Genomic DNA, 128,793 nt, shown 5'->3' on the forward strand with positions numbered 1-128,793 from the left:
CCACTTCTTCATCTTATTCGATATTTTCAAGGTATTTTAAAGAAGACTCCTCATAATATGTTATTTCTTATATATTTCTTCTATTTTTTAATATGCAACGTTTGTTTTATTGGTGAATGTATTAAAATAAAAAGAAGTTATAACTAAAAAAACGTATTTAGAAAAAGTTTGAAGACTATATTATTCTATATTATTCCAAATAGTATCAAGATTCCAACTTGAAACATTGATAAGTATCGAGGGAATAATAGCTTAGGCCCTATGGTTTTGGACTTATTTTCAGTTAAGTTTTCTTCAATTCAGTTCAGTTCAATTAAGTTGAATTGAGTAGAATGTTATTATTATTATTATTGTCATTATTATTATTATTATTATTTTAGATCAGTTATGTTCAAATTATCTTAGTTTTTTTAATTGAGGAAAATCGAACTAAATTCAACTGAATCGAAATTAACTGAATAAAACATAGAAACACTAAATTATAGAGGAAAACTGAAGTAAAATTGACTAAAATAATAAAAAAAAAACAGAACTTTACTATACACCCTTTCTTTTTTTTTTTTTAAAAAAAGTCAACATGGGAAAAAAAGGCCTCCGGGGAAGATATAAAACATGATTAGAAACTAGTAGTACAAGATAAACAAACCATTCAATTGGTGTCTGTTCGATGCCTTGGCAACCTTGCACATAAAAGTCGAGTCCATTTTCCTTCTTTTCATTCTTTGCGCAAACTCTCCATCACCGAATTCCTCGGAGAAAGAAAAAAAACTTGAGAAGAAAGAGAAATCCATAAAATAGATAGTTGAATAAATCACACACAATCAAATTATGTTGCATCAGCCACAACAGCAGCAACAGCAGCAGCAGCGAGAGAGAGCTCGTCGTCGCTGCGAAGGCACTGCTATGGGCGCCATCGCTCTCGATCTTCGTCCTGGTCTCGGCATCGGTCCTTTTACTCTTGGTATTTTTATTCTCTCTCCACTATTTATCGTCAATTTCTATTATTCACAGTTTGATTGTGAATTGTGATGAGGGTTTGAATTTTTTAATTTTTTGATCAATTGGGGATTTTGTCGCCCTTTTTTTGTTGGATTTTTGTTTTCGTTGCATTTGAAAGTTTTTTTTTTGGTGTGATTTTAATTTCTAGGGATGCCAATCTGTGAAGCGTTTGCGCAAATTGAACAACAGCCTAACATTTATGATGTTGTGCACGTCAAGTATCTTGACGAGGTTTGTTTTAGCTGTTTTTTTTTTATGCTGAATTGAGTTGATACTTCTTCGTTGATTCGTGAATTTTACTGGGATAATCCGCTGCAACAATCGTTTTTACTCTCTATGTATACTTTGTAAATCAACTGCCTTTTTTTAAACATGGGTGTTGACATTGTACATCCCCCCTTGAGGATTTCCACTAGTGTAGCCAAAATATATTAGAAGCTTCGTCGCGTTCAATTATTGGTAGTGGTTTATGGTATTGATCTTGCAAACATAAATGGATTCTTCAATTGTAAATTTGCAATGGCGTCCACAGTGAGCAAATTAGTGTAGCTTATGTACTAGATTGAGGTCTTTCGCGGGTGTCAAGCAATGAAATTTGGTCGCATTAATATCTTATCAGTCTCTGTCATGTTTGTTTGTTATTTATTTCCCTATGTATATCTGTGTGTTGGTCAAAGCAGTGGAATTATAGTTGTGCTATTAGACTATTAGTGGCATTTTTTTGATTGTGTCGATAAAATTTTCTACTTGAGGAAAGATGAGTATTCATCCTGGATATTCCAATATAGTAGGACTGGCTTCCCAATAGAGGGATTATCTGTTTATATGGTAGAAGTGCAAAAGTTTGGACTGAATTTTAATATATTGCACGTTTTCTTGCTAATACCTTATGATTGTTTTTTATGCAAATAAGCCACTTGTGCATTCTTGAACTAACTCGAGTTGGAACCATTTTGTTTGCAGGAGCCATTAAAGTTGGATATTGTCATTAGCTTTCCCGATCATGGGTTTCACCTCCGTTTTGATCCTTGGTCTCAGGTTTGACTTTTTCAATTTAGTAGCTTCCTAGAGGCCATTGGATGTAGTCTATACTTTGTTTAAATGATTCTAGTTACTTTTGTGATACATTTTATGGCAAGACTGAATATATCTTTTGGGTAACAGAGACGGAGTAGGTTGTGATTTTTATGAAGTGTTGGTCTTCTCTCTAGATGTGTCATTTGGGGGATCTTTCTGATATTTCTTTACCATGTACAAAGGGTTTATCTACAATCAAATGAGAGCAATTAATAAACTAAAGTTTGATGTTGTGCCTGTGGTCTATATGATGTGCTCTTGTGAGATCTACCTTTTAATTTCACCTTTGAATGCTTAATAGAATGTCCACATGCGTCTTGCTGAATGACCTTCAATTTTGTTTGCTAGAGGCTGCGCCTTATTGAAATTTATAATGTTAAAAGGCTTCAGATGCGGTATGCCACTTCTCTTATAGGGTGAGTCTACGTGATGCTGTCACTTTTCCTCCTTTCATATACCTGCCTTTTTTCACTTATTGACATTATACTTTTAGAGGGCCGTCAACTCTTGCAACTTTTGTAGCTGTGTATCAGCTTTTTGGTCCTACATATCCAGGGATCTTCGACAAAGAAAGAAGCATCTATAATCTGTTATATCCAGTAGGTTTTCTTTTAAAGTCATCACTGTTCTTAATACCTTTTTATCCGTGCATTGTGTTTTAGTTTACTGAGTTGTTTGGTATTGGAATTTTACAGGGATTGTCCTTTGCTTTTCCTATTCCTGCACAGTATACAGCCTGTTGCAATGATGGGCAAGGTAGCATGCTCTCTTTATAGATGTCTTGAACATTTGTGTTTGATTCTTTTTTTTTTTTTTTTTTTTTTGCTAAGCATGTGATTATATTACTAGAACGGTAGAACCAAGCAACTTCGCATTTTACAACCTATGCAAAAAAGGAGCGAGACAAACCTTCCAGGAAGGAGTCCATGGCTTGAAAAGACGACTGAATTAATCCGGTTCCTCATATTGGAATGATTTACAACTTTGACAAACTGAATTTGACCTTTTCAAACTGGTGAATTTAGATAAGCCAAAATTTTGGTCGAACCAATGTCACAAGGCAATTTCGCCTGCATTTCCCATAGCAAGACGCTGCTTTTCAGATATTTATTTTCTAAAGATTCCCGTTGCTCCCCCCACGTTCCTCCAATAATGGCATATAACAACATACCAAGATATAGATAGAGAGAAGAAGAGGCAAGCATACAACAATTTCGAGATCTATGGTGGTTTTAAGTGGAAAAATGCTATATAAGTATATTTTAGAACATGTATTGCAAATAACAGTATGATAAACTGTGATGCGGTTCATATCGAACATATCTGTTCCGTTCCCACATAATCGCAGCCGTTTATGCGACCATGACCAAAACCGTATATTTAAACCGTAGGAAGGACTCTCGAGACATTTTTTTGTGCAAGCAAACCGACTTTAAGCAAGCCCAACACTAATCTAGTTACAAATTATTAAACCACCTACTAATACTATCAATGTTACTAATTCTCTTCTTTAGTGTACTTCTAATTCTTATCACAACAGTATCTTGTATTTGCCGCACAACTTTTTCTCTTTTCTCGACTCTGAAGTTCCATAATGAGCCATTTCGAACCTGCTATAGATGATATATGAGTGAGGTAAGGAGTAACCACCATTCTCTTGTAAAGGGACCCCTTATATTGTTTCCAGCTCCAATACAAAAGTTAAGTTACATCTTTGACTGGAAATCCGATGCCCAACAACTTTTGAATTTGCTGCAAACAAGCTTTACTGTAGACTCATTGAAAAAATAGGTGATCATGCTTTCATCCTGAAGCCCACATATTATACATTTTGCATCATCACAGAGACACAAACACCAATAGCTATCAACTTAACCCTTGTTTGTAGCCTACTTGTGTTTGATTTTACTGTCTTATTTGCTATCATCAATTCTGCTTCTTTTTATCAGCGGAATTGCCACTTGAGTTTCCTGATGGGACTACTCCAGTTACTTGCCGTGTCTGTATATATGATAGTTCAATGGGTAAGAAGGTAGGAGTTGGATCACTAATGGACAAGGCTATTGTTCCTCCACTGCCTACTGGTAGCCTCTACATGGAAGAGGTCCAAGTTAAGGTTAGATTCTGACTTTGCCATTGATGCATCTTGTATAGGCTGCTTCTCGATTACTACTTTTGATGCATGTCTCCATCTCCCCCCTCACCCTCTTGAACATAGCAGATTGCAGTTAAGGTCTTAGGAAGTTGAATACTGCAATCAGTTTGAGTTTTTTTGTAGTAGTTTTCGTATCCGTTAGTTATAGGTTTTAGATTTTTGTTAACCCAAATTGTCCCGTCATGCACAATTTCTTGCAATATAGTTCTTGTCGCAGATTATCTGACCTTGTTTACCACACTTTTGTCTTTAGTTGGGAGAAGAATTACGGTTTTCTATAGGCGGTCAGCATATACCTTTTGGTGCATCCCCACAGGTGTGTCTTCTACTTTTCTCCCACTTTATGATGGATTAGTACTTTTCATACGTATTTCAGCAGTTACATGTCCTTTCCTGGAGCCTTTGTGTGACACTCATGTGATTTGCTTGTTCTAGTTGATTTTATGCTTTTTTTTATTCACAACTTACTGCCCATCATTAAAAGCCCCCTATCTCTTCTTTTTAATAATTCATATTTCCATGAAGGCTACTTATCTTCGCATTTTTTGAGGTCAAGAAGGGTTGATTTCACATAGCATTAAACACGATTTTCCTTATTTTTGTTATGATCTTCTTTATCTTAAATTGAAGTCGTTTCTGAGTTCTCTGGGGCTTATTCATAGAGTCATAATCTTAGCGCAACATGATAAGTAGTTATAACTATGATTTTGCAGGATGTTTGGACTGAATTAGGCCGTCCTTGTGGGATACACCAGAAGCAGGTACAATTTAGTAATTTTTTTCCTTTTAAATTATTCCTAGCAAATGTTTCACTTTTGAGTTTCAATTTAGTAACTTTTAGCATGTGGCAAGTTAGAGAGCTAGACTTTTGTTGCAAGTGCTGAGTGATGTTTTAAGCGTATTAGTGCCTATGCAGGTTGACCAGATGGTTATTCACTCTGCATCAGATCCGCGCCCACGAACAACCCTTTGTGGAGATTACTTTTATAATTATTTCACACGTGGGTTGGACATACTATTTGACGGGCAGGTGTGCATCCTGGTCAACTTTTTGTTTACCCTTGTGTGTGTGTATCATTTGTTCACCCTTCTTAGATTGATTGTCACAATTTCAGACACATAAAATCAAGAAGTTTGTTCTACACGCAAACTATCCTGGGCATCCTGATTTTAACTCATACATGAAGTGCAATTTCATCATCCACTCATCTGATTGTAAGTGCCACCTTTATGGATAATTTTTGTTCTTCAATGAATAATTAATAGCTCTTATTTGGCCAATCTTATGTTTTTGTAGTCGCGGGATCTTTCTTGGATGAAAGTAGTTCAAAGCACTGCATTACTGCAAGTACCAAGTGGGACCAAGTGAAGGTAGTATTCATATTTGAGACATAGATTTCTTGTGCTATGGTATGTATGATACTCTGATGCCAAAGCAACTCCCAAATAGACATGTCACAATTTTAAGTGCATGCTCTCTTTGTCAACATATTTGAATAAATGTAGTATGAAAGCGAGAAGATATGCTATTAAGCTCTGATAAATTGTTGTGGTTGCAAAGTGGAAATTATTGTGCGACAATCTAATAGAGAAAGTGTGACACTGATTGGCGCGGTGTATCTTATATTTTTATTTCTGCTTGGCTTAATCCCTGGTTTTTTTACTTCCTTATTGTGACACTAATTGCTTACTTAATAATATCTATTGTTACATCTGGAAATTATTATCATTAGTTCCTTCAGGATATTTGTTGTTTTCTATATTTTATCTTATGAGCTGTTAAAGTACAGAGATTTTTCTGGCTGTAGGAAATTCTTGGGGATTGTGGTCGTGCTGCTATTCAAACTCAAGGTTCAACAAACAATCCTTTTGGATCTACGTTTGTGTATGGCTATCAAAATGTTGCCTTTGAGGTGAGTTTCAGTGGTTTGGGACTTGACTGGGTTTTGTTTTGCTTTTTTTGGAGCTTCTAAGGTGTGCTATGACTCTGTTGTGCAGGTTATGAAGAATGGCTATATTGGCACTGTGACGCTGTTTCAGTCATCATAAATAATAAATGTATGAATATATTACAGCATATTTCATGATTTCTTGCACTTATCAGCTTCCTGTCTCCTGGGTTCTTTGATGTTCCCTTTTCCCAGATTAGTTGTCAATTTTTTTTTTTAATAAAACAACTATTGGGGATGGACATAGTATATTATTGCTTAAAGAAATCCTTAACAATATTCATGCTGATCTGCAGGTGTTGGAAACTGATCAGATTGATGGTGTAATACAGTCGCGCTAAAATGTGGTATGGCTATTGCGCTCGAATCACCTTTTACTTCGGCGTTGTTTTGGATTTGAGAAAGTTAGCCACTATCAGTCAGCATCCGCTTTGGATACTATCAACTATCTAAAAATGAAGTTTGTTTTATTTTATTAATTTAAAACATTGGTATAATATTTTTCAGAAAATTATGAAAATTGAAATGTTGGAAAATATTTTTCCTGCATTGTCCATAGTAGTACTAAGTAGGTTTAATGGTACTAAGCTGGTAGCTTTTTATAAAACCTTCTGGTGGTCGTGTGGTACTAGTGTTCCGGTGGTTATCATTGCACATGTCCCTGTTTGGAGACTACTAACGTGACCCTGCGAGTGTCTAAGTTGGTCTATTTGGACACTAACTGTTGGTGATCTATCAGCGCTCTTTGGACCCCACTTATTTCTGAGTTTGTGCATTGCCCCATCATACTTGCCTTCACGGTTTGAACTGTCTACTTCAGCTTGGGAATCTTGAATACATTTGTTTCAACTGTAGTATGATGGAGTGCTGCTTATTGCTAACTATACTTGTGAAGTCCAAGTTGTAGAAATTGTTGTAGTGCATGTAGGTCATATTTTAATATACTCTTTATCCCTGTCAATTTTATTTTACTCAGTAATGCTCCAACTGCATTTGATTTGTATTCCACAACTATAATATTTATTCTTGGGCACTTGCATTTTCTGCAGGAAGGGAGTGGATGTACGACCGCAAGTCTAAAGCAGCTCAAACCCACTTATCGTAGTTGATATGTCAGGAAGCAAACATAATGTTAAATGTACAGTTGCTTTGTGTCATGTATAGTTCTAATTACAGTAACTTTGAGAAGCCAATATGTCCAGGAAAGTGAGCCCCAAATATCCGTTTACTTGTATATAGCTATTTATCGTGGAGGGGCTTAGATCTTGTTACTTTCTGGCATGGTGCTTTTCTTTAACTGGTATCTTATAATCTATGCTCTTCACTTTGGTGCTTTTTCAGAATTCAAAATTGTGATCTGTATAGAACGATGTGCCTGACTATTGTATCTGAAATGTTAGGGAGTAATAAGATGAATCTTTCTTTAGTTTCTATTATGGATTGTGTAAATTTATAGTACATTAGTACTTACTGTTACCAGCGAAGAGAAACGGGATATATATTATGTAGATTGTTTGCACAACTTCATCAAGATCAGAAAGGATAAACATCAAAATTACATGTAGATTAACAAGGAAGATGAATAATGGATGGTTTTCAAGTCCATATTATATCAAGTTTTTAAGCCATTCATCCCCATCAATGAAATCATAGGAAATGAATGGTTGAGCTTCTTGTGTAGTCAGCTCCCTCGACCATGAAACCCTTACCCCATGATCAGCTCCTGGTCCTGAGCACTTGTACTGTCCATAAAATACTGTCCTGCACATTGTTAAAAACAATGATTAAAGCATTATTAGTTACTTCTGTTATTATTATTTATATTCCAAAAGGAGAAAATTAGAGGGAGAAACGTACGTATCCCTGTTTTTGTCACCCCAATCATACCAGCCACCAGGAGCGATGATCTTGTCCATGTAAGTGTAGGCGAAGACGACTCTGGAGAAGGTACCCCAAGCCCTTCCAAGGTAAAGCGCACCTGAACCAGTTATGGTACAATTTAGAAATGAAAATCCAGTTTCTTCCAGGAAGCTTTCTCTTTTCTGGGCAGTAAGGGCTCCATAGTTGTTGCTCACGGCATGCAAATGGCAGTTGTCATAGAGTGAGAGCCCATTTCCAAACACAAAATCCACAGAACCCTCTATGTAACACTCTCTGAAGTAATGCCTTCCTATGTGATCGTACAGTGTGTCTTGTTCCCCTATGAATTTGCATCCTATAAATGCTGCTTTGTCTGCTGAGATCCTCAGTGCTACTGCTTGCTTCCCTTGTGCACCTGATGCTGGTGATGGTGCTGTATTCTGTTTTTCATAACATAATGTTGTATTAACTTTACAACAAAAGTCTACTTTTACTGTACTGTAGAATTCAGAAAGAAACTGACCTTGAATGTGATATTTTTGGCGATGAAGTAAGGAGAATTGACAGCAAAAGTAGCGGAATTTTTAGTCCCTAATGGCTGCCCACTCTGCCCTAACCTATCAGCAGTGTCATCCCACTCGATTATCGTCTTTTCTGCTCCTGCTCCTTTAAGTTTAATATAGGCCATTGTTACAGGAACCTCTACCTTTTCCCTATTTATTGTAAACAAAATTCAGTCTTATTTGATTATATTAGTGTTTTTCTAGCTTGAAATGTTATTTCTTTCTGACATAATAACCTCTTCAAGCTTTGTCGAGAACAGAATGTTAATTTAAGCTCGGGTTGGTTGGACAGCAAGATAATAAAACTGAAAATGGAAGCTAGAGGATAGATGAGAGAAGAGAAAAAGGCAGATAATAAGAAATATCGCGGAAAATGTTTTCATTTTTCACTATAAGATCACCTTGTTACAAACCAAACAAAGAAAAATGGAATAAGAAGAAAATATTGTAGGAAAATTTCCGAAGTCTCGACCAACATGATCTTTACTACTATTGTACTAAAAAGTTTACTTCATCCATTTTAGAAATTAAAATACTAGCACCCAAGCCCCTTGTGGCATGCAATTTTAGGAGTATTTTTGGATCCATATGAGCCACGAAGGCAATACAAAGTACAAAGAAGGGGAGGGGGATTCGAACCTGTGACCTAACGTTCACAGTACCTCAATCTTAACCATTAGGCCAAGACATCCTTGGTTTGCAATTTTAGGAGTATGATAGACGAGTAAACATATGAAAATCTCAAATTCGTTTCACAGATGTGATTGGTTTCTTAAGTGTACAGATTACGTTAGTTATTGTCTGTTTGCATCGTCTACCATCTTTCTAAAACTGTCACTTCAGTGTAAATGAGCTTAGTTGCTGCAAGTGTAGACAAACAGAGGAAGTAGTAAATTGTAATATAATTTAAAACACAAACAGCATTATGTAGAAATAAGATAAGATTTGTAATGAAGCAATAACCTGTATGTTCCTGGACCAATAGAGATGACCACACGACATAAGTTAGAAATTGGCAGTGAATTGATAGCTTCCTGCACACTAGCGTAATGCTTGGATGATGGTTTCGGGTTCTTTCGAACTTTGATGGTTTTGCAAGCCTTTAAATGGGTTCCTTCCTGTTTCCATTTCTGTTTCTGTTGCTGGAATTTTCTGTTATGCTCATCGGTCTTGAACCCAATGTGGCTAACCCATTGCAAGTAGTCTCTTTCACCAACTCGCAACTCCGTAGTGGATACATTTTGGTTGGCAATAGTATGAACCAAGGAACAATAAGTAGGAACACATTGGAGCAATGAAGCTAATAGCAGTAGTAGTAGTTTAATTATCATGATACTCAAGTTCTCAAAAATTTACTCAAGGAGATTAGGTTGTTTGTGTCTTATAGAAAATGTGTTTCTCAACAAGCATATAAAGAAGGGTATAAATTAAAGCTATGATAAAAGAGAAGAGAAATCAAGTGAATAAGTCAGCTTCAGACCAATCTCCAGCCAAAACAACGACCATATGAACCGTTAGTCAGGGCCTACAGGTATTGACTTTTAGAAAATTTAATGGTTGTTTGTTTGATGTATATTAAGTTTGTTTTTTTCTCTCTTTTCTTTTTTTCTCGGTTCATGGTGGGCGGTTCAATGATTAAGTAGGGTTTTAAAATGTCCGCAAATACGTATAGAACTAAACTGAAATTTAACGACCAGCGTGTATTGGACTAGTACGTGAAAACTGATAAGGTAGCTAAATACATTACGAAAGAAGTACTATTAACTCTATACTTAATATTAATGCATGGCTTCAGATGAGACATAGTATACTGTATGATATGGTTGTTTTGTAGCTGGTCAGTACTCTCAATGCAAAATTGTCCTTTTGTTACATGTGATACCTTTCTGGGTATATATGGGTTGCCTTGCCCCCACTTCTTTGGATGATTAGATGTATGTATTGGTATGTATGGTGGTGTAGTCGTTGACAGTACAGCTAAGCATTAAGCAACAAGTATGGCATGCTTTGCTCCTTTAAATACCTTGTATTTTTTGAGGAAAAAAATAAAAAGAAAAAGCTTGTGAACTTGTTCAGTGGAAGATAAAAATTTGCAGTAAATGGTGAAAAATGGCATGCAGCAAGAAAGAGTGTGTGTGTGTGTTTGTGTGTTCGTGTTCCTGGTTTCTTTGCTCATGCTCGGAAGAAAACTACCAAAGTTGGTAATTTCATGATGAGCATTTTTTTCCTTGGTCTTAACAGAATGATGGCACTACAAATATAGTAGCTCATAACTCATAAGTTACAAGTAATAGCTATTCTCAGCAGTTGTAAAACAGTCAAGGCCCTATTTCTCACTTGCTTGGTTATTTGTAGTATTCTTATTTCTTAATTCTTATCAACAACTTTTCATGGACATATATCAATAATGTATCACATGTTTTTAGAACTGAACTTCTATACATCGCTCCAATATTACTTAAACTCGTCCAAAAAAATTTGAAATTACATTTATAACCTTTCTCTTTTTTATTCTTAAATCACCACCACCACTCACCTCCTGCTGGCTGCCACCACCACCCACCCACCTCACTCCACCACCCTTACCTCCATTGAAATTACCCCTCTCTCTCTCCTTCTTCAACACCATATGCGTACCACCACCCACCCACCTTACTCTACCACCCTCACCTCCACTTCCTTCATCGCACACAACCACAACCACCACCACCTTCGCGTCACCCTTCCTGTAACCACCACCACCTCCATGTAAAAAGCTTGAATTTTTTTACATCGCGAACGTCCGTCCAGGACGTTCCCCCCATGGTACGAACGTCCGGCCAGGACATTTTGCCCATGGGGAGAACGTCCGAGCCGGACGTTCGCGATGTGAAAAAATTTTAAGCTTTTTGCGTGGGTGGCTGCGGTGGTGGACATTGCGTGAGATAGGTGATAGCGGTGGAGGATGATGTCGCGGGAGGTAGGTGATGGCGGTGGAGATGGCAGTGGGAAGGTAGGAGGTGGTGGTGAGGAAAAAGGAGAGTGTGAAACGGCAGTGGGAACTGGGAAGGTAGGTGGTGGGGGTGGTGGGTGGTGTAGAGGGTGAAAGGGCGATGGGGAGGTAGGTGGTGGTGGTGGGGGTTGTGGAAAAGAGAAAAGGGTAAAATTGTTTATAAAAAAATTTGGGGGCGATTGTAAGTAATTTCAGGGCGATGTTTAACAATTCCCTTTTACTGTTTTGAAATTAAATTCCTCAAGAGTCCAGCCACACTTCCTTTGTGTTATGTCTACCCTTCGTTTTCTTTTGTTATTTTTATTTGAAATCTTTTTGTGAGAGCAAGTTTTTGTTGAGAGGTTTTGTGAGAGCAAATTGATCAAAGTAGGAAAAACTTTCAAAAACAGAGGGAATACATATTTAATCGTTAATATCTGTAAGTAGGTATGTAGGTATTAGTAAATTTTTTGAAAAGTTGTTATTATAGAACTACATATCGATAAGGATGGAGCTACTCTCAAAGGTGTGGGCCATTTAAACCCACTTGAATTTGGATAATTGAATCATTTTTTTATATAAAATGTGGAAATTGTTTTTTTTTTTCCTTCTTAAGAAAATGATAATTTGTACCCACTAAATATTCAAAAATTTACATATCGAGATGAATCAAATATCTTACAAGACTATAATTTTTTCATAAATTATAATCACTAAACATGGTCAGAGTTTTTAAAATTTTACTAAAATTTCTTGTAAGTGAGTAAGATAAAAAAATCATAAAATATTTTTAAATATCTACTTCATAGCAAACTGTCAACCGAGCTAGTAAGATGGATTTGTAAGTTTGTGACCAAATCAGGTTAGTTAAACAACGAACTTGTTTAACAAAAAAACAAAAAAACAAAAAAAATATTGAACTTTTTTTTTTTTTTGACGGAAAAAAAAATATTGAACTTGAAATGACTCATGCAAACTTACTATTTTTCTGATTAGTTCAACACAACGATACCTTGCTTTGGTTGGTAGAAAACAGAAATTGAATAAATCCAAGGGATATATATCCTTCATTTTGAAAATGTAAGAAATAATTGACCTTATGGCCTATTTATTTTAATTTTGAATATGTAAGGTGTTAGTTAATGCCTTGAATCCGGTCAAAAGTCGTTTTCATCGACTCGCCTAGTCTGGTCGGATAACCTCGCCTGACCTGACTGGGTCTGGTCGGGTATCCTCGCCCAACCGGATTGGGTCGCTCGCTTCAGCAGTTCATGAAAGCAAAGCGTCTGAGTATATCGGACGAGCACGCCCGATCGGGCTCCCTTAGCGAATTACGACCGGACGAACAACGTTCGATCGCGTCCGAGACGTGAGATGGTTTGAAGAAAATGAACGGAGATTTTGACACAGGATACGCGATTTCTTTCAAGGTTTTGTGCAGAGTATAGGGTTTTGTTAGGATTCATTATGTTATAATGGGATCCCTTGGTGGTTATTATTTGACACACACAATTTTAGCCTCTAGTGTTTCCGGACTCTTTGTAATTATTATCCCTGTTTTTTCTCCATTATAGTGAAGAAGCTCGAATCTCCCACCTGTGGACGTAGGTCTATTTTGACCGAACCACGTAAATATGTGTGTTCTTTCTGTTTAATTTCTTTATTGCTTTTATTATCCTTATTATTTCATTGATTTGTTTCGCATCAATCAAATATTACAATACCTTTTGGCCTTTTCCTAAGGAATAATTTACAACCAATACTAATGGAATGAAGTTCATGTTTTGTTTCTACAATGCTTTCTTGAATATATAACTTGTGTAATTCAATTACTTTCTCAAGATATTCTATGTTTGGGATTAGAAAAGTTAACATATGAAGGCACACTTTTTTTTTTTTTTTGCAAATTCTCTTTGATAATCCTTAGTTTTGAATACTTTTCATTAATAACATAGGAAGGTATGAAGTTCATTATACCAGGCCCGAGGGGCTTGTTTTAAGCCGTAGAGCGCTTTCCGAAGTTTGCAGACATGAGTTGGTTTATCTTTATCAATGAAACCAGAAGGTTGTGCCATAAAAACATCATCATGAAGGGTACCTTGCAAGAAGGCATTATTAATATCAAGTTGGCGAAGAGACCAACCCTTTTGTCACAACAATTGAGAGAGTAACACGAACAGTGGTTGGCTTGATGACGGGACTTAAAGTTTCAGAGAAATCAAGACCAAGACGTTGATGGAAACCTTTGGCCACAAGACGAGCTTTGAAGCGCTTAACAGTGCCTTGAGGAGTATATTTGATGCGGAACAATCATTATTCATCATTCCGAATGAGATTGTGGCTCACTATTTCTATGAACATCAAAAGGCTGTCATTAATGTCGATCTGGACGGTGGTGGTGGAAGGGTGGAGGTCTCAATTCCCACGGGATGGGAGATATTGGATCTTTATGGTGGAGGTCTTTTCGTGCTTCGTGAAACAAACCCACTTACGGATCTAAGAGGGTGTTCGGTATGGAAAATTTTGATGTAGGAAACGGATTCAAATGAGTGTTTTCATTTCTAATTGTTTGGTATGAGTGTTAAGTAACAAATACTGGTTCCAAGGGGAAACATAATCCCCCCATTTGTTACCCTTATCAAACTAGTGGAAACAAATCACGTTTCCTTTCTCAATCATAATCCTCTCAATTGTATCCATTCCACTTAGATTCCAAACAACAATTAAAGGTAACGGTTATTATTTCTATTTCCCCTCTTTATCCAAATCCTTTCCATTCCGTTTACGTTTTCCGTAGCAAACACCCTCTAAATAAGGTTCTTCTGTGGAACCCCGCCGTCCGAAAAAGCCGAGTTGTGGTGATCCCTGCTTCTATAACCATCCATAGTTTCGCTGCATGTCTGTGCTTGAATGGCCTTTACAAATTTGTATATGCAACCTCACTAACGAAAGAGACTACTGACGGAAATAGACATTCACATTACATTACTAGTTGGTTTACAGTGGTTTATGATGTTCACAGTAGGATATGGAGTCAGCCCCGTTTCTGAGATTTTGGAGGCACAAGGGCGAGCCTACATATTAGGTCCCTAATTAAGTCCAAGTTTTTTGAATGTTTTATTTTTCGGTCTAGACCGAAAAATAAACAATTTTTTGGTCCGAAATTTTTGAAAGAGACGTTAAAATAAGGATGTAAGTACTTGATCATATGTCAATCAAAAAACTCAAAAAAAAAAAATCAAAAAGATACACAATTGAATGATTAATAAAGAAATTACAAATAAAGTTTGATCATTTAATATGTCAAACAGAAAACCCAAAAAAAAAAATCGAAAAGATGCACAATTAAATGATTAATAAAGAAATAACAAATAAAATTCAATTTTGCAAAACCAAAAAAAAGTTGCAACCATCCATCGGAGAAGGACCAAAGACGGAAAAATTTAACCTGGACCGAAATAAAGTCATAAAAAATAATTGAAATTTATATTAGATAATATCAAAAATTTATAAAAAAAAAATTATGGATGAAGGTATGTTCTTTTTAATTAATTTGTTTTGCACTATTTTTAATAAAATATTATAAACTAATCTAAGCTTATTTAGAACAAAAAACAATAGGGGTAAAATTAAATTTATCATTTTATTACTCTGATTCACTATGCAGTTCTACAATATACAAATATCAAAATTTTATATTAAATGAAAATAAAAGTGGGAGTATAACACTAAAAACTAAAGAAAGATTGAAATTTATATGCATTAACAACCTTTAAGGTCTACAACATGACATAAAAATAAAAATATATTTTCATAGCCTAATTTGTCTACTTATATGTCCCAATTTATTTTCGAGCTCAGTCGTTCATTAAAATTAATCAACAACAATCTGATTTCACAAAACTTATTCAAGTTTTCAAAAAAATTAAATTGATTTAATGTATAATACTTAGTTACTATCAAAAAATACAGTGTGTCATTCAAATTCTCAAATAATTATAATAATTCTTGGTCGAAAAATAAAGTAATAAAATTCAGAATTTGCAAAACCTAAAAAAATCAAATAAAGAACAAAAATTGCAAAGAAAAGAGAGAAATTACCCAAAAATTTTGAGCGTTTGACATCTATACAAATATATTAAAAAGCGTGCATAAACAAGAAACTGTATTTGATCTTAAGACCTAAGTACATATACTAAAGTCTTAACCATTAGACTAAGTTGTATTTAGTGTTATTATCATAAAGTATTATATTAATAAATGAAATTTTTTCTTACCCGAGGCATAGCCCGGGCCTAATAAATAGTTGAATTGGAAAACAAATGGGAGAATTGAATAAGAAACTTAATTCGCAATAAGCTTAATTGTCGGCAGCATTTGCAGTTTTGCAGTGATCTTTTCTTTTCCATTTTTTTTCTATTTTTCCTTTTATTCTCTTTTACCTTTACTTATTTGGGTGATGTGTTTTGGGCCCTGGGCATCTGCCCCTCTCGCCCATGCCCAAATACGGCCCTGTATGGAGTGACTGATGGAATGTCAATGCCAGTGTCCCTCATAACAAGATGATGTATCGGGTGAGTAACTTAGAAGGTGGTTTAAGGAATGGTTAAAAAGTCTGTGTTAGCTTTGAAATTGGAAGCACACGGACAGTATGGGAGGTATGAGGAGATCCATCTGCCCACGGAAGTTGGCCTCTTGGAGAAAGTGAAACTCTCAATGCTTCTGATAGCTGGCAATGATCGTTTGACTGTTGTGGCTTATGAGAAATTTGCAACGGAAGTTGTTATCTGGGTGCTTGTTGGACATTAGGTGAAAACTTTCAATATTTCAATGCAGTTTCATATTGAAGTCGAATCTCTTCCTTGGGGAGACAAGCTAATGTTGTCGGGAAGACTTCAGTTGTTCATGGGTATTCTGGGATACAACAAACAAGACTTCATGTCATCTACCTCTGGAAAATCTCTCTTTCTTGGCCTCTATGAGGCAATCCACTATTTTCTTAGGAGAGGTATTCCATCACAATCTGGTCTTGCAGGCAATCGAAAGGAGTCCAGGCTTTGATCGCAAGCTTTCTTTTCTTAAGCGCTCACACCAAGGCAAGGTAACTTTCATATAAAGACTTGGATGATATTTCTGGGATTGGAAATAGGATGTAGTTTTCAATGTTTATTGTTTGGAATGTCTTTAATCTTCATTCATCTTTAGAGGTGCTTGCGAGTAGAATTTACAGCTTGGGCCTTGGGGTGAGTTTTGGTGTTTGGTGTATAGTCTTGTGGCTCGTGGGTGGGAGGGACATTGGTTTTGAAATTGATGACAAAATTGGTTGTCGGATGCTTATGTCATTACTTATGGATTGAATGAATTTGTTTTTGTTTGCAAAATGTTAGTATTCTTCAGGTCAATTAACCTTCCTGATGACCTTCTGTTTGGTAATTAGACAAATCACAGACGGCTGGTTGCTATTGTTGTATTGCTAAATTGGTTGTTGAAGATTGATAGTTCGAAGACTGCTGTAGGCAATTCATGAGCTGTTTAGAGAGGGGGCATGTGGGCAATGAGTGTTTCTAAAATCCTTTTTGACAAGTAGAGATTTGGTCGTTCATGCTTTGGTAATCTTCAGATAAGCATTTGGTGATAAGGTTTCTCAATGTTGTTTATTAGGTGGAATTGCTGCATGCAGTTTTAAAATGTGCATAGTTTGACATTTTTGTGCACTAAACACGGCAGCCCTTTTCTCCGTCACAGTGTTTCTTTGCACCGTGTATTGTTTTGTATAATGAAGTGGCATTCTTGCCATGATAACTCGTATTCTTGAATAATTTTAGCTAAGCAAGAGTTTGATTCTACTGATCCAAAAGAAGGCGAGTGCTAGCAAGAATAATAGTAACTAGTAAGTCTTGAACAAGTTGGAAATATGCTGTGTAAGATTGGTCTTATGGATAGGACTTAATCTTAATGATATGTTTTGGTTGTGTTCTTAGCTTGTTGTTAGACAGTATATATATTTCCTTATGCTGATTTCCATCATAAGCTTCTTTAAGTTGTAATGGTTATATATAGGGAAACTAAAAAGCTTAGGAAAGTAAATTCTTGGTAAAGTTACAAAACCATCTTCGCTTTAAGACGAAAGATGGTATGCTTCTATTGGAGCATATAGGTATTAGACCCTTCACAAAACTCGTACCTTATGTATCTATTAAAGTTATTAAGTACAAGGGTTTTAAATACTTGGTCCTCTTTCATGCTAACACTCAAACAACTCATTAACACTTATATCTTCCGAGAAAATTGCCTTTGAATGTCACATGAACACAACCAGAAAATGGTTATAAACATAGAAACTTTGTCGTCGCTTATAAATTGCTGACAAGATAATTAATTTGCAGGTCCGAGACACATATGATGTAGGAAGATTTCTTGTTTTGGTCACTACAGATAGACTCTGTGCTTTTTGTTAAATATGACTTGAAATCTTGTGAATGGCATAAGGCTAACTTTGAATGCACATATCTCTCAATCTACAAATGATTTTGATGTGATTCAAATTGGAGGCGATAGCTTGTTCAAAGCGCTTTCCAACGATAGGTCATATGCCCAATTTCGTTGAGAAACGAGAAAGTTATGACTGTTTTACGAAAAACTGACGAAGCAGTTTTGTCCCGGGCCCGATCGGGCGGATTTGGCCCGACCCAATCGGCGGTGCGCGATTTTGGGCGCTGAACGCGTTTTTTCCGATATTTTTCGTTTTAGGTTATCTTTTAGGGTTTGTACGGGTTCCTTATGATTATAAAAGGGCTCTTAGTGTTCATTATTATTAACACAACTTATGAAACACTTTTAGCCTCTAGATTTAGGACTCCTTGTATTATTCTCTCTGATTTTCTCCATTATAGTGAAGAAGCTCTAATCCCCACCTGTGGATGTAGGTCAAATTTGACTGAACCACGTAAATCCTTGTGTTTTTGTTTGTTCATCTTTATAGTTTTCTCACCTTCATTATTTCATTGATTTTCTGTTCCGCATTAATCAAACTACAACACCGATTTCCTAACAAATTGGTATCAAGAGCTTGGTTGTTTAAGATGATCTTAGGTGTTTATAGAAAAAGTTTGATTTTTTTTATTATGTCAATGAAATTCGATATTGAGAAATTTGATAGGCAAGTAAATTTTGGCCTATGGCAATTAAAGATGAAAGCCATCCTGGTTCAAAGTGGTTGTCACAAGGCTCTAGAAGGTGCATCCAAAAAGCCTTCGGGTATGACGATGAGAAGTGGGAGGAGATAGATTTGAAGGCACTCTCAGCGATTCATTTAAGTCTTTCTAATGAAGTTTTGAGAGAGGTTGCCAAAGAGACACTGCTGCGGGTTTGTGGTTGAAGTTGGAGTCACTATATGACAAAGTCTGTGACCAACCGTCTACTACTAAAATCTAGACTTCATGATCTTCGTCTAGTAGAAGGTAAACCGCTTGATTCTCATTTAGATGAATTCTTCTCTATAATTATGGATTTGCAAAACATCGATGTTGAGATCGATGATGAGGATATGGCTATTAGGTTGTTGTGTTCTTTACCACCTTCGTATGAGCACTTTCGAGATACCTTATTATATGGTAAAGATGATTTGAGTTTGCAGGATGTTAAGGAGGCCTTAACTCAGAGAGATTTAATTGACAATAAATTGGTTAATAAATCTAATAATTCTGCTCACACAAATGCTTTGGTTGCTCATGGTGGAAAGAATTCTGGCAAAATCTGTAACTATTGTCATGTGAAGGGTCATATTAAATCTGAGTGTTGGAAATTAAAGAAGAAAATGGAGAAAGGTCAATGAGGATCAATCTGCAAATATTGCCAACGCTGTTTCTGATGATGATCTTGCACTTTAGGGTTACAAGATTTGGGGCTGCGGTTTCTACGATCTCTTTATGTTTGGTGCCCTTTTGAGATCTCTTGGTAAAACGAGAAACCGTGTGGATTTTTTTTTTGGAGTCTATGATAGATTGTGTAATAAAGTAACAATCTTGGTTATGCATTAGATTTTGTTCTAGTTATGCTATTTCTTATCTCAAATTTGGTACTTTTGTGTTATTAAGTACTATTGCAATTTAGAAATTATGTTGTCATTCAGTTTCTAGAATTGCTTTTGAGTTTGTTGTTGAGATGAAGAAGTGTTTGAAGAGAGTTTGGTCAATTTGATGAAGCATGCTAGCGTTGGTGACTTTATACTCTCGATCTAGGCCATGTGATGGTTTTGTATACGGATTTTGTGTTCGAAGACGCATCGGTACACAAGTTATAGAAGATGTCCGTTCTGGATTGCCTACAATGGGTAGGTTTATGGAATTTTGTTTAAGGTGGAGGTTCTATGGTGTTTGGTTGAGCATCGTTTTTGGTTTAAGGTGGAGTTACCTTGTTTGTTCGGTTTCAAGTCAAGGTGGAGATTGTTAAATATGACTTGAAATCTTGTGAATGGCATAAGGCTAATTTTGATGTGATTCAAATTGGAGGCGATAGCTTGTTCAAAGAGCTTTCCAACGATAGGTCATATGCCCAATTCCGATGAGAAACGAGAATGTTATGACTGTTTTACGAAAAACTGACGAAGCAGTTTTGTCCCGGGCCCGATCGGGCGGATTTGGCTCGGCCCAATCGGGCGGTGCGCGATTTTGGGAGCTGAACGCGTTTTTCCGATATTTTTCATTTTTAGGTTATCTTTTAGGGTTTGTACGGGTTCCTTATGATTATAAAAGGGCTCTTAGTGTTCATTATTATTAACACAACTTATGAAACACTTTTAGCCTCTAGATTTAGGACTCCTTGTATTATTCTCTGATCACGTAAATCCTTGTGTTATTTGTTTGTTCATCTTTATAGTTTTCTCACCTTCATTATTTCATTGATTTTCTGTTCCGCATTAATCAAACTACAACACCGATTTCCTAACACTTTTGACATAGTTCTGCGTTTAATTCCATTCAGAGGACAGGTATGACATCGATAATTTGTTGTTGATTTGTGGTTTGCCGGTTTAGTATGAGGCTTTATATCCTTGTTTAAGGTATTGAATAAATTGAGCTTATGGTGGTTTGACCAAACTCGTGAGATTACTCCAAATGCAGTTTTGTCAGCTCCAGATCAGAATGTGAATAGTCAGAAATTGTGCCGTTTTCCCTATTGAATTTGTTGGTAAGTTAATTATGTATGTGATTCACTCAATTTATCTCGGCTTTTGAGAGTGTTGGACTCTTTGTACAGATTATAGATGCGTAGTGTATGGTGAAGTAAAGAGTGTTGGTTGTTTGATATTATTCTAGTTAACCATTCCTGATACGGAATGTTGATGATTATTCATAAATGAATGATTATAGTGTGGGGATTTGTTACTGGAAGCACTGAGTTTTCATTGTGGATGGTCTACAAGAAGGGTATCCGAAATTATATCCGAAATTATTGTGGCAATGCTCTGCCAGATGGTTTGCTTACCAACCTGAGAGTACTAGTTACTTTATTTACTCTCCTGAAATTTATGCCTATATATGTATAGGCTTGGGAAAAATCAAAGATTGTCTTTCTGAGACCTTTTTCCATTGAACCCAATGATTTGAACTATTTTATTATTGCTGATTCTTACAAGTTCATGATGATCGTAGGATGTGGCAGAAAAAACGGTTTGCTTTTGGTGAATACCAAATATAAGTTCGGGAAGGCAGATGATGCCCCATTCTTTTAATTGATGAGGCAAGTGATTATTTATCAAATCATCTAAATTTTCGCTCTTTAATGTACTTGAAATTGATATCAAATATCATTATGCCTATTTTTTTCTCAGGCGTATTACGCCTGAGTCAAGTACATTTTGGATGGCTGATTCTTACTTGGACTGTATCAATAATGATTTTGAACCTGAAAATGTTGATAAGGTATTAATCTTTCCATTTTTATGAAGAAATTCCCATCTATTTCTCCTTATCTGGAAACTGATGCAAATTTGTTTTTAGGAGCTTCCCGTTGTTGCTTCCAACGAACTTGTACCCGTCTTTTCGAGGCTTTTTTGATGGTATATATGTGCTGTGTACGATTCTTGCAATTAAAGGTGAATTATTAACCAGCCCCCAAGTTAATTATATTCTTTCTTTAAAGTTTTACTCTTTGGGTTTTTTTTGCAGATATATATTTTTATATGAGACTATAACAGGTTGCACATTTGATATTCCAGACACAGAGTTAACTATATTCTTACACTGTTGAGTAATACACTATCTAGATAGCCAAATTTGATGTCTTTCCTGCCTTGTATCAATTCGTCGAAGAATATCGCAAAATGTCAAATCAGCATTAGTACCGCTCTTTAGGTGAAGGTGTAGCATGAGGGATAACTTTTGCAAGTCTTTGGAAGGTTTGATGGTTGCGACACGAATGATTAGTCAATCATAGTTTAATTGCACTATCATATAATGGTGTGTTTTTGTCACTATTGCAATTAATTGGTGATTCAATTATTGTGATTTAATCTCATATATGTTAAAATGGTAGTATATTGAAAGAAATTTGTTACATAATGTAGTTTTTTGAGAGAGAATTTTTAAAATATTTTTTTGTTCAAAAAAAGTTGAGTATAAAAAGTAGTTTTATGAATTTTTTCATTAGCAATTTGCTGTCTCCTTTCCTTTAAGCAATTACATATTATAACTCGTGTGTCTCACTCTTACTTGATCTAGCGAAAACTCAGGTTCTTAGGACTTAGCTACCCATAATCTTGATAGAACATTTATGTTTCTACATTAAACACAAGCACTTGGTTCCTATTTATAATAGTTACATACCTAATTCTAGAATTTTCTATACTCATCTAAGAGATTTTTTTATCTCTTATGTCTAGAGTTTTCTAAATCATCACATATTATAAGATATTTTACAAGATATTTCTAGAATAACTTTAAAATACATTATAAATCTAGATTTTTCTAGATTAACTTTCAACGGTGATCTCATACTTTCCATTTTTCTATTTGATGGCGGGCCAAAAAAAAAATTATACCAAGTGACATCCTACTTTAAACAATTATACTTAGTGACCTTAACGAGTGCTCTTACAGTTTCCACGACCTCTATTGCAACTAGTGCTATTATACATCTCCTTCAGTGATGAAGTTCATTCAATTTAGTTTGGTAATAAGATGGAACTTGTAAGAAATACTCTGCTTTCTAGAGAACAATGTTTGTGGTACAACTAATTGCTTACTGGTAGTTGGGTCTTGCGAGCCTAATGCATAATATTGGGAGTGTTTTCTTTAATAGAAATTAAAGGTAATCAAGATGGATTAATGGCGGCTTCTTTTTTGGTAGAAGAGGGTAGAAACTTAAAGGTAATGTGGTTTAAAGGCTTCTACGTATTATCAGGGCCGTCTTGTACAATTTAGAGGCCATATGCTAACTTAAATTACGGGGCCCTAAAACATAAAAAGCAGATCATTGTTATATAACAATCAAAAGTAAAATCTAAAACAATTAATAAAAGTTACTTTCTTCAAACAAACTTCTAGCGTTATTTGAAAAAAGAACCATCAACCAATTCTTCATAACCACTTTCTCCAAAAATTCTTCAATTCTTTTTCTTTTCTCTTTGAGTTTTTTCATATCCATAATTATGTTTTCCAGTTTTGTTAACATTACTCAATAAGTTATGGAACAATTAGGAAGGAAAACATAATTTATTGTGATTAAGAAAAGCAATAAATATGAGTTATCAAGGAAACCACCCTTTCTAGCAGATTAGAATCAACAGACTTGCGCAATTCTCAAAAATCAGAAATTGTAAAACCAATCAAACTAGTAGCTTCACCTAAAAAAACAAGAAATCATAAATAAAATATAAAATCAGCAATTAATAAATGAAAATCGAATATGATATAATTGCCAGAATTTCGAGTTATCAAAACAAAAATTAACTACATAAGAAATTACCTTTAAGTACTAGTAGGACTGTAGGAGAAACAAAAAAAAAAACATAGAACATTATTACATTAGCAAATTTTGTAGAGTTGTTGAAGATATAAATGTGAAAGTTTTGAGAAAGAAGGTTGTACATAGGTGAATAATTGAAGATCAGACTGAAGAATGAAACATCAACTAAACTCAAGTCATAAATGACTTTTTTTCTCTTTGGAATTTGGGATTATAACTATAATGAAGAACAAGAGAATTGAAACGTTTTGGTGTATGGAGACTGGAGAATTGTTGAATAGGAAGAGAGGAGGATTGACAGAGATTACGAGGAGTCACTCGAAATTAATGGGGTTTAGGTTTGCTGTTTTGGAAATTGGAGGAGGAGGAATTGTTCTGATCAACGCGTGAGGAGAGGGAGTTACGAGATATTAATTTTTAAAAAAAAAACTTTGGGTGGATAAAATAAATTGGGCCCTTATATTTTGGGGGTCCTGTGCAGTTGCTCACCCTGCACAGGGCCTTAGCCGGGCCTGCGTATTATGAACATAATGCTATCTCTAGCATAGTTCAAATGGCCATGAATGGAAGTTTTAATACGTTAATGATGCTTAATGTGTTTCCTTGTGGTGACATGAGCTTGGTTATGAAATAGTAATGGTATTGTGTAGGAAATAATCTTGCTGAGCATTGTAATGGTCGTTCATCTCTGAGCCCCTCTTACAGAAGATGGCTGGACGAAAAGCTTGGTTTAGGAGATTCCTGCTGCTAGATTTTTAATGAGGACGGGGATGGTTTTTATTGTGTTAGGATAATTAACTTAGAGCGTGGGTTAATAATTCACTTTTTATTGGAAGGTTAGTCAAGTTTTAAGTGGATTAGCATCACTAAGTATAATTGTTTAAAGTAGGATGTCACTGGGTATAAATCTTTTTCTGACCGGCCACCAAATAGAAAAATTGAAAGTAGGAGGCCACAATGTAGAATTTTCCTCCTTTTGTTTTTACTTGTATTTCAAGTTTTATTATTTGTTAACCAAATGATCGTCTATTCTCAAGTTTCTCCTCTTTCTTCGAAGAAGTATGAGAGATAAAGTATGAGAAATGTCAAATCAGCATTAGCACAACTCTTTAAGTGAACGTGTAGCATGAGAGATAACTTTTGGAGGAATGATAAATCACTATTGGATAGTGGATTGCTAATCCACTATCCGGGGTAAAAATGTAAATTCCGGGTGGGTTGCAAGTCTTTGGAAGGTTTGCTGGTTTCAACACGAATGATTACTCCATCATATCTAATCGCACTATCATATAATGGTGTGTGTTTTTGTCACTATTGCACACTATCATATAATGGTGTCTGTTTTTGTCACTATCAAGTATCAGGTTATGTGATGTGTAAAGACTATCATATAACGATGTGTTTTTGTCACTATTGCACTTCGTCACTATCAGGTCATGTGGTGGATAAATATTGAATTTGGAGTGTTATTTTTCCTACTAAAAAACAAGGTTTAAGCAATTTTTCATAATCTCATATAATGTTTTTAATTATTAAATCTCAATCGACCAATCGTGTTTATGTTTGATTAATAATTTATAACAATTCTTCTTGACCATCTTGATCATGGTAGGAAGGCATTGCAAATTATATGATCTCGTACAATATTCCGATAAATATTACTAGTAGCTCCTTGGTCATACGAGTTATTGGCCCACTCGCTAAAGCACATTGTCCCCCTAAGAAAGCAAAGATAATTATTAGTAAAATTTGGTTTGTAGTTTTTAGTTCTTATTGGTCAGTTTATATTTTGTTGGTTCATCTAATTATAGCTAAACTATTACTACTTCATTTGTTTCTTTTTACTTGCAACATAGTTTGGTTGTATACAATTCAAGGAGAAGATTAGATAATGTAAATTGACAAATTTATTAAAAAAAATTAAGTCTCTCTAACTGTTTTTGTCATCATGCATAGTGAAACTAGTAGTAGCGCTTGGAAGGAAAACATACTTACACATCAAATCCATGAGCCTCAATGATGTCTTTAGTATTATGCATTAGACAATTAAATAAGTTGTTCAGGATTAAAGGAGAAATTACAAGCATAGAAGATTGTAACTTACTTTCCAGCTTGTGCACCAGCCTTTCGATCAATGGAAATGGAGACATCCGGAAGAAAATTATTGAAAATACCACGAGCAGAACATATAATTGCTTCTGACTTAGACGAGTAGAAAATGACACCCCTCTAATACGCTTTACCATTCCCTCGTCAATCCAATTCACTGCCTGAATCACGTATATGAGATGAACAAACATTAGATAACATACATGACATGTAGAGCTGTCAATTTCAGGTGCAAGTCAGTTACAGGTCATTACAGTTTCAGGTCGGGTTCTCACATCATGTTATTTTTTGACAGCTCGAATTACATGGATAACAAATAGATACATACACCTACTTGATAGATAACAAATGCTAAGCAGTACTTACTGTTAAACTAGTGTGCAAAATTGGTATTGACAAAACTACTTGTCCACCACCCATAGGAGGTACCCCACGGATCTCAATTTTCAACGCCAGTCCTTCTGAAGATACTCCAAACCGTTTTAAAATGTTCAAGGTAGTTAACTGGAATGTATCAACAGATGGGTCTTTTGAATCATTCGTTATACCTGATGGGAACATAACTTATGTCAATTAAAAGCAACCTTCACATGAAAACACTTGTATTTTCTACAATTATTTATGCTATGTTCTTTTCGACTTATTTTCAGTTCAGTTCAGTTAGTTTCCTCTCGCAGTTTTTATTCAGTTCAGTTCAGTTCACCACAGTTCAGTCCAAAAGAACAAAAGTGAAACAAAAAAAAAGTACCTTTAAGAGTAATTTGAAGGGAATTCTTGGCAAACAAACCCAGAACAATAAGAACTTCCAAGAAGTAGCCAATTGAACGACTCAACCCACAATCATGCTCCAGAAATTTGCCACCCATCACAATCCCTGGTTTGTACTTCAACTTGGTACCTGCATCAATCAATCGATCATACATAAGAAATAAAATCAAACAAATAAAAAAAAATAAAAATAAAAGGAAAGTTGAAACAAACCAGTTTCATTGATGATAACAGAGCAATCATCGCATAGTTTTTCGATGAGACGAAGAAGAGAGACTTCGTAAGAACGAAGACCAGGATTGATGTCAGTTGATCGAATATCGTCGATAAGAATGGGAGTTGATGAAAGTGTTGACAGAAGAAGACGACTTCTTATGTTTTCACTCCCTTTCAGTTTCATCAACTTTCTTTTCTCCATTTTTTTTTTCAGAGCTTCCAAGGAGAGGCTGTTGGTGAGAGTTTCTGTTTGTTTCTCTAAGAAAAATTTCGAAAATTCTCTTTTGTAATCTTTTAAGTAAATTTTTTTTCTTTCAAGAAACTACCCTATATAACAAATTTCTTTTAATGTATTGAAATATTATGTTAATAATAAGTTTAGTTTAGTTAGTTTAGTTTGTATTTTTATCTGCTGACTGCAACGTTGTTAGGAACTTTAGTTCAGTATGGTTTTCAAATATTAGCTTGTATATATATTCTCTACCTTTTAGTGAAGAGTTCACTCATGGTAAACCCAGGGGTATTTTTGTAATAAATTAGAACTTCAGGTGCTCATTTGATACCAAATTTTCTCATATTGGCATTTGCTCATTTACTCATTTGCTCATTTTGTAATAAAAGTGTGTGCTCATTTTCTTAAATGAGTAGAAATGTTTGCTCATTTGCTCATTTGTTCATTTTGCTCATTTGCTCATTCGCTCATTTTGCTCATAGGTGTACTATAAATATCTAGTGTACTATAAATATTCTCTACCGTTTAGTGAAATCAGTTGATGAGTTTTCCTATATTCTAAATCTTAACACAATATACTATTATATTATGTTTATATTTAATACTAATCGATAAATGAGAATCGTCATAGTAGCGAGAAATGAGGGAAGAAACGAAAGAAAAATTTTAAAAGCTAATTTTTTTGAAAAAAAATTAACTATAGAACGTAGTTTTATGAAATTTTTGCAATTTGCAATTTGCTGCCTCCTTTCCTTTAACAATTACGGAGTAGGGTTTGAGCAAAATAACACACGCAAGTTCATGACTTCCTCCAATTAGTCCAGCCCACTCCCACAAACATAAGCCCAATCCGTGAATCAGCCTCCCCCTTTCTCCTTCTAAGTTTCTAACCAGCACACGGCCCAAACTTCACCTGTGCTTGTTGCTCCACCTCACACGCTGGCCCAGCCACGCCATCCCAGTCCAACATTCATTCCATTGCCTAGCCCGTCCCCACCTAATGACAGCCCACCTACAGCCGGTCCAATCCCTCCTGCTACCCAGCAGCCCACCCGCATGACCCCCAACAGCGAACACTGCATTTACAAACCAAAAAGGTCATTTAATTTATGGCTTTTTAATCATATATTCTTGACGAATTGGAAAATTCACCATATACTTCTAATATTTCAGATATTCACCATATACCCTCAGTTTCCAAAAACATTCACCATATGTCATTTTTTAGCGGACGTTAAGTCACCGTTTGCCACTATTTACGACTTTGCCACGTTAACTTAATTACCCATAATCTTTAAAAAGAATATAAAAAATCTCCATCTCTCCTCCACTATCAACATTGACTAATTACTATTATATTGATACTCGTTTTGATGGGCTTCTCGAAATTCGTACCCTTAAAGGATCGTAGGTGGCGTCCGTTTTTTCAAAAAAAAGTTGTTTTGCCGATGAAATCAGTCGTTTAAGATCGCATTGGGAAGCGTGCCCAAAATAGCGTCGTATTGGTACTCGTTTTTATGAGCTTCTCGAAATTCGTGGCCTTAAAGGACCGTAATTGGCGTCCGTTTTTTTCAAAAAAAGTTTTGCCACGGAACAAGTAAGGAAAAAGAGAAAAAAATGAACAAGTCTAATGGGAGAAGCCGCTTATGCGAAGCTTAAGGGGTCAAAATCCAGTCTTTTGAACAACCAACCTGACATGGAAAGTTCGAGCTCCCTTTCCCACAAAATTCCCCGTCGGGTCAAGGCCCGCTAGTGAAATCGATTGTTTACGATCGTATCGCGAACCGTGCCCAAAATGTCGTCATATTGATACTCGTTTTGATGGGATTCTCGAAATTCGTGTCTTTAAAGGGTCACTGACTCACTGCTGGAGTCTGTTTTTTCAAAGAAAGCCGTTTTGCCGGCGAAATCGAACGTTTAAGATCGCATCGAGAAGCGTGCTCAGAATCTTCTCATATTAGTACTCGTTTTGACGGGCTTCTCGAAATTCATGTCCTTAAAGAGTCATCAATGACGTTCGTTTTATCCAAGAAAATCACTTTACCAGTAAAATTGATCATTTAAGATCGTATCGGAAAGTGTACCTAAAACACCATTGTATCAATTTAAAACTGGGTTGCTAAATGACACAACTAAAAAGAACCGGGTCTCTCTTGTTTATCTTAATGCGGTTGTCTCCTCCTATCCACTGTGCAGTTGAGCTCGCAACTTAGCAGAAAAAAGCGACAAGTTGAAGAAACAACATCAAATCTTTATTATCATCATTCTCAAGTTTTTCATCTGTAGTATAAAAAGCTCTAATTTATAGTTACAGGTCGCTTCTCTCTCCTCTTTCTTTGCTTTACCCTATATTATTATTTATTATGATGGTTCATCAATTTAAATGATTTCCATTAATTTTGTTCCTCTTATAGTCTTATATTTTTATTTTTTTTGCTGAGAATTTGGTTTTCTCCTTACAATTGCGTTTACAATCGTTGCTAAAATTGCACCACTGACCACTGTCTTTCGAGTTTTGAGGTGGGTCATCAGCTATTCTTACAAATTGATCTTAATTGGGGTCTTTCATTGCTAATGCATCTTAGTTGCTCGACGAAATGCCTCAGAGAAGGTCTTTAACTGCAACTTATTTCCCGAGTAAAAAGAAAAGGATTTCTTGCCAGTTGCCACTGCTAGAGTCAGAATTTTGGTAGTGTTTCTTAATGAATAAAATGGTGTTATACTCTGGTTTTGCAGGTTTTGTAGTGCTGTGAGGTTTATCAAAGTGAGGATAGATAGTGGGTCTTGAGATATCAGGCTGTTGTACATTGTTGGTAAAGATGTCTGTTTCGGGTTTAGCTGGTAGTCTTTCGGGTTATTGTATTCACTTGCCTGCTCGATCGTCGAGGGCGTTAGATGGCCGAATTCATGGCTTTCCTCAGATTAGAATATCTGGGAGGTTTCTTCAACTTGGAGGGTATTACCTTTTATCATGTTATTCTCCATTATATTGCATTCTGGCATGATTTTGTCTAATACAACTTAACTTTGCAGAAATTGCTTAGCTCAACCTAAGAACAGATTATGTCGACCTCAAACACACTTGATTAGATGTGCTATGGATGCTTCTTTTGGTGATGCTATGAATAACCAATCTGGTAATGCTATGAATAACCAATCTGGTAATGCTTGCCCGTTCGAGCTTTTTAGTTGGTTGAGTGGTTGATAATTCCCTTTTTTTTTTTTTGGCATCTTGTGTGGCTTGTGTTGAATAACTTGTGATTAGCACCCTTATATATCATTCCAGAGAACGATATTCTTTGGATTGCACTGCACTCAAATGACCTACCTTTGCTCTACTTACAATCCCCATAATAAATTTTGTTGTTAACTAGACTAGCTCATTGCCTCTAACCTAGGTGTTACGCCTTATGGATGTAAACTTCTTTAGGCCTTGTTGGAGTACAACAATCGTTATAGTTGCTCTTTTGCATACGAAACCTCAAATGAGGTACTAGATGTTGGTCAATGAGGATTGGACCCATGATAAGGTATAAGTCAAACTACTAAAGATCTTCTAAATGTAGATGGAGTGAGCTTGGTTGGGAGACTCAAAGTAGGATCCCGTGCTACAAGCCACACAATGGCCATGTCACCATATGGATCAAATGGTCTTTGAAGAAGAAAAGTCTTGTACATATATCTGCCATGGTCCTTTTAAGGGAGGATCAAAGAAAATGTTTTTGAGTATTTTAGGATGTGAGAAGGTGGCTTTGCGAGGCGTGGAATTGATTTGTGGAGGTTAAGTTGCAGGAACTAGCCAACGGAGAGAAATCAATGCTAGGTTTCAACTATGCAAGGAGATATCTGACTTCTTACTCACCATTTGGGGATTAGTCTACTTTGAGTTCAAAACTTGGGTTAAGAGCTTTCTGATGAGTAATGGATAGTTAATTACTTGATTTGGCAAAGTGCGAAGGGACATGCTATGAAGAGTTGAAATGTTCGATTCTGACGAGGAACACAGACACCTATGCTAGCGAACATAGCCATGTTGTGCCCTTGCTTGAGGCTTATTGCTTTTGGATTGTTAACAAGGCTGACTGTGTAAGTTGGCACTTTTGTGCCTTTGAACTGGTTAAACATACTTATGATACCTCAAGAAAGACGAGAGGTGGCTCATGTACCCATACATCTGCGTAGTCCTCATGTTGTCCTTGTTGGGATACCTCAATTCCCCTACTTTTCTTTAGTAATCTGAGCCCTTTTATTTATTTAGTTAGTGGTTATTAGAAAGTACTCCCTGCATTACTAGTTAATTGACACACGTTGTTTTTGACCATGGCCAAGAATAAAGCATAATAGATGGAGAGGAAAAGTATGAAAGGTGAAGAAAAGTATGAGGGAAAAGAAAAAGTAACTGGGAAGGACATCACATGGGGGATTGATTGGACAAAAGATGTAGGGGCCCACACCTAGAATGGTATTGTTCGTGACTGTGACACCTATGTCGTAATAAGAACAATGTCAAAGCCTTGAATCTTGATCCTAAAAGATGGGGCCGAGTGAATGAACCAAGAAATACTCCCACGTGGTCGTCCCTTAATAGCTATCTATTGCTATATGTTCCTGAAAACCCATTTTCCTTTTCCTTTTTTAACTCAATTCCATCCAAGTTATCTTTTATCTTCTTGGTTTCTTCTAATTCTCATAATAGTTCCCTTATGAGCACATCTTTTTTGCCAATATGGCTCGTGCCCTAACCAACGTAGCTGCTTCCCCCTTATATTTTCCTCAATGCATGCAACTCCAATCTTCCGAGTATCTTCATTTCGAATAATATTTCTTATGGTGTTCTCACACATCCATCTTCATATATGCATCTGTGCTACACCCATCTTCTGGATACGATTTTTTTCTAGATGCCAACATTCTAACCCGTATAATTAGATTGGTTAACAACAGTGCTATAAACTTTTCCCTTTAACTTAGTGGTACGCTACAGTTGCACAATATCTTAGCTGGCTCTCTTCATATGGGCCACCAAAACTTAATACTCAAGTCCTATCTAGCTCAACATTACCATTCCTCTGAAAATTGACCAATGGTACTTGAAACACTCACTTAGGGGGTGAACACAATCCAATTCAGTCTAAATCATCCAGATTCAAACCCAATATTGAGAAGGGGAATCAACATTTAAGTAAGGGTATATCTTTTAACGTATCTCATACTGAGAAAGGTGCAAGGTGGCAGGAGTTTCCCAGATAATACTTTCAATCTATGATTCCCATTCGACCTCTCTTCATTGAAAACTATTGATCCCATCAATGTCCAAAAATCAAAATGTTTAAAATATCAGATTATTGCCACATAAAACACTTGCATCATTATCTATGGTACTTGAGGATGTTTCTGGTTTCAACTACTTCCAATAATCGTCATAAATCACACATCATGAACTTGATAATGATTTGATCTCTCTCTCAGCTTTCGTGATGATCCTTAGGTCCTTACATTTATATGAAGCTATAAAGTCACAAGTGATTGTTATGCAGTGTTTCAGTCCTTGAGTTTATAAATTTCATATTCTGTAATGAATGAAGTGTGTGTTCTCTTTTCTCAGGTTTTTTGCCGAACTGATGTGAATTGAACTTATTAAAACTTATTTGGACTTAGTTTTTGCAAAACTTATTTTTTAAGAAACTTATTTTTTTTTTATTGTGAGATATAAATGTTATGAGATCTACGATTCATATACAAGAGACTGTTTAGTGTTTAGTACGATAAAATTGAGGTAGCTTTTGATACGAGATTATACATCACAATATCAAAGAGCACAAAGCAAGTCATTCTATATGAGAAAGCACTGGTTAACGGATCCCATAAAAGTACTCATATACTAGACATATCTCTCGAAATTGTGTCTATAGGGCTAATCAGGAATGTAAGGATGGAGAGAGAGAACCTTGTAGAAGCTCCTCATAGATTTTTTGTTTTTTTGTTAAGTTGGCATTATACTTCAATTCTCTGTTCCTGCGTGTCACTTAGAAATGTCATACTTTTACGTAGATGTCTTTCCAAGAATCAATATCAAGGACCCATACAAACGACTTGGTATAAGCCCTGAGGCCTCTGAGGAAGAAATTCAAGCAGCAAGGAACTTTCTAATACAAAGATACGCTGGCCACAAACCAAGTGCAGATGCAATTGAAGCAGCTCATGACAAAATAATCATGCAGAAGTTCTATGAAAGAAAGAGGCCAAAGCTCCAAATAAAGAAAAAGGTGAGGGATGTGACACAGTCCCGTTATGTACAGGCAGTGATGAACAGGTTTCGGACTCCGTCAGACAGCAAATTCATTGTGATAACATCTGTTGCGTTCCTGTTGCTTGGAGCCCTAACTGTCCTCTTCCCTACTGAAGAAGGTCCTACTCTTCAGGTCGCCATTTCTCTTGTGACTACCATATATTTCATTCACAGCAGGCTGAAAAGCAATATTCGATCTTTTCTTTATGGGTACGTACTATTTTGTCCAATCTCATGCTTCTATTCTCTCATTTTTCTTCTTTAACCTCAAAATCAAATTGTAACTTGCACTTCTAAGCAATTTATCCAGGATGTGTCCTTTTGTGTTAAAATTCTTCAGTTTGGTATAATTTTTTTGGTTTCATCTATGCTTTGACTGCTAAGAGTTGAATGGCAGCTGAGCAAAGAAATAAAATATAGTTTAGAAAGCAAATATTATAGCTGGAACTGATCAAAATAGACACCAGGTATCAATTATTGTTTTCTAGTGCCACAATCAACAGCAACATGACTTTGTTCATATTTGCAATCAACTTTGTCTTTGAAATATGTGTTACTTCTAATCCTTGTTTATCCCCAGATTGCTTTTCTGTTTGTGCATTTCATTTGGATCTGCTAGCTTTGAAAGCTATACCCCCCTTCATCCCGATCTTCCCCTTGTTTCTCTTTTTTTTTTTTTTTTTTTTTTTTTTTTTTTTGCGCTTATATGATGTTTCTGCAAGCTTGCATAGATTCTGCACAGACCTTTCCAAGACAATGGTATACTGGACTAGCCTTACTTTGAAAGGAACTTCCATGAGAAAGCATATGAAACTCATTGAGTTGTTAGTTTTTAGTTTTTACTTGGTTATATACATGGTAACCTATTTAAGCTGTTCTAATAGTATTCAATGACCTGAAGTAATACTGAAAGATGACCGCCCATCCAAAATCACTCCCATTTAAAAGTAGCAGTAGTGTTGTCATTCATGAAACTGTAAAATACACGCATATCTCAGCCAAATCTTACACATTTTTAGTCCATTTTCGTGTCTAGCTTCTCTACTGTCTAGTCCAGCTCAATGCAGCAAATATGAGCTACCCTCCAATCAGTTCCTTGGGATGTAGTTCCTGGTGCATGTGCTACTGATGCTCCGTTTGGGTTAAGTACCATCACAGATGTTCATGGAACCCAAGTGGAGTACAGAGCAAGAGAGTTAAGGTATTCTGGTCAAATGAATTTAAATTTTTAATGAAGAAATTAGGACAGTGTGACAACTGTTTCCGTATGAATGAAGTAGGTGTTAATTGTTAAAATATACTCCTCCTTTTCTTTTAGATGCTACGCTTGCTGACCCGGGTTCTTTCCCCGGCAACGGGGCTTACTGTTTGCACTTTTTGAACTTCCTTTGAGAACCAAGGAATTGTTTTCTTACAAGCCATATGAGGCTGCTGTGTAGACGTTTCTCCTTCCTCACTCATCACCAACCATAAAAACATCCATCACCATCTTTTTTGTATAAAATAAAGTCCCTATCTTCATTCATGATGGAGGACATAACAGATCAAGATCCACAGCAACACCCATACATATAATGGCCGTAGATGGCATAGTGAACGTAAATTCGTTGTTCACCTTAGCCCTCTTCTTAAGCATTGTTAATTCGGATCCTAGTGATCCAAGTTACACTCCTGTAATCACGAACAACGCGCCATCTTCATGCTTACGACTCTCTTATATCGTGGAGGACCTCATTGTCTACCATGTATAACGAGTGGTGGCGATGTGGGTGGTCGAGCAATGAGTCCGGCTATTGCCAATGGTGGCTCATGTTAACAGTGTAGTGCTAAGGATTGGGATTTTGGTTTGTGCTTGTGGTTCAGTGTTTGGTTGTATATTTTTGATGTTGGCTTTAGTCAATGTGGTACAATTAAGTTGGGTGTCTTGGCTTCACGAATTTTATACATTGGCTGCTTGTGTGCCTGTTCTTCTGTTAGTTCCTCTATCTCTTGTTCTTTATATTGGTATTGTGTTGCACGCTTCTACATCTTGAACCTTGGCAAATACTGAGAGTAGGATTTATGTCTCTGATGTTCACCAACTAACCTTGTACAATTTATTATTCCTTATGTATAAGAAATTACAGATAAGTGGGATCCATAGTTAGCGCATTCATCCTAGTAGCAGCTTCAGCTCCGTATCAAGGTCACGATCGATATCGTCACTACTCACTAGCATCAATAAGAGAATCTTCAGGCTTGTTATCCAGGAACTTGTTCAGAAATAGCGCGTACTCATTTGAGTCTTACCATAGATAATAGGCATAAAAATGCTTTTTACCAATTTTCTATCAATAAACTTATTGAAAAGTTTAACGAAGGATTCGGGGTGTTGGATTAATCTAATTGCATATTTTTATAATAGAACTTTTCGCTATGCATAATTAAAGATATTATTGATCAAAGTAATGTATTGGATGGCGTGAAAACAAGAAGTGAAAAGAGGGGAAGTATATACTTCGTTCAAGATGAATCAATTGTAGTTCTGTATTGAGTACTGAATGTTGCTTGCAATTGTGCAGGGCTGGAGCTTTTATTCTATCTTGGCTCTTGGGTACCTTTCTGATGGTATCAGTCATTCCGCCTATACTAAAAGGACCGACAAGTTTGGAAGTGACTACTTCTTTGATAACTTATGTGCTTCTCTGGGTTGCTTCTACATATCTAAAATAGCATTTCAGAGCTGTCCGAATGTTGCAGTCCGCAAATGGTTTGTGAGTTTTCAGTGACCTGATTTTTTTCATTAGGTTCGTTATACAGGAGGGAGCATCAAAATTCTAGTAGATCTAAGGAAGTTGGAGAGATTTATTCATGAAAGAGTTTCTTATTCTATTGAAAGTATGGAATGTTGATTAGGATGGAACTTCTAATCCTTAAATCTTATAAGAGGGATAGCAAAAAGTTTTGGCCATTGTATGTGGTCTGCACGCTATATTTCCTTTGGTTTTTTTTGACATGGAGTCCGCAAGGGCACAACATATGCAGCCGTTATCATATGAACTGACTGATGTGAACCAATTATAATTTACGACTCGCGATGCTCGTGCAACTCCTGAGATTTGGGATGTTGTAGTCCCTACACCAGATCTTACTGTTCACAGAGCCTACAAATGTAATGCATTGGCCTGTACAATTTGCAAATACTTGCATTTCCATTCTCTAATTTTTTGTGGTAGATTTCTTTTCTGTCTCTTTTTAGTTTCTTCACATCTATTCAACATCACAAGTTGGTACGATGGGTTAGCTTTCAAGATGATGTGCTCGGTGGGCTCTATACTTTTGTTGCTTTCCAACGTAATGCTGTGAGGTTAAGCTGAATTCGAAGAGTTTTTTTTAAGTTGGTTGCAACAAATATCATTTCATATGACCTGAGAACAAATATGTGGTAATGATGATTCTACTTAAAACTAGCTATCTTCGAACCCATACGACCCAAACCCCAACAACACATGAAACTCTTATAAAAAAAAAACCCAACTTAACGTGTTATGTTTATGTATTAACATGATTCAATACATCTATTTTATATACATGGACCTTTCCTTTGTTGTTGTTTTACTTTGGTAGTCCCAAATATATATATGTGATTTTAGTTATTGGGTACTTAAAATTTGATAACTAAATAGATATATACTTCCTCCGTTTTTTTATTACTTGCACTATTAACAGTTTTTGGCAATTCTCTTTCACTCTCCTAGTACACGGGGTTTCTTTTTCATCTCTCTCCTCACCTTGGTCTTTGTGCAAAAGAAAACGATGCAAGTAATTAAAAAAAGGATGAAGTATATTTTAAAAAGAAAGAAAAAGGAACAAAGACATCTTGGTCCTAATAAACAAAGATGATCCAAGCTGTCAAACTCCAATTGGCTGACTCATAGCAGCCTCAAAGAAGATATCCCCATGCCATAGACAGGGGAACTATAAATAGCAGCGATTGTTGTGGTCTTGTGGAGAGTGAACAGGAGAGAGAGTGAGAGAAAGCAAAAAATATACAAGGAAGAAATAATAAACCAATCAATGGCAACAGCAGCATCAGCCTCTTTCCTGATAAAGAACACATCCTCAGCTGCAACTGCAGCTGCTGGTCTTGATAAGTCTGAGTGGGTAAAGGGTCAATCCCTCCACAAAGTATCTGTTGTTAAGTGTACTCCTTCTGCTCCTTCCTCTTCTCTTTGTGTTAAAGCCAGTTCTTATGCTGATGAGCTTATCAAAACCGCGGTACGTACGATTATTATCATATAATTTCATATCTATGTGTATAAATCTTACTCTTGTTCATAGATATGTGGCATATATAGGATAATCACCTATGTTCAGAAACCTTTTTTTCTCTTCTTTTATATTAAGTTGACAGTAGTTTTGTCTCAGAGTAATCTGCAAGTATACTTATTTTGGTGGTCTAAGATCACTTACTTTGACTATATAAAATGGTGTTGAATTATGATGAGAAATACAGAAAACATTGTTAGATAAATCTTGAGCAAGATGTTCTGTTTTATGTATTTCTCAATGTATAAAATGTCAAACTTGACAAGCTTTAACCTTGAAATTTAGATGAAGTTTAGTGGAACATATATTTATAAGGTAAGTTTGGAAACTCATAGACTACGAATTTCTCACAATATGAATTTATGAAGAGACAATATTTGGATTAAAGAGTCAGCGATGAATGTTATAACTTATACCATCTTAACAAGGAATTCAGTTGTAGTTACAAAATATAAAGCACAGTCGTTGCTGATAGTAAGTTTTGTTATGGGGTTTCTGGATAAAGAAAACAATCGCATCACCAGGCCGCGGAATCCTGGCTATGGATGAGTCAAATGCTACCTGTGGGAAGCGGTTAGCCTCAATTGGACTGGAGAACACGGAGGCCAACCGTCAGGCCTACAGAACTCTGCTTGTATCAGCTCCTGGACTTGGTCAGTACATCTCCGGAGCCATCCTTTTCGAGGAGACACTCTACCAGTCCACCACTGATGGTAAAAAAATGGTTGACGTCCTGGTTGATCAGAATATTGTACCTGGTATTAAGGTTGACAAGGTAAGCATAGCAACTCATACAACTTACTAATTCGTTTTTTTAGTACTTGATGATTGCTCTTTTCTAATGACTTCTCAATATGTATATTTGATCATAGGGTTTGGTTCCCTTGGCTGGATCAAACGATGAGTCATGGTGTCAAGGTCTTGATGGCTTAGCTTCACGCTCTGCTGCCTACTACCAGCAGGGTGCTCGTTTTGCCAAATGGTATATATTCTACCAGTACAAAAGCTGTTTGATTTAGAGATTTGAAGTGATGTAACCAATCTAGGTTGTTGTTGATTATGAAGGCGTACAGTTGTGAGCATTCCCAACGGACCATCTGCACTTGCTGTGAAGGAAGCTGCTTGGGGTCTTGCTCGCTATGCTGCCATCTCGCAGGTAATTAAGTTGTACTTCAGTTTCAACAATAGTTCTAGCTAAAGTTTCATCAGAAAAAAAAGGAATTTGATTGATTGGCGATTAGCTTATCTTTGACAATGCAATATTGGTACATAGGACAACGGATTGGTACCGATTGTGGAGCCAGAGATAATGTTGGATGGTGAACATGGAATAGACAGGACATTTGAGGTAGCAAAGAAAGTATGGGCTGAAGTATTCTTCTACCTGGCTGAGAACAATGTCATGTATGAAGGCATTCTCCTTAAACCTAGCATGGTTACTCCTGGTGCTGAGTGCAAGGAGCAAGCCACTCCTCAACAGGTCGCTGACTACACCCTCCGCCTCCTCCGCCAACGAATTCCCCCTGCTGTTCCTGGAATCATGGTAAGACCACATCATGTCTTAAAAGAGAAACTAATAAAAAAGAATGCTTAAAGTGGTATCCAACATATTGAGATTTCAAAATTAATTACTTTCTGTTTCTATCTTGTTAAACAGTTCTTATCTGGGGGGCAATCTGAAGTTGAAGCAACCCTCAACTTGAATGCAATGAACCAAGCTCCAAACCCATGGCACGTGTCATTTTCTTACGCAAGAGCCCTCCAGAATACCTGCCTTAAGACATGGGGAGGAAGGCCTGAGAATGTGCAGGCAGCTCAAGAAACCTTGCTTCTCCGGGCAAAGTCCAACTCTCTCGCTCAGCTAGGAAAATACACTGGCGACGGAGAGTCTGAGGAGGCCAAGCAAGGAATGTTTGTCAAGGGATACACTTACTAATTATTCCCTTTTTTGCTTGCAGTTTAGAGCTATAATTACCAGCCCAGCTTATGCTGCTTCTCATTTACCCTTTCTGTATGTTTATTTTGCACCTTTTAACCATCAATTTATGGAATGAATCTACATTTGGATTAGTTTGGACTAATTTATCTTCAAAAACACAAAAGATCAGCTTTACATCTTCAGTTATGAACAGAAAGAGCAGAAAGCTTCAATATCAAATCCCTTTTACTGAAGAGGAACAGAAAAGACTGGCAAAAAGAAGTTCTGCCATTGCTAGTGTGGACTCGAATAAACTTCAACATGAACTGAACAAAAATGAATTATAAAAGAAAAGTTGCATTTCACATTAGAACTTACGTGTGTAATCCAATAGTAAACTTGCCAAAGAAAAGAGAGTATTATTTTTTTTGCACAATTCTTGTCATTGCATCTGCTCCCACACTAGTACACCATTACTTTACATTATACTATCAGAAAAAGCATTACAATCAAGTTACAGTCTTACTGGAAGCCGTGAGATGATGTGGGCGTTATTTCAGAGAATGAAGAGAGGTCATTCTGCGTAATAGTAGGCTTAGATTGGATAGATATCGCATATCTTTGACAAATCTAATACTTTCATGACTGAGATTGGTTTTACATAAATACATTTCAAACTATATAGAGATCAGCACACTATAAAGAGCTCCAGCCCCTAGCAGCATCTTGGCACTCAGACAACCAAAGATCTATGTGCTCCATAACCTGTTGTCTCACTTTGTTAACGGCATCAGGAGAGCTACATCTTTTGTCATCACCTGAGTCAGGATATTCAGTCTGTTAAGTAAGAGATAGATTCTTATTAAAACATAAAAAGCGCAACCCAATCATACCTTCAATACTCAATGGTGCTTGAGGGCAGCCCCGCAAGTCAGTCCCATGGCCGCAATTGTGGCAAGTGGTGACATAAGAAGGCACTAAAAAGACGTGGAAAAGAATACATGAGCGTAAACAAAGATGAAAGTGAACAAGCAATATCACCATTTTTAAAGGTTTGGGAGGGTGCAGTCCCTATCTCAGGGTATTCCAGGATAAATTAACTTCGCAGAAGTGATACAGGATATTGGGGACAGTTCATGGTTAAGACAGTAGTACACCTATGATAACAGCCTGACTCAGCTTTTCCTACTCAGAATCTGTCCGGTGCATCAATTCAAAAATACATTTTCACAAATTTCCAGGGCAAACTTTAGCCATTAATATCTTCAATTACGTAATTGTAAAGATTATGAGAAGTTTATATGTTGAAAATGCACATGGTGAGAAATTATGGTCAAAATTTAGCTCCATTATCCAGACATTTCAATTAAGAACAAAAAAAAAAAAAAATTAAGGGAGTAGAGAATGAATGCTTACTAAAACAGAATAACAATTTAACATATACATTTACACTTGAAACTATTATATCCTTGCCAGAAAAATAAAATATAGGTGACACAGCTATAAGACCAAGCAACTCACTGCCAGGAGATGAAGTCTGTTTGGATGCATGTCGCCAAGGGTCTTGAGAGCCATTTGTAAAAACTATCTTGGTGCCTGTCAATGAAAGAGACAGACTGTTAGATGACCGAACTTACAAGGAAACAATATATTTTCAGGCCACAGTTTGTTAAGTAGGCCACATGGAAATTGGAATAGCTATCTAGTCGAGAGAGGATGTATGCAAACCAGCAATCTTTGTGCCTCCGTAGTATAGATTAGTTGCATCAACTTCAGGGTACACACCATCTCCAAAGACATTCTTGCAAAGGTCCAAATGATATCTGAACATATAACCATACAAACAAAGGATGAATAGGCAATAGCATAAAACTTGTTAGCCACCAAAAACCAGATCTGTGAACCGATAGAGACGGGAAACAAGAAGAGTTTGGAAGGTAGATCAGTAATGGAGCGTACAATACAAGAAAGATCAGAGAAAAGAACCTTGTATTGACTTTAGATGAACGAATGCTGTCATTTGCAGGTGCTACCTGGAAATATGCAACTTCACTGCAAACTTGGAACCACCACAGTCTATCAGAACTACCAGGAGCAGTGTTCTTCAGGTATTCCTGGTTATATGTTTCAACACTGAAACCAAAGCTTCCAAAAAAATAGTCCTTTACATATGAGGCATAAGCGTCCTGCACAAAGGATTCCAGCTCAATGTAGCAGAAACTCAGAAAGGCAGAGATTGACAACAATAATAACAGAAGCATCTGAAAATGAATGGGTCCATCCCTGATACTTGAAAAGGCATAAATTTATCTACTTGTATATTTCTAGAGCCTCCAGGTAGCATATATATATGAAAGAGAACTCAGTGTACATTAGAGATGCAACAGCGACAGACATCACAAAGCTAGTTAAAGAAAATTAGTATATTTTTAGCTTAATTTAGAGTTTAAACCTGGAACTTAAGTTGGAAACTGAAAAAATATGTTACTTTACACCAGGACATTTAACAATGTTCAAGCAATAAATTACATTGATTTGAATACGCAAAGATCTACTACATATAGCGGTTTCAACAATATTAAGAAGGGAGCACAGAAATATGCTAGTGAAACGAATGGGGTTAAGCATACCATCAGATCTTGACCCTCATTCTTCGCTTTAACAAGAGGAGTGCACAACTTGTCTGGATTGCCGTACTGAAACTGCAGAGTCCTTAAAGTAGTGAGCCATGGACAATGTAAGATAGGCAACCATATTTATAAGTAGACCTTTACAGAGTATTCTTACAGCAATAACAGCAGCGTCAGCCAGAAAATACAGGAAGTCCCCGTCAATTGTTAGCTACAACAAAATTAAGGAGAGATTTTATATTAAAACCAGCAACATCCAATCCAAGCACAGATGATAAGTATGTGACATTGCCATAATTTCTATGATGCAATAAATAATCCATTGTCAGCAAATGTACATGGTCTCACCTCAGATGCACCAAAGGATGACTTTACTGCCTTCGGGTTTGAGTTCAATCTTTGTTCAACAAGTTGAGTAACTTCTTGCAATGCAGTTTTACATTCTGGGCCAGCAGAGGTAGCTATCTGCAGTACAGAAGCACATGAAGATCAATTTTAAATTTCATTCAGCATGCTGCATGGTAAAGAAAAGCTCCAGAAACGTATTCCTAGATGTGAGTAGTGAAACAAGGGTCCACAGAGGTTTGATAAGAACACCAACCAAGAACACCCACCTGTTGATCAAACTCTGTGAAGTTGTAAACAGCCAGAACCACAGCAGAACTAGCAAGACTTCCGCATGTCAAATGAGGAAACTTTAGGCGGAACCAAGCACTAAGAGCTCCAGCGTACGAGGTACCGAACACAAACCATGGATTTTCAAAATTTGATCTATTGAGCTTCTGGTTTAGGGAGTCCTTGAAATCAAGAAAAGATAATTGATGTCAAGAATATTCCTGCTATATATAGAGCAGATACTAAGACGATATCTCCCAAGTCTCAATCATCAAAACGAGATCTTGGGACAAGCACATACAGCCGCAAAGCTTTCAGAAGATTCCAGAATACAGGACAAAAGTCCCTGCCATTATGCCATATATAGAACATAAATTAAGACATACTGAGGATAATTCCAGATTACTGGATCATCCTTAGTATGTCACATATCATACCTAAAAGAGACTATCTAAAACCTTAAGACAGAAATTAAGCACAACCCAGATCATTGAGATGGAAATATATCAGAGTCTAAAATGAAGTTTGGCAAACATTAAAAGATTTTGTGGGCAGCCTAACGAACTGTCAAACTTCCTTCGGTTTTAATCTACCACGGATGGTGAAATTAATTAAACTAATACCGAACTATGTGATTTCAGTCATGACTTCTGCAACATTCATCCTTAATCAGCCACAGAAGCCTCACCAACCTATACTTATGATGATAAGTAATAACAATAATAATCTGCATTATCAAGAACATAAAAATAGAAAGAAAAAAAATCTCACTATCATCCACTTATGAAAGATTGTAGAGATCCTAGATTCCTAATGCTTGGGATGACATCACCATCCTTTTCAGCATGCAAAACTCGCTTGACATCCTAGTGTCATCAGTATCTAAAGACTCTTTTCTATAATACATGTCCTAAATTTAAGTGCACAAATTAAAAACTTAATTATTTTATGGTATCTAAAGACTTGTATTTTAAAAAATGCAGTGCATTGATACTTTAAGTGACAGACAATGAGGAACCTAAAAAAAAGTAGTTAAGCGACATATAATATGGTATAGGAGCATAAATTCTCTCAAAATGTATTGCCAAAGATTGTTAAAAAATTGTCAAAGTTGAATATTGAATAAAAAGTCCTTACTTCACTTGATTTTTTATGATTCTCATGTAATATATTGGGAAAACCAAATTATCAATGTTTTCCCTCGATAGCGTGGCCGTGTGGGTGCCTTATATTTTGAAACCACAGGAAAAATAAATCAGACTCTTTCTCTTGAGGATATATAGGAAATTTGATTGATTGGGATAAGGCTCCATACATCAACATCTTGACATTCCTCGACCTGATCTCAGCAGAATCTCACTAAATTGTCAATTCTCATACATGTTAATGTTAAATAAGTCTATAAATCATTCTGAAATAAACTTACTACTTCAGTAAAACCATAAGCCACTACATCAATTATAACAATTACTAAAATTAGAAGACATATGAAGCAAAATATAATATTAAACCTGATAATATTGGCGGAATGCTGCTAAATCAAAAAGCGCCTGCTTAGAAGAAAGGTATCTAAGATTTTCTGTAGTATGCGAATTGAAGGGGGAGCTCCTGCCATAGTACCGATGCTCAGGGGAAACAATAGCAGCTCCAAACTTCTTAGCTAAAACCTGAAGTTGATAAAAATTAGAGAGTATTAGTAACTGATATATTCAGGGAAAGATGGTGACTCGACTTAGCACAACAAAAACTCATATTGGCTTTTAAATTTCAATGCAGTCATAGGTAAATATTCCAAAGATGTGTAAGCCTCAACAATTATGTCATTATGCAGACCCTAGAAAAACCTTATCTGAGAAATGCACAAAAGTAACTAAGAGAAACTTCTGCATATCAAAGAAAATTCTTCATGTTGCAAAGCGTGATAAAATGAAGTCACATATTTCCAGAAACCTTATGATATACATAACTGAAACGTTAGGCATCAATACTAATATCCTAAACTTCAAAGGCTAGTAAAAACACTAAAATACACGGAACCCAGACCAGGCTAAATTCATGTTGAAAAAACCCCAAGTTCGAAGTTCAAACAGTCCTAAGCAGTAAGTCGTCATTTCTGCTTTAGCAAGTAAGTTTTAGCTTTTAGATATACATCTAAAAACCTCTTTAATCATTCATTAATTTCAGCCTTTCAAGGTAAGGTTCCCTACACCTTGCTCCCAGGCCCCACTCCTCAGACCTTACAACAGAAGGATTTAAGTTGAGGCTTGTTTGATACAAGTATACAATATACTCCAAAATAACTTTTTCTATAGTTACAGAAACCAAATTTTGTTTTCCTCCTGGAACACATTCTCTAAATTAAATTTTAGCCAAAATGGGAAAACAGACAAAGTTAGATAAAACTCCTACAACAAAACTCAATTGTCAAGAATTTTCTATTACTGGAGTCCCTCTTTAAATTTGTTTTCACTCCTTTTTTCTTTTTCTTCCGGGGAGGGGGAGGAGAGGGAGAGAGTAGGCTCCACCTTAGTCAAAATTATTTCCAGTAGCACTAAAATTCACTAATCTTCAAATCCCTATTTTTGGGATAAAAGACTATTCAAACATGCTTAATTCTCAAAATGATTGTTCAAATACAGGAGTTAGCACTAAAATTCACTAATCTTCAAATCCCTATTTGTGGGATAAAAGACTATTCAAACATGCTTAATTCTCAAAATGATTGTTCAAATACAGGAGTCCACGATAGATGCTACTTGTACAATGCCTCAAATAATCGGATTCCACATATTGAAGATTCTCTCAACCTCCCTCTCACCCTATCAACTAATTTTGAGTGTTCACCTCAGTACCTCACATATATGCTCATTATTGTCTTGGATCCACGATTAATCAACAAAACTTGATTGTCTTTTCTATTCTCATGATATGCCAAAAAAAAAAAACAGTTTGTAGAAGTCAATTGCAATAAAACTAAAAGAGTGCATCCTAAGCAGTTTTATATACAAGATGCACATATGGGTTCAAAATTTTAAGAATGAACTTACACTTAAATAGTCATTGGATATCCCATTGCATGAAGATTCACCACAAATTTTTAAGAATATTGGTCCATCAGGGGAACGGAAGTTGTCCAGAAACTCATAATATCTTTGCTGAAACTGTCGATGGTCCTGAACAAGTAATGTCAAAGAAGCTTTAACACCAATGTCAACATCATCTTAAAAACACACAAGCACCTACCACTAAGAGAGAGGCAATAAAGACGTTAATACTATTAAGAAGTTCTATAACTAGTTTCACAACAGATTGAAACTACAATGCCAACCCAGGACGCAAAAGGAGTAGAGAACAGATATTCACACTTTGCATATCGTATTTAAGAGTATCGTAAATTTGAGTGACAACAACAAAAATTTGTAAAAGTGGAGGATCATATCTCTTTTCAGATTTTTTTTTTAATGATAAATCACGCAAAAGCTTAGTTTCCTAAGGCATCCAACATATGGAGAACTAAAGAAAGTTACGAATAAGACAATACGAAGTAGTAGTTATCTTACCAGTATATTTTCCCACACTGATCTAGAATCCTTGATAATTGGGAATTTTGGATAGAATACTAGGGGTGTGTTTGATTGAGAGGAAACTATTTTCCTCTATTTGGTTTGGACCATATCAAGGAGGGGAAAATATGGGTCGAAAAACATTTTCCAGGAGTGGAATATTAAGTTCCCTAGTGAGGCAAGGGAAGCCACACTTTCCCTCACTCTATCGAATAGCCATAACACAAACAAAGAAAAATGGGTTCAAAGGAAAGTTATTTTCCTTGCAACCAAACAAAGGAAAATCATCTACAATTGAGTTTTTCCTGGAAAATGGTTTTCCACGGAAAATCACTTTCCATTGGGAATGTTTTTTCCATCCAACCATTCACACCCTAGCAGAAAATCTCTGTCTTTACTCTCAATGATAGTGCCAAGAATTTCTTTTAGACCAATAAGACATCTCACACACAATTGAGCATCGAGCTGTATATTTGAATTATTGTCTTCAAGGCTTAGTTACTTAATTCTGGGTTATTGAGCTGATTCAACATCAAAACTTTAAGGGGGTAATAAGACTAGTGTGCATGCTCATTGGAACAGAGCAATTAAGATTATCTCTTCAAGCCCTTGGGTGAAAGAAGAAAACTGGGACCAAGAGTCAATCCATGAATCCCAGCTGCAGATTACTAGTGATTTATTACAGGCTATAGTTGCTACAGAATGTATTATACCCCTACCCTATACAAATTTTCCTCCACATCTCCTAAGTTTCTAGTAGACATTCAAGATACCGATGTCCGCATCATTAAACAAAGAGTTGATAGGAAAGTGCAACTTCAGATGATGAAGGAAAGTTCCTTAAATTGGTTCATTGTCACTGAATTCTCGATCAGAGATCAAATTTCATGTGTGTTTTAATTCCATAAGGCATGTCATTGCCATTGTTATTCTTTGATTACCCGAGTGTATGTTTGCAACTTAGCAGCGACCAGCACGCGCTCATGCTTCAAAAGAAATTCCATGTATTCTTGGCTTGGTTGAAGTAAGCAATAGGATAGGAATAATAATGGCATATTCAAGATGATAGACACCTACAAGTGTGTCTGAGCTTAAACAAAAAAGACGGACTTCCCTTCTTTGAAACATATAGGAGAAAGATCAATTATCCACATTTTCATGATTCTTTTAGTAAAGTTGAGAGCTTTGCCCAATTCCTCCTTGGGAGGAATATAAATTATTCATACCATGGCCAAAGGGTCCGTTTGATTTGATGGAAAATGGTTTTTCCTGAAAACCGCAAATGAATATTAATTTTCCGTTGCTTGGTTTGATGGAAAACTATAAGCTAAGAAGGGGGGAACAGAGATGTTGGGAACAAGAGAGCGGAGAAAAATGTTCACAAAGTGATCCTAATTTTCCTTTTCAAATCCCTTATCTGACCAAACAAAGAAAAATGGGAAAAATCGTCCAAAAAAAATTCCTCCAAAACAAACGGACCCTTAAACCACTTTTTATACCACATTAACAATTTTTTATACAATATTTATCATTTGTTATACTCCAACATTTATAGTTCTATACAAAATATTTCTCATTTATTATACAACACTTCTATTTCTGTATAACAACATAAAATTTTGTTTCTTTTTTTTTATCTTTTTCTGAAAAAAAAATACTTCATTAATTACAAAAACGCCATCATATATTTACAGAAATACCAAGGGAGGAACATTTCTCCTGAATTTGATCAAAAATTAGACAAGTAGCAGCAAAAAAAGAAGAACAAAGTATGCAAAAAAATAACCTAATCATAAAATTCATAAGTAATTCAACATATAAATGTAAACAATCAAATGAATAAGAATCAAATTAAGAAGTTAAAAAAGTATATAACAACTAGTATGACTGATAAAAAAAACATTAATAATAATAATCGGAAGTTTGAAATAAAAGGGAGAGAAAGAGAATACATACATAAGGGGAAAAATGATCAAGAGTTTGATTGAACCATTGATATTGGGTAGTTAAATAGGTGTTGGTGGCGGAAGAACGATGAAGAAGATGAGGATTGAGGTAACAAAAACACGGAACAAGTTGTGCAATCAACAGTAGGATCAACAACAATGGCGTTGTATTCCTATTCCTTTCACTTGACGACATCGGACTTTCAGATTTTGTTAACTCCTCCCAAAAGGAATACTAGTATATGTAGACATAGTCATTCACTCGTTTTTTAGTCCAACTTTAGATTTTGTTGTCAACTTAATCTAATCTTATTACTCCATCCGTCCTCTATTAGTTTACTCGTATTCTTTTTAAGGATGTCCTTTATTAGTTTACCCTTTCTTTTTTAGCTGTTTTTAGGATGGGATTACAAACTTTTCATCACACATATATTCAACTTTTTTTTTGACCGGTACATATATCCAACTTTAATACTACTATAAAATAATAGATTTTCTTTCTTTCTATGACACACAACATTATTTCTCCTAAAACTCTGTGCAAAAGAAAGGGGTAAACTAGAGGACGAAGGGAGTATATGAGAGTGAGGGATAAGGGATAGCTAGTGGTTGGAGCTTTTCTTTCGGTTTTAAGATTGATTCTTATTCTTTATAAGTTGGGATCTTTTTTATTCTCCCAACTTGGACTAACACAGTAAGTTTCTATTTGATATAGTCGGTTTTTGTATGATAGAATCACCTTTTGTATAGTCAATTTTTGTATGATACAATTGGTTTTGTGGTATAGTCCGTTTTCATTTGATATAGTTAGTTTTTTTTTCCAGGCATAGTCAAATTTTTGTGTGATATATCAGTTCGGGATCACAATAATTTATTGTGAATTTGGTTCATCCAAGACTTTTTAATCTATCTATGGATTGATTTTTTGTCATTTATCTACTATTTATTGAGATTTCGATCTGTCTATTGTTCTAACACTACTGTTTTCGTTTCTTTTTAATGTACACACTTTGTGTTATGGCACTATTTACAAACTTCATTTTCATGTGATGATCTATATTGCCTTGGGTTATCCAATGATCTATTCTCATCACTCAAAATATTATAAATGTAAGAGATCTTATTAAATCGTACCTTATGATATAATTTCATGGGAAAATTAAATCATGGTGCTTTTGCTATGAGAGAAACGATAAAGAAAAAAAATAATAAGTTAAAAGAGATGACTAGTCAACAATCACAATTTGGCCGAAAGTAGTTTATTTTCAACCGTTTTACTTTAAAATGTATTCTCTCTATTTATTCTTAGTTTAACTCACTTAATTTTGGGGGAGAACCAAGGAGCAAGTACAAAAGTATGAGAGATAAACTAAAAAGTGGCTTAAATTATTAACAAGTAGGTGACATTGAGGAGAAAATATATGAGACATATTACCAATAATAGAAGAAACAATAGTGTGTAATTAAAAAGAACCAAAAAAAAAAGAAAGTGTATAAAAAAACGGAGTGAACTGACAACATTTATTTACAAGTTTTATAAGGTTTTCTTTAATAATTTTTCCTTAAATACTCCCTCTGCTTTTTTTTATTTGCTACATTTTCCAAAAAGGGTTGCTTTTTTTTATTTGCTACATTTCCTTATTAGGAGACTTGGCCTACCAAAAAGTAATAGTATTATATTTGTTTCTCCTCTTTTTCCACCAAAAAGTACTACTTTTTCCCTTTTCCCACTCTATTTAATGCTAAAGGGGTCAAAAAGTACATTTAAAAAGCATGAAAATGACATCTCCTAAATTCTTGTGTAAACTCAAATGTAGCAAATAAAAAAAAGCGGAGGGAGTAATGTAGATGCAAAAGAAAACATTATATAGTAAAAAGAACACGTAACTAAGAGCACGATTGCAGATAAAAAAAATAGTATAATAAAAAGAACATGTAACTAAGAGCATGATGATAACACAAATTCAAAGGTGCATATAGTTGCACCTTCCTCATGGGGCGCACGGTATAAACTATTATGTTTGACTTGAGGGACCTTAGCTCAATTCTTTCCTCAATTTTTTAATCCCATATGCACGGCAGATGAAAGAGCATTCAATTATTTCAATGAACATCAGAGTATAGTGAACACACGCTACTATTGATTGGATAATTGCAATTTTGGAATGAACACTATGAATTATTAAATTTCAAAATGTTCTAAAACAAAACAAGAAAAAAACATCTAGTTGATTCAAGTTTATTTGTTGAACGAACAATTGGAAATTCGAAATGCATATATGCAAATTATTCCAAAATTCAATATTTTTACGAATTTTTCGAAATTCAAAATTCAGAAGATTTACGAACTTTTCAAATTTTAAAATATGTTTCAAATTGACAACTGTTCATTGATTTGTTTTTCAATTCATTCAACCTACTACTGATTCAAATTGTTAGTTTGTTCATTCAGTTTACTTATATGTTCATTATAATAACACATATATGTTGTCGTTATTCTTCTTTGTAATGAACAAATATCATTTTGTAATTAACAAAATACTATTATAAATGAATACCCCAATTGAATAGTTAAATAAATATCAAAAAATAATTAGAAATTATGTACATTGAAAATGCAGTATGTATCCAAAGGCGGAAATGTAACTGAAATAGCATTTGAACAAATGCAACATATCTGTAGACAACGATATGATAATTAACCCATTATTAATTCATATCATTTCATTGAACATATGACTAAAACGCAACGAGCAGTTGACCAACATGTTTTCAGCGAACACATGCGAACTATATAATGAACATATGCCTACAACCTATATTCACGTTATTAATACAACTAATATGTGGCAAATACACAATAAACATATGACAAAATGTACCTAACATATGAACAAACACACAATAAACATATGGCTAAATGTAATGAACACATCAATACGAATTCAATGAACACATTGTAATATTACAAACAACAAACATATATCAATAGTACAATGAATATTACCTGTTTTTGGCTACACTATTTTCATGATGTCAAACTTGTTCCTCCCCTTCGTTCCATGTGACATCAATTGAAGACTGCTTTCATTTTTCACAAACCACAATCAACATCATAAAATTATTTTTAAATGTTTAGTAGAAAAGAGGGCTGAGAAAAAATAAGAAATGAAAATCCAAAATGTAAAAGAATGTTCCATTTTCTTATTAAATTCATAGATCTAGTACCTTTTATTGTCAATTTCTCTTTACAACTCGTTAAGTTTCATCTTAATATATGAGAATTGTGCAAGAATACAAAGTTATTAAAGAGTTTGGTGAGAGATGTTACAGAGAAGTTAAGGAAGAAAAGGGAGAAGTCTCTGTTATGACAGACGTGAGAGAGAAACAAATAATGAATGCAAAACAATAATGAAAATCAGACAGCAGATTTACGTGGTTCACCAATTTGGCTACGTCCACGGACAGAGAGAGAATATTTTATTATGTGAGGAAAAACAGATTACAGAGAGAATTAAGTCTAATTCATCGTATAAAACAATTAGGTTAATGACCTATTTATACTCCCGCGTCAAAAACACGTTTTCCGGACAAAAGGCCGAACCGCCCGACCGGACGGGATTTTGCTTTTCCAAAACAGCTTGCTCCCCCGACTGAAAGTGCCCGTGCGAGATCCCCTTGACCTACCCAGGCGAGGCGCAAGACGAAACAATTTCGTCAATTATTCGTAAAACAGTCATAACTTTCTCGTTTCTCAGCGGAATTGGGCATATGACCTATCGCTATCACCTCCAGTTTGAATCACATCAAAACCATTTATATATTGAGAGATATGTGCATTCAAAGTTAGCCTTATGTCATCCCTTATTCATGCATTCTACCAAACACCTTCAACCCATCATTCAAGGCACTATTCTTACCGTCTCTGAAGATAAATGTGGGAATAAAAGAAAAGTAATAAATTTAAAAAACAGGTCTTATATTTTTTGATGTTCATCGCAGATTATAAAATGATCTTTTTATACACGGTTAGGGCCTGTTCTCTTCGGCATAAAACAGCTGAACTGAATTGAACTGAACTGAATTGAACTGAACTGAACTGATCTGAACTGATCTGAACTGAACTGAACTGAATTGAACTGAACTGAACTGAAATGAATAGTGATATGTGAGAGTAAAAGTATTGTCAAGAGCTGAACTGAACTGGTCTGAACTGAACTAAACTGATCTGAACTGAATTGAACTGAACTGAATTAAACTGAACTGAACTGAATTGATCTGAACTGAACTGAACTGAAAATAAGCTGGGGAGAACAGGCCCTTAGTTTAATAAAACTGCATCGTATACATTATAAACCCACATTTGAATCCGTACACACAATCCTTATAATACACCCGATTTCACCTTCTACTAATGCGATGATAATCCTTCCACAAGAATAAGATATACTGCAGTTATCTAGAGGTTACAACTAAGGAGACAATAACAAAAGGCAGTTAAAACATCACTAGAGGAATTAGACATCCCATCAAAGACCCCAATCCTTAAATTAATCTCCATTGTACAAAGTAATTCGGCTAATTAGTCCAACAAACACAATAGTCAACATTAAACAGTACACTACTACAAGTCTACTACTTTGACTAACCACCATAAAAGACAGCATGTACACCTATTACCCTACCATCATAAACTAGTGAGAGAAAATTTGAGTGATTGATTTATCTATCTATCAATGTCTATAATTGTAGTAATACCACGTAGAAAATAGTACAAACTCAAACTCAAACTCAACTTCACATCTTCATCACTTTCTCTCTCCTCATTCTTCTCTACATTGTCAGGTAATACTATCATATATTCAAATCCGCCATTGTTAAACTGCATTTCTAAGTTTGATCTTCGAATTTAAGTGATTTGCGTGATTTTACCGCAATTAAGTAAAAAAATAAATGTCGGTGTATTATAATGTAGATTGTACGCTATAATTGCTTTGGATCTAGGATCAGATCTACTAAAAAAAAAGGAGTTTTAGAAATTAATTTGCTAAATAATTTGCCGCGAATTAGTATAGTATAATTGTTATATAGTGCTATATTTTCGGAGATTAATTAGTGAAAATTAATTCATAAGTAAATAATCGGTTGATGAATTCTTATTGCAGGTGTGCCGAATTTTATGCCGCGAAATTTTCCCCGCCATTGACGATGAATCTACGAATTCGATTGCGAGTATGAAGGTCGTGATGTGGAGGAGGAGAGAGAAAATTGGGGAAAATTTTGGTGTTTGTGTTTTTTCTGTTTTTACAGACTGTCAGGAAAATCTTCTGCTGCATTCTTCCATAACTTGCCAAAATTCTACGGCCCCCAGGGTATGATTCTGACTATGAATATTTCCATCTTCTTCTTAATTTCTTTTGTTTTATTTGTTTGATTTGTTTGTCTTTTTATTTTAGTAATTGAACATGTAATATAATGTGTTATAGTTTCGTGATTTTTTTTAAATAAGATGATAATGTGTTTTAAACAGTCTGTATAATTAGAGATATTATATATGATATTAAGTAAATTCCAAAGTTATGATAACGACGCGCCGTTCTTGGATTATTATATAGAAGGGTTGTATGTTTGTAGAATCATGGGACATAATTATATTAATTATTAATAGAGTTAGAAATCTTTGTTAAATTATTGGTTTTAATTATGATTAACTTTTGTATTTTGTCTAACAGATGATGGGGGTGTTAAAAAGGAATGCTGGCCCATGTGTTGCTCTTGTAGACAACAATTAATCTCAGAACCATATGCTATTATTTTTTTTAATGTGGGGATGTGGAAGAAAGGAGAAGTAAAGTAGTTGTGCCTTGTGGAGTTGTGGGAGGTGATAATTGAGGGATCACTTTGGACTTAAGTTCATGCATATTGTCTTGATCTTCTAGATTTGTTGTGTTACGGAGGTTTTTTTTTGTTTGTGGGCGAATAGTGAAGGAAGTTGAAGATGGGTAGTGTTGATGGGGAGGAAGCAATGCAGGGGTCGAGTAATCGGGAGGATGAGAGGATTTTGGTCTCGGTTCGTTTGCGGCCATTGAATGAGAAGGAAGCATCAAGGAAGGAGGCAATTGATTGGGAATGCGTTGATGACACCACTATCATATACAAAAATAACTCATCAAATTCTTTTACATTTGGTAAGAAAATGGGTGTTTTTTTTTTCTTAAAAGGAAATTTATTAATCAAATGGTGTGATTTGTAGGTGATATTTTGCACAATATCGTGTCATATCCATATACAAAAGCTGTATTAGCAAAGATATTGGTCTTCAAGAATGTGGGCACTTCTTGTTATAACATCCATAAACATGCTTGTTTACTGTTTAGTGTTACTATTTTTTTTTTTTAAAATGTTCCAACAGAAGAACAATGAAGAGTTTGTACATCATAAGAGTTTCAAATTAGAAGTTAGGTTATTGAAGTTAAAGACTGTTTTCAGTATGTCCATTAGCGAGCTGTCTGACGGTGAAGCTTTTACATATGTGAATTTTTGTTTGACCATTCTTAAAAAATAGTTGAGATCTAGATTTATGGTCTACGGATGCCCTGCTGATCTTCCTTCTTCTGTATGTATCATCTGGGTGTTGCTTTTGATTTAGACAGGGTGTTTAGGAGTGATTGCTCCACAAGGCAGGTGTATGAGGACGGAGCCAAAGCGGTAGTTCTTTCTGTCGTTAGTGGCATCAACTGTGAGCACACCCATCTTATTACTTCATCTTCTTCTTTTCTTGTAAACCTTGATGTTGCTCATGTTTGAGAACCTCTTTTTGCAGCCAGTGTTTTTGCATATGGGCAAACAAGCAGTGGGAAAACATTTACCATGTCTGGAATAACAGAGTATACTATGGAGGACATATTTGACTACATACAGAAGGTGAATAAAACAGTGGTCTATAGTTCATGGTTTACCCACCTTCAACTCAGCTTCACTTATAGATGCTTGTGACTTGTGTACTTGCAGCACAAAGAAAGGAATTTTCACCTCAAGTTCTCTGCCATGGAGATCTACAATGAGTCAGTAAGGGACCTCCTGACATCAGATAACAGTCCCCTTCGACTTTTAGATGACCCAGAGGTGATTTACCTTCTTCTGAGAATAGAATTTGTTTGATCTCGCTGTAAAAAGAATTTTGAGGAGAATTTATTTTATCAGATGAGAGTTGAGACATCTGAAATATTTCACATTCTTCTTAACAGAGGGGTACTGTAGTTGAGAAACTTATGGAGGAGACTCTTCGTGATTGGACCCATTTCAAGGAACTTCTAGCTGTCTGTGAAGGTAAGATCAGCTGATCTTGTAAAATTTGTCTTCTTCTCAGTGAATCTTTGAGACATTCTAAGCACCTTCTTTCATTTTTTTGCAGCACAAAGGCAGATAGGAGAGACTCTTCTTAATGAAGCAAGCTCACGATCTCACCAAATTCTTAGATTGGTATGTTTCTGACCAGAATATGTGCTGAAAAGTAACTTAATGATTGACCCATTGGCTTCTAAACTATTCAAAGAGAACGTTAAGGAACCAACAGGGAATTCTACCTGTAGATATAGTTTCATTTAACCAATCATTTGGATTTTGCAGACAATTGAGAGTACTGCACGTGAGTTCATAGGCAAGAATAATTGTAGCACCCTTGCAGCTACTTTGGTAAGATATATAACTTGGCCCAAAATCATATGGTTTGGGAGGTAGCTTTTGTGCAATGAAAGTGCCTCTCTCTAATGTTGCTTCCTTTCCCGTGTCTGCAGAATTTTATTGATCTTGCAGGAAGTGAGCGTGCATCACAGACATTATCGGCTGGATCAAGGTTAAAGGAAGGGTCACATATAAATCGTAGTTTGTTGACATTGGGAACAGTGATTCGCAAACTGAGGTAACTTTTTAGTGTTTATTTTCTTCCATTTCTGTGATGATAAAAAATTGATTTTGTTGCCAGATGGCTATTCCAGCTGTCAGTGTCTGTTCCTGGCATTGTGCTCTTGCATGCAATTCTTAATCTCCTACCTCATATGTCTTTACGAACTTGTCCTCCATAATAAATTCAATGAGTGAATGTAAAAATGTTATAAACTGCACTTAGATCGAAGTGAAAAGATAATGGGAGGGGGTCAAGACATGAAAATGCTAAATTAGTGCTACTAACCAATCAGATCCCTCATCCAGTTGAATTATGTGGCATATGTAGACTAATATAATTTTACTGAAATATCTTCAGACAACTCCACGAGAGTATGCTTTAGTTGTTAACTGCTGGATTATTGATAGTACTTGATGTAAAGTTGTACTCCATTTCATCTGCTACAAGAACTGCTATGTTTCTTTGGCCCCTCATAGTTTTGTCAGTAACTTAATTAGTTCACTCTGTGTCTTCTTATGGTGCATAACAATTGCCAATCCTACTCTCTGGCTGTGCTTTCCTTCATGGTTTTTTCTTGTATTACTAAGAGAATGTAAGCTTTAGTTGATGTATGATCACAAATCTGCTACTGATCTGTCCTTCACATACAGCAAGGGACAAACTGGTCATATTCCTTACCGAGATTCTAAGCTCACACGCATACTGCAATCCTCTCTGGGAGGCAATGCTAAAACTGCCGTTATTTGTACGCTGAGTCCTGCACGAAGTTATGTCGAACAATCAAGGAACACACTCCTTTTTGCAAGTTGTGCCAAGGAAGTTACTACTAATGCACGTGTCAATGTTTTCATGTCTGACAAGGCCTTAGTCAAGCACTTGCAAAAGGAATTGGCGAGACTCGAGATTGAGTTGAGGAGTGCAAACCCTTCCATGAGATCTGATCCTAATTACGTGTTAAGAGAAAAGGACTTCAAAATAGATGAGGTAATTTCTTTTTGATGATACAGCATGCGGATTGCAGGAGCTAAAGACTTTTATGTCATGTTTTTGGACGTTGGACATGAATTCTGTTGAAATCTGTTAGCTGTGCACCTTATACTTTTACCATGTTTAGTTATAGGGAGATCTACTCTAGACACCGAGACATAAATTGATCATTGTCTCACAATCGAGAACTATTTGAAATTCAATGACAGGAGATGCACAATTTGAAACGGGGGAAAACCCACAAGGGGAAAACGAAACCTACCCCTATATTACTTGTCACAAAGAAGAGTACTATATCACAGAAAGAGAGAACAAATTTCTCAAGTCTCAACACATACCATCACAAGCAATGAAACAATGTCGAGAACACCTCACGCAAGTGGTTGTGCAAACATGTCACACACTGGTGTTTGCATCTTTGATATTACATGCGCGGCCCTGAGAATAAGCCTGCAAACTTCTATATGTAAGAATCCACACAACTAAAACCCTATGCCAAGTAGGATAAGGAACCTAACAATTTTTTCTGAACAAACCACCAGATATCCTATTTCAAGTAGAATGTATTTCTACTGTTTTTCTGAATACAATCAGCTATCTAGGAAATAAGAAATATATTAGATTTGGAAATTAAGTAAAGAAGGAAAACCAAATGAAATCTACAGACAAGATGCAGACATTTTTTTTGCCATATCAGATTCTCGTCAGCCACAGGACTACCCGGCAGACTAGCTTCTGCAGATAGTCACACAAAGATGAGTCTCTATACTCTCTTCGAACAACATAAAGGATCAAAATTTATTGGGTTTGTAATGCTTACTTAAGTATGTGTCCTACTGTGTCCCTTCTATTTCATGCCTTTTGCAATATTCAAAGTTAATGTTTGAGAATATTGATGTATTACTAAGTATATAAAATAAAGCCTCTATCAACAAAAAAGGTACTAGAGTTGAGTATTTTGGATGATGAATTGTGTAAATGTTGTATCAGAACTCTTGCGATGTAATTCAAGAACTCTTTGATTGCTCTTATTGCCATCAAGCTAGATTTAAGAACACTATAGACTCTTCGTATTGCCTTCTTGTAAAATCAAGTTGGTGTTAAGCCTTTTCTCTCTAATTTATTTATCCTTTTATATGTTAAATCTTCTAGCATACATTTTATTGCATTTTCTGTGGAATTTTTTGTTTTGAGCACTGTATTCTGTGCTTGTGCTTTGGTACATGGAATATCTCTGGATGTACCTCATCGTATCTGAGTCTTTGGACTCTTGTAGCAGGGACTTGGACATTTATACTTCAACATGTCCAAAAGATTGTCCATGTTCTCTCATTGACCTGTACTCTTTAAGTTTTACAACATTATAATCATCCTGTGAACATTCACAGCTGAAGAAGCAGCAGTAGTGCTGTTGTCCAATTCTCGGTGACTAATTCTTCATTTCTTTCCTCAATATAGCTGGAGAGAAGGGTAAATGAGCTGACGCTGCAGCTGGATCTTGCTCTATCCCAAATTCACAACTTGCAACAGGGCGCTGAAGAACAAAGACAAGTTGTATGGGTATTTGAAGTTCATATGCTCAGAAGATATCATCAAACAATATAAGCTCTATTTTCGCTCATGCTTTTTTTTTTAATACATGCAGGAGGAAGATTCTTCATACCCTAGTTTGCATGTTCGACAGGCCTCAGAAAGTTCCTGTTCAGATACAACCACTGTGGTTGATCACCATTCCTTCAGTGCTCAATCTCCGACATCTGAAACCCTTTTGTCTCCTGATAGACACAGCAGACTTAGCTATGACGAAAACTACTCAAATTCCGACTTCGAAGAAAATCCTCCTCCGAGTAGCCCGCTTCGCCAAATGTTCCTTGAGACACCAAGTGATGCCTCCCCACCCATGCACATACAGACTCCTGTTACAGAAAATGACATTCCTCGAGTACCTAAAGGATGTAAAGAACAAAAAACTGACCTCTCAGAAGCTGGTCATTGCATAGTATTCGAGGAAACAGGGGGACAAACTCCGAACTCCTTTGAAAATGATCTGCGTCACATGTCAGAGGAAATTGGAGAGGAAATCTCTGATACCTTTGAAATCCATCTCCAGCAGGGTTCTGATGAGTATGGATCTCAATCTCCTTGCTTTGTCGAACATGATCCATACCAAGTTTCTGATGAATCTGGAGAGCAAACAGTCAACTGCGATGAAGTTGATCAGTGCCATGTTTCTGAGGGAATTACAGAGACAACATCCAACTGTGATGACATTGATCCACAACGAACTCCTGAAGCAGCTAAAGAACTAACTGATGAAAACTTGGAAGATTACTGCAAGGAAGTTCGATGCATAGAATCTGAAAATTTACAAGCTTATTTATTGCCAGCTGAAGAGGAAAGAAAATCATTATTTCTAATGGGTTGCGGTAATGATAGGTGCACATATGAAGAACCAAAACAAGACAGTGAATCGGGTAATATGAACTTGTCTTCTTGTGAGGATCAAGAAGAGCCACTTAACAGGCACCTACTAGATGATATCCCCGAAATTCAGAAGTTGAATTGTCTAGAGAATAGTTCTCAATCAATTAATGCAAGTACTGCATCTCCATCATTCCCAGAAGAGGTGAAGTATGAGATAAAATGTGAGAATGAAGGTGGAGAGCATGATATCAGACTCCAGGATTTTCACGAGGGGGTCTCTGTACTAAAGAATGATTCTGACAATGGGGTTCCACTGATTTCTACTGGAGATGTGGGGCTTGACGAAGCTCATGGTGCAGCTAAGGTTTTTAACCACGTGAATAACACTGTGCCCTTTACTTTTCTTTCGGTTAAAAAGGATATCATCAAGGCTAAGTCCATGGATCAACTTCAACTTCGAAATTTTCAGGTGATATTTTAGATATTCAGGTCCAATATTTGAGTAGTTTTTTAATGATATCCTTGCTTATTATTGAATTCTCTCAACATTGTCTATCTTGTATTCCTGTGCTTAATCACAACTTCAGTAATGATCTTCTAACTTCTGGAGTTATAATGTGCCATATTCTGGGATAGTGATCCAAAATTTCTTCAGCAATCTCACTATAATTGATCTTTTTGGTTTCAGGTGGAGGATACACATAGGAAGGCCTATAATTCTATGAAGAACATGAAAGACGTTGGCTTGAATCCTCAACATGATTTGGATGATGGTTTCCCTTGTACTGCAGATGTTAAGAGACTACAGAGGGAGATAATTGAGCTCTGGGATGCCTGCAACACTTCATTGGTACACAGAACCTACTTTTACCTTCTCTTCATCAAGGATGACCAGGCAGACACAATTTACATGGAAGTAGAACGCAGAAGACTTTCGTACATAAAGGATGCATTTTCTTGGGGCAGTTCAATTGTCTTAGATGGTCGCCAACTGACACCTGGTTCAAGGTATGAAACTTAAGATTCAGTGCTTCGTGCTGTGGAAGTCCATGTCTGAGGTACACACTTTAAGTTCATAGTGGTATGATATTTGGTCCAGATCTGCTATAGTACCAGACATCATATGGCGAACTAGATGTTTTACCACTTAAATAGCTTTTTTTTTGTCTGTGGTTGTGATCTTAAAATAAGAGGCGGGATTTCCTCCAATATCAGTGACACTTTTCAGGGTATTATGGGAACACCCAATAATAAGTGTCATTTTGGGATGTTTAGTATTAGAGTTAGATAAGTTTATTTAGTTAAATTTTAGCTAGCTAAAGTTTGTCGGTTGAATTTAGTGGGGGCAGTTTTGCCCTAATCTGTGTAGGGTCCAAACCTTTCCTATCTCATATTCAGCTGAGTTTTTCTTACATTAAAAATCCAGCAAGTGTTGTGCATTAAATGTATTGGTTTTTGGGGGTGGGGAGGGGGTGAAGGATTCAATAGGAAACTTTGGAGTGAACCTAACATAGTTGTTCTTGAAGCAGTAAACGGTCTCTCCACAATGAGAGGGAAATGTTGAGCAAGCTAATGAAGCGAAGATACTCAAGCCAAGAGAGGTCGAATCTGTATGTGAGATGGGGTATCAATTTGGATAGCAAAAAACGGAGTTCACAACTTGTTCATCGCATTTGGGTCGACACCATAGATATGGATCGCATCATGGATAGTGCCAACATTGTTGCTAAACTAGTTCGGTTCAGCGAGCCCCAAGTTCCTAAGGAGGTTTTTGGACTCAACATGACGACAACCCAAGGACGGAGGAAATCATTTAGGTGGAAGCAACATCCTAGCCGTCTCATGTAACAACACTTCTTCGAAGTCTAACACTGAGCTATTGTTGTAGCTAATTGTAAATCGTGATTAGCACCTCATATATATTGGTGTTTAGATAATGATAAACTTTTGTAAAATTTTCCCGGAGGTTCTAGTATTCAGATCTCGATGAATATCAGGATATGCTTCAATAGATATACACTCCAAAGATGAGATACGAGAACTATTGAAATCAGGGCCGTCTTGGAAACTTTGAGGCCCCAGTTCTAAAATGAAAATTGGGCCCCAATATCAATAAATTAAAGACGAAATAGTTCGAAAGTTAAAGGTGAAAGTTCAAATATTAATGATAAATCGTTAAATTTTTCTGATTAAGAGTGAAAAATAATGGTGATTTGCTTTAATATGAACTAAAATTATTGTAATAATTATATTTTGAGGCCCTTATAATTTTGAGGCCCTGTGCTGTAGGGCTCTTTGCACACCCTCATCTACCCCTCTGATTGAAATCCTAATTACAATCCAACCCTAATTAGGAAACAAGGTTGGATTAATTAGTGAACTAGCTAAGACAAGAAGATGCAAATTGAGTTGCTGAATCAATATCACCATGACACGAATATGGTTCAATAACACGATTATGTCGGTAACAACCCAAAAAATGGTCAAAAGAAAGCTGAAATACTACTTTACTTGAACATCAATATTTCAAGGGTTTATGAGATTGAGCCATCTGGTGAAAAAAAAGGTATGTTCCAATAATGCTTAAGATTAAAAACATTGTCATTAGGTTGTTATAAAAAAGAAATCTAATAAATGCCCGTTTTTCAGGTGTGAATTCCTCTTTTTGTTTATATGATTGCACTTATTATACATCACCTATCATGCTTCTGGTTCACAAATGTCAATTGTAATTCCCAATGTCAGCTTTAGAAAGTTACCAACAATTTCAGAGTAACACTTTTCATCATTTACTCTCATTAGCTAGGAATTGTTATAATGAATCAAGTATATATACTTGTATTATGTAAATCATTTACTTACCTAACTTACCATGATTCTTTATCTATTAACATAATTAATAACCATGAAATGAAACCTTTTTAACAAAACTAACCATGAAAAAGGGTAACAAGTTGAAAGTTGAACCCCCACGTTTGCGAAGGAATTATGAAATGTATCATTTTGGGACAAATATGCCAAGAGGAGCTATGAAAAGCCTCTCATAGCAAAGAAGGCACTACTTTTAGATGTCTATGCTATATTGGCTTGCTGCATAAGTCTCTACTGCACTACTTTAAAGCCCTTGAATCGTTTCCTTGTTTTTTTTTTTTTTTGATTAATTTAACTCATTTCATTAAAATTCATAAAAGAGTTCAAGGCATACATTGAAATACCAAACTACAACACCTTGAGCAATGAGACAAACACCATAAGCACCAAAACAACTACTCCAAAACAACAAGAAACCCTAAACATTAACCACTAGAGCAAGCTAGAGCATCAACAACTTCCAAATTGAGGAACCTAGAAACAACACCCAAACTTACCAACTGAAAAAACCAAACAAAGGCAACAAGATCAAAACAAAGCAAAAAAAGAAACTCATGAACTCCTTAAACATTGAAGTAATGAAACCATTTAGCCATTGGGATACTCCTCACTACACCATTTCCTTGCAACTTGAAATCCCTTTTTCTTCACCGTTTTCTGGCGAAACCCTAAATTCTGAAGAACTTGAGATTGATTATTCTTCTCCATATTGCGATGGAACCCAAGATGATTAAGCAATTGACATTGATTTTTTTTAAATAGCCTTTGTAAAGTAGGAATTGGCACAACATTGCTCATATTAGAATCAGGCGACAATAATGAATCAACACTAAGATCACTAATTGAAACTACATTTCTACCATTTCCTTTACCACAAGTAGAGACCTCATCTCCATCAACATAGACTAAACTTCCCTTGATACACACCTCATTTGCAAAAGAACGCTCACTTCCATTGCCACATAAACTAGCACTTTCTGATAATTTCTCTAGATTTGCGGATGTTTTTTCCTTGTTGACACTATTGTTTTTGAAAGGTTCATTGTTCAACAAGTACATTGCATCACAAGTGCTATTTGATTCCTTAACATGATGAATCATGCGCTCTAGCTTAGGATGACTAGAGTCAAACTGCAAATTTTCCCAGTTTAGCAAAGCATCGACTTCTAACTTGAGCTCATTATCGTGAGAGAGGGGGGAACTTTCTTGTTGAAGAAACGCACAAGAATCTGAACCGACATCCCTGCATTCACTAACAATAGCAGAAACTAGACTCGAACCCTCTTGAGAAACATGAAGAAAAACATGGACAAAATTCCTCCAAATATTAACACTACCTAATGCAGGGACAAGAACTGAATACCATATACCCTTAATCTTCACACTCAACTTCAAAAATCACCCCAGCGATTACAACCAGATTGAATTTTCCACCAAAGGCAGCCAAATCGTCTAGAATGTTAAAATTCAATCAACTTTGAGCAACCATTAAGGACATTGGAAACCCATTCAATCAACTTTGAGCAACCATTAAGGACATTGGAAACCCATTCCATCAACTTAATCGGAAAATTTATCCACCATTTTCGATTGTTATAGAACTCATCAATTTTTAAGAAACCATTACTCAACTCCAATTGAAAAGATTTACCTTTGATTTGGATTCTCATCTTCAAACTTCACTTGACCGCCTTTCTTGGAAGCCCACCAAAAAAACAAAACCCGCAATCTGTCAAGCAACAAAACCACAGCACAGCAAAACAGCCTGGAGAAGGGAAACAATCTTGGACCAAACCTAGAGAAAATTAATTGGGAAAAATTGATTTAAAGAGGATTTATGAAAATTAAAAGAAAGAGAAAATAGAAAAGGGAGTGAACGAGGTGAAGGAGAAGCATTGGGGGAGGGTGGTGGCCACTGCCGCGATGTTCAAATAAATTTCCTTAACAACTCTAAAGCACTTGTAAAATCGCTAGCTCTCACTAGATCAGGACTCAACCAGGTATAACATGTACATGGTACGCCAAAAATATATTTTGTTCATTTGATTTGCTCATCTTAGAAATATCCCTATTCTACTATATTTGCTTAGTTTGGAGTCCTCCAAATGAACCATAAGCAAGAAACTAACTTTGGTTTGTATCATTTTCATAGTACATTTGGATATATGATAAAAGTTGTACTAGACCAACGTTATGATCAAAATTGAACATACACATGATCATATTTGATCTCAGTTTTTTAGTACAATTTAAAAATATTTACCAAATAAATTAGTGAATATCCATTGCCAATCGTAAAATTGTCCATGTAGTACAACAATGACATTTGACAAACCCGAGATCTTTAAACCTTCATATGTATATATGTCATATTGCTATAAAGTAATAATTTTTTATTCAAGAAGAAAAATCCTGTTAGACCTAATCTTTTATTATTAAGTCAAAATTATTCCAATTTTATAGACTAGGCTTTTAAGCGCTTTGTTGTCCTCGTCTTATCTGTGTTTATTTTCTGAAAAAATAAGAAATTTACAGAAAAGTAAGGAAATTCATTAAAATAAGGAAAGTTAATAAGGAAAGTTTAGAAAATGTAAAAAAAGGATAAGTTAACAAAATAGTTCATAAAGTTCAAGAAAAATAAGGTGAAAAAAAAGGTTCTAAGAACGAATAAAAGGGACAAGAGAATCTTTATTTCAAAGAACTAGAACTTATACAAGTATAGTTATAATGTAAAACTCCTACAATCACACTAAATTACCTGCATTGGTTGTATTATAACTAAATTGCATATATATAATTCTTCCGAAAATTTTAGTTGTACCATATTGATTTATAACACTATTCACTAAAAAAAAATTGAACAACTTGCAATAAATATACCTAAGGAAAAAACACAATCATGTTACATTTTGTTAGATTAATGTCAGAATATAATTTTTTAAAATTCATCTTTTTATAAATTTTACTTGTACATAATTTTAATGCTCGAAGTCATGTATTAGCAATATATATGCAAAATCTTTTCGTTACAACGAAAAAGCCCGCAAAAAGTAGGTCAAAAGAGGTAGTCAGCCATATATTACCTCTGTTATATATTTTAGTTGCAACATTTAATTATTTTAGTACATTCACCATAAGGTCATTTGTTGCAACTAAAAAAACAGCGAAAGTATTTTGTGGAGCATGTAAGTATGTAATCAAACTGGAGATGCATAAACAGTCCATTCCTAGGCATTGTTATTGTTGAACTTTAATTTTGGTGAGTGTAATTGAACACGGGGGATGGGAGGGACCAATACACTGAATTATACAACATTAATGATATCCTTATGGTGCAGCTGAAGCTTCTTCTTAGCCCCCCCAACATCATAACAACATTCCCACCCGACCACCCCACCAAAAACCACAAAACAATGGAAAAGAACTCATATCATTGCATAAAATTTCCTAGAATGAGCTTTTTTTCCACCTCTAATTATTAGTTTTTTATAATACAACTGTATATTTAACCATATAGTATTATTTGGAATAATGGTATCAATTTAATTACTTAAGTTTTCATTATCAGAGACCACAAATTAAAATATATATGTGTTCTTCTTGTACGAGCCATGCATTATAGCTTAATCATATTGCACAATGTTCGGATTTTATTTCTTGATCATGGTACTAATTCAAATTATACCACCAATGTGATAATATATTAATTCTAGATAAACAATACATATTGGACATTAATTTAACCGCTAATACGATGGGTGTTTGAATCCTCTAGATTAGTGTTTGAGCAATATCAACCATTTAATAAAAAAACAATAGCTCATATATTCTCTTTACAATATCCCCCATTTTATCTCATCAAAATTCATCTCTAAATTTTTTCCTTCCATCAATATAAGCTCTTGATTTTAAAATATATGGCTCAAATACAACTCTATCTTATAAAGTTTCACTAAAACTCTAGAGAATCCGAACTCATACGATGGATGCATGGAGTGTGAAATTTTCTTTGTTGGACCATCATAAATTAGTGGAGCTATCAAAATTATTAGTAATGCCCACCGAACATTTACTGCTCGACCATGAGTCCATAATTATATAGTGTTATAGGAGACATTTAGCATATATCAAGTCATGTCTAGAAGTAGGCATATATCATATATACATATATAGGTCCATGTTCATAAATTTACGCAAAATTTCATATTGAAATTGGAAAGGGACTTAAAGTCTAGCTACCACTAGAAGTATATACTCCATCCGATTTTAAACACTCTCCATTTCAACTTGTACGTACATACTTACTAATACATAACTTTGATTATACATATCTCTAATTATTCATTAGCAAAAAACTTATCAAAAATTAATATTTTGGAAAAATATTTTGATCAAGCAAAATCAACATCTTTGTATGCAGTATGCTAACATAAGTTGGTTGTTATACATTACTAGAAATATATGATCAATGAAGAGTTTGGTGTGAAGCTAGAGTGTAAAAACATATGGGACATTTTATAAGAGTAATATCTCAGTTTATGGATTATGTGCCTATAAATATATTGCCAGTGTGGAGAACTAATCACGATCTCAAATTAAATTTGGTTATTATCTATCAATTTCTTTTTCCTATCTTATCATTATTCAATCAAATCAAATTAAAGTGACCTAATTAAGATGAACTAAAGCTAGTGATGTCCTATCGAACTTAGTTAATAATAATTTCTAATAATTTTAGCATGAGATTAGTTGCTAAGGATCCCATCTTATAATCGATCTTATAACATTGTAGTTTAATAGTTTATGAAAAGCAGCGAATTTACATGCAAACAAAAAGTTGAGTTGTAATACTCATACATGAGATAATGGTTTTCGCATATATAACTAGTTATTATGTCCGGATGTTGTCCGAGATATTATTAATGTTTTCATGTCAAAAGAGTAATATCTAATTTTGAATATATAGTTCATTTGTCAGAACTTTATTTGTACTAACTTGAGATCTTGTGGTCGAATTTTATATGAAGCATGTTTGTAATTTTTTTTCATGTATATTGATCAATGGGGTGAAACAACTAAATGGATGGTGACACGTGATACTGTAGACTTAATCGAAAACAATTTTTAATATATCTGTATAGGTAGACTAGTAAGCATACAAACCTAAAAGATCTAGTTATCTATAGTTCTATACCTACACCTGTAATAGTCTATATTGATTTACTTTGAAAGAAATCAAGCAAGAATACTTTAGTCTTTAACCATAATAAAGTAGGAATAGACACCCTAATTAAGGGGGTATACTCTCATTTTTCTATGAATTAAGAGTATGTTCTCCCCAGCTTATTTTCAGTTCAATTCAATTCAGTTCAGTTCAGTTCAGTTCAATTCAGTTTAGTTCAATTCGGTTCAGTTCAGTTCAATTCAGTTTAGTTCAATTCGGTTCAGTTCAGTTCAGCTGTTTTATGCCGAAGAGAACAGGCCCTAAAGCACACGGTCTATTCAATGAATAACCCACCCAAACTCACTAAAGAAAGTTATTAATAATTAGTGGAGTCCAATTCAGCAAAATTTATAATTTTTATTATCTATTTCGAATGGATTACTTAGCCGATAAGTAGATATATCAATCTCACATTACATGCCCGACACATATTCAAGAAATCTACTAAATTAATATGGCACAACAACAATCACAATAAGCCCAGATGGTAACATTTTTTTATATCAACCAAAGCAAAGGCATAAACTGTGGGAGGTTATCGGTATATTTAGCGCCGTACATCTCTTTATATAAAGCAAGATATAGGGGACACCAAAAAATAGAAAAAGGAATAAAAGAAAAAAAAATAGAGGATAACTAACTGTTTCATTTGAATGAAAAAAAGGGAGAAAGTAAGACATTTAAACTGAACATCAGTTTTTTGAGAAACAAAATATAAAAACAGTTTTTCTACTCAATTAATTTTATTTCCATTTTATTTGTTATCACACGTTATCACGCATTGCGTGCATGTAAGACTATTATCATCTATTGCTAGAGGGAAGGTAGTTCATTTATGTATTTTGGGTTACTTTAATTTGGAGGTTATTTGTTTGAGAGACCTCTTGTTAATCACTACAAGCTGAGGGTAATTATTTTTCACATATTGTAATATAGCTTTTGATGCTTTTTTTGGTAATTTTTTTCATAGATTTATTAGCGATGAATTAAGCAACATTAGTTGCTAATGCTTATATTGTCTTGTAAGAGACTGCCTATTTTTAAATTAAAATTAGGCAATGGTAAGCTCAATATTAAAGTCCAATAGTGACTAGGTTAATTTATTTTAGTGACTAGTTTAATCCATTTAATTACTAGATTACTTTTATATTAAAATTAAACCATCTTTTTTAATAATTTTGTATTATTTTATGTTTCACATGATATAATTGTCTTACCGTCTAACACAAGACACAATTACCATACAAAAAGATGTGACTTTGAAACTGTTCAACGGATGCTATCTAGCTTGATAATAATTTTCTCGTAGATGTAGTATTCAAGACGAGAAAGCCTTGGTAACCAACTGTTTGAGTCCAAAAAAGACTCAAACACTCACATTGGTACCATTATAACCTGGTATTGGTATCACATTGTTATCAGGATTGGTACCAAGCAACCTTACTTTGGTATCAAAATTTTCGGACAATGTACCAATCTAACCTAGCATTGGTACCAAACAACACGCGAGTGAAATTTCCAAAGCTTAAAATGACCAAATTGCCCCTGTTTGAGTCTCCTAAAAGACTCAAACGGTTGGTTGCCTAGACAAACTCTATTCAAGACCTACGATCGAATTCCGTCTACATCATGCGCAGTCTACGCTTCGTCGCTCATTTACAACAAAAAAAAGGAAAATAATCTCTATTACATAAGCTAAGGGAGGAGGTGTGGTGTCCTCTTTTGAAGTGACTAAAATACCCTTAATGATCTAATTAATGGAATGAACAAAATTACAAAAGCAAATCATTTAAAAAATTTCATTCCAACTTGCCATTTAAAACAAGTTTAAAATGGTATATGCATCAAATACTTCAATCAAAAATTAAATGGACAAAATATTTATACCTTATTAAAAAAATATGGCATACATAACGTGCACATGAAAAGTCTGAACATTCACTACCTTTGATACTCTTTAATTCAGTTAAACCAACTCATTATTTTTGTTCTTTCTGTTCAATATTCATTCACAAAAAATTAATGTTAACAATCACTCACAACCTTTTTATTTTTTTACATTAGCGAATTAATATATCTAAATTCATCTAACTGTTGAATTTTTCACATTTAAGTTTAATCATAAATAAAGTACGAATGGAGTATCTAATAGAATAACAAATTTTGAAATTAACGCACGCATCGCGTGCATATAAAGGCTAGTAATATAATATCAAAAGTCAACAAGATGCAATATTTTAGTGGATACAATTACTACCAATATGGCAATATAGGAGATACAATGATCGCTAGATCCCAATTAAAGAAGCTTGTGATTCACACCTTGTTGAACACTAAAAAAGAACAGATGTTTGAGAAGATTACCCAGTGGAAGGAGTGTACTTGAAGAGTTTATATTAAAACTCATTGATTTAGAAAACGTCAAAAAGAGGGGTTGTTTAATTAATTTACCCTTCACCTAACCCCAATATTGCCAATATATTAACCATAAAATACCCATAAAAGCAGAAAAATAAAATAGAAAGACACAATCAAAATGTTACAATGTTTGAGATTGTAGCTCATTAATTGCAATTAAGAGCTAAAAGTGTCAGTTTGGAGAGACGTCGATATCAGCTTGAAGAAAGAAGTTGAGATCCTATGTGGACCCTTTAGGGATCTCCTTTTTCTGCTTACGCTAAGGTCGCACTCCTTTCAATTTTTATCTTGTAGGTTTTTTTTAAGGTAGGAAGAAATTCTTCATGTTGGTCTCTTACGGACTTATTCTCCTCAATTTATTTTCAATTCGGGGCCTGTTCTCTCCAGCTTATTTTCAGTTCAGTTCATTTCAATTCAGTTCAATTCAGATCAGTTCAGATCAGTTCATATCAGTTCAGTTCAGCTCTTGGCAATACTTTTACTCTCACATATCACTATTCATTTCATTTCAGTTCAGTTCAATTCAATTCAGTTCAGTTCAGTTCAATTCAATTCAGTTCAGATTAGTTCAGTTCAGTTCAACTGTTTTATGCCGAAGAGAACAGGCCCTCAGTTTAATTCAGTCCAGATCAATTCAGTTCAGTTCTGGACAATACTTCTACTCTCATATATCACTATTCATTTTAGTTCAGTTGAATTCAGTTCAATTCAGTTTAGCTATTTTCTGTCGAAGAGAACAGGCCTAAGTTCTATTATAAGTCAGATACTCTCAATCACCTTCTCCCGCAAATCCTAAGTAAATGCTTGGACTAGGAATTGAATCCTAGACCTTGTCCAGGTAAAAAGATGAAAAACTTATCACTTGAGTCAACTCTAATTCCTATCATGTAGGTATTAATCCCCACGATTCTCGATAGATTTTCCTTGTTTTTATACGATCTTCAAAATACATATCTGACTATTTATATTTTTAATTATATATTAGTGAAATTTTGTATAAAATTAATATATTTATTATACAGATTAAGACGACTCTAACAAGATTATCGCACATAAATATGTATGTTAGTGAAAAAATATAGATTAGGTTTATAAAGTGTGTCTAGGACAAAAAAAAAAGTCTTGTAAGGGACGAAGGGACTCCTAATATTTTCTCCATTAACATTGTTTACTTTGAGTTTTCTCAATACATAATTTGACTAAGATTTCCTAAGGTGACCTCTCGTTTTGAAAATTCCTCTCGTTTTGAAAACGGTGTAATTCTAAATATAAACCTCTCGTTTTGAAAATCCCTCATAATACTCCTAAGATTTGACACATTGCTCAAATAGACAAAAAAATCAAGTGCATTAATTTCCTGAAGAACGCTTGAAACTTAATATTTGAACTCCAAAATCTTATAAGGGTATTTTGAGAATTATGCCAAAGCTCACTATACATACAAAAGAAAAAAAACGAGTATAAACCCCACTATACATATATTTACCAAAATGTCACTTTTTTTACGTTCTCCCAAAAACAAGTTTGGCTTAAATTTTGAGACTCCTATGCTAATTATAAATTTTGGCTCCTAATTTTGAGGCCTCATGCTAATTATAAATTTAGACCTTAAATATAAAAATATGATGTACAATTTGTAAAATTATAAATGATGTATTTTACAAAATATATCATTATTAAACTAAATAAAGCTTAAGTTCGAATAATACAAATAGAAAAAAAAAATAAGACTTTTAAACTCTCTAAAAATAAGATCATATACTGTGAATCGCTTTATAAGCTCAATCAAATGTGATAGAGTATAGATATATTCATGGGGCCTCAACCATAAGCTTAAGCTTTTGGTTGAGTGGTCCTTTGACATAGTATCAGAGCTAGTGTGACAAAAAGGTCACGGGTTCAAATCCCGTCCACCCCTTGTTTCTCAGTGGAATATTTAGCGCCAGGTATGAGAGAGACTTGTGCTGCATCTACACTTCAAGCCCAAAGGGCTCTTGTGTGATGGGGCATGATAGAGTATAGATATATTCCTGGAGCCTCAACCATCACCTTAAGCTTTTGGTTGAGTTGGTCATTTTACAAAATAATCTTGTTAATAAAAACATGCTCCAGCTAAAAAAACATAAGACTTCTACAATATTATAACTTATAAGAAAGATATGAGCTAGAGCCAGAGGACCGAAGGGTGGCCACCAATTCATACATCATAGATGGACTTGTTTTATCTTCTAAGTAAAGTTCTGTTCCCATCCAACCAATCATGAACTGCCACATCTGACTTCCACTACTGTATCTCCGATACGTACTCTGTTTATCACACTTATCTTTCTTCTCCACTATACTTGTCCTGAGACCATCCAGAAAACGAATCATGTATTTACTCCGTTTTAACTTAATTGCGACACTTTTAAAATCATGGAATTGTAGGTAATTTTTGGAGACTAGAAACATAGAGAAAAAAAATAAAAGGATTCATATGATAAGAGAGAAATAGAGAAAAGTTAACTTAAACGGGTGGTTGAAGTACCTGGAATAGATCTATACTTTATCACGCTCCCTCACGCAAGAGCTCTTAAGGGCTTGAAATGTGGATGCAACACAAGTCTCCCTCATTTCTGGCGCTAAATATTCCATTGCAAAACAAGGGGGAGGAGATTCAAACCCGTGACCTTTTTGTCACGCTGACTCTTGATACAATGTTAAAAGACCAACTCAACCAAAACCTTAAACTGGTGGTTGAAGTCTCAGGCATAAATCTATACTATATCAAAATTAAAACTTTTTAAAATAAAAAGTATCATAACTAAATTAAAACGGAAGAAGTAATATTTTTTGCAATTCCTATCCCATAATTGATCTAGTTTCAAACATTAGAAGGAGAATATAGAATTGTAACACTACTGGTGCTCCGTGTGCTTGTATAAAGCTTAAAGAACAACGGGTGAGAGCACTTGGGCGGCAACACGTGGCGCATGATGCTTGTTTGGGGTTTTACACTTTTAAGCACCCAACTATTTGCCTTAGCTTCACAATTTAGCAAGCCACCAAATTAACTAACACGTATTTAATCTACGAAACAAACCTAAAAAGGATTGGTTTGGTGTCATGAATAATTTTTTTCCCCTATCTATCTAAGCAAGTTAATGGGACTATGTGAGTATTTGTCTGTTTTAAATTAAATGCAACAAAATAATTTATAAAATATAAAATTTTCTTTTGTTGTATTTAATTCGAAATAGAGAAAGTGTAATAGTTTAATAAACGAGTATAGTCAGGCATTTATATTGAGGTATTTAACTTGACACTTACATGGCTTGAGTCTTTTTAAATTTTAGGGTGAGAAAGTTTAATATAGTACTAATCTTTTGGTTTGTACTTTGCTATGAAAGGTCAAATTTGTTCGGCTTTGACCATATATTATAATAATTTCTTATGATCAAAATGTTAAATATGACTTTTAGCAAATTTTATTATATTAATATATGAGGCAAAGGAAAGAGTCAATTAATGGTAGGCTTTCTCATCTTCCAGTTACTCAACCTGAGATCAAGCCTTCATCAGACAACCTGATACAATGTTGTTGGGTGTGCATAGGGTGAGCAAGGATTGGGGGTGAACTTATTCGACTAGGGCTCACCCTATCGGTTACTCGACCTTTGCCATATACTTATGAATTTTTTTTATTAATGGATAACTAAAAAAATAATTATCAAAGCTGGATTTTGTAAAAAAAATATATACAAATTATTTTATAAAACATTATGATATGATTTGATTAATTATATAAAGAAAATATAATAGCATAGGTTGAATATTATTATGCATAACTGAACAAATAATTATCGAAGTTGGATTTTTAAAAAAAATACACAAAAACATTATGATCAATATGAGTTTGTTACCATAGAAATACAATAAATTAATGTGGCACAATATTTAAATATTAAGGATTTCTAAGTGAGAATAGTTAAGTTATAACTGTCTAAAAAGTTAGATACTAAGGGACTGTTCTTCCCAACTTATTATCAGTTTAGTTTAGTTTAGTTCAGTTCAGTTTAGTTGCAATCAGTTCAATTCAGTTCAGTTTAGCTCAAATTATTATTTCTGTTAGTTACTCCTATAATTTAATTCATTTCAATTCTATTCAATTCAATTGCAATCAGTTCGATTTTAGTTCAGTTCAGTTCAATTCAATTCAGTTGAGTTGTTTTACGTCGAAGAGAACATACCCTAAGGTTTAAAGTTTAAAATGACTAAACTTTATATTAGTCAGTATAATAACACAATTTTATTATAATACAAATTAAATCAATATTATTTTAGGGATGAGTTAAGATTCTCTCAATTTAGCTAATAAGGTCAATGTTGATTAGAGGTGTAAGTGGATTGTATTAGACTTTGCCAAATTCATATCCAGTCCAAAGTTTTTTGCAATTGATAAATTGAGTCCAAGTTCGATCCAGCAAATATTTTTTTGAGTTCAGTCCAATCCGATATTTTTTTCCTGTGTCCGAATCCAGTCCATTTCCATATTTATATTATTTTTTCTCCGATTTAGATTCAATGATATATTCACAAGGTTTTCTCATAATTGAAGTTGACAAATTAAGCTCATTTTATCCATTCTATAAAATTAAGTTACATACATCTTTTATATTATATATATAAATATTAAGTATATATATATATATATATATATATATATATATATATATATATATATATATATAGTTAAAAATATTTTTGGACTAGACTGGACTTATTGGAATCATTAGTTATATCGATTGACATATGATTGTACCATTAATTCTTCAAATAATACTATATCAGAAAATGTATTTAATGCTTATAGTTAGTCCTAAGGATTACATATAACATTTTTCATAAATAAAAACAAAAAATATATACCTTTTTGTGGCACTAGTAAGATGCATCTATAGAAATCGTAACAAAAGAAAGCAACAAACTTGACAACAACAATTTATAATGCAAATGCGAAACTCTATAGGCCCATATTATGTCTACCCATTTTAATGTTCAACGACTTTTATCTTTTCAAGACCTGAATAATTGATACCAACCTGTAACACTCTAAATATATATATAAGATAGATTTGCAAACTAAATTCAATCTAGTAAAAGAGGAGAAAGGCTTGGTAACCAACGGTTTGAGTCCAAAAAAGACTCAAACACCCAAAATGTCACACAATGGTACCATTATAACCTGACATTGGTATCAAATTGTTATCAGGACTGGTACCAAGGTATCAATATTTTCGGAGAATGTTACCATTATAACCTAGCATTGGTACCAAGCAAATGTCAGCCACTCGCGCGTGAAATCTTCCAATGCATAAAATGACCAAATTACCCCGTTTGAGTCCCCTAAAAGACTCAAACGGTTGGTTGCCAAGACAAGCTCGTAAAAGAGTGTTGGCTTAAATATTTTTTCCTTATACATTGTTTAAAATAATACTTCATATATGCAAAGTCAAAATGAGTAGGATGAGAGTAAAATGTCAAGTGTAAAAGTAGAGAAAAGCGAGTAGAAATAGAGGTGGAAAGATAAAGGGAAAGTGACGTCAACAACATAGGTAAAGCTGGGGACAAGCAAGAAGCCATGCGCATATGAATTGAAGCGGTCCTCAACTTCTCAATCTCATCTCATCTCATCTCCCTCTTTTTTCTATATTTAAAACATGCATTCACTCTTTCTTTCTCTCTTTCTTTTACTCCTCACTTCATTCATTTCTTCTATCTAAGTTCCTCTCACTCACTCTTCTTCACATTCCTCAGGTATTAGTTTCATTCATTTCTTACATTGTCATCTTTCTCTAATCTCCATTCAGGAGTTACAGAATTAGGGGTTGTATTGAATTGGTACGTACGACTGTTAACATTCAAATGTCTCCGTTTCTTTTTTAGACTGAGTTATGTGAAACCTTGTTAGATTTGTATTTTCGTAGTCTGTATTTTCAAAATATAATTCTTTTATAATTTTATTTGTTAATAGTAGAAATATTAATTAATAATCAAAGTGTTAGTGTTTACAAACGTAAAACTTATACTGTAGAGATTATTAACCATAATGGCATAGTAGAAAGCTGGTTAAAGGAAGGCACGTTATATACTACTCCCTCTGTCTCATGGTATAATAATGCTTGTTTTTTTTATACGGTCTTTAAGACCTAACTTTAACCTTCAATTTCTTATTAGTAAAAAATATTAAAAGGTAATATAATAGAACTACATATTGAGGCAAATCTAACAAGATCTCATATAAATATGTTTTCTTATATATATTAATGAGAATATATATTTAATCTATCTAAAATAAACATACGCTATATTATGGGACGGAGGGAGTATATATATATTACTCACTATTTGGTCGGATCATTTTGGACAAATAGACAGTCACTGTTCTGATTAAGCCCTAATGAAGTGAGCTTGCTTTTTCTGGAGACCATTTTTCTGTTCTTCTTTCTTAATCTCTCGATCACAGTTGGTCGGTACATGTTTGTTAGTTTTTCCTCTTTCATCCATGAAACGCATGCTTCTTTACACCTGCTGACATCACTATCACTCTTTTTTTATTGTTCTTAATTCTTGTCCTCTAATAAGTTGTAGCTAGGCTAAACTCTTTTTAAATTGTGACAAAGGATAGGGTTAACAGTGATTTCATAATATTAACTACGCCCTACATATGATAATAAATGATATTTTGCCTAATCTTTGAGACCATTCTGTCGGTATGATCATTATATACTTATGTATTATTGTAATACCGGCATTGTCAGCCATTTCACTATTAGCATATTATCTCTTCATAAGTCATAACTATATGTCTATATGGATGAATGCGTAATACTCCCTCCGTCTCATTTAATGTTTCTCAATTTTTATTAGTTGGGTATAACATAAAAAATATTTTTTACTCTCTTTTTACTTTTTTTACATGCTCACTCATTTAATGTTCTCATTCTTTTTCATTTTTTATGATAATAATTCCAAAAAACACAACAACTCCCAGTGCAGGTAAATAATAATCATCATTTCCTTAATTTTTGTGTCAAAAATGAAACGGAAAATATAAAATGGAACGGAAGAAATAACATATTTTATTAACGAATTTTCAGTATTTTTTTTTTTTTTTGAGGAGATTCAATATTCTTTTTTCTTACATGTATGTATAAGTTATAACACTTTTTTTGTAGGTGACACTTTTTTCTTTTCACATTTAACCCATTTCAGCACAAACTAAAGCTTGTTGACAAAAAAAAAACACAAACTAAAGCTACTCCAATTGGTTCAAAATTTATGCCTCTCCTTTGATTTGCGTGCACTAGAACTGAAAACTATAGGATCAAGTCTTGTTCATGATGTTACTGTAGATCAAATAATATTTTTTTTTACTATATGATCTTCAGGAATAAAAATATTCTTTATTATTATAATAAGTAGTTCAGGTAATACTATAAAAAAAAAAAGCCTAGGTAATTGGTTTGTTATAAAAGGTCCCTTTGGCTTTCTTGTACTAGGGGATAATGCATGTTTAAAATCAATTTATTTTGTGATAATTAATTAGCATTACATTCTAACGGAGATTGATTGAGTGATCCTAAAAGTTGTCAACTCTCTTATTATTGAATTTTTATTAATTAGGAATACATGAACACACTATTTTTATATCACTTCTCCCCTTATTTATTACATATATATTAATTATTAATATTACATTCTAATGTGTCTAAGAAGGTTAACAACCCTAATGATCGTTACTCAAACATTTTTCCATTCTAACACATGATATAGTGTAGCATGTATAGTTTTCGTCCATTTCGAAAAGTTTTTCCTACTTTAACCTATTTCCTCGAGAATTTTTAAAGAAGGGAGGTACTAGATAGTAATCAAAACGGCGTTTCTTTGATGCATCATTTCAACCATTCTGCCCACACAAGACAACATCATTATTAGCACAAACTCCATTAAAATTTGCCTGTCCCGTTTTCTTCTTCCTCCTCTCCTCCTTTCTCATAAACCTCAACCCTTCATACATCATCATACCGTTTTCCTTTTCTCCAAAAAAGAAGTTATCTTCAATCATTAAATTATAAACCTGCACCTGCTAATTACTTCTTATTAATCTAATCACATTGTAAGGAGCTAAAAAACGTACAGTTTATTTTTTGTTTTAGTGCGTGGTTTGATAATAATCACGCGCATTTCTTTTCAAAAAAACAATATTATAGATAAACTAAAAAAAAAAACCTATAGAGTAGGAAACTTTTTACATAAGAAGTTAATTGAAGACAGTGATTATTAATCCCTGAAAATTAAACACTTGTCACCCATTTCATTAGTAGGGTTCTTCATTCCTCTACTTCTAGAACATAACACTACATTTTTGTCAATTTCTTCTTTACACTCTATATATATATATATCATTTCTCTTCTCTTTCATTCATTATGATTTATTAAAGATGATGAAGGAGTTCAAAAATATATGCATGACTTAGTTTGTGAAACTTTATGCAGAAGTTAGCTAGCTAGGTCATTAATTTGGGTGAAGTTTTGATTGATTGATGGATTCCATGGAATCATGTGTACCTCCTGGATTCCGATTTCATCCTACTGATGAAGAGCTTGTGGGTTATTATTTGAAGAAGAAAATCGCGTCTCAAAAGATCGATCTTGATGTCATTCGAGACATTGATCTATATAGGATTGAGCCTTGGGATCTTCAAGGTAATTTTTCTTTGCATTAATATATAAGTACAACATGTTTATAAGTTTTGCGAGCACTGTTAGCATGTGAGAGTTTTCTGAGAGAAGTGTTTCACGTATTTCTATACAGATACAACTATACTGTTTGTCATCAACATTGAGTTAAAGTGAATACTAGCTTCTACATATATAGTTCATGATCTCTACCCAAAAGTGCACTAGTAATTAAAATTAGGTATGTATTTAGGTTGATTGGTTATATAGTATATATTAATAATATGGGAGTGCAACAAGTGCAGATAGATGTGGGATCGGATATGAAGAACAGAATGAGTGGTACTTCTTCAGCCACAAGGATAAAAAGTATCCGACAGGGACGAGAACGAATAGAGCCACCATGGCAGGGTTTTGGAAGGCTACAGGGAGAGATAAAGCTGTGTTTGATAAGAGCAAACTCATTGGTATGAGGAAAACCCTAGTTTTCTACAAAGGTAGGGCTCCTAATGGCCAGAAATCTGATTGGATCATGCATGAATATCGACTCGAATCTGATGAGAATGGACCTCCTCAGGCAAGTTTACATCCATTCTCATTTCTCATATAAGAATGCATTCTCATATATATATATATATATATATATATATATATAAATTTTCTAACCTATGCACCTAGTGTAAAGGTTAAGCCTTATTTATTAAATAATTTGATTAACTAAAATAGAATATCTCCCTTATAATTATGCTAAATAGTTAGTTTTCTTATTAATATATATTTTTATCTTTTCTTTTAATGAAATTAAAATTGTCATTAATATATATTTAGCTTAATGATAGGAAGGATATATTATATTTTTAGTTAATTAATTTATTGAATAGATAAGGCCTAACCTTTGCACTAGCTAGGTGCATAGGTTAAGAAAATCCACATATATATATATATATATATATATATATATATATTCTCATCTCTTATGAGTTAAAGTTAGAAAATAGTTCTAACTTTCACCTTTTCATTGTACTCCATTCAATTTTTTACCAGCTTTTGCTATTAGGACATTTTAGAAAGTTATTCCTATAGAGAATATTACCTTACTTCGACAAAATAAAGAAAGAGAATGGTATCGAAAAGTAGGTAAGAGTGTACAAAAAGTAAGAGAAAAGTTCTAAATGTAAGAGAGAAATTTTGAATGCAAAGATTGCATTTACCTTGATTCCTCCCGTATTACCCTATAGGAAGAACAAGTAGGAATTTGAGGATGTAGATAGCAAACTAAAGAAACGTTATCATGTCGTATCTTATTAGATTCATTTTATTATGTATATTCAATATATTAATTAATAATAATTATATACGAAAGGACACAAAAAAACATTAATAAACATGTGCTTCAAAGACAATGAAATAATAAAACTATATTGGGTAGAATTTCGTGGAAATGATGCACTATATGTGTGTATATATTATGTAAAGACTACTCCTCTGTTTCTTTTTAGTTGACTCACTTCACTTTGTGGGAGAACTAAGGACGAAGTCCAAAAGTATGATAGATAAACTGAAAAGTTGGATAAAAAACTGAAAAGTGAGAGAGAGAAAATTAAATTAATAAGTGGATTAAAGTATTAAAAACGGGATAACATGGGTGAAAAAAGAGGAGAAAGTAAATGAGACATGTCATCAAGAATTGAAAAAGCAACAATGTGTAATTTTTTAAAAAAAAACAGACCAAAAAGAAAAGTATGTAGATTAGGAAAAAAACGGAAGCCATAGTATGATATATGTTCTTCTTATCAACCCCTTCGGAAATTATCAAAAAATTAACAAGTCAAATTGGTAAGGAGTACTCCATCTGTTTCAAAATATAAGGCATTCACGCATTACGAAAATTTGTTTTGACCACAAATATCTCTCAAATATGATAAGTAAAAATTATAAAAATTATATCGTTGGATTCGTCTTAAAAAATACTATAATAATATTTTTTTCTTTTAAATGTTCTATCGACATAAATTGAGAGTAATTAAAGGTCAAAGTTCGACCTCGAACATCATGCGTGTCTTATATTGTGAAACAGAGGGAGTAATAAATTACTGCCAGGTAAACATTAATTACATTTTGCACTTTTTAGATAAGACAAAATATCAATAAAAACCTTCAATGTCAAAATTAAAGCCCTCTCATAGTGATTATGTCAAAATTAAATCCAATCCCTATACTTATTATCATTATTCATTCTCCTTTATACGGCTAGTTAGAAACTTTAAATTAATTAAGGATGATCTTATACCATCTTCTGAAAAGTCGTAGACAAATCCTTTATGTTTTTCTCTACAAATAGCCACACTTTTCTCAAGGTGGGCAATGGGCATGTATAGCTTTTTTGAATCAACACAAAAATTAAGAACACAAAAGAAAAAAGGGAAGAAACGAAAAGGGCAGGAGCTCTCTTGTGTTCCCTATACACTGGCACTTTGATAACCCTAGATACAACTTTTGTGACAAGTCAAAAAAAAGAAGAAACCAATAAAATCAAGACTATTATAAAGTATGGGGAAGGCAATAAAGGCAATACTAATATCAACTTAATTCGTTCTCCTCTCGCTCTTCCTTTGCTTCACCGCGTTTTGACTACTTAATAGAGATAGCCAACCGTGCGGGCTAATCCAGCCCAACTCACCTCATGGGTCGTGTGGGCCGGGTCAACAAAAAGTCTGGTCCAGCCCAGCTCGAACCGTGAAATTTGTGGGTGGGTTGTGGGCCAGATTTCTTGATTCCAGCCCACTAAATCCCATTACTAAAACCGCCCAGCCCAGACCATGGAACTGGTTCGACCCGACCCATGAACCAGACCACCCCAATCCAAGTAAATATTGAACCAAATTGTGTATATTTTAATCAAATTGTATATATTATAATCAAATTGCATATATTATAATTCAATCAAATTTAAAAATAATGAAATTATTCATTAATATTAATATTTGTATATATTTTTAATTCATTTTAAAGATTTTATGTCACAATAATAAATAATTTTAATGATTAAATAATTTTTAAAAATAATTCTCATGTCGGCCCCGTCAGCCTGGTCCAGCCCACCTGACCCACGAACCGTGAAAACCAGTAACAGACCGGTGTGAGCCAAAATTTTTCAGCCCGCAGACCAGCCCGCCCAACCCATGAATTTCACGGTCCGTACCTGGACCGTGAAATCTCAGTCCAACCCACTACGGCCCACGGTCCGGCTCGCCCAGCCCGTATCAGTGGCCATCACTACTACTTAACGACTTCAAAGTTCAATCCAACACCAAGCTGCATTCAAGTTATACTCCCTCTGTTTCTTTTTAATTTACTCACTTCACTTTGGGGGAGAACCAAGGACGAAGTACAAAAGTCTGAGAGAGAAACTGAAAAGTGAGAGAGAAAAACTAAAAAGTGAAAGAGAGAAACAAAAGAGTGGCTTAAAATATTAAAAAGTGAATGACATGGGTGGAAAAAGAGGAGAAAATAGATGTGATATGTTACCAAAAAAGAAAAAACAACAGTGTATAGATTAAAAAGAAACATACTAAAAAGGAAAGTGTGTAGATTAAAAAGAAACGGAGGGAGTAATATATGACAAGTAGCAGAAAACCAATTAGTTAAGTGAAAATATATTATCTTCTTGTAATAACTAACCCAACACTAATAAAAAATAACTAAGATTATTCAATATGCAATCCATAGGGTTGCATATAAGAAATAAATACGCTACTTAAAATAAGATTAAATTATGAATTTATGGAAACATTATGTATCTTATTTTCATTTTCAGTTTTATATATGCAGTCTTTAGAACTGCATATAACTTTTTCCATAAAAATAAATACAAAATAATATATAAAGTCTTTTATTAACTTTTCAACTTAAAAACAGGGCTGATGGGGACATCTGAAACTCCTTTACTACTTCTTTACACAGCAAACACTATAGACGTGCAAATAAATTTGTCACAACTTGCTTTCTTCTCCTGCCTTCATTCATCATAACTAGTAAATACACTTACTATAATGGTCCCAAATCATTTTATTACATTATACTCCCTCTATCCAAGTATCCAACAATAAAACTAATCGCATTCGCATAATCACATTGTCCTAAAACTCATATTTTTAGCATATGACACAATTTAGTCGCAAGACGATCACCATTCCAAAAATATTGCAATTGTTTGTGTATTAGTCTCTAAATTTCAGTTGCTACTAAAAGTAGTCAAGTCTTATTGTGGCCATTAGTACCTAGAAGGTTGGAGTTAAAGCCTCTTGTTCACCTAAAAATTTATGTGCAAATTAATAGAGTATTCCTTCCGTCCCATAATATAATGCTTATTTTTTTTTCACAAGAATTAAGGCCAATGGAGGGAGAAGTATGATTTTCAAAAGAAAAATTAATTAAGTACTTTTGTCTTTTAATTACTTCTTTAATTTCTTTTTATTTAAAAAAAAACCCCAAAAAACCAATAAATTTTCTTTGAAATAATGGTGCAAAGCAATAAATAGTAGAGCACACATCTTGAAAGCAATTAAGAAAAAAGAAGTTATTAATGTATCAGATAGCTAACATTCACAACATATACTCTTGATTATTGATTAGTTCGGCCCACCCTATATAGAAATCCTGAATTCGCCACTGATGGTGACTATAAAAGATGAATTTTCATGTTATAGAATGTTAATTTCGTTCTTTTGTTGTTATTTATGTATAGGAAGAAGGGTGGGTAGTATGTCGAGCATTCAAGAAGAAAACAAGCGTGCAATCAAAGAAGATGGAACGATGGGAGTCTAACTATGTGTACGATGAAGTAAGTGGTGTAAGCTCAGTAATAGATCCCATAATCCATGATCACTATGACTACGACTATGACTATATACACACAAACACGAACCCAAACACGAACACGAACACGAACAACTTAAAGTTGATGATGAAATGCAAACAAGAGATAGAATCTGAAGCATTGGCTAAATTCATGCATTTAGCCTCAGTTGATAATTTCCTACAACTCCCTCAACTTGAGACTACATCTCATCAACTTCCTTTGTTAAAACGAGTATCAACGAGCTCAATCTCTCTAGCATCGTCGCAAAATAGTAACAATAACAATAACAATTATTACGTTACAAGCAACATATGCATCAATAAAAATGATAATAATTGTAATAACATTGATGAGGACAACGACAATGGCGGCGGCGGCGGCGGAGGCGGCGTAGCAGATTGGAGAGCATTGGATAAGTTTGTGGCTTCACAACTAAGTCAAGATCCTAAATTAATTGACGTGGATCATTATCAATATCTCAATAATCATCGAGAAGAAATGAGTAGTACATCTCCAAGTTCGGATATCGAGGCTTTACTACTCTTGCATGGAAGTAGTAATGAGCAGATTATTGATGAAAGCAAGTTGATTACTGGTTTCTTGAATTCAGCATCAGCTGATACTGATAATATTGGCATTTGCATATTTGATAAATGAGGATTTCATCATATACTATAATTGTATATGAAGCTACGTACGTACCAAATTAGATTTTACGTACACATACATTATATATATATAGTATATATTTGTATGTTATAATGTATATTGTGGGGGAGCGGAATTTGTCCTCAATTATTGCTGATTCTACTTAATTAGCTACTTTAATAGAAGTACTGGCTATTTTGCTACTTTATAGTGAAAGGTAAAAAGAGAGAAAATGTTTACATCACTTAATAATATACTTAATCAAAGTGTTCATCTAAGTATTTATGGAACTTTTGATTGCCGATAATAATACAACTTTTCACCGATTAATTTGTAATAAAACAACCTTTAATTTCAATTATTCCTCAACAATGCAACCTTTATATATATTTTTATTTACTTCTAGTGAGTCAAAATTACTTTAAAACGTCTAAAACTAATTAACTCTTTACCATAAAAATAGGCGAATGGAGGCAAGGGAATGGAAAAAATGGACGAGCTGAAAAATATGGCTTGCCAAACAAATTGATTATCAAAACGTCAAAACCCATTAAAAGTAAATACTCCCAAAAGATTGTATTATTCAAAAATAATTGAAAAGTTGACTAATTAAAAAGTAATCGGTAAAAGTTTCTATTATTAGAATCACTTATTCCTTGACAATAACAATTAATATAAGTCATTGTATTGAGTTTATAGCCGTTCCCATTTTTTCTCCTACAAAAAAAGATAATTTTGCATGGAAGTCTTACGAAAATGTCCATTGGAAAGATTTTCCATTTCATAGTATGGGTTTTTCTCTACTAATTTCTACTACCGCTTGATATAGTTGCTTAAAATGTTAATGAGCCATATTCAAACTTTGTATTATAAAACACATGCATGGAGATGTTTGATAAACGAGTCTTGGGTAATTGTTAACTTTTCATTTTGTCAAACAGATAAAAAAAGATGTTTGTTAAATGACTTTTTAGGTTCCTGAAAAGTCATCAGTTTTTGTAACTAAAAATTGGTTTTAGCATCTATCTCTATAGTTATTTTATTGACTTTTATATTTCCATTGCATTAACGACCAACATTAATAGCGGATTTTACTAAACACTTATATAAACAACCAATAGTTAACTAGTCAATATAAACAGTAAGTCAAATCAACCAAGTAATATAGACAACAACCAACAATCGTCAGTCAATTATGAAACACCCTCATAATTGGCGCAAATTAGATCCTGCACCGAGGTGTAGGATAAGCATCCTGCACCGAGGTGTAAGATGAGCATCCTACACCTTGCCCAAAATGATGTCGTTTGATGGTTTTAAGGGAGCATAAATTTGGCTGGCTTTTGACAGTATTTTTGAAAGTGGGCCAGCTCTTCTCTCTCATCACTCACTCATTCACTCTCTTTCTCTCTCATTTATTTGCTAAAACAATTTTTTTAATGTACAAATGCATATGGTTTGGTGTACAATAATATACGATTGTACATTTGGGGATTTTCAGTGATCAAAATAATGACCATCAGTGTACATTGTGATTTATCCTTATTTACGTTGGTTGCGGTACATTTTTTTATTATTAGCTCCACCTACAGTTGCATGTACATGCACATACCTTTGCATGTACACTTTGTTGACATTCATGTACATTAACTGGGTTACAATCATGTTGTTATGTGTTGACATTTTCATCACTTTGAATTGTGGCACCTGGAGCACTATGAGGTATGGGATTGTAATTGTACATATTAAATTTCATTAGTGAACAAACATCAACACACCAGTATACAAAGATTGCAAATTAGTCACTTGACATCAGCTTCAGGAATTGGGTTACTTTCAGCCGGGGGGCTGTCATTGTACATTTTGATTTTGTTAATGAACAACCACGAAGCCAAGAATGAACAAGGAGGTTGAGTGTGGAAAAGAGAGAAGTGATGAACAGTATATGGGGGGAAATGATGGTGGTTGACATCAAATCAGTTATTAAATGGTGAACAGTAACTGTCAAATCAGTTACTTTTTGAATTTTCGACATGTACACTGGATGTAATGGGAATGTACATTGGCTATCAAATCAATTACTTTTTGCATGTTGAATGGTGCGTTTCATTTTTCTTGCCTTGCGTTTTGGAGCTGGTGTAGGATGCTCATCCTACACCTCATACCAACATCTACTAATTGCATAATTGGGAACCTAGGATATTAACTATTAAGATGAGAAACTCTTTCCAAAATTACATAAAGTTGATGCATTTATCACTACTTAACAAACAACTAATTACTATTCCGTCTTTTAATTGTTGCCACTAAATTAAAAGTACTCCCTCCGTCCCAAAATATAGTTCCCATTTTCATTTTGGGTGTTCCAAAATATAGTTTCCATTTCCATATTTAGTTCCACATTTTTCCGTAATTTGTCTAGAAAAATTGTGTCCCATCATTTATTTGCTTCTTGAATTTTGTTTTTTTTCTTTGTTTATTCAACCCAAGTGTTACAATTAATGCTCTTTCACCAATTATTCTTCATTCTCTCTCCTAAAATCATCTTTTCCCATACAATATTTATTTAAATAAACAAAAAATCTGAACTATATTTTGGGACGGAGAGAGTATCTACTATCATCTAAGATGAGGTCTCTAATTACTAATTTTTCAATGTCAGTGCTTACCTCTAAAAGTTAGAAACTGTCATTTATTATCATGTAGGAATATAAGAGGATATAAAATTGTGAAGTGACAAAAAGAATACTCCTAATAACCACCAAAAAAAACAAAAAACAAAAATATTGTGGGGAGAACAAAATGGGGTCCATGGGTTGTCTAGCGTGCAGTGCACAAATGTGGCTAATGTTTGGCATGCTTGTCTGTTTCAAATCCCTTTCTCCCAGTGGGAAGCCTAACCCAAGTATGAAGCATGGACTATATAAAATCTATCGGAATGTTTCAATTTAGTTGTGACGCTTTTAAAATTACAAATTTTTAGGCAATTTTTTAGTAATTTTTAGGAGAGGAGAGAGATAGAGAAAGAAAATAAAAGGATCTTATGTGATAGGATAGAGATAGAGAGAAGTTATTACTCAAAATGAAAGTGTCGTAACTAAATTGAAACTTCCTAAAATAGAAAGTACCACAACTAATTAAATTCAAACGGAGGAAGTCGTTAAAGACTTAAAGACATGGGATGATAGTAGTACATGATAAATCTATTGAAATGGAGAACTTCTTCAATGTGCAGCAGTGCAGGTCTTATTTGAACAAGTACTAGTATAAGTCTACTCAATCGTGCATTAATTACTATTCTTTCCGTCTTATAATTGTTGTTACATTTTACTATTTAGGTGTGTCTCTATTTAGTTGCTACATTTACAAAAACTACTACAAATCGTAAAAAGGGCCCATTGATTTTAAAAGACACTTAACCTAGAATCGACCATAAATATCCTTAATTACTATTTCAATATGCTGGATAAAGCAATTACAAAATGTAACACTAAATACCACTACCACACAAAAAAAAATAAAAGCAATCACTTTAATCTGATTTATGGATCAATTTCGCATGTCTTTCGAAATTGGAAGAAGAAAAAACAACAATACCACTTATATGCCAAACACATTATAATCAAGCATAAAAATGAGTGACACATAAAATAAACTTGGTTAGTTACTTTGCGATTTATGATTATTTTCATATGATACCTTCTGATGAAATGGAATGTAAGAAATTAAAGAAGGTTTGATCACTTACTTTTTGGCAAAAACAAACTTAGCTCATTCATTAGAAAATGGGCATGGGTAACCCAATAAGGAGGAGAAGAGTTAAGCCCACTTACAAGCTAGGAGGTTCTATCCTAAAACCAATTGATGATAAGAGGAGTAGCTCCTTATCTTATAAAGTGGTTTAGTCTCCCCTCTTTCTCCAATGTGGGATACTCACAAATGGTCTTTCAATGGGTTTCAACACACCCCCTCACTTGTGAGCGAGTGTCTTAGAAATTCAGAGCTAACTGGAAAGGTCGCCGGAGCAATAATCCTCTTAGGGATGAACATCCTATCGAGGTAAATCCTTATCCAGTAGCGATCAAATACCTAGTTTAGACGAGGCCTGCAACCCGAACTCTGATACCATGACAAGGAGAGTTTTCTCTATATTGTTGTCACAAAACGTATATTGTATTTGCATCATCCTCCGACTAATATACAGCCCTAGCTTTACATTTCTATTTGGGCCTAAACTAGGCAACTAAATATACAAACTAACATATAGACAAGCCCAAAGACTAAATTGTACATGGTCCAACAATATATATATAATACATAACTCTGACATATATACCTCCACTTAATTATTATTGCATGCAGTGGCGGAACTAGAATTTTCTATTAGAGAGGTCGAGTTTATATAGCATTTTATAGTTTTACCTTCAACATTTAATAGATATTCAAGACCATCGGGGAGGCCAGCCATGTGCTAACTGCTACGCTTGGCTTCCCTTGGTTCCAAACACTGGTTGCATGCATGAGCCCGCAATCCAGTGTTAATGAAAGAGAAACATTTTAAAAAATAGGGCAAATATTATGTCATAGCAATTCAAAGCAATCTCCACAAAACACTTGAAGCTTTATATAGAGAAATCCTGATGCAAGTGAACAGAAATCAAGTATATTAACTATATAAGCATATATGAGTGCTGCATGCATGTAGGTATATATTCATCTATGTATAGATCAACAAACAGAAACGATATATTAACATGCTCCATTGATCTGATAATACATTTTGGTCCAATGCATGCACGGATGACTCGTAATTACAACGTACACATCATCACAAATCAATAATCTGTTAGAATATCCCTATAATATAGATATCGATAGGTAAGATGAAGGGTCTTGCCAGATCGGAACCTCTCACAGATTAATCCGGCATGGGTTTTCGAGCAGACATTTTAAGAGTGGGAGATGGTAAAGGAAAACCCTCTCACAAAATGTCCCTATTGAAAGGTTCTCTATTTAGCACTCGATCAAATTTAAGTTGATATATACTTCACATATATATAATATGATATATATATGTGTATATGTGTGTGCGCGCTCTGTATAAGTATTATTTAATCATCATGATACATTTATAATTTCAATATGTATCTCTCAGCTGCTTATCATCACAAGATCTTGATGCAACACTTTTAGCTACAATCTCATACACGTAGGTGGTTGATTGGAGTACAAGTTACTTTGATAATAATAATAATAAGAATGGTTATTTCGATCCTAAAAAGAAAAGAATTGGATAGACTAAATAAAATGAAGAGCTAGGGTGGCACTTAATTTATTAAACTCAGGAACTGAAATTCCATTACAGAAGGAGAAATGCATTGAACCATGTAGTAATTATGTCACAATGGCAAAAAAAAAGTACTAAAGTATATTCTTTCCAATTAAGATGGACCATTGCACCTTTAAGTTGGATTGTTTCGACTTCGACAGCACTAATATTACTATATTCTGTCAAATTATTTTGAAAACGAATAATTATGTAAAAGACTTACATGTAAAAAAAACGGTTGGTGTACATGTCTATATCTGATTGTGAGAGTCAATCAAAAGGTATCTCACGTTATTGACACTTTTGAGGCCTGGAATTGGAATCTCAAGAACAACATTGTTGAGATAGAGAAATACTCATGAAAAGGAATTGTCAAATGTGGGATCGGAGTTGACCAAATTAAGCCTTCTTTTTGGGTTAACAATGATTAATATAATGGCACGCAATAAACATATAAGTAATCTATCTATACAAATATATTAAAAAGCATTCTAAAGCACGTTTACAAGCTACATGAAACTGTCCCTTTAGTTATTACATTACATGTAATCGACATACATTAAAAAATTGAAAACATATGTTACAAACAATATTCGATCACACGTGACCTAAACTTATACTAACCAATGAACTATTATACAACATTAAATGATACTACCTCCGTTTCCTAAAGATCTTCCTTGTTACTGTTCCTACAAATACCAAGGAGGATCCATTTGTGTGGGGTGTGAAGTGGGTAAAGTAGGATAGAAAAAGGGATTAAAATTGAATTAATAATGTAATGATGGACCATATGATAGGGACATGAGAGGGTAAAAAAGGAAAAAATTCCAAATAAAGAATAAAGTAAAGGAGGCCATATCTTTTGAAAACGCACTTAAACGGAAAGAGGAAAGATCTTTAGGAAACGGAGGGAGTACTCTGTTGAGATGAGTATACTAATAATTCGGGCATCGCCTGAGACTAATAACTAATTTATCTTAAAAGGAATGCGGAATTATATTTCTGAATAATCAATCTCCCACCACTTTCAAGAAGAAAAAAAGCACTTATTTAAAGTCCCTCTTAATTTATTCGATTAAAAAGGAAGTCTTTTTATGCTTAATTATTGTTTAGCTTATCTAAAATTACTTATCTTAACTTATCTAAATTTATTAGAATCTATCTAATCTTATAAAAAAAGTCCAAAGATGTCCTAAAAACAGCTAAAATTGAAGGTTATAATACACGCTTTCGGATATTATCGGGGTTCGAGCTCCGAACGCTACGAGATTCCTTCTCAGGGACATGGTAGGTCATTAGAAATGAGTCATGTGGCTTGGAACGAATATGTGGATGACTTTACGTTTATTTCGAGGAAATTTGAGGTTCACGAAAAATGAACAAATGGGGTGTTAGAGCCTTCTCAAGGCAATGCATATTGTGCCAAGGACCCACGCTAGGTTACAAGTGACGTCGGCACTCCTAGCAATGTTTCGGGAGAAAGTATGACCAGGCCCGGAGAAGACAAAAAAATGTCCCAAAAACAGGCAAAATTGAAGGTTATAATACACGCTTTCGGAGTTTTTGAGACCCGAGTTTCGAACGCCACGGGATGCCTCCTAGGGCCATGGGAGGTCATTGGAAAGGAGTCATGTAGCTTGGAACAAATATATGGATGTCTTTACATTCATTTCGAGACAATTTTGTGTTTCACGATAAATGAACAAATGGGGGTTTTAGAGCCTTTTTGAGGCAAAGAAAATGGTGCCAAGCACACGCGCAACGTTACAAGTCACGACGGCACTCCTAGGAATGTTTCGGAAAAAAAAAATCAGGTTCGGAGAAGTCCAAAAATGTCGCAAAAAAAAAACCAAAATTGAAGATTATACACGCTTTTGGACTTTCCGAGGCCTGAGCTCCAAACGCCACGGGATGCCATCTAGGGACATGGGAGGTCATTAGAAAGGAGTCATGTGCTTGGGAGAAATATATGAATGTCTTTACGTTCATTGCGGGGTGATTTTAGATTTCACGATAAATGAACAAATTGGGTGTTCAAAGGATTTTCGAGACAACAAAAATGGTACCCGCGCAACGTTACAAGTAACGTCGGCCTTCCTAGGAACGTTTCGGGAGAAAATATGTCAAGGCCCGGAAAACTCCAAAAATGTCCCAAAAACATCCAAATTGAAGGTTATAATACACGTTTTTGGACTTTCTCGGGGTTCGAGCTCCGAACGCCACGGGATGCCTCCTAGGGCAATAGTAGGTCAATGGAAATGAGTTATGTGGCTTGGAACAAATATGTGGATGCTTTTACGTTCATTTCGAGACAATTTTAGGATTCACGAGAAATGAACAAATTGGGTGTTTAGAGCTTTTTCGAGGCAATGCAAATAGTGTTATATTTTTTCATTTCTCGTGAAACCCAAAATTATCTTGAAATGAACATAAAGGCATCTACATATTTGTTCCAAGCCCCATGACTCTTTTCCAATAACCTCCCATGTCCCTAGGAGGCAACCCGTGGCGTCCATAGCTAGGGCCCGGGAAAGTCCGAAATCGTGTATTATAACCATCAATTTTGCTTGTTTTAGAGACATTTTTGGACGTTTCCGGGCCTGGTCATATTTTCTCACGAAACGTTCCTAGGATAACCGACGTCACTTGTAACGTTGCGCGGGTTCTTGTCACTATTTGTGTCGCCTCTAAATAACCCATTTGTTCATTTCTCGTGAAACCTAAAATTGTCTCGAAATGATCGTAAATGCATCCACAATTCCACATAATCGTTTCAAGCCACATGAATCCTTTGAAATAAACACCCATGTCCCTAGGAGGCATCCTGTGGTGTTGGGAACTCGAACCCTGGAAAAGTCCGAAATCGTGTATTATAACCTTCAATTTTGGCTATTTTTGGACTTTTCCGGGCCTGGTCATATTTTCTTACGAAACGTTCCTAGGAAAGCCAACGTGACTTGTAATGTTGCGCGAGTGCCTGACACCATTGTGTTGCCTCGAAAAGCCTCTAAACACCCCATTTATTCATTTCTCGTAAAATCTTAAACTGCCTCGAAAGGGACGTAAAGGCATCCACATATTCGTTCTAAGTCACATGACTACTTTCCAATGACCTCCCATTCCTCTAAAAGGCATCCTGTGGCGTTCGGAGATCGGGCCCTGGGAAAATGCGAAAGCATGTATTATAACCTTCAATTTTCGTTGTTTTTGGGACATTTTTTGAATTCTTCGGGCTGGTCATATCTTCTCCCGAAATATTTCTAGGAGTGTCGACGTGACTTGTATCGTTGTGCGGTTGCTTGGCACAATTTGCATTGCCTCGAAAATACCCTGAACACTCAATTTGTTCATTTCTCGTGAAACCTTAACTTGTATCAAAATGAACGTAAAGGCATCCACATATTCGTTCAAGCCACATGACTCCTTTCCAATGACCTCCCATGTCCCTAGGAAGCATCCCGTGGCGTCCGTAACTCGGATCCCGGAAAAATCCGAAAACGTGTATCCTTCAATTTTGGCTGTTTCTGGGACAAGATTGGACCTCTCCGGGCCTAGCAATATTTTCTGGCGAAACGTTCATAACAAAGCCGAAGTGACCTCTAACATTGTGCAGGTGCTTGTCACTATTTATGTTGCCTCAAAAAGCCTTTGAACACCCCATTTGTTCATTTCTCGTGAAACCCAAAATTGTCTCGAAATGAGCATAATGGCATCCACATATTCGTTCCAAACCACATAGCTCCATTCCAATGACCTCCCATGTCCATAGGAGGCATCCCGTGGTGTTCGGATCTCGGACCCCAGGAAAGTCCGAAAGCTTGTATTATAACCTTCTATTTTGGTTGTTTTGGGGACATTTTTGGACTTTTTCGGCCTTGACATATTTTCTCCCGAAACGGTCCTAGGAAGGCCGACGTTACTCGTAACGTTGCGCGGGTGCTAGGCACCATTTATGTTGCCTCGAAAATCCTCTGAACATCCAATTTGTTCATTTCTCGTGAAATTCAAAATTACCTCGCAATGAATGTAAAGGCATCCATATATTCTTTCCAAGTCACATGACTCCTTTCCAATGACCTCCCATGTCCCTAAGAGGCATCCCGTGGCGTCCTTAGTTCGGACCCCGGAAAAATCTAAAAACCTGTATTATAACCTTCAATTTTGGCTGTTTTTGGGAAAAGTTTGGAATTCTCCGGACCTAGCCATATTTTCTCTCGAAACGTTCAAAAGAAAGCCGGAGTGACTTCTAACATCGCGCAGGTGCTTGGCTTTATTTGTGTTGCCTCAAAAAGCCTTTGAACACCCGATTTGTTCATTTCTCGTGATACCCAAAATTGTCTCGAAATGAGCATAAAGGCATCCACATATTCCTTCCAAACCACACGGCTCCTTTCTAATGACCTCCCATGTCCCTAGGAGGCATCCCGTGGCGTTCGGATACCGGACCCCGGAAAAGTCTGAAAGCGTGTATTTTGGGACTCTTTTGGACCTGGTAATTTTTCCTGAAACATTCCTAAGAAAGGCGACGTGACTTGTTACATTGCAGGGGTACATGGCACCATTTGCCTTGTCTCGAAAAGCTTCTGAACACCGCATTTGTTTATGTCTCGTGAAACCCAAAATTGTCTCAAAATGAACGTAAATGCATCCATATATTCGTTCCAAGCTACTTGACTCATATCTAATGACATCCCATGTCCCTAAAAGGCACCCTGTGCCGTCCGGATCTCGGGCCACGGGAAAGTACGAAAGTGTGTATTATAACCTTCAATTTTGGTTTGTTTTGGAGTGTTTCTGGACTTATCCAGGCTCGATCATATTTTTCCCGAAACATTCCTAGGAGTGTCATTATAAACTGTAACACTGCTCGGGTGCTTGGCATCATTAGCGTTCCCTCGAAAAGCCTCTAACAACCTATTTGTTCATTTCTCATGAAACCGAAAATTGCCTCGAAATGAACGTAAAGACATCCACATATTCGTTCCAAGCCACATGAATCCTTTACAATGACCTCCCATGCCCCTAGGAGGCATCCCGTGGCGTCCAGAGCTCGGACACCGGCAAAGTCCGGAATCGTGTACTATAACATTCAATTTTGGCTGTTTTTGGGACATGTTTGGACATCTCTGGGTCTGGCCATATTTTCTCCCGAAGCGTTCCTAGGAAAGCTGACGTGACTTGTAACGTTGCGCAAGTTCTTAGCATCATTTGTGTGCTTCGAAAAGCCTCTTAACACCCCATTTGTTCATTTCTCGTGAAACACAAAATTGCCTCGAAATGAATGTAAAGGCATCCACATATTCGTTCCAAGCCACATGACTCATTTTCAATGACCTCCCATGTTCCTAGCAAGCATCCCACGGCATTCGGAACTCGGACTCTGGGCTAGTTCGAAATCGTGTATAACCTTCAATTTTGGTTGTTTTTGGGACATTTTTGGACTTCTCTGGGTCTGGCCATATTTTCTCCCAAAACGTTCCTTGGAAAGCCAAAGTGACTTGCAAGTTGCTCTAGTTCTTGGCACCATTAGTGTTACCTCGAAAAGCCTCTGAACACCCCATTTGTTCATTTTTCGTGAAACCTAAAACTACCTCGAAATGAATGTAAAGTCATTGAAATATTCGTTCCAAGTCACATGACGCTTTTCCAATGTCCTCTCATGTCCCTATGAGGCATCCCGTGGCGTCCGTACCTCGAGTCCGGAAAAAGTCCGAAAGCGTGTATTATAACCTTCAATTTTGGCTGTTTTTAGGACATGTTTAGACTTCTCCGGATCTGGCCATAATTTCTCCCGAAACGTTCCTACGAAAGCTGACGTGACACTTAACGTTGTGCGGGCGCTTGGCATCATTTGTGTTGCTTCGAAAAGCATCTGAAGACCCCATTTGTTCATATCTCGTGAAACGCAAAATTGTATCGAAATGAACATAAAGACATCCACATATTCGTTCCAAGCCACATGACTCCTTTCCAATGACCTCCCAGGTCCCTAGGAAGCATTCCGTGGCGTTCGGAGTTTTGGTCCCGGGAAAGTCCGAAAGCGTGTATTATATATAACCTTCAATATTGGCTGTTTTTGTGACATTTTTGGACTTCTTCGGGCATGGTCATATTTTCTCCCGAATCATTTATAGGAAAGCCGACGTGACTTGTAACGTTGCACGGGTATTTCGCACCATTTGCATTGCCTCGAAAAGTCTTTGAACACCACATTAGTTCATTTCTAGTGAAACCCAAAATTGTCTCAAAATGAACGTAAATGCATCCATATATTCGTTCCAAACCACTTGACTCGTTTACAATGTCATCCCATGTCCCAAGAAGGCAACCCGTGCCTTCCGGGTCTCGGACCACAGGAAAGTACAAAAGCGTGTATTATAACCTTCAATTTGGCTGTTTTTGGGACATTTATGGACTTCTCCGGGCCTAGTCATATTTTCTCCCGAAACATTCCTATGAAAGCTGATGTGACTTTTAACATTTTCGCGGGTGCTGGGCACATTTGTGTTGCCTCGAAAAATCCTTTAAATACCACATTTGTTCATTTCTCGTGAAACCCAAAATTTAGGATTAAATAACTATTGTTGCATAGAAATATGTTGTAGTTTTGTTTCTTATCGACAAAAGATGTATAATAGAACATAGACTATAGAGTTAGCTAAGAGATTTTTAGTTGGGAAAATATCATTTTGTGACTAAAGATCATTGAGGCAGGAAACTCGCTGGTCTTTCAAAGAAATTTTGTCCTCTCAAGTTTCGAAAATGGATTTTTAGATTTTTTTAACGTTTATTGATTTACACATCCTTACTTCCACTTCTGTTGTTCTATAGGTGATATTTTCTTTTTTCATAATGCAAAGTGATAACCTCCGGGTTTATTCTTACCAAGAGAGTTGATTCTCTAGTGGCTTCTTATTGTATTATGCTTTTCCTAGATAGTAATTTAATATTTTGTTGTGGACCCTTAAAGCATGATTAAAAATTGATTGAAATGGTAATTGTATCATGTTATAATGAGGCTCAAATCTTGTTGCAAGCTAAATTTACTTTTGCTAATCGATATGACTTATGTACACATTATGGACGAGTAACAGAGGTGACACGTGACGTGTATACATTGTCACACACGCTTTTTAATATTTGCATAAATGTTCTCTATTATGGTTTTCATCCAAGACAAATGTCCTTATCTTGATTACATATTATCCACTTGAAACCAAGCTAAATGGCCAAAGGATAACTCAATCTAAAAATCAACCTTCCCATGTAAAATTATGGGAACTCTTTTTCACCAAAAGACAAATGTATTATATTCCAATCACAATTGCCTGCTTCTCCAGAACAAATGTATCAACTTCAAAAAACAATCAAAACTAAATTGAAACCAGCATAAACAACATTGATGAGAAGCTGGATTTACATAAATTCTTTACCAATAAAACAATGATTCAACTAAGATCAGCAACATAGACAAAGGGGGGAAGAAAGCATATCTATAAACATTAGTTTCAAGCACACTTCAAAAGAGGGGGAAAGGCCAATTGAAACAAAGGTTAACGATGATGGAATACTAAATTCAATGGTGATGATTATTTGTTCAAAGACATGTAGCAAACAGAAGAAATGGGTAAACCAAACGAAGCTTGTAGATCATTCAAGGTTTTTGAGATGAACCCCGACTAGCACAAAACGACAGCAGTTTCAACATCAAAGCAAAAGAATATATCACACATTTGAATTCAGATTGACCTTCAATCTCAAAACAAAAAAAAAAATGCTTATGAGAAACAGATTTTCCAAAGCTTCAATCCTTCTTAACGTCTTCCATTGCTTTGAGCAACTAATAGGATAATAAGATTCTGGCACGCGAAACAAATTTCCAGAAAAATTAGAGTAGAAACAGTTTTTTAAAATTTCATGATAAGCATACACTCAGCAGGCCAAAGAGAATAAGCTTATGGCATATCAAACAGGTAAACTATCATGGAATACATGCCTATACGGCTATAGCCCAACAACTCTACTATGGGAAACTAACTAATCATAGCAGAACAAGATATGCCTACGCATACAAGAAAATCCAAAAAGACCACAGCTAAAGCACCCAAAGTATTAACACCACTAAACAAAAGGCATCCAAAGAGCCGGCAGAGGTCCAAGAGGAAAATGGCAACAGCCAATGCTATGCAGTATAGCAGCCACATAAAAGATACGAGATAACTGAAAAATAGATCCAGCACAACATATTAAACCAAGTACGAGCTAGAAACAAAGCAACCTTTAGGCTTTTAAGACAACAAATGAATTGCAATATCCCAGAGCAGAACAATGATAAGGTAGAGAAACCTGCAAAAGCACTCAGATACATTTCCAGTACACATACACTATTGACAGTTGAAGCGTTTACAATTTTCAGAAATCTAGGAAGACCCATGATCAAGCCAAAGAAGACAGCACCATAGAAACACTGAAGCAAACATATATGCAACGGAAAGCAGTAAGCAACATAATAAGTGATCCGATTAAACAGAAGGGTAAAGAACATAGACTAAGGTTCTCTAATCGTCAAGAACGTTAACAAAAAGAGTCACTATAAATAATACCCTCCCATCATCAACTAATTACAGGAGAGTACCATATATAATCCACAATTAAACCATGCTATTCCAGTTTCATGTAGAACCTATGAAACATAACAAAAGGGAAAAGCAAACTTAGGCCCTTTCACCACGGATTCGGCGAGCAAGCTGAATGTCCTTGGGCATAATGGTCACCCTCTTAGCATGAATAGCGCACAAGTTGGTGTCCTCGAACAGACCCACCAAATAAGCCTCAGCGGCCTCTTGAAGAGCAAGAACCGCATGACTCTGGAACCTCAAGTCAGTCTGAAAACAACCGGCACACAATCAATCAAATCATACAACATTACTTTCAATGATATTGAACTTCAAAGTGCATTAACAATCACATACTTCCTCCGTTCCATACTTCTCCTCAAAATATCAATTTTTAGGTCAAACTTTAGACACCTTGACCTATGTTACTAAGGCACCTTCATTTACCTCAAAATCCGGGTGTCCTGTCACGTCCGACACGACACTTCACTTGGATAAACTTGTCTTTTTTCTACAAAATAGCCGAGTCGGACACTTAGACACTCGTATCCGAGTAGACAATGTGTGTCTGAGCAACATAGACCTTGACCTCAAACTCTCCCCATTATATAGATTAAACATAGTATCTTGTTAGATTCATCTTAACGCATACTCCCTCTAGTTTTTATTAGTTTGCCCAGTTTCCTTTTTGGGTTATCTCTTATTAGTTTGCCCGCTACTTTTTTTTTCCGTTTTTTGAATGGAAACTACTGTTCTATACTATTATCTTTTATACTTCATCCATTTTCATATTTAGTATTATGGATGAAAAAACATTTTGTAGTTCGTAAAACATTTTTCTGAAAAAACAGTTTCCTCTATTTTCAATTTTACATTGTGTTTGCCAACGAGTGTAAAACCATTTTCCTTAGGAGTGAAAGTGCTTCACCAATGATGAAAACCCATTTTTCCTTCAAATTAAAGGGAAAACTATTTTCCTTCCTTTTTCTCATCTCTCTTGTACACTCTTCTCACTACCTACTCACTCTCCCTTTCATTTTCCTTTCAAATTTTCTTACATGGAATCAAACAACGGAGACCAATTCTGGATCTGCATTTTTCATTGTAAAAATGTTTTCCATAAAAATAATTTTACACCTAACCAAACGGAGCCTATATGTGAGTCATTAAAAAATTCATTTGTTACAAGTTTGCAACTCAATGAAAACGGAAGAAGTATAAAGCATCATTTTTCTATTTGTCACTATCTTTCTCTCTTATCCCACAATAAATTTATATTTTCTCTTTCTCTTCACTACTCACATACTATTTCTCCAAAAACTTGATGCCCAACGAAATAGATAAACTAATAAAAATAGAAGGAAATACTTTTTAAATATCAAATTTTTATAATTTTTACTACTACATAATTGAAAATATTAATGATCAAAGTAGTGCGTGTTCTAAAATTATGGAACAACGGAAGTATAATAATGAATGCGCGAGTTTGTGATTGAATTAACCTTGAAATCCTGAGCAATTTCACGAACAAGACGCTGGAACGGGAGCTTACGGATCAAAAGTTCGGTACTTTTCTGGTATTTTCGGATTTCACTGGCACAAAAACAATCGAATACGATATCAACATAGAATTTGAACAATGAATAAAAATTGAAATTTTGAAAGAGAAAATTTACCGTAGAGCGACGGTTCCAGGACGGTAACGGTGAGGCTTCTTCACACCGCCGGTGGTAGGAGCAGATTTTCTAGCAGCCTTCAAATGACAACAACAAAAAAGAATGTTCAATTTGAAGAAATTGAAAATCAAATCTAGGAGAATCATGTAAAAATCAGAAAAAGTGAGAAATTGAAGAGAAGAAGAGAGAGAAAGATACCTTAGTAGCGAGTTGTTTGCGAGGAGCCTTGCCACCGGTGGATTTACGAGCAGTTTGCTTGGTACGAGCCATTTCGATGGGGTCGTGTCGCAATTCACAAACTGAAAGTTAGGGTTTGCTATACAAGTTAACTCGGATAGGGGGTGGGGATTAATAAATAAAGGATCGAGTACCTGTCAAAAAATAATAAAATAATAAAAAAAATTGTTTTAAATAAGTCAATAATGTGTGGTCTTCACGTTTTAAGTCTATCTTTTAATTATCTATTATTGAGTTAGATTTGTATACTTCCTCCGTTTTTTTTTATATGTTACACTTTCCTAAAATTGCATGGTTTTAAATAAATGTTACACTTTTAAAAATTTCCTTATTTAGTAACTTTTGCCTTGTGAAATGTCCATATTACCCTTACTAACTACCCATTTAAAAATTAAAACACTCTTAATCTACCCTATTAAATCCCTACCTAATCTAATCAGATTTTAACCATTCCCACCAAAATTAAAACACCCCAACTACCTATTCATCTTCCCCATGATCATTTACTACATTCAACCCCCCTTCCCCAACTGATTCATCCCCCCCCATTAAAGTTCTTCCCCAGTTCCCAACCCCTCCCATTCCCTAACCCTAAAACTTCGACCTTCTCTCTCTCCCTCAAAACTTCATCTTCTCTCTCTCCACTTCCATTTCTCCTCTTCTGATCTTCTCTTCCTCTCTCTACTGAACTTCATTTTCTCTCTCTAGATTTCTTCACTTCCTCTTCAAATCTCCCCTTAAAACTTTCGATTTCTCCATTCTTCTCTTGATTCTTTCGATTTCTCTTCAAATCTCCCCTCAAAAGTTCTTGAACAAAACCCTAGAAAAATGCCGAAGAATTTTGTGCCTGACCTCCAACCCCTTGTTGATGCCTTGTTCCAAACTGACGATGCTGATGAGTCTGACTCTATTCGCGAGTTGATGCTTGCATTGCAGACTGGGTCTCCTTGGCCAAGGAGGCTCTATGACAGTGGAGATGCAAAGCACTTGCTTCGCCCTTATGCCTTGAAGGCTTTGGGTGTGGTGGTTGATGAGTTTTATCAGGTAACGGGTTTACCAAGGGAATTCCGTCCCTCTTCTTCTTCCAACCCTAAAAAAATGAGTCCCCAAGTTAAGAAGATCTTTGACCCCAGACCTATTTCACAGAGGTTGAGGCCTAGACCTAGGGTTGAGGAAGAAGGGGATGGGGGAAAAGGTAAGGAAATTCTCCGTTCTACCCATGAGATTGTTTGTGCTTTAAAGGCTCCGTGTTTTTACACTGTTGGAAGAATGGTAAAGTTCAAGATTGAAGGAGAATGAGAAGGATAAGGGGAAGGAGAAGGAGAAGGACATTTTGGGGTGTAAGAGGAAGGACAGATGTCAGTGTTTGGGTTGTGCTTCTAAGTCCTTCAACGTCTACGACGATGAAGGCACTGTTTATGCTATGTATGTTGAGTCTGATGGGGGTTTTAAGGTTTTCGATGTGGTTGAAGAACTGCTGGATGATGAGGAGGCTGAGGATGGTGAGGGTGAGCTTGAAATTCCAATGAGTCCCTGCACTTCATCAGAACTTGATCCTGATACTCATTGCTTCCTTATCAGGAGAAAGGAGAGTACTTTGACTCCCTGAGGTTCTATCATACTAACTCTTTTTATTGCCTTCTGTTTTTTGTTGCCTTTTAGTTAATTTGAGTCCCTGAAATTCCTATTGGTTTGTTGTTGCCTATTATTGGTTGCGTATGATATTATTTATGTTGGATTGTGTTTTTGGATGCCTATAAATATGTTGCTTGGGGTCTGATTTGGGGTTGCCTATAAATCTGTTGGTTGGGTTCTGTTTTTGGTTGGCTTATGTTTTTGGTTGGATTGTGTATATGGTTGGCTATGAATATGTTTTAGGTTGGATTGTGTATTTGGTTGCCTATGAAAATGGTTGTTGGGTTCTGGTTTTGGTATGCTTCTGTTTTAGGTTGGATTTGTATTTTGGTTGCCTGTTTTTGGTTGCCTTGTGTATTTGGTTTGCTATGCATATTTTGGTTTGCTGTTTTTGGTTGCCTATGAAAGTGTTGGTTGGGTTGTGATTTTGGTTGGATTGTGTATTTGGTTGCCTATGAATATTTTGGTTGGCTGTTTTTGGTTGCCTATGAAAGTGTTGGTTGGGTTCTGATTTAGGTAGGCTTCTGTTTTTGGTTGGATTGTGGATTTTGGTTGGCTTTTTTTGGTTGCCTTGTGTATGTGGTTGGCATGTATATTTGGGAAGCCTATGGGTGTTGGTTTGGATAGGAGGTTTGAGGATGAACAAATGGCTAATGATGTACTTCTGTTTTTGGTTGCCTTCTGTTTTTTGGTTGCCTTCTGTTTTTGGGTGCTGAGTTAAGTTAAGTCCCCCACTGTTTACACAATGAGTCCCTCTTGCTTCCCCCTTGAGTCCCAAATGTATTTTAAAAAGTAAAATCCAAATGATGAAGGGACTCATACATTGGGCTTGAAGAGCAATAGATGATTTGCTCCTTATTGGTGTTAAACCAATAAGTTGAGGTTTTAAATCATCCATTGCTTCCTCAATGAGCCATTGAATTAACCCTGATGGATTTAAAAACACACACCTTAATTTAAACTTGTTGACATGCAAAAGAATAAAAACAACCATAATTGCTTCACTTCATTAAATGCTTGCATCACTGCTTATACAAACCAGTCCTTGAACATGTACAAAATAGTCTAATAACTAAACAAGAACCCCCCAAAAACTTTCTGGTTTGCTTAGAAGTGTTGCTTCATGTTGTCCATAATCTTTAACAAAAAGTAGATCATGTGTATTTGTGCAAGTAGATCCTTCATCTTCTTCTATACTAGATATATACCAAAAAGTTGCTCCCCATTCTTTTCCTTCATACACAGTGTAGTTATGTTCAAAAAAAACTTGCCACATCTTCTGCCCATTCTACTCTTGATGTGCATCTAAGTAGTATGTAACTGCCTCATCTATCACAGCTTGGTCCACTGTTACATTTTCTGGAAGTAATCCCAATCTCTCTAACTTTCTCTTTGCATGGTGTGGATTCTTGAAATTGTTCCCCCCTTTGCACTTTAGTATTTCTACCATAACATATTGTAATTGCAACCAAGTGTACTTCAAAACTTCTGGTCAAAGAAATCATAACAGTCCTGCACTCTTAAAATCAGTTCATCTAGGTTCTTAGGAAATGATTGATATTGTAGTGCCTGAATTGCTCTAAAAAACCCCAAGTCTAGCACATTTAAGTCAGGGGACTGAGCTGGTTGATTCATGAGTTGGATATTGAATCCATTCTGAGTTGCTGCTGCAATAAATTGTGGGTCTGATGCATGAATGTGAGGTCTAGCATTGTCTTGTTGTATGTATGATTTCTTTGACACACCTTCTGGCCAATTCCTCATTATGGCAGGTATGATAGTGTTAACTATCATATCCCTCATAACTGGTAGTGTAACACTTTCAATTGCCTTTGTCAACATAGTACCTGCCCTTCTGTTTTTTGTTGAATACTTAGCTCTTGCATACTCAACAAAAGGGTAGATACCAAATTTCCCATCATGTATCATCCTTCCCTCACTGTCCTTAATAGGTCTAGATGTGGCACACATGAACATGGCTTTTATCTTAAACCTCTTGGACTGACACAACTATAAGGGTCATCTTCAGCAGGAAGCAAATAAAACCTTCTCATATCTGGACTTAAATAAAACCACTTCTCATCTATGTGAACAACATTTTGCATGTCAACAAATTTAGGTGGTTGTGCCTTGTTTTGCTGGTAATATGTGTTGTAACACCCACTTCATTCTTTGAATCTTATGATCTTCAGTCAGTTTTGGGTGGGTGCTGCTAGTGTGACTTCTCAGCTTGCCCCGTTTCAATAGACTGTAAACAGGGAGGGGGGGATTTTAAGATATCCAGCAAATGCCCTTATACTTGTCCTCAGATTAAGTGGGACTGACTGAAGCCATTTGTCATCATATACTTTAAGCTTCCTACCACATCTTCCTGCTTTTTTGTTTCTCACATCTATGGCATGCCCAGCTTCTCTCTGTTTTTTTGCATCTTTCCATATCCTATCTAATGTCATCCTACTTATGCCATGTTTTTTTGCTATTTCTGTTTTTAAACCCCATGCAAATTTACCATTTATTTCAGAGGTAAGTAGGTCATCAACCAACATTCTTCTTTTTGTTAAAGTTAAATGTGGTTTTTGGGTTGTTGAACTTACATTGTGTCTATTTCTGTGTTTTGTTGTTGTGGGTTACCCTGGTGATTTGGTTGCTCTGATTATGCCATCTGCTGCTGCTGTACCTCCATCATCATCATCCTCTGTGTCATCTATCACTGTTGTAATGTGTCCACATCTCATGCATCAGCAACTCATCCTCCATGCCTTCTATTTCCAGCAGCTCTTGAAGGCCAAAATCCCCTCCCTCCTCTGCTGCGACCCCATGTGATTAAGCTGAAGAGATTTTTTGAAGACTGAAGTTTGAAGTTTTTTGTGGAAACTTCAGTTTTAATTAGTAGAATTTTTTTGTAATTTCCTGTGCAATGTGTGTGCAGTGAATTGTGGGACAATCTGATTTTTTGTAAAAAAACTAAACCATGGTGCTAAACAATATTTTCTCTCTCCTCATTTTGGGAAATAAGCCCCATTTAATTTGGGGGTTTATATAGAGGATAGAGTATGTTATGACTTAAAAATTTGAAATGGTAATTTAAATTTTTTGCAAATTTTCAACTTTTATGAAAATTTTGGAGGGAAACAATTGTGCCAAAAAAATTTGGCCCCCACTTTTCTCTCTCCTCAGCCGTGTATAATTTGGGAGGGAACCAACTAGTGGTCCCTCTTTTCTCTCTCCTCCTTTCCCTTAAACCCCCCATGTGCAATGGTCCCCACCCCTTTAATCCCCTATACTTATTCTCTCCTAATCACTCCTCCAATTTTTGCCTAGAAAACCACAATTTTTGAAAGTGTAACATATAAAAAAAAACGGAGGAAGTATATGTTTTATTCTATTGAATTTTAACTTGTTTTTGACTTGTTTAATAGGTTACTTATCTCTATTATCTAGGGATGAGGTGTGGTGTCCTCTTTTAAAGTAACTAGATACCCTCTAATAACGTAAAATAATGTTTTTTTTATAAAAATTTGAAAAATAAGAATCAATAAAACTTGTCATATGAGTATGTCAAAATTAGAATATGCAATACTATTAATAAGTTGACAAACTAGATTGACACAATTAATTCACGAAATCAATTAGAATCTTTAACCAAAAAAAATTAGCAACAAATTGTGATAACATAATATTTCATATTTACAAAGTTCAAACAATATGTTTTATTAACATCTATAATTGTTAAAGTACTATACGAAAGTCGCTGAAAAGAAAATTATTAAATCATCGACCAAATTTTACAGTGATGGTATTGAACAATTAAAAATCATTTGTCTTTAATTTAAAAAAATAATATCTACAAAAGAACATCAATAATTTACATCATTATTAAAAAAACATGTATATTTATATATAACTACATAAGATTATTGACGCACGCATCACGTGCATATGCAATGATACGTGTTACAATGTCTCTTCTTCTAAAACATGCGAGAGAAGCGAGGGTGGGACATTGTAACACGTATTATAAGTAACCTACTAAACAAGTCACAAACATGTTAAAACTCAATAGGAAAAATAGACATATAAAACTAACTCAATCAGTGATAATTAAAATGAAAATGTTAACTTAAAATAAGAAGACCGCACAAAAGTTGACTTAAAATAATATTATCAACAAAATCATGTGAGTTATTGCTTTTATTCCAAAATACACACAATTATTTGGTCTCCAATCAAAATTTAAATGTGACTTATTATAGCTAACATATCTTCATACCTAATTGACAAAAATAACACATCTCTTATCAAACTTATATTACTGAAATACTGATCACACGGTTGTTCATCATTTACCAAAGAACGACTTAAACATTCACCAAATAACAAATTGAGTCATCACTCAAGCAACTCACTAGTATTATAGATTACTCCCTTATTTGTATAATTACAAAAACCTCCCACAACCTAACTATGATACATTGATACTAGTGAAACTTCTACTTATTTGCATAATTACAACATCACTTTAGTACACAAGTCATAACTAACACAGAAACACCCTTGACTGGTAGCTTCAAAACTATTTACAACTCCTAAAAACACACCCAAAAAAAGCATTACCAAAAGTTAACCTCCTACTACCAATTAAGCATTGGCCTTCTTTTTTATGGTTTTCAGCAGCTTCTGCTTCGGTTTCGACCTCTTACTCCTCCTAGCAGTAATAGCAGGGTTAACAGGAGGATTATCAATCTTGCTCACAGACTTAGACTTAGGTCTTCTTCTCTTTGTTGGCTCTTTCGCCGCATTCGCTCTAGCAGCCTTTGTAGTGCTGCTGCTACTGCTTCTGCTCTTACTTCCTTTCTCCGACCTCTTTTTACCGGCTTCCGAAAGCTTGTAAGAGGCTTTTACTTTGATGAGCTTTCCCTTTGATACCGAGTTCTTCAGCTGAAGCCCTAGAATCTTCCTGAAGTTTGATGGAAGTACTGTCTTGTGTTTCTGTTCCATGAATTTCGCAATTGCATAGGGGCTTGATCCTCCTTTCTCATTCAGCGCTAATATTGCTTCTTTAATCATCTACAACCAAAATCAACCAATTCACTAATTATTCTACTCTTAAACTTTCATCATTCACTCAAATTGCACAAACAGCACAACACAAGAACAGAAAATCATCAATCATTGGAATTAGTAAACTGAATTTCAATTGATACAAATCACCAGTCGATCATGTTTTATTGAACGGAAAACTTATCAATTTGTATAAACTATAAACAATGTTGTGATCCACAAAATTTCTCACAAATTATTTTACTCTAAACTTTCATCATTCACTCAAATTGCACAAACAGCACAACACAAGAACAGAAAATCATCAATCATTGGAATTAGTAAACTGAATTTCAATTGATACAAATCACCAGTTGATCATGTTTTATTTAACGGAAAACTTATCAATTTTGTATAAACTATAAACAATGTTGCGATCCACATAATTTCTTACAGCTAGAATCTTCCGATTACGCAATAATTCGAATCAAAATGACCTAATTAATTTCACTCTTATTCAAACTAAAGACAATTTAAAACATCGCATATGAAAATATACATATACGAATCATCAAATCAGATACAAAGTATCTTAAATTGCAAGAGATCATCGAGAAACAGAGCAACAATTTCGCATACAAAAATCACAAAGTAATCGAAGAATCAAACAACATCAAATTCTCAAAAAACAAGTAACAAAATAAAAGAAAAAACTACCTGAAAATAAGGAGGATGAGATGGAGCTTTATGCTTCTTATCCATGGAAGACTTCTGCTTCTTCTCCCTCTTACGCACCTTCGTATCTACTTCTTGTTTCTCCTCTGCTGCTTTTACCTCAGTCGCCGGAAAATTATCCGTCTCCGGAATTTGAGCTTCAACTTCACCGGAATATGACATCACTGGAAATTTTCTCTCTCTTCGTGTGGTTTCAAAATAAAGAAGATGACGACACATTTAGCGGACTGCGTTATTTATAGGTGCAGAAATGGAACACTAACTGCTCTGTGATTAGTTAATGTTAATTTGAATGGATTGCCAGCGTGTAGGGTGAGGCATCTAGAATGTACACGTGGAGATCGATCTGACCGTTGTGTGTGCATTTTTTGTGGCGGTCTTATCCGAAGATGAAAAAGGTATCAATTCGATAGTTGTAGTTTCCAAAACAATGGGTTGTGTTTTTGTTGTGGTTTTGTGTTAGGTATGTTCTCTTCTATATAAAACAATTGAATTGCATTAATTTGATTACAATTGAATAAAATTGAATTGAATTAAACTAAAATAAATTAAATTATAATTAATAAAAATGATAATTGAAACTGAATTAATTGCAACTGAACTAAGGGTTTGTTCTCTTCGACGTAAAACAGCTGAACCGAACTAAACTGAACTGAATTGAAATGAATAGTGATATGTAAGAGTAAAAGTATTGTCAAGAGCTGAACTGAACTGATCTGAACTGAAAATAAGCTGGGGAGAACAGGCCCTAAATGCAATTGAATTGAATTGGATTAAACTGAACTAATAATAAGCTGAGGAGAACAAACAAACCCTAATTTTTGAAGAGTTTTAATTGGTTTTTAATAAATTTGATAGGATAGATTAGGTTGCTTTGGTTGATATAGAAATGGTTGGAATTGGTAATGTTATGTGATGGTCTTATTTTATGAGTACAAAGCATTAGTTTAGATAATTTTCACTATATTCAATCTTTTTAGATCTAACCAAGTAAAATTGACCAAATCGAAGACCTAAAATCATACCCAAAAATGAAGACCACAACCAATCATGAACGGACCCTGCTCGAAATAATATGACTCCAATCAATCCAAACTATACCTCCCCAACAAAAAAGGATCAAAATTCTAATTTTTATTATTTGAATACTTTTCTATTTAATTTAACATTATTTACTACCTTTTACTATCTTTTTCTCTTCTAAACAGCAGTCATAAACTATTCTTTTTACATTAAGTTTTCATTTATTTTCTTGTTTTTAGTTCTCACTACTTAAATTAAAAAGGACATTTTCCAGCAAAAAAAATTAAACATCCATTCCTTTTAAACTCGATGAATTTATCTACCTCATAATGTAAGTAATAGCTGAAAGCAAGAAACTAAAGAAAGCCCTAATGCTCACTTAACAACAACATAGTAGAAGAATAACGCTAGAAAACAAGATTAAATCCAATAGAAAACCCCTAAACTAACGAGTTTGTTTTGTAGGAGACTATCTAATTTTAAATTAAAATTAGGCAATGACATCCATTAGTGGCTAGGTCTACTTTTATATTAAAATTAGACCGTCTCTTTTAATAATTTTTGCTATTTTTATATTTGTCGTAATTTTATTTTTAATTATACATTTATTGTAAAATTGATTAGACAAAAAGTTAATTAGACATGCATACAAATCCTCTCCTGGCCCGATCGCATAAGATCAATCCGACAAAAAGTTAATTAGACATGCATACAAATCCAAACAAACGTGATATAATCAACAGTTGACCTAATTGACTCCCTCGCCACCTTTAGGCATAGCTAATTTTCTTATTTGGTTGACATTATTTAATACGGAAAGTTAAAATTCCTAGGAATTAAAATTTTTTGATGTTGTGTGGTTGACAAATTCATGGAAATAGAAATTCGTAAGAAGTTCAATTTTCCACAAAATGCAGAAAATTACTTTTCTAAGTAGGACCTAGGTAATGTAAATTCCCATGAAAAATTTTATTCCCCATAAATCACCAAACAACATTTAGCAAATACTAGAAAATACAATTACATGAAAAAATAAACATCCAAGAAATTTATACTTCCTATATTCAACCAAAAAAGCACTTAGATTATATGTAGAATGATATTATACATTTTGAAGAAAACCCAATGAAATTATTAAGGACAACAATTCCATAAAAATTAGGTAACTAGCACTAACACACACCACTAAACTTCTCCTCCCAAGAAGAGAAAACAACTCTTCGAAAAATGACACTATCAAGTCAGTGTAAAACCACAATGACGAGAAACAACAGAGAGAATCATATTCCTAATATATTATTAGTGATATTTTTCGATTACTAATTCCTCCATTTTAGTATATTTGCATCATGTAACTAGGCACAACTATTTTAGAACAGAATAAAAAGACCACATTTACTACGAAAGCGATATAGAGACATTTTCAATTTAGGAAATGATTAAACATGCGATTTTTAGTTCAAAATATATTGCAACTATAAACATAACGAAGGAAGCATTTGTCAGCGACCTTGGCTCAATATAATTTCCTAGTAAATGAAGACTGCGATGACGAAGCAAGGAGGTCAAAGTCCTTAGAAGTGCACAAAATGTTATCCAACAATACAATGTGGTCAGATTCTCTGTGTTAATTTAAATGCAATAAATCATTTTCCCCATGTAGATAAACCTTTATGCAAGATATGACATGTATGGAGCTTATAAATGAAGTTGTTAATGGTAGGATGGTCTTTTTTTTTATGAGCGCAACATAATTATTTGTTCCTAAGAAAACGGGTGTCATTTTCGAAAGTCGCACAGGCGCGCGGTGATTCACTTAGGAGGTGTGGTTCATATAATTGTTTGGATTTGGAATCAAGAATGAAACCAAGATGGTATCGATTATGAGTTTGAGACATGGGTTCAAAATTTAAAAATAAATTAAACAAACACTAGGTATGAGTTTTGTTCATTCCAAACCCATACCTCATACCTAAAACTAGTGAACCAAACACCCCCTTAAGAAGTTAAGAACTCTTTTAGTGCACATGGAGATGAGATAGAAGTTAGAACCAATGTTCCCTAGAAAAGGGTGAGATCTATATCGGAAGAAACAATTGATACTCCATTGATTGGATTAATCATATGCACTTTGAAACGCATGTTACATAGCCGAAACTAATAGTCAATCCAAATATGATAGCAACATTTAAGAACAAAATCCGTATCTCCCCTACACATCACTCTTTTTAAAATAATGCAACATTTTGTCTTGCATATAACTTTGACCATCAATAGCTTCGGTTAACTATTAGTTCAAATTATAGAAAGTTGAGGAATTTGAAAATTTACATTAATACAAACTCAACATGTTACATAGTTAATTGTTGTATATGTTAGTCAAAACTTTCCAATCAAAGTTTATAGCACAAAAGTGAAAATTTTGCTTCAAAAAAAACACTCTCCAAGTTCAATACCAAAATGATAGTAAAGGGAATTTAATCCTCAACCGGCCCTCTGCATTACACTTGCACAGTGTAACCTTAATGTGTTTAGTACCATTGGTTCAAGCATGACCTCAAAACCATGTTTTTCCTATTTTGCTTCTCCGACAGTGAACAAGAATAGAAAACTGAACCGACTGTCTTTCTATCTTGATTTTCACCCTCTGGTGATTGAACATGAAGGCTATAAGGAGGTGCAAATGGCTACATTCATAAGAGAAAACTAAATACATATATGGAGCACATGGATACAAAAATATCCCTTGGAATGACACTTCCTAATCCACTTTTGTCTGCCAAAACTCAGCTACAAGTAATCTTGATACAACTATGAATCTCAAAGAAAATTCAATCCTAGTTCAAGATGGACACTAGTTGCTGGAAAAACCTGCTAGAATTCATGTAGCCTAAGAAGCAAAAGAAAGCCAACCAAGAAGGAAGGCTCGTATCTGACGACATGATTAGAAGCATTGAGCATGTTTAACCGTCGATTTACAGGTGGACTATAATAAAAGGGTGAAAAATACATAGTCCTCTCCTTTCGGAAGAAAGAAAATCTCACAGAAGACAGCTAAAAGACAATTCAAGGAAGAAAGAAAATCTCACATAAGACAGCTAAAAGACAATTCAAGAAAGATGGTCAAGCGTAACAGATCAAATCAATATGATCACATGGCACAGGGAAAAGAACTGGATTTTCCCATCCAATATGATCACACGGCACAGGGAAACACTGGATTTTCCCATTTTCCTTTCAACCGAAAACAAGTTTAGCAAAAATCAAAATAGTTCTTACCTTTGGTTCTTGGTAAGAGAACTTTGAGGAAAAGAGTGGAACAGAAAGGAGATGATATCTGTAGTAGAGGATAAAGAGGAAAACCAAAGATAGAGCTAATGCCTTAGTATTACAATTAGCTTAGAGAAATAAAATTTATGCTATCTCACATGATACAGCCTGTAATAATGCATCTTAACTACAAAAGGCATATTTGATTTGTTCATCTAGTACTTACAGCCATACCTTGACCTGTAATAAATGATGATGAAGAACAGAGAAGACGTAATATCTATGCTACACATTACTTGCACCAAAGCTTATCATAGATCGCAATTAAAGAGCTTGCACCACGCCTGCAGAATTTCTAAACAATTCAAAACAGAAAAACCTAGAGTAAACACGGCCTATCTTCATGAATTAGAATCTTGAACAACATAAACAACGCACATTATGACTCCAGACTTATGTACTAAGATTAAACTTTAATAGTTTATATGATAACAGAATTACATTTAAGCTGTACATGAAAACACAAGCGTGAAAAATGCCAATAGTTGATAACTACAAACAATGCAGCAAATAATACTTGCGTTCTCTATTTTACCAACTCCAAAACCATATTGAATATATTGGCACCAAAAAGATGTTAAAATACCAACAGATAATAAGCACTTAAAAGTAATGCGACATGGCAATTGTCACACAAAAAGCTCTGCATCATAGGTTCTCCATATTAACCTTCACAACCCTACTAAATGAGCAAAAGGCTGAAAAAAAAACCCTACAACTATGAAGAGCTTACAATGCACCAGTAGCAGCAAATGTCCATGTATCAAACACACAAGTTACACTGACTGCACGTGTAGATCAATCTATTCTCCAAATTTTCCATTCATCTTCTGAGATCCCCAAAAGAACAATGTTCAAGATCGATAAAACTGATGAAACTCAATGTTGCAAAAATAAATGACTCTAAGCCTATCCATCCACATAACACCTCAAAGGATTACCAACTGTTCTGGACATGAAAGTTTGTGACACCATTTCACATATGAGGAATAAGAAGAAAGGCTTTTATAGAGTAGGCAAAAACTCATAAAACAAGGACCTTCACTGTCCAAGATTCGAGGAAAAAGAGGGGCTCTATTGCCAACATAAAAAAGTGACCGCTGATTCCATGACAGCAAAGGCAATAAAAGAAACCGGAAACTGAAACTACTAGGGGGACCCTGCCAAAAAATAATCTCAAATTACTTTATCGTCCAGCTAAACCTTTATCAATTCTTAAACACTTTAGACTAGTACTGGGAAACCATGCTATTACCTTAATAGTTAATAGAAATGGTATCTCTTTGTCAAAATTGGGGCCATTATAAGAACTTGTCACATATTTCCAGACATCAGTGGACTCCAGATAATGTGCTAAATAAAATGGAACTATCAAATACAAATTAGACTATCAAAAGGTGAACTCCCAAGTTCCATCAAGGTGAAACCTCAAGAATGCTTATTCTTTACTAATTCGAGGAGAAAAAGGTTAGATACTTTCACAACACCACCATGCTTTTTTAAATTTATGCCAAAATGTAGGCTTCTTTCAGACGTTCATCAAGAGAGCCACCAAGATCAAGCTTTCCACTAGTGGATAAAGGTGTCTTTATACTACCCCAAATCAGAAAGCTCAAAGATAAAGAGGCTAAAAAAAAAGAAGGCAAATAATCAGCAAGTACTACAGCACATATCAACACCAGAAGAGTAAAAAAGACTGGGACCTGATGCCAAAGACGAAACCTATGAATTAACTTAATACTCGAAACAAGTAATGAACTTTGTGGAGAACATCACAATTCACAGCAAAATAATTTCCAAAAGTTCTATGTTAACTGAAATTCAGGCCCAATAACCCCCAAATACTCTTTCTGGTTTTCCTTTGCTGTGAGAAAAGCTTACCATATTGTCACTAACCACAACACTTCACTTGAGTATGATTGCAAACCCAAAACCAAAACAATAACATCACCACCCACCTCAACTAGCAAACGATCAACTCCATCTGTGCAACTTAATATACAGCCAAGTGCCAACACATAAGTAAATCACATCTCCTTGGGATAACCTCATTATAAGATCAGAAGCTGGCAGACCCAAATGGTCTTTAATTCTCATGAAAAACACTCTCAGAAGGCAAAAACACCCAATAACCAGAAAAAGGAAAGGCAACAGCTGAATGACCAAAGGTTAGATAATAACATACATCCAATATTGATAAATTCAAAAGTTCATTATACTACGATCCATAAACCATTACTTGAGCATTGACAAACTGTACCCACTCTTCCCAGCCACTACATTCTTCACATTTATTCCACACAAGTCCCAAATGCACAAAAGAAGCTGGGCTTCTAAGTTACTTTCACATTTAAGATAAGATCATTAAAAGAAGCCTTTTGCATATATGTCTCTTCAATATCCTCCATGTTGTGATAACATCCAGTAAGTCAATAAATTGACGATTTCAGTTAGCACGATATGAAAACCACAAGGCACCAATTATTATCCTCAAAATGTGATCAGCCACTCAAGGCCGTCATCTATCAGCTTCTCCATTATGCGCATTTTAAGGACACTAGTCCTGATCCTTGAAAGTGAGGAAAAAAAAGCCCTAGACTATAATAGATGAACCCAGCTTATCATAAGGAAACGAAGCGACAAACACAGGACTAAACCAAGAAGCCGGTGATCAAGAGGAAAACCAAGATAGCAAGGGGGAATGGGTAAAGCAATGAGTGAACGGAGTGACGTAGAAAGGAAATAAAAGCTCCTGAGCAGCAAGCCTCTTGTCCATTATGCAGCAGTTTCGAATACCTAAACATATAGAAAAACAATTAGAAGCCACCCATGGTATCAGAAAAAAACTCAAAAAAGAAAAAAAATTAGTCTCAATATCAGAAAGACTAGAAAGTTCAAATTTACCCAGATACCTTGGTACTATACTCCATCTAATAGTAGTAGCCATGTCCACCTCCATAAGGACGATCCCGACTGTTAAAAGAAGAGTGGGGTCGTGCACCATACTGGCAAGAAAATAACAAGGTTAAGGTTGCTACCGTTAAGAAGCATCAGGGAAGGAACAGTTTCCAATAGTGAATATACACTTACATCAGGACCATAATAGCCACTTGAATAGAAACTACTCCCAGCTCCATAAGTGTCTGAAGGAAACAAGCAAACATTGAAGTCCGATAAAACCATCAACAGGTGTAAAATTACTCTAAATGACGGAAAAAGCCGGGAGGAGAAAAAAGAGGGACCCGCCAGAAGAAAACTAGCTTCTAACAAAAATTTGTACCTCTGAAGTGAGTACCACGACCTGAGCCGGAATAATCAAATCGGGGACGAACCCGACTTGGCTCCATATATGCAGGATCTTGGTCCTGCAGTCCATGAGGAGAAAATATCAGTACAAAGATAACTGCCACTATAACATCCATGAAACAAGAATCTGATCCATCAAGTTGTACATTTCACTACTTACAGTCATATAAAATGGCCGCTTTACACCATGGTTATCATCGTAAGCATATGGATCATCGTATTGCCTACCCATGAAAGGTCTTGAATAACCACCATCATCAAGTGAGAATGGCTCCCTGCGTGAAGGAACAGGTCTAGCCAGTCCACGATCAACATCTCTAGGTCCACCAAAATTAGGTCTTCCACCGGCACCAGCCCCTGATGCCCCATGCCCACCTCTAAAAGGAACTCGTCTCCCTATTGCAATGATAACCAATACCATCAAACACAAAGCATAGTGCACAGGCATAGAAGACGCAACAAAGTGTCCAGAAAATATACACTCGTGACTCGACAGAAGCTGAAAGTTAATCTTAGCAGCTACAAACATTAAAACAAACATTACTCACCATATGGTCCAACAGGTTCATTGAACTGACCACGTGAAGGTCTCCCATACTGAAAGTTTGGCCGATTAAACGCAGGACCAGGACGCCCGAAGCTCCTTCCTACTGATAAGTAAATTCAATGTAAGAATATTCCCAAAGGGGACAAAAGCCAAAATTACGACAAGATACAGAATCCTCAGTCGGCATACCACTAGGACGGCCAATTCTCAAGCCACCACACATTCCTCCCTTCACAGCTTGAGTTTTAGGCAAGGGATTGGAAAGCCTAGCTCTTACTTTAGTCTAGACAAAATAAATAGACAAGTCAGGAGTCAAAACCACATATAATTAAACTCAATGGAACACAAGGAAACAATATCATATAGATATAAATGGTAAACCTAGAGGCTTAAAGACTACTCCATGATAATATAAGTCTATTACTCTATTGACATACTATTTTCAGCAGGCATCACCCAAATGTAATTATTCGACAAGCAAATTTACCATTTTTCTGGACATAACAATCCTGGGCATAATAACATGAAATAAAAGCACGGCCCTACATGGGGAAGAGGGATATAGTAAATAGCCCTGAAACATCTTAAAGGTCAAATATGACAAAGCACCACACACCTCACACAGACCAATCACAATAGCAAGGACTACTACACGGGCAACAAACCCAATACATCACAGGATATAACAAAGAACGGCCAAACAAAACAAATATTGTCCAAAGCAACTGACAAGTACCGAAACAGACATATAGCTAATAACAATATTCAGATCAATCGCATGGCCAGTGGTGAATTCAGTCTCATACACAAGTAGCTCCCTATGGAGAAAAGGTAAAGATAATCTCACTCCAATGTGGTAACACCAGAAACAAGATTGGAACCAAATATTACCTTTGAGTTTCCATCAACCAACTCCTTTCTGTTGACATCCTCAATACAGGCAATGGCAGCTTCATGTGTCGTGAAATCAACAAAACCAAAATCTTTTCGCTTAGCTGAAGACATATTACGAGCCAGCGTAATACGCTCAATGTCCCCATAACCTCTGAAATGCTTCCTAACACGATCCTCGTCCCAGTGAGGAGGGAGCCCGTCTACAAAAACTGATTTAACCTTGGCCATCACTTCGGGATCAGGCTCCTGAAGAGGCTCAGCAAAAGCAACCTTTGCAGTCCTCTCAGTATGGCCAAAAACGGCATCTGCCTTTTGAAGCCTCTTATAAGCAAACATTGCATCTGCATGGCAAGCGAACTGAATAAAGCAAAATCCACGACTTAAACCCTCGTGACGGGGATCTTGGACAAGAGTAATGTTCTCAACACCTTCAACACTATATTCTTTAAGCTTTTGTTTTATCTGTGGAAAGAGTAGAAAAAAATTAGGCAAGACAACTCAACACTAATAATCAATCATAGCAGATATAGTCTTACAGCTTCCTTCGTCCACGTGTTGCAGACATTGCCAAGGAACAAGGTGTCGTTATCCTCATTAGGTGCAGTCCCGCATCGCTTCCCACATATCTGTTAAACAATGACATCTCATAAGGGAGGTCAAATAAGAACACAATAAGTAAATACGCAAAAGCAAAATAAGTAAAACATACAACAGGATTTTTCATTTCTGACAAGGCACGCTTAGCTTGATCCTTAGTCGCAAACCTCACAAATGCAAAGCCCCTGTTCTTATTTGTTGAAGGATCTTTCAATAATCTAACTTCAACCACCTCTCCAACCTTTTCAAAAGCCGTTTTTACATCGTCTTCAACAACTTCACGATCTAGCCCGCCAACAAAAATTTCAAGTTCTTTCTTAACTTTGCGCTCCTTGGCTGCTGCAGCAAATAATTTGTGCTCCTCTTCTGGCTTCATCTCATCCCCAATTTCAGGCTCATCCTCCTCCTGTAGGTCCTCATCCCCAGGTTCCACAAAACGCTCTTCATCACCATAATCCTCAATTCCCTCAGCAGTAGGAGCCTCGTTGTTTTCATTTGGTTGAGCAGCTGATTCTTCTAACTTCTCCATCTTGTCATCATCCTTATTCTCCAGCATTTCATGATCACTCATATTTCCTTTCTTTTCATCATCATTATTAGTCTCTGGCTTATCCTGTGACTCCTTTTCAGACTCCAGTTTTTCTAAATCATCATTTGCTTCCTCAGGTTCTTCATCCTTCTCCTCTTCTTTAGGTTCACTAGGCTCCTCATTACCTACCAATGCAGCACCGTCTAGAGTCGGTGCTTCAGTCTCTCCGGTGGACCCAGGTTTCACAGCCAATGGTTCGTCAACGTCCATTTTTTCTTTCCCCTTATCTTGTGGTTCTCCGGCATCTTCACCCTTTCCAGTACCTGGTTCCTCTTGCTCTACAGATTCCGCATCCTTCATAACCACTTCATCTGCTTTCAACATGTCCACAGCCTTGGCATCACTTGTATCCTCTTCCTTTTGGCCTACGTCAGCCTTTGTATCATCAGTCTCACTCGCTTTTGCTGCAAGTGCAGGTGCAGTTCCATCCTTAGCAGAAGCAGGAGTCTTGGGCCTGACTACCTTCTTCTTCACTATTCTCTTTGTCACCTTTCTAGTGGTAGTCCCTTTGGTAGTTGGTGATACAACAACTTCAGCTGGTGCCTTCGCTTGTTCAACTACCATCAAATGGATGACAAGTTATTAACAAAATTAAAATTAATATCACGGTAAACCATGTCTAAATACCATAACATCACCCAATTGTAAATCTACATCAATTTTAATATCCAACCAGAGAAATTTGATTAAGTTTTGATAGAGTACATAACCAAAATAGATACTGAAATTAATCACCAAACAAGCTCACAAATCAGATAACAAACGTACAAAGTTACTGGCCACAACCACACTACAAACGCCCTCACTCTTCTATAATTGCAACGTTTCGACTTTCACGCTTGCCAACACATAACTTTCACCATCCATTTCTTAAACATTCAACACACAAAGATGATATATTGAGGACATACATTGAAACTAATCCAATAAACAATTAACAAAAAGACGTCGAAATCACCCTACAAACCACAAATCCCCAAGAATAACAGTAAATATCAAGAGTTACAAACAAATCCACACAAAAACAAAAAAGAACTCAACTTTCAATTACCCTAAAAATTACGATCACATGCAAAATTACAAAGAAATTCAATTCCCCGATTCTCAACTAATCAATCAAACGCAACAATAAAAAGGATAAAAAGAAACCTGCAGGTTCGGGGTTAGGGTCGGTAGGAGTAGCCTGAGGTTCGGGGGTCTTAGAAGAAGTAACCGCCGATATATTTTCAGGTTCGGGAGTAGAAGGAGTTGTCGTTTTAGCGGCGGATTTCTTCGATGGCGGCGTTTTTTTCTGGGAATTTGGCGTTTTAGGGGTATTAGCGTTTCGAGTTCTCATTTTTTTTTTTTGAAGAATTTTCGGATTGATTGATGAAGAGAGAGATTTAGAGTTCGGAATAATTAAGGTGGGAGGTTGAGGTTGAAACCCTAGAGTAGTATAAACTCAATCGGTTTAGATAGAGTTGTGCGGAATTACAAGGTGTAAGGATTTTCTGTGTGAGATGTGATCTTAGGAAATTCTTTGTAATTATATACACGTCTCTTTCTAGTTTCTAGGGATGTCAATTGAGCAATTATGCAAACAACGAAGTAAGTTCCCTCTAGGTTTTCTCTCTAGGGTTTTCTCTCTAGGGTTCCTTGGGAGGGGTGTTCTAGAATTCTCTAGTTTTCCTCGTCTGCAGGTGTCGTCTCGAGGATTCCTCGGGATTGGCAAAGTTTAGGGTTTCATGGCTTCGTCCTCGGGGATGAAGGAGGTAGAACCAGAAACAACTAACATGATAAACAATATTAAAAATGTAACCGTTCTGATAAACGACTCAACTGAAAAGGAAGGAATCGGGGTGAAGGATCAAGAAGAAGAAGCAGTGTGTTGGGTGGAAGAAGGGGAGGAGGATGATGACGCACGGGTGGAGTTAGGGCTCGTCGGGAAAATATGGACAAAGCGACGAATAAATGCAACTGCTTTTATGGACACCATGAAATTAGTGTGGCAACCTAGCCATGGTGTCGATATAAGTAGTCTGGGAGATAACACTTTTGTATTCCAATTCCATCATTGGCGTGACAAGAATAAAGTGGTTGAGGGCCAACCATGGCATTTTGATAATCATGCCATCTTAATGGGAGACATTGAAGGAAATGTTAAACCATCAGATATGGAGTTGTTTCAACTACCTATGTGGGCGCGAATCTATAACCTGCCATTCAAAGGGAGGTTAAATATGAAGAATGTCGAGGCTATCGGAAAAAAATTAGGGCAATTCGTGAAAATGGATATGTCAGGATCGTTGGGAATTGATAAATCTATGAGGATGCGGGTTAACGTTGATGTTAGGAAACCGCTAGTGAAAGCAGTGAAAGTGCAAATGCGCGGTGGAATGGAAGACCTATTTGAAGTAAAGTATGAAAGACCCCCATTTTTCTGTTACTATTGTGGTAGATTGGGGCACGGAGTAAAAGATTGTCAGGAGTGTGGTGATGAATTGGAGCCGAAAATGAATTATGGAGGCTGGCTGAAAGCATCTCCCTGGAGGAGAAGTGTGAGGGAAGTGGATACGCATGGGGGAGGGGATAGTAAGCAATGTGCTCGGCGTTTATTTATCACAAAACCCAAGGAAATTCCTCGGCCTCCAGTACAGCAAGTTAATGAAGTCCTTGAGAAGTTAAATGGGTGTGCCATTAGAGACACCAACAGTGAGGGGCAAGTAGAGGTAACTATGGAGCAAACAGGTGCTACAGGAAATCAAATTTGTCACAACAACGACAGTTTGGGAACAAACGAGGAAAGTAGAGAAGATAACTGGGAGGTAGGAGGGAAGGAAGTAATGATCAACATGGTCGAGCGAGGACCCGAGAGGGGAGACAGCTGGGAAAAATATGAAGGTGTGGATCTTGTGATGGAAGAGTTCGTAGGAGGTAGAAAATGGAAACGAGCCAGTAGGAAGGGTGATGGGGTGAATAAGAAGGAGAAGCAGATTAGTGGGCAAAGAAGAAAGGAGAAGGGAGAAGATTTAAAAGCCCACGAGGATGTGATGGATACAAGGAAAAAACCAAAGAGTGTGGACACGATGGTGGACAATGGGAGTTCTACTGAAATTCAAGACATTAAGGTGGCGAGCCCCACGCAATGGGCTCTTGGTGCACAATGAAGCACACCTTATCATGGAACTGTCGGGGTTTGGGAAGCATCCCGGCAGTCAATGCGTTGCGGCGCATTGTAATAAACGAGCAACCCAGTTTAGTATTTTTACAAGAAACGAGAATGAAACAAAGTGAGATGGAAAATATAAGGAAAAAATTGCATTTCAAAAATATGTTAGTGGTGAATTGTGAAGGTGAAGGGAGGAGAAGGAAGGGAGGACTTTGTTTACTGTGGAAAGAGGAATGGGACGTAAAAATCATTTCTTTCTCGACTCATCACATAGATGCTGAAGTTGTGAGTGATGGAAGGGAGGAATGGCGTTTTACTGGATACTACGGGTGGCCGGAAGATGTTAATAAGCACAAGACGGGAGAGTTGATGAAAATGCTCTATAAAGAAGACAACAAACCTTGGCTATGCGGTGGAGACTTTAATGTGATGATGTGGTCAAATGAGAAACAAGGTGGGGGAGATTTCAAATTTGAAGATGCTGCTATGTTCAGAGAAGCCTTGGATTATTGCCATCTTGAAGATCTCCATTTCACAGGACACCCTTTCACTTGGACAAACAACCAAGGGGGAGATAAAAACCTTCAGGAAAGACTAGACCGTTTCGTGGCAAATGAGGGATGGCGTGGTTTATTTGGAGGGGCGTATGTATCTCATCTCACCAAAAGGAGATCAGACCACCTTCCCATAATCTTAACATTGAAGAAAAGCATCGAAAACCCGCGTGAAAGAAGGCGAAAAAAACTGTTTAGGTTTGAAGAAATGTGGGCTCGGGAAAATTCTTGTGAAAATGTGATTAAAGAGGCGTGGGAAGAAGGTGATGAAATGAAGCGCAAGATGCTTAGTGTTACCCGAAAATTAAGAGAATGGAGTAACAAAAATTTTGGGGAGTTTGCGAAGGAAATGAGAGGATGTCAAGTGCAAATGAAGAGGCTGATGGAAGAGCAACAAATTGAAGATATAATTGCTCAGATGAGAAGTATTGATGCGCGAATGGATGAACTCGAAAAACGGGAGGAGATATTCTGGAAGCAAAGAAGTAGGCAAGAGTGGTTAAAGCATGGGGACAAAAACACAAATTTTTTTCATGCAAAGGCAAAACAGAGAATAGCACGTAACTCCATTACATCTCTAAAAGACGAATGTGGGCGGGAGTATAATGAAGAGGAGGAAATATCGGAGCTTCTAGTGAATCATTTTGCAGATTTATTCACAGCTAATGAAGATAATGATATGCGGCCGGTGATAGATAAGGTGCAAACAGTGGTACCACAAGGTCTAATGCAGATGCTGGAAGAGCCGTATACACGAGAAGAAATACAAATAGCCATCAAACAAATGCATCGGACAAAAGCACCAGGTCCAGATGGTATGTGTGCTTTCTTTTATCAACATTACTGGAACATAGTTGGAGTTGATGTAGAAAATGAAATTTTGGAGATTTTGAATAATAATGGCGATATAAGACCCCTGAACCAAACACATTTAGTTTTAATTCCAAAGAAAAAAATGTGTGAATATCCTGTTGATTTCAGACCAATAAGTCTATGTAATGTTACATATAAACTGGTGGCGAAAGTGCTTGCAAATAGGTTGAAAAAGATTCTCCCTCTAATCATACACGAATCACAAAGTGGTTTTGTCCCTGGAAGATTGATAACTGATAATATTTTGGTGGCATATGAATGTTTCCATTATATGAGAAAGAAGAAGAGTGGGAAAGAAGGTTTTATGGGTCTAAAACTTGACATGAGTAAAGCGTATGATCGGGTTGAATGGAGGTTTCTAGAGCAAATGATGATAAAAATGGGCTTTCCGGGAGTTTTTGTCGAACTTATTATAAATTGTGTGAAGACGCCATCCTTTTCTATTTTGGTTAATGGCCAGCCCTCGAGGAATTTTTCTTCTACTAGAGGACTAAGGCAAGGTGACCCACTATCACCTTTCCTGTTTATCATTTGTGCAGAAGGATTGTCATCTCTTTTAAGGGACGCTGAAGCAAAAAAAGAAATACATGGGCTCAAAATAGGAAAAAAAAAGTAAGTGCGATATCACACTTATTTTTTGCAGATGATAGTGTGTTGTTTACCAGGGCAAATGAAGAGGAGGTGGAGAAGGTTCTGGATATACTCACAACCTATGAAGCTGCTTCAGGTCAGAAACTGAACATGGAAAAATCCAAGATATCGTTTAGCCAAAACATAGAACAAGAAAAGAAGGATATGCTTCAGATGAAGTTAAACTTTAAGGCGGTCGAAAATCATGAGAGATACCTAGGACTCCCGACATATGTTGGTGGGTCAAAAAAACGTGTTTTTCAGAATATTCAGGAAAGGATTATGAAGAAGCTCAAAGGTTGGAAAGAAGGTTTTTTGTCACAAGCGGGACGTGAGATATTGATAAAGGCAATAGCACAGACAATTCCTTCATACGCCATGCAATGTTTCAATATCCCGATGAGTATCCTAAATGATATTGAAAAAATCTGCAGGAGTTTTTTTTGGGGTCAAAAGAGTAATGAAAAGAAGATGGCTTGGGTCTCGTGGGAGAAACTTTACAACTCAAAGAAGGAGGGCGGGCTGGGTTTGCGGAATCTTGCTATTTTTAACAAGGCCATGCTTGCAAAACAAGCGTGGAGGCTGCTGAAATTTCCAAACTCACTGATGGCTAAATTGTTAAAAAATAAGTACTTTCCTCACACGACTTTTATGGAGGCGAAAAGAAGCCCGGTGGCAAGCTTCACATGGAAATCGTTATTGTCAGCGAGAGGTACATTGCTTAGAGGGCTCAGGAAAGTGGTGGGAGATGGTAGCTCCATTGATATATGGGAGGATCCCTGGATACCTTCATTGCCTCGTTTCAGACTACTAACGCCAAATGGCGACCCTGAACGACCGAAATGGGTGCGAGAATTCATCACACAAAATGCATGGGACACTAGAGAGCTGAGCAAATTGGTGACAGAAAATGAATGCAAGGCAATAGTGCAAATACCCATCCCTCTTAACAGGTGTGAAGATAAGTGGGCTTGGCACTTTACAAAGAATGGTGAATTTTCCGTACGAAGTGCTTATTACCTGGAGTTAGAAGAGAACAAAAAAGCTTGAGCTTCATCTTCTACAGACCCAAGGAAGACAATCTGGGAGAAGCTATGGGCAGCGCAGGTCCCCACTAAAATAAAGCAATTTGGGTGGCGAGCATTACATCAAGGCATTGCAGTAGGAGATGCGCTAAGGAAGAGAGGATGTATAGTGGAAAATGTATGTCCAATGTGTGGAGAATTGAATGAAACAGTAAACCATGCTCTTTTAACATGTCCGGAAGTGAATAGCATATGGAAGAGCTCCCCACTGAGGCTGGAGGTGGGAAGCCTAGAAGTACATTCCTTTATGGACTGGGTTATCAGAACTCGAATGAAAGTAACAAACCCGGATTGGTGGAATTTATTTTGGAGCCTACTATGGGGAGTTTGGCTGCGCCGAAACGCATGGGTCTTTGAAAAACGTCGAATGGAGAGCATGGAAGTGATCCTTAAAGCTGGGGCAGTGGTGGAAGAATATTCGAGGGCAAATGAAGCATCGGACCCGATCATAGAGGCTGAGAAGGCTGGGGGAAATATATGGCAGGCTCCGGATGAGGGAACTTACAAAATTAATACGGATGCTGCAATCTTCAAATCGGGCAAGGTGGGTTTGGGGGGTGTAATACGAGATCATGTGGGAGAGGTGGTAGCTGCAACATGTATGGTAGAGAATGGTAGTGTGGAAGTCGAGGTAGCAGAGGCACTTGCGGCGCGACATGCGATGAAAATAGCCATGGAATGTGGTTTTACAAACATAGTTCTAGAAAGTAATAATCTGAAACTCATTAAGCATCTGAAGGAAAGCTTATGGGAGAACACTAGCTTTGGAAATGTGGTTGCTGATATACTTTGGATGAGCTCTTTGTGTACTAGTGTGAGCTATAGTCATATTAGGAGGAAGGGGAACTGTGTAGCCCATTGCCTTGCTAAGGCTAGTAAGGAATATGATAGTATGAGAGTTTGGCTGGAAGAGAGTCCTGAGGAAATAGTCTCGGGTGTAACGAATGATTTGCTCCATATGAATGAATAAGATGATTTACTGTTCTTGTCAAAAAAAAAAGGGATGTCAATTGAGCGGGGCAATTTGACAAGACCGTAATAGAGAATGGTTCATCTATATTTACACTAGCTTTCTATGTACGCGATGCTTGTATCGATTGTTTGGATTTGTTTTTAATAAATTTCATCTAAATATAATTTTTAGAAGTGTGATTTATAATTATTATTGTACAAATTAATGGAAAGAAATTAGAAATTGTAATAAGTATTTAGATATAAGGTTTTATAGTCAATCTAAATTTGTAATTATTTAAATTATATAACCATTTTTCTAATTGTGTCAAGTTACTTTGTTAATGCTTATTTAGTTTAATTTATCATTAGAGTTTTGACCCCATCTTTATATTCGGAAAGGATAGATTATAGGAGATTTGAAATATCCAATTATATATTTAGCTATGGACAAAAAGTGTTTTCTAAAGGGGGACACCATAGCTCCCCCTTGGCTTATATGATAGAGATTTGCCTAAAATTGTCATTCGCATTTTTGCCCCAATACCCATTGTGGAGAATTTTTTCATACCATACTCATTGCAAGTCCGCAACAGATGTGTATTAAAAAACATCCCCGCCCCAACACATGCATGGCCACCCACACCCGCTTTTGTACCCACACCAAATATCCTCTCAATCATATTTTTGTCGATATGTGTAATATAATATGTTTTTAATAAATAGGAGGGTACGCATATGGAGAAGAAGCGGGACGGATGTAGATGGACCACATCTAACATAAAATGCACATCCACTCTACCACCCATTGTGGGTACAATTTTCATTCTCATCTCCGTCCCACCCTGCCAAACTTAAACTTATCCCCGCTCCAATTGGAAAAGAATGGAGCGGGTCTCCTACTTGACAATCCCCACTGATGTCCCTAGTCCCTCGTTAAAACATTGATATGAACTATCAACTCGATTTGGACCTGAATTATTTGGGTTTGTGTCGAGTTTCTTAATCCATCTAAATGAGTTGATTGAGTCGACATAACCCACGTAGTAATAGACTAGTAGTTATTATATACTTCCACTAATTTTTTTAATTCACCATTTCTTTTTCTTTTTTTTTTTGTCGATACGCTTTTTTGAACATTAACATATGTAATTGTGTATATGAAATTTTTAAAAATTAATTTTTTAGAATAGAGCTGATCATTTTGGCCCGGCCCGGGGGATCACTCCGGCCCAACCCAATTTTGGGCAGAATTTTTCGGCTCGTGGCCAGGCCCGGCCAGTCCCATATTTTTTTGGACTTTGGACGGGCTTTGGGCAAGCAAAAAATGACTTTTCCGTCTATTTTTTGGCCCGAAAAGCCCGCTAATTTAGGCCGGAAATAGCGGACTTTGGGTACAAAATTTTGGCCCGAAATTTGGCTCGGCCCGGTCCAACCAATGGGTAAAATTGTTTAGCTGCGACCCAATCTGGCCCATGATCACCTCTAATTTAGACCAATCGAAAAAAAACTCCACTTGACTATATTTTTTCTTACATAATGATGCAAAATAGTTTAACAAACTTGATTCTATGAATAGTGTCAAGAACGAGATGGTGCAGTTTTAAAAAAACACAGATGAAGTATATACTCGAACTTAACATTATATACGAGTACGATGAAATTAATTATATGTCGTGATTTTTTCCAATCGCATCAATAGCACGTATGAGGAAGGACTGTATACATCAAAGAAAAACATATTATCGTGGTTTGTATGAAAAATCACAGTAATCATACATTCCCTTAACTGTGTGTATGGAAAAAAAGTTTAATAGCAAATTGGTACAATTATAAATAGAAATTATAACCATAGTTTTTTTTTTAAATACTATCTTATTCTAAACAGACCTATTACGGTTTGTGTTGCAGTTGTGACAGTATATAAAAGGTTGTTTTTTGTAAAATTTGTACTATATAAAATGTTGTTTTTTTATACTTTTTTTTTTTCACTTGCTTCTATAACTTTACACGGTTGCTAATGTATAATTTTGATTGTACAAAATTGACATTATTTGTTCATGCATTACGATAAATCCAATCAATGATGTTAAAATCGCACATTGAGCAAGATTGTAGTGGAACAACATGAAATAGTGTAGAATTGGTGGGGGTTGGTGATACACTAAAACGATTCTTTTTTTTTTGAGGGGAACCCCAAGAGGGAGATCATATTATATCATTCATAGCCAAAGACATAACATCAACCGGAATATCATCCACCCAAACACGTTTGCCAATCTCCCAGGTTGGAGATGAGCCAACATATGAGCAACATTATTATCGGAACGTTTCACAAAAGCCAAACAACAAAATCAAACAAACAACCAAATCTAAAATGTCATCTATAATTAAATGAAACTCACTAGATCCCCCTCTACCCTTTCTTAAAGCTTGTATCGCTAGAAGGCTATACACTAAAAAGATTCTAACTATATTGTATTTAGCCTACTAAATGAAATTCAAAACTTACCGGGTCTATTTTGGATATAATTATATCGACCTAACTAGTGGGTAGATCACCTACTTCTAATCGACTTAAAAACTAGTTTTAGGTCCGGGCTATGCTACGGATAATTATAATTTCCATTTATTAATATTTTACTTTAATATTATAACACCAAACATTACTTGGTTTAGTGATTAGGACTTTCGTATATAAGTTTGAAGTCATGAGATTAAATCTTATAGCATGCATTTTCTAATTTTTTTATTCATATGAGTCACGAAGGCAGTACAAAGTACAAAGAAAGGGAGGGGGATTCGAACATATGATCTATCGTTAACAACATCTCAATCTTAACCATTAGGCCAAGACATCATTGGTAATCTATACTAATATATTAAAAGGCGTGCGTAAACCAGGAACGGTGCCACGTGGCGCTCTCCCTAAGGAGTTTTAATTTAGTTCATGTAATCCATGTACAATAAAAAAATTAGAAATTGCATAGTATAGGTTTTGATCCCGTGACCTCAAGTTCATGTACTAAAGTTTTAACCACTAGACCAAATTGTATTTAGTGCTATCATATCAAAGTACAATATTAATAAATGAAATTTTTCTTAGCCGGGACATAGGCCGGGCCTAATAACTAGTATTTTTTATTGTATGTAGTACATGAAGTAAACCCTTTGGGGGCGTTTGGTTGGGGGTCTAGTGGAAAGGGTAAGATAATCAAGTAACCCGATTCCCTTACTTGTTGTTTGTTTGCACACTTTAATGGTACCCTTTACCCTTCCCTTACCCCCAAAGTACTATACTTTCATTCTCCCACCCCCTAGGGTTTCGCTTACCATTTCTTTGACTCAATCTTGACCATCTACTCGACCACCCAACCACCACCTGACCACCCAAAATACAACCGCAACCTCCCATCTGGCACCGCAAGCCGACCGCACAGGTGATCACCATAACCCAACCAGACCACCGCAAGCAGACCCGATACATCCACACGCACCCTCAATCAAGCACCAGCCATCGCCTAAACCACCACTCACTACACAAACCCTAGAAAAAGAAAGAAAGAAGAGCGACGGAGGGTGAGAAGTCGGCAAGCAGGGAAGGGGAGGGAGAGGTGCGACACGAAGGGAGAGGTGGGGGAGATCGACGCGCAGCGGAGGGGAAGGGGAGATGCAATGCGCAGGGGAGGGAGAGATACGACGTGCAAGGAGGAGGGAGGGGGAGATCGACGCACATGGAAGGGGAGGGAGAAATGCGACTTGCAGGGGGGGAGGAGATCGATGCGGCGCAGCGGCGTTTCA

The 128,793-nt window shown here is 35.6% G+C and overlaps 13 protein-coding genes across 20 annotated transcripts; 7 read left to right on the forward strand and 6 right to left on the reverse strand.

The window, feature by feature from the left end:
- The first annotated feature begins 628 nt into the window (after positions 1-628).
- On the forward strand, positions 629-7,616 carry LOC104895120 (PHAF1 protein At3g51130). Its single transcript, XM_010681540.4, has 16 exons — positions 629-961; positions 1,148-1,230; positions 1,963-2,037; positions 2,425-2,492; positions 2,570-2,675; positions 2,772-2,832; positions 4,026-4,192; positions 4,485-4,547; positions 4,945-4,992; positions 5,148-5,261; positions 5,347-5,446; positions 5,529-5,602; positions 6,040-6,144; positions 6,230-6,289; positions 6,477-6,527; positions 7,230-7,616. Exons 1-14 carry the CDS (start codon positions 829-831, stop codon positions 6,278-6,280), a joined length of 1,248 nt encoding a protein of 415 aa, XP_010679842.2. The 5' UTR covers positions 629-828; the 3' UTR covers positions 6,281-6,289; positions 6,477-6,527; positions 7,230-7,616.
- Positions 7,617-7,653: 37 nt separating this feature from the next.
- On the reverse strand, positions 7,654-11,114 carry LOC104895121 (probable pectinesterase 53). The gene is made up of 4 exons (XM_010681542.4): positions 9,567-11,114; positions 8,564-8,753; positions 8,038-8,480; positions 7,654-7,941 (listed from the first exon to the last, which is right to left on the reverse strand). Exons 1-4 carry the CDS (start codon positions 9,932-9,934, stop codon positions 7,788-7,790), a joined length of 1,155 nt encoding a protein of 384 aa, XP_010679844.2. The 5' UTR covers positions 9,935-11,114; the 3' UTR covers positions 7,654-7,787.
- An 8,557-nt stretch (positions 11,115-19,671) lies between these two features.
- LOC104895122 (probable RNA 3'-terminal phosphate cyclase-like protein) lies at positions 19,672-26,999 on the reverse strand. Its single transcript, XM_048637826.2, has 5 exons — positions 26,632-26,999; positions 26,399-26,548; positions 26,017-26,198; positions 25,646-25,811; positions 19,672-25,259 (listed from the first exon to the last, which is right to left on the reverse strand). Exons 1-5 carry the CDS (start codon positions 26,834-26,836, stop codon positions 25,168-25,170), a joined length of 795 nt encoding a protein of 264 aa, XP_048493783.1. The 5' UTR covers positions 26,837-26,999; the 3' UTR covers positions 19,672-25,167.
- A 1,970-nt stretch (positions 27,000-28,969) lies between these two features.
- Positions 28,970-36,401, forward strand: LOC104895123 (hypothetical protein). Of its 4 annotated transcripts, none has more exons than XM_010681544.4 (5): positions 28,970-29,180; positions 29,603-29,822; positions 29,900-30,027; positions 32,918-33,365; positions 35,717-36,401. In XM_010681544.4, exons 2-5 carry the CDS (start codon positions 29,686-29,688, stop codon positions 35,865-35,867), a joined length of 864 nt encoding a protein of 287 aa, XP_010679846.1. In that variant the 5' UTR covers positions 28,970-29,180; positions 29,603-29,685; the 3' UTR covers positions 35,868-36,401. The 4 variants fall into 4 exon arrangements, with proteins under 4 accessions (XP_010679846.1, XP_010679847.1, XP_048493741.1 ...); XM_010681545.4 differs by having other exon boundaries at positions 28,974-29,180; positions 29,900-30,003; XM_048637784.2 differs by lacking the exon at positions 28,970-29,180 and adding an exon at positions 29,210-29,477.
- Positions 36,402-37,127: 726 nt separating this feature from the next.
- Positions 37,128-39,533, forward strand: LOC104895124 (fructose-bisphosphate aldolase 1, chloroplastic). The gene is made up of 6 exons (XM_010681546.4): positions 37,128-37,412; positions 37,969-38,238; positions 38,336-38,445; positions 38,529-38,619; positions 38,737-39,006; positions 39,121-39,533. The coding sequence occupies exons 1-6, from the start codon at positions 37,212-37,214 to the stop codon at positions 39,397-39,399; spliced, it is 1,221 nt and encodes a 406-aa protein (XP_010679848.1). The 5' UTR covers positions 37,128-37,211; the 3' UTR covers positions 39,400-39,533.
- Positions 39,534-39,718: 185 nt separating this feature from the next.
- On the reverse strand, positions 39,719-48,393 carry LOC104895125 (probable serine protease EDA2). The gene is made up of 12 exons (XM_010681547.4): positions 48,146-48,393; positions 45,674-45,799; positions 44,138-44,293; positions 42,626-42,808; positions 42,360-42,476; positions 42,169-42,222; positions 42,012-42,083; positions 41,368-41,567; positions 41,110-41,204; positions 40,903-40,977; positions 40,275-40,358; positions 39,719-40,199 (listed from the first exon to the last, which is right to left on the reverse strand). Exons 1-12 carry the CDS (start codon positions 48,329-48,331, stop codon positions 40,078-40,080), a joined length of 1,470 nt encoding a protein of 489 aa, XP_010679849.1. The 5' UTR covers positions 48,332-48,393; the 3' UTR covers positions 39,719-40,077.
- Positions 48,394-52,818: 4,425 nt separating this feature from the next.
- Positions 52,819-61,701, forward strand: LOC104895127 (kinesin-like protein KIN-7C). The gene is given in 16 exon segments (XM_010681548.4): positions 52,819-52,980; positions 53,301-53,507; positions 53,868-54,323; positions 54,785-54,874; positions 54,959-55,059; positions 55,147-55,260; positions 55,383-55,464; positions 55,550-55,617; positions 55,765-55,830; positions 55,932-56,056; positions 56,692-57,025; positions 58,487-58,588; positions 58,674-59,921; positions 60,141-60,460; positions 60,982-61,267; positions 61,269-61,701. Coding segments are annotated over 14 exon segments (3,198 nt in total). The 5' UTR covers positions 52,819-52,980; positions 53,301-53,507; positions 53,868-54,133; the 3' UTR covers positions 61,341-61,701.
- Positions 61,702-75,618: 13,917 nt separating this feature from the next.
- Positions 75,619-84,345, forward strand: LOC104895128 (NAC domain-containing protein 37). Of its 3 annotated transcripts, none has more exons than XM_057395978.1 (4): positions 75,619-75,761; positions 78,504-78,713; positions 78,992-79,267; positions 83,438-84,345. In XM_057395978.1, the coding sequence occupies exons 2-4, from the start codon at positions 78,551-78,553 to the stop codon at positions 84,202-84,204; spliced, it is 1,206 nt and encodes a 401-aa protein (XP_057251961.1). In that variant the 5' UTR covers positions 75,619-75,761; positions 78,504-78,550; the 3' UTR covers positions 84,205-84,345. The 3 variants fall into 3 exon arrangements, with proteins under 3 accessions (XP_057251961.1, XP_057251962.1, XP_057251963.1); XM_057395979.1 differs by having other exon boundaries at positions 75,632-75,845; XM_057395980.1 differs by having other exon boundaries at positions 75,632-75,761; positions 78,507-78,713.
- A 13,680-nt stretch (positions 84,346-98,025) lies between these two features.
- LOC104895129 (histone H3.3) lies at positions 98,026-100,177 on the reverse strand. Its single transcript, XM_010681554.4, has 4 exons — positions 100,017-100,177; positions 99,819-99,895; positions 99,645-99,735; positions 98,026-98,412 (listed from the first exon to the last, which is right to left on the reverse strand). The coding sequence occupies exons 1-4, from the start codon at positions 100,086-100,088 to the stop codon at positions 98,242-98,244; spliced, it is 411 nt and encodes a 136-aa protein (XP_010679856.1). The 5' UTR covers positions 100,089-100,177; the 3' UTR covers positions 98,026-98,241.
- Positions 100,178-106,083: 5,906 nt separating this feature from the next.
- On the reverse strand, positions 106,084-107,681 carry LOC104895130 (histone H1). The gene is made up of 2 exons (XM_010681555.4): positions 107,448-107,681; positions 106,084-106,757 (listed from the first exon to the last, which is right to left on the reverse strand). The coding sequence occupies exons 1-2, from the start codon at positions 107,625-107,627 to the stop codon at positions 106,329-106,331; spliced, it is 609 nt and encodes a 202-aa protein (XP_010679857.2). The 5' UTR covers positions 107,628-107,681; the 3' UTR covers positions 106,084-106,328.
- A 4,538-nt stretch (positions 107,682-112,219) lies between these two features.
- LOC104895131 (heterogeneous nuclear ribonucleoprotein Q) lies at positions 112,220-119,266 on the reverse strand. Of its 3 annotated transcripts, none has more exons than XM_010681557.4 (11): positions 118,901-119,266; positions 117,275-118,308; positions 117,102-117,191; positions 116,563-117,027; positions 115,861-115,954; positions 115,673-115,771; positions 115,285-115,520; positions 115,099-115,183; positions 114,909-114,961; positions 114,731-114,823; positions 112,220-114,614 (listed from the first exon to the last, which is right to left on the reverse strand). In XM_010681557.4, exons 1-10 carry the CDS (start codon positions 119,085-119,087, stop codon positions 114,749-114,751), a joined length of 2,418 nt encoding a protein of 805 aa, XP_010679859.2. In that variant the 5' UTR covers positions 119,088-119,266; the 3' UTR covers positions 112,220-114,614; positions 114,731-114,748. The 3 variants fall into 3 exon arrangements, with proteins under 3 accessions (XP_010679859.2, XP_048493736.1, XP_010679858.2); XM_048637779.2 differs by having other exon boundaries at positions 114,723-114,823; positions 115,673-115,774; XM_010681556.4 differs by having other exon boundaries at positions 115,673-115,774; positions 118,901-119,265.
- Positions 119,267-119,475: 209 nt separating this feature from the next.
- On the forward strand, positions 119,476-120,897 carry LOC125494198 (uncharacterized). The gene has a single exon (XM_048637816.1). It carries the CDS (start codon positions 119,476-119,478, stop codon positions 120,895-120,897), a length of 1,422 nt encoding a protein of 473 aa, XP_048493773.1.
- Positions 120,898-124,168: 3,271 nt separating this feature from the next.
- Positions 124,169-125,011, forward strand: LOC125494197 (uncharacterized). The gene has a single exon (XM_048637815.1). The coding sequence runs from the start codon at positions 124,169-124,171 to the stop codon at positions 125,009-125,011; it is 843 nt and encodes a 280-aa protein (XP_048493772.1).
- Positions 125,012-128,793: the final 3,782 nt, after the last annotated feature.

The sequence above is a fragment of the Beta vulgaris genome, chromosome 6, assembly GCF_026745355.1.
Source record: "Beta vulgaris subsp. vulgaris cultivar EL10 chromosome 6, EL10.2, whole genome shotgun sequence".
NCBI classification, from domain to species: Eukaryota; Viridiplantae; Streptophyta; class Magnoliopsida; order Caryophyllales; family Amaranthaceae; genus Beta; species Beta vulgaris.

What these genes read in the sequence shown, in the direction of transcription:
- LOC104895120 (XM_010681540.4), top strand. Translation starts at nt 829, where the DNA reads ATGTTGCATCAGCCACAACAGCAGCAACAGCAGCAGCAGCGAGAGAGA. An exon ending in ACGTCAAGTATCTTGACGAG is followed by an intron (nt 1,231 to 1,962) that starts GTTTGTTTTAGC and finishes TTTTGTTTGCAG; the next exon opens with GAGCCATTAAAGTTGGATAT. An exon ending in TGGAAGAGGTCCAAGTTAAG is followed by an intron (nt 4,193 to 4,484) that starts GTTAGATTCTGA and finishes TTTTGTCTTTAG; the next exon opens with TTGGGAGAAGAATTACGGTT.
- LOC104895121 (XM_010681542.4), bottom strand. Translation starts at nt 9,934, where the DNA reads ATGATAATTAAACTACTACTACTGCTATTAGCTTCATTGCTCCAATGT. An exon ending in CCAAAAATATCACATTCAAG is followed by an intron (nt 8,481 to 8,563) that starts GTCAGTTTCTTT and finishes TATGAAAAACAG; the next exon opens with AATACAGCACCATCACCAGC. An exon ending in GGTGACAAAAACAGGGATAC is followed by an intron (nt 7,942 to 8,037) that starts GTACGTTTCTCC and finishes AACAATGTGCAG; the next exon opens with GACAGTATTTTATGGACAGT.
- LOC104895122 (XM_048637826.2), bottom strand. Translation starts at nt 26,836, where the DNA reads ATGGAGAAAAGAAAGTTGATGAAACTGAAAGGGAGTGAAAACATAAGA. An exon ending in TTTTGCACACTAGTTTAACA is followed by an intron (nt 25,812 to 26,016) that starts GTAAGTACTGCT and finishes TACGTGATTCAG; the next exon opens with GCAGTGAATTGGATTGACGA. An exon ending in GCTGGTGCACAAGCTGGAAA is followed by an intron (nt 25,260 to 25,645) that starts GTAAGTTACAAT and finishes TTGCTTTCTTAG; the next exon opens with GGGGACAATGTGCTTTAGCG.
- LOC104895123 (XM_010681544.4), top strand. Translation starts at nt 29,686, where the DNA reads ATGTCTGTTTCGGGTTTAGCTGGTAGTCTTTCGGGTTATTGTATTCAC. An exon ending in AGGTTTCTTCAACTTGGAGG is followed by an intron (nt 29,823 to 29,899) that starts GTATTACCTTTT and finishes TTAACTTTGCAG; the next exon opens with AAATTGCTTAGCTCAACCTA. An exon ending in TGCTATGAATAACCAATCTG is followed by an intron (nt 30,028 to 32,917) that starts GTAATGCTTGCC and finishes ACTTTTACGTAG; the next exon opens with ATGTCTTTCCAAGAATCAAT.
- LOC104895124 (XM_010681546.4), top strand. Translation starts at nt 37,212, where the DNA reads ATGGCAACAGCAGCATCAGCCTCTTTCCTGATAAAGAACACATCCTCA. An exon ending in CTGGTATTAAGGTTGACAAG is followed by an intron (nt 38,239 to 38,335) that starts GTAAGCATAGCA and finishes ATTTGATCATAG; the next exon opens with GGTTTGGTTCCCTTGGCTGG. An exon ending in CTGCTGTTCCTGGAATCATG is followed by an intron (nt 39,007 to 39,120) that starts GTAAGACCACAT and finishes CTTGTTAAACAG; the next exon opens with TTCTTATCTGGGGGGCAATC.
- LOC104895125 (XM_010681547.4), bottom strand. Translation starts at nt 48,331, where the DNA reads ATGTCGTCAAGTGAAAGGAATAGGAATACAACGCCATTGTTGTTGATC. An exon ending in TATCCAATGACTATTTAAGT is followed by an intron (nt 44,294 to 45,673) that starts GTAAGTTCATTC and finishes TATCAACTTCAG; the next exon opens with GTTTTAGCTAAGAAGTTTGG. An exon ending in CATCCTTTGGTGCATCTGAG is followed by an intron (nt 42,223 to 42,359) that starts GTGAGACCATGT and finishes ATTTTGTTGTAG; the next exon opens with CTAACAATTGACGGGGACTT.
- LOC104895128 (XM_057395978.1), top strand. Translation starts at nt 78,551, where the DNA reads ATGGATTCCATGGAATCATGTGTACCTCCTGGATTCCGATTTCATCCT. An exon ending in TGAGCCTTGGGATCTTCAAG is followed by an intron (nt 78,714 to 78,991) that starts GTAATTTTTCTT and finishes CAACAAGTGCAG; the next exon opens with ATAGATGTGGGATCGGATAT. An exon ending in GAATGGACCTCCTCAGGCAA is followed by an intron (nt 79,268 to 83,437) that starts GTTTACATCCAT and finishes ATGTATAGGAAG; the next exon opens with AAGGGTGGGTAGTATGTCGA.
- LOC104895129 (XM_010681554.4), bottom strand. Translation starts at nt 100,088, where the DNA reads ATGGCTCGTACCAAGCAAACTGCTCGTAAATCCACCGGTGGCAAGGCT. An exon ending in GCAAACAACTCGCTACTAAG is followed by an intron (nt 99,896 to 100,016) that starts GTATCTTTCTCT and finishes TGTCATTTGAAG; the next exon opens with GCTGCTAGAAAATCTGCTCC. An exon ending in CCTGGAACCGTCGCTCTACG is followed by an intron (nt 99,736 to 99,818) that starts GTAAATTTTCTC and finishes TTTTTGTGCCAG; the next exon opens with TGAAATCCGAAAATACCAGA.
- LOC104895130 (XM_010681555.4), bottom strand. Translation starts at nt 107,627, where the DNA reads ATGTCATATTCCGGTGAAGTTGAAGCTCAAATTCCGGAGACGGATAAT. An exon ending in CTCATCCTCCTTATTTTCAG is followed by an intron (nt 106,758 to 107,447) that starts GTAGTTTTTTCT and finishes TTTTGGTTGTAG; the next exon opens with ATGATTAAAGAAGCAATATT.
- LOC104895131 (XM_048637779.2), bottom strand. Translation starts at nt 119,087, where the DNA reads ATGAGAACTCGAAACGCTAATACCCCTAAAACGCCAAATTCCCAGAAA. An exon ending in CCCTAACCCCGAACCTGCAG is followed by an intron (nt 118,309 to 118,900) that starts GTTTCTTTTTAT and finishes ATTTGATGGTAG; the next exon opens with TTGAACAAGCGAAGGCACCA. An exon ending in AGCGGCCATTTTATATGACT is followed by an intron (nt 115,184 to 115,284) that starts GTAAGTAGTGAA and finishes CATGGACTGCAG; the next exon opens with GACCAAGATCCTGCATATAT.
- LOC125494198 (XM_048637816.1), top strand. Translation starts at nt 119,476, where the DNA reads ATGGCTTCGTCCTCGGGGATGAAGGAGGTAGAACCAGAAACAACTAAC.
- LOC125494197 (XM_048637815.1), top strand. Translation starts at nt 124,169, where the DNA reads ATGTGTGGAGAATTGAATGAAACAGTAAACCATGCTCTTTTAACATGT.